The 121,896-nt window shown below is 31.8% G+C and overlaps 3 protein-coding genes and 1 long non-coding RNA gene across 5 annotated transcripts; 2 read left to right on the top strand and 2 right to left on the bottom strand.

Annotated features, from left to right (window-relative positions):
- Positions 1–13,159: 13,159 nt before the first annotated feature.
- LOC124542939 lies at positions 13,160–53,310 on the bottom strand. Of its 2 annotated transcripts, XM_047120884.1 has the most exons (7): positions 53,045–53,183; positions 52,429–52,467; positions 50,490–50,639; positions 48,925–50,205; positions 47,545–47,710; positions 36,458–36,656; positions 13,160–15,612 (listed from the first exon to the last, which is right to left on the bottom strand). In XM_047120884.1, exons 3-7 carry the CDS (start codon positions 50,571–50,573, stop codon positions 15,495–15,497), a joined length of 1,848 nt encoding a protein of 615 aa, XP_046976840.1. In that variant the 5' UTR covers positions 50,574–50,639; positions 52,429–52,467; positions 53,045–53,183; the 3' UTR covers positions 13,160–15,494. The 2 variants fall into 2 exon arrangements, with proteins under 2 accessions (XP_046976840.1, XP_046976839.1); XM_047120883.1 differs by lacking the exon at positions 52,429–52,467 and having other exon boundaries at positions 53,045–53,310.
- A 2,911-nt stretch (positions 53,311–56,221) lies between these two features.
- LOC124542931 (mediator of RNA polymerase II transcription subunit 23) lies at positions 56,222–76,183 on the top strand. The gene is made up of 18 exons (XM_047120876.1): positions 56,222–56,298; positions 56,373–56,439; positions 56,515–56,759; positions 57,414–57,546; positions 57,762–57,944; positions 58,166–58,938; positions 59,171–59,571; positions 60,402–60,576; positions 60,977–61,146; positions 63,519–63,637; positions 64,605–64,792; positions 66,244–66,424; positions 66,866–67,011; positions 68,641–68,864; positions 70,212–70,451; positions 70,823–71,267; positions 71,512–71,718; positions 72,458–76,183. Exons 1-18 carry the CDS (start codon positions 56,294–56,296, stop codon positions 72,594–72,596), a joined length of 4,041 nt encoding a protein of 1,346 aa, XP_046976832.1. The 5' UTR covers positions 56,222–56,293; the 3' UTR covers positions 72,597–76,183.
- Positions 76,184–77,216: 1,033 nt separating this feature from the next.
- Positions 77,217–106,053, top strand: LOC124542990 (failed axon connections). Its single transcript, XM_047120967.1, has 6 exons — positions 77,217–77,706; positions 97,879–98,014; positions 98,963–99,165; positions 99,989–100,126; positions 101,745–102,008; positions 102,317–106,053. Exons 1-6 carry the CDS (start codon positions 77,398–77,400, stop codon positions 102,392–102,394), a joined length of 1,128 nt encoding a protein of 375 aa, XP_046976923.1. The 5' UTR covers positions 77,217–77,397; the 3' UTR covers positions 102,395–106,053.
- Positions 106,054–108,390: 2,337 nt separating this feature from the next.
- On the bottom strand, positions 108,391–109,896 carry LOC124543263. The gene is made up of 3 exons (XR_006967438.1): positions 109,671–109,896; positions 109,257–109,367; positions 108,391–108,602 (listed from the first exon to the last, which is right to left on the bottom strand). It is a non-coding gene; the product is annotated as an uncharacterized LOC124543263 (long non-coding RNA).
- Between the last annotated feature and the right edge of the window lie 12,000 nt (positions 109,897–121,896).

Below are 121,896 nucleotides of genomic sequence, written 5' to 3'. Positions count from 1 at the left end.
GACATAAGTGTTCAAATGGCATCACAGATAATATTCAGAGTATTTCAGATAAAATTACAATTCCCACTAACTTACGTCACAAAATAAATGTACCTACTTGAGATCTTTCAGAGCGTCACACGTTTACAACGATGCCTAATTTTATATTTATCGATGTCAATTGAAGTGCTATATTAATGAAACATTTCATGGTTGATAGAGCGATTTAGTTTATGTTATATCGTCCTAATTATGTTATTAATGTATGTAGGTCACACTCTTTTTCTCAATTACATACATATTTAATATGTTTATGTTTACCCAATAGCCAGGGGCCATCTGAAAATCAGTGCTGTGCATTAGCACAGCTTATACTGAGATGAACCCCTTGCTACCTACATTGTATTCTTTAAATTTAATTATTTTCTTCTGTATAATCTATGTAATGTATGTGTGTAGCAAAATAAATGGTTTTTTAATAGTTAACTAACATGAATGTATTTTTGAATGTTGTAAAAGAGTAACTACTAGTAAGATCTACTTTCCGAGCCGGTAGTTTTACTCAAAATAGTTGTTAAATGACGATTCAAAAATGCTTGTAAAAGCCTACTTAAATAAAGTATATTTTGATTTTTCTTATTTGAAATTGTATCTGGTAGGTATCTAACTATTTGTTCAAAAAAACAATCACATATCTCAACCGATGTCGATATGACATCAGTTATAATACATGTCTATGCATACATTATACATAATTATACATCTCAAGAGTGGCAATATTTAATCAAAAAACGAATGTCATAAAAGGCTGTCGCAAAGTAAAAAAATTGGGGAATATATATTAGCACGATTTAGGTAGACCGGACCTTTATAGGACGTATTTATACGTTATAATGTTTTTATTTATTGATATTATTAAACTTATTTACATAAACGACTCGATATAATTACATCAAAGAGACATAAACTATGTACTCATACACATAAATGGTAAGCACATTTTTATCACAAAACAAAATTCAAATTTCTATATTGGTTTTGCAGCAAATAAATTTACTAGAACACTTCGATATTAATCTTTAATTCCAATTTTGGATTATCATAAATTTAAATTCATTCAATTTTACTCACAAAAAAAAAAAAAGATTCCATTATATTTATGGTCTTATATTATCAATATTGCGTAGGAATTAATCTTCATTTAACATTTACTGTAGGTAATACGTGTAAGTTAAAACTCTCCTCTTTATATATAGGTTAACTTACACTAAATTGCGCTCTTCATTCTAATTGGATTTGCTGAACTATGGACGTGACACTTTAAACAAGCAAAGGGTTATGATGGTAAATTTAGAACTTGGTCAAATTAATAAAAACTATAATCGGATTATACATGAGATATGTAATAATGAAAATAAAATATTGTAAACAGTGCGAGTATATTATTACACGCCTTAAAGCGACATTGTGTTATATTAACACTAGATTTTTTTAATTACTTAAAATATAAAATATATACGATATTTGATGTGTCTTCGTCGAACGGAAATTGATATTGAGTGTGCAATATATAAATAAGATTCCTTTTATAAAGAAGGCAAGGTATTTTTGGTAATTTTAACAAAAAATAAATAAATTATAATGACTATTATATTGGAAAGTCAGTTAATAATAAATACAAAAATATGAATGATGAACATGCGGATTTTCTTATTCAGTATTTTGATTAAGTAAATAAAGTTCGAATTTAAGGGATATCAATCTGGGATGAAATTAATGGTCTTAAAATCCTAAAATGTGTAAACATACTTTTTACTGCAACTGATCATCACTGACGTTTAAAAAATCGTGAATTATATTATAACAAAAACATTAATATTTTGTAACGTAAAGGGCACAAATCTAAGCCTTCTTTTAAAGAAAAATGTATTTGTTAAGTAGCAATTTTTACACAGATAAATTATAAATATTTAATGGTATTCCGTTAATTGAATTAATAAAATAGATTTAATTCTAAACTATTTTAAGTTCTTTAAAAGTCTTAAAAATATATAAATAACAAAACAATTTTAACACACAGATAAATCTATAAATAAAAAAAGTATAAATAACATAGAATTGTAAAAAGGTACTCACGTAAGTTATTCCTGACCACGTAAGCCACGAGTGGCTTGATCCAAAGCTGGCATGGGCGGCGAAACGAGTAGAAACCCTCAAAAGGCGGGGCGACAATTCTCCCCTACTTTAAGACCTTCTATTGGGCGACCGCGACTGGGCGTTACGTGCTACCGCAGACCGCATCATTAGCTATTCTCGATAACAATGGTTTGCCTCTTTGTCTATGTCACAGAACGTACATGTTAGTTAAGTTTGACCAATCTGTTGACTATTTCAACGACGGCAGACAGCGATCGTCGGTATAACGTTAGTTCTATAGGTGAAGTTAAATATACGAACATTCTACGACGCGTGGAAGTTATAGTGTGATTAATCATATGCTAGTAATGTATTAGTGAAGTATATCCTTTTTTAAGTCGTTTTGTTTTTAATTTAACAAGAATGTAATAAAATCGGAATTAAATACGTTAATAAATACTTTTTAAATGCGAGTACCTAATGAAGTAAATGTTAGTGTTGGTCAATTAAAGGGGCATTTATGTTTATGGACAAAAATGTTTTTAAACATTTCGTCCCTTTTAATAAAGGAGCTTTATTGCCTTTGAGTCAACTTATACATACATGTAATGGGAAGCGTAAAAATGTTTTAACGCAAATTATTTTTCAGCTATATTTTTCTCTTTTTTAAATATTAATTTCAGCTTCACCTAGCCGGTAGCTTTCAGCCTTTCGGACTAGGATAACATACTAAAACTGCAAACTGCCGTCTTATTTACAATTTAAAAGTAGTGCGGCCTTAGACAGTGGTACTCCGTACAATTGATAATAAATAAAAATTTTAACAAAAAGAAAAACCGACTTCAAACAAAACTCTATTTTTAAAACAAATGAATATGCACTAAAAAGAAATAAAATAATTGCATATTCAACATATTTTTAGAGTCCTCCTAAATAAAATGAAATGTAAAATATTAGACTACTTAAAAGTCGATTTACGATTATATAATGTAGTTGTAATTATTGCTATATTTTGAGTTGGTGTCAGCCAAGAAAACCCTACAGAATACGCGAATACTTTAACAAACACTTATATTTTTTACAAATTACCTTTTATAAGATCATATACCTACTGGGTCAATTAAGGGGCTCGTATAGCTTCTTTCTTTTGATTGTTGAGGCGCCCGTGGCTGACACCGACTCCAATCACATCACATACACAAAATTTGATTAAATATAGTAGGAAATTCTGCCCCATATCGCTAACTGTGAGCCGTTTAGGAGTTCCATCACTACTTAGTATACAAAAGAAAGGTTTAGTGAACCTGTACTTCTCTTGATAAAAGCTACGAAGAGGAGTATAAATCCATATATTAACTAACTCCAGATAACCAAATCCATATACTAAATTGAGGACATATACCTTCATAACATTATGATTGTCAGAAGCAAATGCCAACATAATTTCAGAAAATATGTAAAACGCGGTACATGTGCCTATAAAATTTGAGGGTTCCCCTCGATTTCTACAGGATCCCGTTGAAGTAATCGGCGAACAAACATAAAAAAGAATATACAGTCGAATTGAGAACACTCCTTTCTTTAAGTCGGTTAAAAATGTCTACGATGATTTTTATTTAGGAATATATCTAAAGTGCGATATTTGCACATTTATAGGTGATAGTTTAACGGTTTTTCCGAATTGAACACTCACAGTGTTTACTAATCAAATCTATTACCTCGAAACACCGAAAATCGTTCATAAAATAAAAACAACTTAATAAAGGATGTTTTATGTTTAAATATCGGCTTTATTTTATTTTTGTAATACTTTAGGGGTTTACAATTAAATATGTATGTAAAATTAAGGATGTGTATGCATAACTTATTTTCTAAAGATCTTTATTATATATTTTTATGGTATATGTTGGCGGAGCATATGGGCCACCTGATGGTAAGTGGTCACCATCACCCATAGACAATGACGCTGTAAGAAATATTAACTATTCCTTACATCGTCAATGTGCCACCAACCTTGGGAACTAAGATGTTATGTCCCTTGTGCCTGTAGTTACACTGGCTCACTCACCTTTCAAACTGAAACACAACAATACTGAGTACTGTTATTTGGCGGTGTTGTTGTATGTCGGTATATGGTGTTGCAGTCATTGAAATGAGATTCAATAAGACATTTTCATGTTTTGATTTTAAACATTTCTTCTCAATTTTGAACCGACCGTGTAACTTATGCATTGTCGGTACTGTTTTGGCGTTTTCATAGTTGTCATCGGTTTCTTCGGAGGGGACGAAAATAAATAAGAAACTGTTTCTAACATTTCTTAATTTGAAATGGTTGCCTGTCATGAATGGAGGTTTCCATTTGGAAAACTTTTGTGCATAGTTGCATAAGTGTACGCAATGCACTGTCTTATGTCTACTTAGTAATCAAATGTTTTTGATGTATTTATTTTTAAAAATGGAAGGTCCTTTTGGAAGTAATGAATAATTAAACATTCGTTTGTTCATCAATATTTTGAATTTCACACGCGTGCCCCTTAATGGCCCTTCTCGGTGCGTAATATCACTTCTCTGGTTATTTTATTTAAAACATACAAAACATAAAATGAACTGATTCTACCATTGAATGCCTAAAGTTTCACTCATCCTACGGATCTGAAATTTTGCAATACTTGTTAATTTCCAAGCAAGATGTATTACATACAAATATAATTGTATTTAACTAACATTACTGTATTTTTAAATGATGAAAAAGAGTAACTATTGAGTGTCTTGCCGGTTCCTCTTGGTAGCATCTGCTTTCCGAACCGGTGGTAGATTCACTTAATAAATTATTAATTAAATATATTTGTTACATGACGATTCAAAAGTGATTGCAAAAGCCTTGTTGAATAAAGTATATTTTGATTTTGCACTATGGCTTAGTTGCAAGGATAGTTCATTTTAATGGTAGTCGTTGGCACAGATGAACAGAATGACCATATAATTTTGTATATATATTTTATTATGATAACCAATACCACTCAAATGTTGGATATGTTCAAACCTAGGCAAGCACCACTGTTTCATTTATTTGCTAAATTTGTGTTTATAATTCATCCCATGCTCGGCGATGGAAGAAAACACCGTGAGGAAACCTGTGTGTCTAATTTCATAGAAATTCTACCACATGTGTATTCCAACAACCCGCATTGAAACAGAGTGAGGGAAAATGTTCCGAACCTTCTCCTCAAAGGGAGAGGTCTTCACCCAGCAGTGGGAAAGTTACAGGCTGAGGTTGTTTTTGATATGCTGGGTTTTCACAGGACACCGTCAACCACATCGTTCTCTACTGAGACTTAAACCAGTGGAGCTAGTCAAGCCTTTGACAATTTACTAGTTTCAAATCAAACTCGATCAAGTTATTGTATGGGACAAAATTTAAAGACCTTCTGAAACAAATCCAGCGAAAATTAGTAAAAAACTTTATTCACTATTTAATTTTAAAGATCTCAAGTGGACAAAATAATTTTCCATGAAAATAATACCCATCATTTCACATAGGTACAGTATACAAATTTTTTATTTAAATATTGTCGTGAGATTTTCTTGTATAAGTAGAGTATCTTTGTATAGTAGTATCTTTTTTAAAAATAGTTATTTAATAAGTACCTCCGAGTTACAAAAAAGTTTTTATCATTTTACGCTGAATTTTACTTTAACGATATTTTTTTCATTTTAATTTTGTGTAACTTATATATTTTTGTAGCGTAGAAATCGGCGATTTCTGGGAGCCATTAAATTATTTTATATCATGCGTATCTTACCAGGCAAACAATAATAAAACAACATTTTTCGGAACGTCTTTATTTCTGATTCCAATTTTTATAAAACAGAATGACTAACTTACTTATTAAGTATTACGAAAGTGCATTACATGCGTTACGATGTAACTGTTATATATAATTTAGTAACAAATTGGTAGTTTAACGTTAGTAAATAAATAAATATTAAACTACTGACTTAACATTGTACAAACTAATTTGTGTTCTCAAATAACACTGTACAAAACCAACAGGGGAAAGAGAAATCGATAACTCACAGTACACAATAAAAAGCGAACTTAGTTTTAATTGAATGTCATTATAAAACGATAGTTAAACAATGTTTTATTTGTGTCTCGTCACGTTACTCTATGCGGTGGTAGGCGTTCAATCCTTAGCGTATATACTTTACACTAGTATTACATGTAAATGAGAAAATATAATCATTCATATTTTTTTAAAGCGTCATCAGTATATTGATATCATTTATATTAGTAAATAAATGACGTACTTAGGCCCGGTTACTATATAATAAAAAAATAACGAATAGTAGAACTGTCTAATCGACCAGTATTTGTATTTACTCTGGCCCTTAGTAACCAAATGTGTTCTTAATTACTCTCTTAGACAGTTTCACTACCCGTAATCAAAACGAATCGTTTCTCAAATATAGTAACCGGGATTCAATTAATTTAGCGGAATGAAAATTCTTAACATTGGTGTTATGATTTAAAAGACTAGCTCCTCTAATCTCTTGAGTGTGTTTAATTATTTTAGGAAATTATCGTGTAAGCTTACTCATACTTTCCGTACAAAATCAATGTTGAAAATGCTCGATGTTACAGCGATTTGCGATTTATAAGTTTAGAGCTGATAACAAACATCCAGTTATTTCACCTATCGTATCCAATACAAGCATAACAGTATTTGATCCATAACGTCTAACATTATTAGACTTCGAATAAGGACAGTGAGGTGTTCACTCGCTTGAATATATACAATTACTTGCTTCCTAATAATCATGACTGGTTAGGAGCCTTTCCTACTGGATTCGACAGTCTGAAGCGTAACAGATAGTATCGTTATCTTCCAATAGACTCAAACGTATTACGACCGCATTACAACATTCATATAAACAAATATCGCTAGTCACTAATTAGTATAATAGTTACAAATTGTTAATAATCTTGTACTTTTATTTATTCCTTATTATTAATTGAAAATTCATCTAAACCATAATAATTTGCACAACACACATAACATCAGTACAATGAATGAGTTATAAGAAGATAATTACGCGAGTATTATACTAAAGCACGGCGTTACGAGGATCACATCCGCCTTGCGGACACCTTCGCTATAATCAATTACTGAACGACTCCTACGAATCACGACCACGTGTCTATGGGGATTTACGAATATGTATTTCGAGACAACTTTATCTGCTTCCATAATTCCGAACCATTATCATTAATTGTGATGAAAAGTTGTCGTTAAAACACAATCAAAATTTGCTTCGAAAATCCCTTGAGAGAAATGTAATGTCCAATTCGCAATCGTGTGATTGTACCTATTATTCTAGAGAAAGAGTTTCGTTTACAGGACAGACTATATAAAAAAACTATTCAGTCGTGCGTTTTCTAAATCTACAGACGAAACATCGATACGATATCTTGCATCTCTTCATTTCATTAAATACAAACATAGCATCCATTCAAAAAAGCTTTTACGAGCTCTGGAATAAAGATTATTTTAATTCCGATATTAATTTTAATTCGAATAATTAATATTTAGACTAATTGTTTAGAATACGTTTTTATTATACAAGAGTTAGGCTATATTGTCTACGATTTGCTGTCCTTTAGGAGACCCTAAATGAGGTATCTATATTAAGCATTAGAGTCAGAGGCCACATAGAGATGTAATTCGTTTTAAACTATTAAAGGCATTCTTCATAAGATGCTTCTACTTGATTTAGAATATTTGTGATCACGATTCTATACTATAAACATCGTTATGTAAAGTGTAATAACGTTTTAATTATCCGTCTTCGGTTCAACAGACGCGCTTCTAGAAGTAAACCGTCAGCTGTAAAATATTCGTTTAAGACACATAGTTTTTATAGAAATATTTAATGATTTTATTTAACTATACAATTTAACATATTTTTATGATTTATTTAAGCCAAACTAAATACATAAAGTCATATTTTTATTTATGTATTGTAAAACAAAATCGTAATCGACTACAGAGCAACGATCGTTAAAAGTAATAATTTACATTTGACTCGGTTTACTTCGAGAAAATCGGTATTAAAAATTTACGTTAACTCGATTTAAGCGTGAATTTCCTATAAAAGCCTACAAAATGTAATGTGTTTTATTTACTTATATGGCAGATCCGTGCAATGTCTAGTCGCCAACTATTATTTAAATTTGCTATGTAAAAATACGCATTTCGAATATTATATCACCATCGTCTAAGTTTATTTAACAGTTTTAAACGAGCGTTTCCTAATTATAAACATTAAATTCTATGAAATAAGTAAAGTTATTATTGGTGTTGTAGCTATTTATAATCCTATCGAGTTATACATTACTTTAGAATAGAAAATATAATTCAAACGATTTAGTACATTTCTACGCAACTACGTTAAGTATTTTTTTTTTCATTTTATAGTACAGTTTAAAACTAATTACGACTTATTAAAATACAAACACATTTTCTTGGTGTTATCGGTCTTTAGAGTTAAAATTTATATTTAATATCGTTCGGAATATTGAAAGATATTTTGTTTTACAAACATACTGATTTCGTTGTTAGAATTTATTAAATCGATAAGGATTTTTCTTCCACTCTTAAGAACACTTTATTAAAAACTCATTGATGTACGAATGTGAAATCCGATGGGTTATGACGTCACGCATTACGTATTATTAACCGAATGCGACGTAGTCAATGAGAGTAATGATTTGACCCTGTTTGTACGTATGTCCTTAAAACAAACAGCCTCAACTGATTTAAAACAAATCAGTATCGTAAGCGATACGTTGTTAGTAATTGCTAACATTAGTCATTTTATAATTATATCTATAATTGTATTCACAGTGTTCTAAATTATGCTTTTAATTATGCAAAACAATAGTTCGTAATCCCTAAAATAGGCTGAACATCCGGGTACATACTGAGTATATGAGACTCATCTCTACCTGGCGAATTCTAAAACAAAAATCGGAAATTGATATTCAACGTAAGACAAATAGAAATAACATCAACGAATATTGTAAAATCAGTTAAGGAATTTATTCTTGTATTTATGAAATACACAAGATTTTTTTTTAAACTACGTAATAGTCAAATTGATGTGATGTTTTTGTTGGTAATACGAACGATTTACTATTTAGATTTAGACTAATGATTAAAACGTAGATAACGTCTAACTTTAGAGTTGTAAATAATTGTACATTCGAAAAGGCTTTATTTGACTTACAAGCGTAGACTATATACATAATATATAAATCAAGTTCAACACTCGTGCAAATTTAATTTAAACTGAGACTAATAATTTAAATATTATTGCATACATTAGTCACGAGGATTATCGTACATTACATATAGCAAGGCGTACTTAGATATTTATTAATAATTTCCTTTTAAAGTTATAGTCACAATCATCAATCATAAACATATATTTAAATTATGAACGATAGTCAAGATAATCGACCGATACGTTTTGACAAAACCCCGTTCGGATGGAAGATCTTTTTGTAATCCAAATCCAAACCAAGAGACTCTCGTATGCCAAATTAAAAACATTCCAGATAACACGTTAAATGTTTTATAAAAGGTCTTAAGTATTATTGCTATGCGATATTTCCTCTAAAAGAGCGTTACTGAAGTATAATTTCAAAAAGGATACTTAAGATTTATTTCGATTCATTGAATATTCTAGCCACGACTAAACAGTTTTATAAAACTTTAGAATATATTTCAATGCGTCTAAGTCGTCTACAATATTATTTCGTATCGAATTAATCTATATAAGCGTGTCAGTCTAAAACGAAGCTTGTTTTAGAGCGTTCCTAGTCTATATCTAATTCGGGTAAATATTTCAATAGGTACAATCACGTACATTTAATTTGATATCCATTTATCTCAAACTTTAACATATTCGTAGATATGGTCAAGTACCTACATGCCACTCAGGTAAAGCTGTACGTCTAAAACAGTTCTAATGATATTATAAATGTCATCCAATCTGCAATAGTACAGGATACAGACTAAACCAATAAACCACAAACTATTAACAACTCTTTCATAATTCGATTTTTAAATATGTAACCTATTTGTGATGTTCTTTTTTCAAAAATAACGAAATATGATTATTTTTCTGTGTTGTGTAACACAAAAAATGACAGTTTATCTCGTCTATATCACAGACTATTGCAGATTCAAGCGGATTGAGTCTTATGAATATCTTAAAATTAACTCACAGTTACCATTTATGCACATGCATTCAAGTGCAACGGTCCTACGTTTAATCCTGCTGTTTGATAAATGCAAATGACAAATAATCATTTCACAAAATACATTTTAGCAAATTTATGATTTATATTTTTATCTTTAAGCAAACTTTTGATTATAAGAATCATCGATCAATCATTGACAAATAATTACAATTGACAAACAATTGATTTAATTTGTATATATTGGTTAGGTTAGCAAATTACAACATTTGCAATTTGTTTTTGGAGAATAATGGTTGGTTGTTTTCTTTTAAAATGATCATTTGTCGTGCATTTTCTCTCAAATATTAGTGAACCTACACACATACACAAACGGAAGTCAATTGAACGTCTACATTATACACTGCATTACGCTATTTTGGCAAGAATCCTATTTGTACTCATGTGCGTGAGATGTGAAACGAAATCAATTCCTTTTTTTTATATTTCGATCGCAAACCTAACATTATATTACGACTATTATTTATGAGGATTATTATAAATTAAATTTGGCGCGCTTCTATCGGGATCTGACATATGGACGACGGATAAAACGGTATCAAGTAACTATCATTAATTTTTTTTTTTTAAATAAATATTACAAGGATTTATTTTTCGAACCTAAATATTTATATTAAATTTGATTGTAAAATGTCCAAAAGTTATTTAGGTTTTTCTTAGAAAAATAACATTATCCTTGAGTACTAATAAAATATATAGAGATAGAATAAAATTTGTAGTTCGTATTGGGATCGCCAGATGTCACTATATGTCAGATTCCGATAACGATGTATATTTGTGCAAACTCTATGGTATAGGATACGCGCTTACGACTCCGAAACAATCGAATACTAAATTATTTTGTACAGGCAATATTTAGAATCGAATGCGCACATCATTAAATGTTCGCGACTAAAGGTAAGAGCACATTGTCGTTATATTAATATTACGTATTCATTACCTTTACAGACAACTACGATGCTTCATACAGATATACTCACAATCGATTATTCTTTAAAATAAAACCACAATCTCAAATTATATTACATTAGAACATAAGCTTTATATTACAGTACAAGTGTAGTGCATTTGATACATTTTGAACGTCGAATTTATTTTTAAAAATTAAAATTACAATTTTAAATTTCGAACAGTTTTTTTTTTAATTCAGTAACGCAATAATCAAATGCACTGAAGCAAAGCAATTTGACCAGCATATTTCAAATAAAGACTCAATGTTTGTAGGGTAATCCTATTTCGTGGGCAAGCAACATACAATAAAACCTAATATACACTTCATCCAATGATTGTTATTAACATTACAATACACCGATTATATTATCAATTATATATTTTTTTTTTATATTAATAAGTTATTTCACTTACAATAAATGTGATATGTATTTTACTATTAATACGACGTGATCGTTTCGAAAACAGCCAATCACGAGTTATTAACAAATACTCATAAACATTTTAGATGTCAACAATTAAAAATAGCAATACGCCAATGAGATCTCAAAGATAAGATTTTTAAATATTAAAAAAAGAAAAAATTATATAAATCGTTGTACGAAAACTTTTTCACGTTTTCATATAACACACGAGTTCGAATCGAATTCATAAAATTACTTTCGAACAATTCTTAATGGTTAATACTAATAGTTGGCGTGAATTGTTGATTTAAGTTAATACGATAAAAATGTGAATAATAAAAAAAACTGCAATATACAAAACCTCTAACGCCATTACAGATTGAAATTAACTTCAATAAATATCGTCGAAAAGGAGCTTTGGCTGATTATTCAGTACCAAAACATTGTATTATTATTTAAAAAAAAAAACTATTATGTTGAATAAATATACATAATCGTAATTCATAAAATTAAAATTTAGTAGTAAACGGAAATTATTTAAATGCTTTATTATTTTAATTGTCTAAAATTCGTATTATGTTTGTGCAATGATCGGTTGTATATGAACGCTGCTAATGATCGATTTAAAATAAAACGGGTCACAATACAAATGTCAATAATTAAAATAGTTCTTTTATACAGTATCATATATGACGGTGCAAATATCATGCGTCGTAATCTAAACATAACGTAGTGTTTATATGTATATGTTATAACGTTATACATATTATATTCACATTTAAAATTATATTTTGGCATCGAGCTATTGTCGAGCGATACCATCAAACCAATATACCTAATTTATAAAATACCTTTACAGTACAATAATTTATTTTAATTTATGTAATGTTATCTTTGGTGTGATGAAAATTAAATGAAGCATGCGGTTTTACATTTAAATTATATGAAATTTAAATACAAAAATACTTATAATAAACCACACGCTTACTAAGATTCATTAAACAATTTGCACCTTCAAATTTAAGTAACATTATTCGAAACAATAATAACAACAATATTCCAGAAGAATTTGATGATTTCTTACCGACAGTTTCAGCTAGAGGGGCCGTTCCCAAGCCTAGCGTTTCATAAGACTAAATAAGTATAGAGGGCATTGTATATAAAATGCAGTTAATATTATAATCGAAAAAGCCGAAGTAACGGGAAATCCGACACCGCCGGTTTGAGAAGCGCGAACGCGGCTTTTCGTGCTTTGTTGAAAAAGAGTAGTAACTACTGATTAGAATCTACTTTCCGAACCGGTGGCATATTCACTTAATTGTTAAATGTCGATTCAAAAGTGCTTGTAAAAGCCTACTTGAATAATGTTTATTTTGATTTGATTCCAAAGCACGATTTCGTATACACTGCCCTTGATTCTCCTAATACCTTTTCAAAAGTCCGGGTTTTTAAACCAAAGATGCAATCGTTTGCAATACGTAAATATACTCATACTTGAAGGTGCAAATTGTTCTATTAAATATCTAAATCAAAATACAGTTCATTTCAATTATATTTTATATAAAATAAAAAAAAAATACCGTGAAGCTATAAACGTTTCACGTCACTTAGAAATGCATAAGTTTTTGCTTTGTTTATATACTCATATATATTTTATAACAAATTTAATTGAAATAAACGGTATAAAAATTATATAATACAAATTATACGTCAATCAATAAACATTTAATATTACAAAAGTATATAGAACTATATACAAGCACATGAACCTAGTCACGAGTCAATACAAAATATAATAATTATCTAATATATCAAAAAAATAATATTGCGTTTTATAGATAAAAATTATAATTTAATGAATACAATACAATATAATATAATTAAAATTAATTAAAATGACGATACAATACACAAGTAGTATATCGAGAATATATATTACACGTAAAATAAATGTTTAGTTACAAATAGACGTATGATAATTACCATGACATTTATTAGAAACCTTCGTTTTTACCAAAATATTCAACAGTTGCTAATAATAACTAATAATAATAATGTTTCATTGCATAACAAGTCAACAGCCCCATTCGAATATGAGGAAACAGCTAAGTTATAAAAGTAAAAGGCCATAAGTGACATTTCGTCTTAGCCCTTGTTCTTTTCTTGAGAAGGTTATTCCTACTCGCTCTATCCATATCCATAGCGGACTGATGGATAACCAGGTGTTTTCGTTTTGGTAGATTTCCTTTAACGAGCGCGAATTGAAGAACATAATACCTTTTGAACTTGAAATCTTTAGAAATCACGTTTCCATGTTTTCATTCTCAAGTGACTAGATGAAAGCAGTGGGGGTCTACAACTAGTGCAATGACCAAATTTGGATCAATGACTTTGTAAGCAGAGATCTGTCAAAATATATTATTTTAATCAAATCCACGATAAACAATAGCGAAGTATAAAATAAATACAATTTAACTGTCAAAGGTTTGTCTAAAGAATTATTATATCTTTAGAAATATTATTCAATCAAAAATTCTTAATGTTATTTATATTCATTAAGTATGGTTACGAAAATATTTGTTTCTATTAAAAATATCATACGTCTTTGTATCGTAAACAAATACTGACTATAAACATATTACAATGAAATTACAATAAAAACAATAATTAAGGCCCAATCTAAACGACCGATATTCTGTCAGATAAATTATTTTAATCTATTATAAAACACTATTAAACGTATTTATTAATATCAATCATTTTAAATTAGGCCTACATAGTTCAATGAAATAATATTGCAAGTATCAAGATAGTTCGATTTGATTACAATATAATACTGCTTAGTTCCACAGCCTGGTTGTAATGTAAGAAAACCAAAGTAGGTAGACTATGTAGGTACAGACGGAATACGCAGCGTCAACTTAAACATATCATTGTACTAGTAACATTACTTTATAGTACATTTATTAGCCATTTTTTATATTTTTCCTAAGCTCATTGTTATAAATAAACTGGAGTTTATATATAAAACGCCTTTAAAAAAATACTCGCATTGTACTCCGTCTGTTTGTAATTAATTAAAATTAAATAATTTTAACATTCTATTGAGGTCACTATCTTATACCACTCAGTAATATACAACTTAAATAAATTATCGTAATAAAGGCCAGTTCCTATATTAATATATGAAATCAAACATCACCAACCACAGGACGAAGTGTTCCGTGCTGGTTTAATGATGACAAGTGGTATAAATTATAAGCAAAAATGATTCGCTTATTAATGTAGGAACCGGGCATAAGCCATCGATAGAGAATATATATTGGACGTATCGTGAATGCAGATCTACAACGAAGACCATGGACATAGCATTTGATAGAGCTGCTAGGAGCGGGGACAGATTTTGTTCAGTCGCTCGACCGAACACAATCATAGTACGATGAGTTCGATTGACCTCAAAACCCAATTTGCGCGGGAAGATTTAAACAGATTATACAAAATTGTTTTATTTCAAGTCTTTAGAAAGGTCGAGATACATGCGCTTACATTGCAACAGGAATTATGTACATTATAAAGATGCATCTTGTTTTAAATGAGCGATTTTAGGGGTGAGTCGGACCCACCTGTCATCCCCACTTCGATATGCCTATGACAAAGGCTCCTTTAATTTACATACGGCTCACCGGTCAAAGATTTACTTAAATCTCAGCTAGAAGCTCCGAGTAGTAGTGGGTGGCGCTCAGGTAATCTAAGAGGCGTCTTGGGAGCGGCAGGCTGCTAATCAGATCACGCCGCACGTACTTTAGAATAACAAACCTGAAACAATTTAAGTGTTCACATTTTAATCTGCTCAAACAATCCAAACACACATTTAAAAAAAAAAAGTTGTGTCACAAAATTTAATAGATAAAATAATTTTGTATCTGTGATTGAGAACACTTTTACCTCCAGACAAAAAATATATAAGCTGACAATGTTTCAATAAAAATATATATTTTAATTACAACATTTTTTAATAAATTTCTTACACAAAATAAAAATGTAAAGTCGCTCGATTATAATAAAAATCTAGTAATAAATGTTCATAAAACTTTTAACAAGATTTTTCTACCGACATGTTATAAATTGTTAGTTTTTATTGCTCAAACTTAGTTGGAAATTTCTGAAGCAGTAGTCATGTTTATATTGTGTTAAATAGTTATTTTCGACCGATTAAATGATTCTCCGGAGTAGACATGTCATGTATTGTAAGCATGACTTGAAGCCTTCAGCAATTAAAAATATCCTCATATTCTTCGTTATTTGGTTTATTATAGAATTTGTATATTTTATCATGCAAGAAGATTTTTATACCGTACGAACTAGAATTTTTAATCTATAATCTTAAGTTTAGAAGGGCTGCAGTTTGCTATCTGACTGGATCCAGAATCTAGCTGATGGTACGCCGAGGATACCGTGATTGGGCCCTTAGTCATTAAAACTATCAAGTATAACTGGAAATTTTCATTTAAAAAAAAAAATGCTATTTTTGTTTAATTAAATCGAAGCACAAAATTAGTTTTCATCGGATTGGCGAACAGTACTATAATTATATTATAGAATCATAACAACATCATCGGCGCTTAAATATTCATTTTCAATAATATAATTTATAACTAATTAACATACATTGATATTTCAAACGTTCTTTTATCCAAAGTGACCCCACTCCGAGTCTAGCTGGTATTATTTGTATAACAAATAATTGTGAACAATTGGAATTAAACCTACTTAAGTACCTTTATTATTGTAATTACTTTCTGTACAATAAACTGCTGATAATTAATTATTATAAGGAGGATAGAATTTAAAGTATTATAGGTTTTTATATCAATATATATATATGTATGATCCGGAAAAGTATTTTATATCATTATATCACAGTATAAGTCCGCCATTTTTTATTGTTTATCTGTAAGAGTCGAGATGGCCCAGTGGTTAGAACGCGTGCATCTTAACCGATGATTGTTCGAACCGTTTTCAGTTTGGGAATTTTGGTGTCAAAAATTTAAATTGCTCTGGTTGACTGTTGTACATAAAGTAGATGAAATTTTTGAAACCACAAAATAGTTTTGATTCTTTTGCACAGTCTGCACACAAAAGTATGGTTTTTCATTATGACAGCCCCAAACAGCATATTTCTTTAGCCAATCAGCAAAAATATTGAGAGAACTTGGTTGAAACGTATTACTGCAACCAGTCCTGATGTTGCACCGTCTTTTCAGAATTCTATTGGCAGTGTTCACATAGTAGTACATTGACATCAAAAGAGGATTGACTAAAAATATGTACAGATTTTAATCTTAACCTTTTCATTTTCTCACAAAATGGCAACAAGTTATCAAACGAAATTACATATATATATTTTTATCAAATGGAAATAAATACAGCTAAAGATATTTTGAATTGGCATAAAAAATGTTCTTTTTCAAAGTATATATATTATAAGCTATAATATTGATGGAGTGTAATTAAAATCCATTTAGTTATTTATCCCATAAGCACTCATCTCCTGAGGGAGGCGACCAGTCTTAATCATATAGCATAAAGTAAGACTATATAGGCTTACTTATTATAGTCGGTAAGCTTACGATTGGCCAGTATCATATTTTTTTAGCTCATCTAGCACCTACAACCAATATTGCATCTTAGTTTGGAGACTGATCCAGTCTAAGATGGGACACGCTTGCCTAGAATACTGTAAGCCGAATAACGTTATACAATGTTGCACTCAAAGCACCCGACAATTCCAGTTATCGTGATAAAGTACTACCCAAGCTAGGTGACACGCTAGTGACTAAACCTAATTTTATTTATTTTTCTTACAATATTATAAATAGAGAACCCAATTCTACACCGTCACGAGACCTCTTCCACTAAGGTTGAATCGGTTGAAGGAAGAGATCGGTCTTCGGCGATAAGAATGCCCTAATGACGTCTGTTATTTTGTACTATTGCAATTGTTTTGTCTAGAAAGAAAATATTATTAATTTTACGTTAAGCCTAAAATAAATGACACAAAAGCAATCATCCAAGCGAATAATGGCGATAATAACACACGCGAAACTGTGTATTTCCGAATATTCTTGACATAGTTTTATTGAAACAAGATAATTAAATAAGCCGTCGCAAAAATGTTAAATCAAACATTTCAAACAACAAACACTATTGATGCTAATAAACCAGATGCTGTTATAATCAGTACTTCGTTACGAGTTAATATCAAAAACAATGGATGTATGATTGCATGAAAAAATCATAAAATAGAACAGCGAGTGAGTGTCCATATTACGCTGAATAATTCCTTGTACCGGATATTCAAACGTGATGTTCAATTTAAAATCTCATTAAAATCTGTTCTGCAATTCTCTCAACTTATTAACGTCCATATAAAAAGCTTTTATGGACTTTTAACTAAGTCTATTACATCACAAGTTGTATGAAACTAAAATTTAATATATATTTAAAAAATAATAATAATAAGCTCTTTGAAACTATTTCACTGATGTAAAATAATAATATAACTATCCACACGTTTAATAACGATTCAATAAAATCATGATTTTCCAGAAGAAAATGGAACTTTAAAAATGAACACATCAAACAAAGCAAAGAGATTAATATGAAAACAATATTTTTATTTCATTAATAACTTTGTAAATGGATACCTTTTTTTTTTAAAAAAAAAAATGTTATTTCAGCATCAATAGCTCTCAAAAAGCGCACTCTCAATCAAAACAAATTTCATCGTTAAAAAAAAAAAAAAACAATTCAATGTACCGGAATAGATTCACGTATGTATAGAGAGATCTTTGTTTTTAAATATTTGCTCACAGCCTTTAAATAATGGGAAGCTGCAACCTGTACGGAGGCCGTACGTTTCTATCGAAAGTGCGTTATGTATGGAAACTAAACTTAATTGAGTCCTGCAGGTTAACGAGATAGAGCGGACGAGTGAGCTAAAAATTGAGGATCTAGTTTTGAAGTTAATTGAATTGTGTCGGCGTTTGCGACTACATTTTACAGTTAAAACGTACAAATAAATTGTTACCAGGATAATACGCTAATAAAAACTCGATAAAACCATAAGTGGTTAATTGATAGGATTCCAGGCCGTTAATATACTCTGGGCTGTTAAGGATTCTACCCACTAAAACGGATCATATAAAAGCGGTCTAGCCACGTACTTCTCAAAACAAAGATTTTTTTGCCTATAAATGTGTTGTTGGCAGACTTCTCCATTTAGCGAAGCACTGCTTCTGAATAAAGTAAAAGTTCCTTGATTTCTCACCTAAACACGGACTAAATTAAAGTAAGATTTAGGAGCATTTAAGTACAAAAAAACAAATTCACCACTTTTCTTCACTATCGCTCAAAAAATCGATATATGAAGATTTGGCGATTTCGAATCGATCGACTCGAAGCCACATACTATTTAGTGTAAACCTTATTCTTATTCTACATTTTAAAAATAGAAATTAAAATTAAATTTATAAATATTCATCAGTTACACATTTTAGAAACTTTATATTGTATAGTATTTATTACAAAAACAAAAATAGTAACTGTTTTAGTTTTTAAAATTTAATTGAAGTTGTGTTCTCGACCGTACCTATCAATTTACTTCGTGTGTTCTCCCCATCCTTTGTGACTAAAAGCAATATACAAGCTATAAGTTGATTAAGGAAATAACTGACGCAGACTTGCGATGGTTTTCTCCTTCAACATAAATAGAAGTTTCAGCAGGAATTATGTAGTTAGCTATTTAAATAAAGTTTACAAAAAATTTAGGCTCTTTTTTTCTTAGTATTTTGATTGTTTCATTAAATTTCGCTACTATGTGTAAACTGCCAGCGTCAGTTTTATTGCTACTTTTTAGTTCGTTCCTTCTTCTACTAACGTCAGACAAGGTATGTACAGAGCAAGAAAACCTTAGTCAGTTTTCAAATTCATTATTTATCAGGTCTTAAACTCTTAGTACTTTTGAATCTAAACAACAAATCACTGCAACGCAATATGTCATTCTCAATCGGTAAAGCAGATTATCGCTCATACTGAGTACACGAAAATAGATCTTAAGGCGACGAACATTTTCTTACACCGACTGTACATGCATGCCACATTAAATTACCAATAGATACATAGTGGATATATGCTACGACTAAATATATTTCCGACATTAAATAACTATGTTATTAAGTTTATATATTATTAATAAAAAATATCTTTACTTTCAATTTAAATCTTTCAAGAAGACTGCATTGAGCTTCATTTAAAATAAAAAAATGAGAATTACGTATGTATAATATTGCGAAACATTACCATTTCGTATTATCAAATACCTCGTATGTTTTCGATTGGATTAAGGTCAACCTTATTTTATCAACCAGGAACAAATGAAATACACTGAAACCACGATCAATTATTGATTTGTAGACTTCTGGCCTTTTCGCTATTTTATAATATTTAAATGATATTATATTTAAATTCAACATAATTTACGGGAAGCCAATTCCTATTTGGTATAAATTAAATTAAAACGATTGTGGTTTTACACAATCCTCAGCCTGTGCAGTGTGCATATCTCCGGTGTGTATCGGTTAATTTTATTCAACTTAAATAATGTTTATTTCCTTTTTAATTAAATCGTATACTTTCTATACTTCGTTCGCATTTCTATGCAAGGTATTCTTTTTATTTGAAAATTAATCAAGCCAACAGATAAAAAAACCTCATAAAATAAATTAGACAGATAGATAGCAGAGTAAACTAAACTAGACGTTAACATTTCTTCGTAGTCGACTCGAGACTGATTCTCGGGTAGATTTTCACACACTTCTCGGTGTGTAAAAATATTGGGATGACATAACATGACATTTAAATATTAATCTACTTTCACACACACACACCACGTCAAGATATTTCTGTGATTTTTGTGTGGTCAAAATAAAAATGCATAAAGGGTGGAATGCATGCAAAGTCAATGTCAAAAGATATTCTAGGTAAACAATATAAGTATATATCAATACTTCCTGTTTAATTACATAGAAAAAAATTGAGTACAACATTAAATCATAAAAGTTTGACAGCAGAGAGCATCTTTAAGACGGCAAAAAAATATTATAAAAGAGGCACAATTACATTGACCGACCACGGCTATTATTCTATGAAATTATTCATATTACATTAAAACTATATATCTTCAAATATTTCTGAGACAGATATAGGCATTTATCAGGCGTGAGGTTTGGAAATGGTATCCTACTTTAAAATAATAATGGTTAAATACAAAGCGCTTCACTAATCATATTTCTTTAAAATCACTTTATAAATATCAATGTAGGCAGACAGGAAAAAAAACAACAACATTAAATAGTAGAGTCAAAAAAGTGTTATTTGTTGCCTTGTGTAATAGATGTGACAAGCGAAATATTTTCATTTTTGTCATTCTTTATTCCGCGCTAGTTGGGTGTAGACAGCGACGTAATAATAAAAGGAAAAAAAAATAGTACATTGTCAATTTAATTCATTTTTGTTCGTTATAAAATTTCAGGAAAAGTTCGGAGCTTAAAAATTCACATTGTGGTTGAGTAAAAATGTTAGTTCGTTTATAAAAACATATTGGGTTTGCGAATTTTCTAATTTAACTTATTGTGGCGACGTAAAAACAAATTAAGGGCGATGTTTCACAACAGTGCGTCGAGAGCAAACCCTGATAACTTAAATTTAATTTAATTAAAAACCAATACTGACAGCGAGAAAGCAAACATATCGGTCCAAGAGACATTTCTTATTAAGGCCTAGTTTACGAAGAAGTGGTAACAAAATAGAACAGTCTCAGGTGGAGAACCTAAATCAAAAGAATAAATTTATAACGATAGACATTATAACCAAAAACTATTATACAAAGTTAACAATACTTATACAACAATTTGTTTAATAAATTTTCCATGTACCTTTTATGAATAATACAATTCAAAATGATTTCATCCTATTCTGTCAGTCGTTTAGTCGGTATTTACCATGAAATACGTCCATACAAAGGTTAAAGTCCTGTCAATATTTAACAAATATTTTCATTTTCAGGTCGAAAATTGCAAGTAAAATGAATTTTCATTTAATACGAGGTATTGATTTCAGAGGTTAATTAATCACTGATATAGTGGTAACGCATTAATTTTATCATTAAAATTAAAAATGTTGAATATAAGTGAATCAATTATTTTTTTTAATATGACAGTACCGGGTAAGACTATGCACGCCGGATCGCACAAGTCAGTGTGAATGTATAATTTTTTTTAAAGTGTAAATAGTAAATGACACAATTATAAGATTTTTAACGACCTCCTTTAAGAAGAGTATTCCGCGATGCTGATATCAACTGTCGTTATTTTTTATTTGCCAATTTATGAGAATATCCAAGTCTCGGGGTTTCAGTTAAGTAAGAAGTCTATTAATACAATTTTTCTCAATTGCAGAGGCGAGATCTCCGTGGCTAAAATATTTTACATTACCTATATGATACGAGCAATACATAAATTGATATTAGATACGTAGATATAGGTTATAACTAACATATAATATGTCGAATATAAAGTATATAATGTACTTCCCTCGAGATCGAATAAATAGCGTGAAGGTTCGCTACGGCATGCAAATGGACACAGTTAGATTTGTAGACACCTCGGGGAGCAACTTTAAATCCGGGTACACGGCTTTTGATATAATTTCGAAAAACTCATTTACTGTTTCCCTAATTCTGAACTATGTATTAACGGATTTACATGTGTAAATATTCCAATGTTTGGTAAAAGTCTTATCCCGTGCTAAGAAGGATTCAGAGCTTAATCTACAAAGCAGCTCAACTGCGGGAAGTAGATGTATGAATATAATATGCATTTCTAGGAATTTATTTTCTATATCGGTTCCGTCTGACGCCGATTCCATTGCAGGCATTCAAAACATATTTCATATGACTAAAAATAATATTTACTCAATTCCAAGTGTGGAATTAAAATAAAGTAGTGATTATGTCAAATTAAATTCAGTCATTGCACACAACGAAATCGTCAACATTATGGTTTGTTGCGTGTGTATGGTCAGCACAAATGTCATACTAGAAAATTCATAGCAAGCGTTATGATTTAAGCAATGACTATTAAACCAGCTATTTTAGAGTTGTAGCTTCTATTCGATTTACGGTACATTATAACCTTTGATTATGTGTCTAGTTAGACTGTCAAAAGATGAGAAGGCATCGAAAAAAATAATGGCCCATATATGCATACTAAGATAGTTTGTTAGTTCGTCACGGTTATAATTTTTACTTATATGATTTTACTAATATCAATTTATAATTAAAAATGTATTTACAATTTAACAATGTGATCTTTTCAAAAATATAAATTTAAATATTTTTTTATTTAGTCCGTTCATATTGTAGCACGTAAACGATTCGAAGAAGTGATATTGTTAAATAATATTAATTCATTTCATTATATCGACATATGTATATATTGAGCTAAATTCATTTCGACCGCGCGTCATTGCAGCGATTATCTAATAACCTATAATTGTTATGTATCTGTACGAAAGCTACGGTTTGTTGACGGTCATTGGTTAAATATAAATAATATACTTATAAATGCAAAAGTAATATTTTCCATGTTATTTACCTTTCAATGGTAAACAATTGGGATGAAGGTTCATTTGTTATGAAGTTGTATAAATTCCGCACAAGTGAAACCGCGAATTCCATAAGTAAAATATATCTGTTAATATAATATATGCCTTTCTTTAGACTCGGTTATTTTAAATATTACTTTTAATATTTCACGTAATTATTTTGTCATTTTCATTGGTCACATCTCCACGTGACCATATAGGCAAGCGTACGAATGGGTTAGTGGAAACGCTTTTACGGACTTGGATACCGTGGAGCTTCAAAGCCTTATCAAAAGGGGAAAGAACGTAGTCTAGATCTGAGACATTTCCATAACAATACAGCTATCTAGTAAAATCTCATAAGCTTCCTTTAGCAGGTAATAAACATGAATAATCCATTTCACTTCATTTGTTTTTTCGAGATCGATGATTTTATTATTTTTACCAAATGTAGCAAATAGTGCTGTAGACTGTTCTGACAGTATGAGTGATCGACGTCGAAACCGAAGCCGAGCGAATTATAATTTTAAGCTTAAATTATGGAATATTACTTCATTGGTATTTTGTGATTTATTTATAAAGTTTAATGTAAATATTATTACTGTATGCTCTTATTTAATTAATATAACATTCCTACCCTGTATCGTTTACATTTATGTACCTATTAAATGACGGATGAACTAGTGTAACATGATTTTCATTTTTAAAGATGCAGTACGGTTGAGACAACGGCACAATATTTCCTGCCAGTCATCAACAACTTCAACTGTCAAAATATGATGCTTGAAAAAATATTTCCGAAAATGCTGTTACATTTCCAACAATGAAACTAAAACAATTCCGATTGTGGTTTCATTCATAGTTTCACTCTAATAAAATGTATATCTAGATGTAACATTAGTTATATGCGGCTTCGTTGCCTACGTCATCGCTGTATATAATCAATCTATCTATCATACGAACAATATCCGTCCATAACCGCAAAGCTGCTGTATCCTCGTTCATGTCACGTCAATCTTTACAATAAACGTACCATGAAATCATATTTCCCATCGACTTAACGAAATACACAAGGTGGAAATTGATGCAAGGCAGCCGAGTGAGTTCTATATCCGTCGTAGGTGGGTTACAATACTTGCTTTAATTACGTTCAACCTGCAGATAATACGATAGTAATAATAATGATATAATTTTGGACGGTTGAGAAATGTTTTCCTTTACATTAAATATTAGTTTTGTGTCATTTATAGTTTACATATGATTATTTGTTTAATATGTTATAAAAAGTACATACACTTTGAATGATTTCGCAATTAGTACTAATCGAATATCCCCTACGTCCATTATTTTCCATCATTATTCTGAATGCTGTTTTTGTAAAAAAAAAAAAAAATTTGGTATAAATGCATAATGCTAGCGATCTGCGTGCGTAGAGCACCGTCACTCAAGATAATATAAAAGCAACTTCTACGCCGTGCGTAGCGAGACCTTTCTAACAGAAATATAATTATTGAATTGTATTGAGACACTCCCTCTATTTAAGCTTAAAGTGATAGAAGAGTCGAGATGGCCCAGTGGTTAGAACGCGTACATCTGAACCGATGATTGCGGGTTCAAACCCAGGCAAGTACCGCTGATTCATGTGCTTAATTTGTTTTTATAATTCATCTCGTGCTCGGCGGTGAAGGAAAACATCGTGAGGAAACCTGCATGTGACAAATTTCATAGAAATTCTGCCACATGTGTATTCCACAAACCCGCATTGGAACAACGTGCTGGAATATGTGGAGGCCTGCGACTTTTTACAATGTTTTGCAGCTCTTAAACTAAGAGTGAAGCGTACATTACGTTGAAAAAAAATTTATTAGCACCAACGCTATTAGGGATCCGATTTAGTGTTGCTCCCAGGATAGAGATAATTTATTGGTTTATTGACAATATATTGCATAATTAATTATCACAAATGTACAAGTTCTGATGTAGTTACTCCCGTAACAATTATTTTGAGTTCACTGATAGTATACTTGATATAATTTTATAGAAAAGCGTTGTATATCGTCATGTATTTGTGATTCACAGATACATGACGATATACAACGCTTTTGACGAGGTATACATGCGATTGTGGGGACTAACACTTCGTAGCATATAAACGTCCCTCAGCTAGACAAAGGCCTTCCCCCTGTACATGGCAAAAACATGTTACAAAATTTCACCCATCCTAAGTAAGTTATCTCACGATGTTTCCCTCCTGTTTCCAATTAAGACCTCGAAAAAGATTGCCAACATTTTACAAAAAATTTTTGGAAGTCGTTTTTATTCTTACTGATACATTATCCTAATAAATTAGTTGTTTCTATAAATTATATTATAAATTTTGATTCATTGGCAGACAAAACTCGCGATAAAAGCATCTAGATGGCGGAATTACGCATAACGCACAAAAATATAATCATCTTGAGAAATCCTTCTTCCAAAGTGGAAAAAACCATCTATTCGTTTTTGCTGTAAACGCAAAAAATACATAAAATACCAAAACTCAAGACAATAAGTGGTTTATAAAAACGTATATCTGTCGTATATATATAAATATTGCAATCAAAATGCATCGCTTGTGTATCAATCAAGACACATATTGGTGCCGGAGTGTGCGTCCTGAGTGACGGCGCATCAAGTACGCGGAATCCGGCCGGCACGTAACCGAAACCGAAATGTTTGAACCAGCCTGAACTGCGAGCGTGCACACGATCAAATGCATCGTGTTGGCGGATCAGAGATGCGCGGTGCACCTTCACTCAGGATACTGACTTAAATAATCTTAGCGATATTGAAGATGTTTGACAAGTTAAGAGCTTCCAACTTTATAGGTAACGAATAAAGTGGTCTGAAAGACTAAGCCACGTCTTCCAGACTGCATTTAAATTCATCGTATGGTTGATCAAGTACGAGATGGTAGCGGGCAAAGAAAGGTGCATCATATACTCACACTTACAATGCGATGGGACTGATGGGACCGGAGGACTCGAGCGGAAATTAGTTTTAAAGGAAGTGTCACAATGCTGACTTCCTAAATCCGTTGAGATTTTTTTACAAAAACATTTATCGGGTCAATCCGATATTAAACCGTACTTGATTTGCATTTGTAAATTTCATATTCATTGGGAAAGTGAATTTGAAAATTAATAGAAATATTTCCATTAAGTTTATTCCCGATAAATTTCTGTTACTTGACGCAATGAAAATAATAACAAACAGCGACATCGTTTTACGTGACAAAGTGCGATAACAGAGGGATCATCTAGACACGGCAAAGGCTTAAACAACTATAATAATCAAAGTAAACATATCTGTGACTGAATTACAGATATGAGGGTTGATTTGCAGTTAATGGTCATATCGTTCATATCGTTCATATCGTTCATTTCGAATCGATTTGAAGATGATTCGAGTCACTTACCGATATTCGGATAGCGTAAGTCGAAACCACGTTCATTTACACGTTAATTATCATGAAATCTGAAGAGGGATGCTCGCAAAGGCTTCTATAAACGATTCTCATATGAAATCCCCTTTTAATTTAAGCATTTTCCGTTCGTTTTTTAAATCGACTGCATTTGATTTTGAACTTGTTTATTCAACTTGTTCTGCTTCTAATAGCTCGTTACGACATAACCACTTAACAAATTGCTCTAAATTTGATCTTAAATGCTTTAAGGTCATATTTAGAGCTGCGCATTGAGGATGTAGGTATCGTTTACGTTGATCACGTTTCACGGAGGCATTTACGACATACATAAGTTTTATACAATATTTCGAATATGTACGTGTATTATGTACAAACGTACCTACTCGTATACGCCTGCGGTATTTAATCGAGGCAGCCTTTAAACGACAACGTGAAATATGATATTTCCACAAAAGCAGTACTATTTATTAAATTAAAAATCAACAGCACTGGTATATATATTTTAAATTTTCATACGTTAATAGAAGCAATATAAATCGTAAACAAACTAGACAAAGGTGCGGAGCGACTACATATATTTTTACATTAAATTAACATAGAACAAAGACATTTAATTACGCAAATTGCAACATCAAATACGCCTTACATTTACATAAAGCGATTCTATCAATTTAAAAAACTCATCAGGCTGACAGTAATTAATATTTGGATGAGGTTTTAAATGGGAATATCTGTAACCGAGTGGGGGCCGATGTTGATAAATCTCCCGGGGGTGAACGAAACGTTTCGTCCACAGGTTTACCGAGGCTTTAGTAACATAAGAGTTCAAATAGCGCGCTCTTTGAACCGCACGGACTGTTTATTCAATCTTAACGGTTTGAGGATTTCATTATACCAACATGGAAACAGCTTTATTTTAAAAGCTTTTAAATACTTTTAAAATTCTTACTCACGTTCTAACGATATAAAATATAGAGCTTAGAAACAATTTTGTTCTGCGGGTTTATTATGTCGCTGTAGGAGAAGCGATACATACTTGTAAAAAAAATAACAACAACAACAACAACAGCCTGTAAATTTCTCATTGCTGAGCTAAGGTCTCATCTCTCTCTTTGAGCTGAAGGTTATGGAACTTATTCCAATACGGTTTGGTGGAATATACATGTGGATAAATTTCTATGAAATTAGACACTTGCATCCTCACGATGTATTCCTTCACCGCCAAGTATATAATATAAGTATATAGTATATAATCACAAAATAATCACATGAACATGCAGTGGGTCATCTCGCCTCAAAAAAAAACCATCAAAATACGAAACACGTTTACTACAAAAAATACAAACTTTTCATTAAGCAAGCGACGACGATTATCCCTTATTGTTGTAAAGTCATTTATTTAATTAAACTGCATATTAAATAACTTTTATAAATGAATTATAAATTTTATATATGTCAGCATGTTGGTACGAATAAATATTTATTAGTTAAATTAGAATAAAAAATGTCAGCGCTTCGTAAGCGCATGTAGGCGGTTATGATCTCCCAGATAAAAATCCCACACATAAACGTAAAAAAGTTTCAAGGGTTATTTTTAAACTGTGCGGGTTAAAGAGTCAAAGAGAAAATAAACTCACAAAATGATAAGTTGGAACATTTCATCCCCTAACAAGCCCTCTCATAAAAATAATATATTTTATACGTAACATATTTAGTTTTATTCGAGGCTGAATAAAAACTTTTTCAACTGGCGTAAAATTCGATAACACAACGCTCGCGGTGTGCAATGGCGGATTTAAAAAAAATAATATAAAAGTGTAACAAGTGATTGAATACGATGAAAACATTCTATTTCTCTTCTAACTGCAATATTTCTGGTTTCAGTAAATAAATATAGGTACGTATGGATTGGATTACAAACAACAATGAACGCTATTCTAATTTATTTTGAAATACTATATGAGAGCGCTAGAACAATGCTTTGATTCAACATAAGAAATAATACTCAACTAAAAAATTGTACGACTAAACAAAACGGTGATTTAAAGTGACACCAACGCATAGCTCAAACTTTGGTGAAGAAATTATTTAAACCCAATAAATAGTGAATAATTTAAAACATGTACTTATCACATCAGAAACTTGTTGAACTATATATAGATTTTTAATTAACAATAAAATGTAACACAACTCAATCAAAGTCGCCAAAGAGGCACACCGATGATAGCCTTTGCCCTTTATTGGGCTTTTGGTTTTATGGAAAATTTGAAATATATTACATGCAAATATCAAATTATTGAAAACAATTCAACTTGTATGATTATATCGACTGTATCTTGCTTGAACAGAACATAATATTAGTTAAGGTATACTGTATAAACTATTCAGTCAGTGAAGCTTTCCATTAAGTGAACGTATCTAGTAGCATAACAATAATAATTGTTAGACTAGAGACGAGCTATCGTATTGTAGTCGATAGCGAAGACAAAGGCACATATTCTAAGTTATTGCGCACAATGTAGATACAATAGTAACCTATTACTCGAGATAATTACTAAGAGAATTTATTTCTTCAAAGAGACTTATTGAATATTTACTGTTCATTGAAATCATATTTATGTTTTCATCTATTGAATAATATTTCATATCTAATTTTATATTATAGAGTTGAAGAGTTTTTAAACGAGCTACTTACTCTCCGGAAGAGTAACGGAGCTCTTCAAATAAAAATAATTATATTTGCGTTAGATATTCCATTTACTGAAGAATGTTTTTAACGTAGACGCTACGATTTTAAATAACGAAGCTGTATCATCACAACAAAACTAACCTAGAGGAAAATCGCGTCGCAACGCTAGTCAATTATAAATTAATAACAACATTTACTAGCAATTATACCAATAACGCGACGCTTTAGTAATCATCTGGAATTATGATGTACATTCCGTACATCCACGCAGTTTGTAATTTCATATCATTTCCTATTTGTTACTGACGGTTAATATAACATTTCATATATTAATCATTCCAATCATTATTACATATATACGAAGGATAATAATATTTTGGTTTATTAGCCAAATCAAATACAAAATTCTACTAAAAATGTAATAAAAAATAATTAAAACAAAAATCAAACCACAAGAATTGTACACACGGTTTTTGAAAATGGAATAATATTTTTCGTCGTTTTATGGCACACAGTTGAGGTTTTACATGTACGCCTATCGGTTAACTAGCGACGCAAATCGTTAGAAAGGTCTTAAAAGTCCAAGTTGTGATTGACGTCGTCCAATGAATTCAGTTTGTATTCATAAAATATTTCCATCCACGTATTTAAATTCGTTGGAGGGAATAAAAGGCTTTTTCTGTACAATTATTTCTCGACAGTATTTCAGGTACGATATTACGTTTTATTATATTCCATTTGAATATATTTTAATATTTCAACGGGCGTCAATTTAAGGATATCTTCAAAGGAAATCACTTACAATATGCAGCGAAAGCTCTCGAGCGTAACTCAAGGGTAGGAAGAATTTCATAAATCTAGCCGGTTTTCGTGAGACGTGTAAAGCACAGTCAGTCTGAACTATTTTGAATTAAGTTTGAGTACTTCAGCATTTTTTGTGATAAACTTTAAGCTCGCTTTTATTAGTAAAACGTTTTATTATTTATACAGACGTATACTGAATATGTATTACTTTGTTATTAACAGAATATAAAAATTTAATGTAGTATTTAAGACACTTGTATTTTTTCATTTAAGTTATTATGATTATTTAATTTTGTTGATATGATTTTAACCCAACTGTAATATTAGTACATAGTGAGATTATCTTTTTTTAATTTAATTAATTTCGAACACCTATAAACGATAAAGTAACTCTATCTGACTGTGACTATTTCTCAGCAAAACTGCTGAACCATATTTGATCAAATTTGATATGAATCAAGCCTTAAACCCCTGTGTTCTGTAATAACATTTTAGGACTAACACCTAAGTACCAACTTCTAAAACGCGAATTAAACAGCGAGCAGCAGCAGGCTAATAAATAAATAAAAGCCTCTAAATATATAACAGCAGCAGGAAAAATTGTAAATCTTATTCCACCATGCCAGTCCGATGCAGTTGGGTAGATATTCATGTGGCAGAATTTCATCCGACATCGAGCACAGGGCAAATCACAGACACAAATTAAGCACATGAATTTATTATTTATATATAAATCGTCAATATTAAAACATATGAAATAGATGTCCTGTCGTCGACAAATACCCGGTAACTGCTTTGTAACAGGTAACGAATGGCAAATTGAGTAAACTTAGTTAAGGACATTCATAACGATGTGCTTGTTGTGTGTCAATTCTCATTTTGACGGCCTAACATTATTAGCACGTTGATTAATTCAACGGAATGTTTGCGTTTATGTCGATTTCTGTCTAATTTGCATTACCTTCGATAATCTTTGACATTTTTATCATCATCTTGAATTGTGAATTGCAATCATATTGTTGGTGGTTATAGAAATTTAGTTTTTTTTTTTTATTTTATTTAATGCTTTCAACGTGACAAAAGAATGTGACACACATTCTAAGAATTTCGTTTGAATTACTAATTCTTTTATATAATACGTGCTGAGTTTCTCACAAGAATAAATTATGCAGTTTAATCATCAGCAGTCTTAGGTGATAATAGTTTCTGTAGTGATAAAAAGTGTCAAAATAGTTTGCAAAACCCGCAAACCACAGCAACCCGCAGTTTGCAAAAAAAGCTTATGTCACAGCTTATGCTCTTGGAATTTACATGACAATTATACTATTTGGTGCTCAATGCAATCCAAAAATTCAGAACATAATGCTACATGCTGCATGAAAAATGAGGGCTCTTATAAAATTATGTGACCTAATCGTGGCTACCATATTTGAACAATTTATAATATTGTATGCGTGTAAGCGTCACAATTGCATTAAGACAAATCAGTAGATGTTTAATTATCATTTTACATGTCGGTTAATTCTGATGGCGATACATTTTTATGGTGAGCCTGACTTGTTTATGCAGTCAGACTTGGCTCTAGATGATCTCAAGCACAGGCACGGAGTTCTGTATATAAAGCTTTTATAACAAATAAAGGATTTCGAATCAGATTTCATTATTGAGAAGACTTTAAATTATTTGATAAGCAATAAAAAAAGAGAACAATAAACAGTATAACTGATAATAGTCTCTGTATAACGCTTGTTGTTAGCGAGATTAAAATAAGTCATCGTGATCGTGACACGCGTTTTTTTTACAATGTAAAATATTCAAAGGTATGAAAGACAACGGCCGCTAGTTAACAAGATCGGAGGTCACGATGGTTGCATTACACACATAAGGGTTCGAACCGTTTGTCGTCCAAATTTAACCGCCAATATCTTTTATTTGGCGTCAAAATCCAAAGCGTAGCTAAGTAAGAGGAAGAAAATTTTCAGACGAGAACGGAAGTCACTGAAGCCTATTCTACCCATTTGTATAACAAAACAATATGAAGGGTTAGAAAAGTTATTACGCCGATCTATCAGTATTGAGTTCAGGGTAATATATACTATGAAATATGAATAAAATAAACAAAAATATTATAAAGGAAAATATGTTTTGTTATTTTATTTAGTTCAAAACCATCTCACACCGTGAACGGTTTGACTCTTTCGCAGCGTTCAAACTTTTGTGAGAAGTTTTTGTATTTTATTTTGTGAATACCAGACATTTTCTTGTAAACTTTTTGACGCATTTAACGTATAATTTATATTTAATAAGTTCTACATTGAGCTGAAGTTTTGCATGAATTTTCAGTACCAGTGACAATATAATCTTACTAAATTGACTCAATAACTTCATTTTTATTTTAAAATTATATTTTTTTCTCTAATGTTTTCTATTTAATTGTACTATTATAATGTACGATACAGTACGATTACATAGTTCTTTTATGTAGCACGATTAAATCTATAGTCTATACATATAATATAATTGGAGGGTCTGTTTGTAATATTAAAATAACATTTGTTTTTACTAAATTCATATAAATGTATATACGGTACTTATACCGAAACAACATTTTTTTATAATTTTATCTTACTGTCCGTTAGTTCGTAATAACCTAATACAGAAAACTGTCTATTAAAAACTCATTTATTAATATTTAAAAAATTTAGAAAAGAGCATTTGCCGTAGATAATATCGAAAACGATAATGATTACCGTTAGTGGTAAGGAGTCTGGCCAGTATACCTCATACCATTACCGCGCTATCGTACCAGATTTAAAATTACTAGCATAACACTGATCACTTATTAGGACGTTTCAACAGCATATTACATCCCAATAGTTTTAGTGCCCTAGCATCCGCGTATCATGCTTGTATCCGAACAGTTTCCGTACCCTAAATTGTATTAATATACCTTTGTATAAAGTATGCTGCACTAAACCACTCCGTCACAAGTCTACACTTCGTAAGGCAAAGAGGAAACTTAAACTCTCAATAATTGTTAATTTCAATCTAGTGTTATACAACAAGTAACACAATAAGAGCACGCATACTAACATATGATATTTACCATTCTACGAACCAGAAATAAATATAAAAACAGAACTATTTCCAGAGTTTTATTTCATTTATTTCATACTTGGTTATAACTCGTGTAAATACTTCAAACCTTTATTTAAAAAGACTTTTATTTCCTTTCTAATTCACAAAGTATGTACAGCCAGTTTGTCATGAAGCTACTACCGGCTCAGAATGTTGATCCTACTGGGAAAAGCAGACAAGAAACTCGGTGTTGAATTGCAAAATCAAACCTCGTATCTCGAACAAATTCCACGAACAATCTAAACCTTTTTATTTGTTTATCTTCATTGAATTCCTGATCATTAATTAATAATAATCTGATTCCGATATAATCCGCCTGAGTTTAAATTAATTGCATCGATACGGAATCCAATAACATATCGTTTTGGTTTTATTAAAGCTCTACATAACGTACGGTTAAGCTGTGTATATTACTAAACCTTTTATATCTAAAACTGAATATATAAACCAAATATGGCACATATCACGAATTTTTGATATATTATTATTTATAGTCCGCGCGATACTAATAATATAATTAATCAATTGGTCGGAAAGCCTAAATATTTTTACATTTCGCTTTGAACTCGTATCATTCAATTAATTAGCCTAGTTGATTATATTCATTTCTCGTACAGTAATGATGCGTTAAAACTTTAATACATTTTATAATAAATTAAACAGAAACCGCTCATTTCAGTTTTCGATATAATAGTTAATCTTCGAAATTAATTTCAATTTGTAAATTATTTCATGTTCAATGTTTCCTTTAAAACAAAATGTTTTAATTATACAAAATAATACGAAGTAAAAATATGAATTTCTTCATTTTTGTTTATTATTTTTTAAGCAATTAATTTATTAATAGCTTGTAGTTAATTTAATGTCTATAATCTATACACGTTTAAAATTAGAATGACATAACATAATTACTCGAATCGACATAAGATCATAAGATCGCCTGTTTTTGCCGAAAAACAAACGAGTTGTTTATCGATTCGTCTCATAATAGCCGGCGCGTTAGAAAACTTTTACTATATACCACGTTGAGTCACTCACAAAAATCGCTCATTTCACTTTGCGGGTTATAAGGCCTTGTCTGTTGATATTGATGAGTATGAGAATCGAAAACTTCATCAAACTTAAAAACTACAATAGTCGTTATGTCACTGAGATAGAACACTAATACAAATTAAAAAAAAATCTACCTATAGATACATATCCTATACACAGGATCAGTGGCGGATTTACCAATAGGCTAAGTAGGCTGGAGCCTAGGGCGGCAGGTTTAGAGGGGCGGCAAATTTAGCCGAAATTTGTTGTTATCTTACAGAAATAAAAAAAATACTTATAATTCTGTGTATACACATAACGTCCGTAATCCGAATACTCGTCACTACATAGCCGGTTGGAATATATATAAATATACTAGTAACTGACTGAAATATCATCTAGTTTATAGTATTACCATACTAATAATGGGAAAAAAACCGATGTAATGAGGACGATACAACAACAACAACAAATTATAAATGATGCAAAAAAAAATTAGGGGCGGCAAAAATTTAATAGCCTACTAGCGGCAGATTTGTAAATCCGCCACTGCATGTGATGACAAACATACATAGAATTCGATTTTTGAATTCAGAAATATGATATATGATACGGTCATCACCAAACAACTCAAATATTGCAAATAAGGTTAATAGTTCAATTGCAGCAGCGTGGTATAATTAAATAAGAAACTAACAAGCGATATTCTGCCAAGCATTATTATACACTGGTAACATTAACGGTGACGTGTTCAAAATGTTTAAAAGGTATAATCCTTTGTCATTATTACACAGTCTTGTTACTTGTAAGAAATTGAACAGCTCTTATAAAACTGATAGTAAGCGGTTTGGCTTTGCTTCTGGACTCAACGGACTGGACTCAACGGAACACAAAAATATTCAGTATTGGTGCTTGGCGGTAGAAATATCTGACGAGATAGTGGTATCTGCTTATACGGTCTTTCACAAAGCCCTATCAATAAGTGAGCATTACAACCTTTAACGTTTATTAAGCCTCAGAATTTAAGTGTTTATTAGCCAGTGTTAGGTTAGGTTAGTATCATATCAGCGTGGCAGGGTTTCTTAAAATAACTCCACATCATTGAATTTTCATACCGTGCTCAGCGGTGAAGGAAACATCACGCGGACTATACTCTGAACCTCTCATTATAAAGAGAGCTCTGCAGTTTAAATAAAACATAGCAAATGTGGCCTCCTGCACATCGCACGTGAACGCCAACAAACATAAATAATACATCAAACATTAAATATTTAAGTGAAGGCTTTTATGTACACTTTAATAATTATTATTAACGGATAATATTGAAACATGTAACTGACTCTGAGGCATATCGAAATAAATAGCTGCATTAAACCGCCGCAAAAAAAAACTAAATGTATAAAAAAATATCCTTTACATTTTATATTATCTCTAGAAAAAACTCCACGCATACTATCACATAACGATTTGACAGATAGAAAAATCGATTTCCAAATTGTCACATTAGTGATGGTGTGAGTTAAATTTACCTTTATTAAAGGAGACGTGTTTAGTTTTACTTAGACAGACGATAGATTGTTGTGGTCCGAAAATTATATCACGAAAATATCCTTTTAACAGTCCAAGTAGTCAAACAATAAACATAAGTCAGATGTAACAGGAAAATTGTTAAATTAAGATATATTTATCACGTACTCAACGACACTATTATGTAATATGTAAATTTGATCAATACAATGAATATATTATCTGTGAACGCAAATCTGCAATCGTTTGATCACGTTAATAATCTATTGGAAGAAATCGATATTAATACTAAATATATTTACCTGCACATATGTTGCAAGCTCTGCACGCGCTTAAATCGGGATACGGGATACAGAAGTTGTACTCTGACGGGTCCCAGCACTGGGCGTAGGTTCAAGAAGAATAGATAGCGGCCACTGCGCGACGTCTCCACTGCGTTCTCTATGAATTCCACAATAGTCTGCGCTTTGAACATCGTACAGCCCCCGAAGCAGAAGTTACCTGAAATGAATACTTTGTTAATATGTTGATTCCTTTTCAATTATATCTCCACTAATCGATTTAGTGTAATTACTGATGCTTCACCGAATGTTCCGAAATCAAGTTCCAAATCAATCCCTGGGTCTAGATACAATAAATAAAAATTTTAACAAAAAGAAAAACCGACTTCAAACAAAACACTATTTTACAACAAATGAATATGCACTAAAATGTAATAAAAATAATTGCGTATTTAACATGTTTTTAGAGTCCTCCTAAGTAAAATGAAATGAAAAGTATTAGACTACTTAAAAGTCGATCTAAGATTATATACTGTAGTTATAATTATTGCTATATTTGGAGTCGGTGTCAAGAAGGTGTCGGTGTTTTTGTGACAAGAAAAGGTATCGCGGGGTAAATACACAAAAAATATTCTATAATTCTTCGTCCAATAGTACTCGATCTACGACTGGTATCGTTAATCGTATATTAATCACGTGTCAAGTTAATAACTAATTATAATCAAAACTAGTCGAAATTACAACTTAATTCCATCCCAGAACTAAATATTTTTTCAAATATTATACGATACGTACAGAATAAAACGAAAATATAAATAAAGACATCTTGTTAATAATACAATACTATAGAATACCCCTTCGTCGTGACTATAATTATATCGGACAGTACGGCAAATTACGTGACTACCCCATACTTTTAATTTTATTTGTACGATAAATAAATTCAATAAACCTCAATCAACGAACGGCGGCGGCGTATAAGTTTTAAAATCGCAATTTGTGTTTACAATTCATCTCAGGCAAAGTTCAGTCTGCACTGAAGAAAAACATCGTTAATAAGAACCACAGGAAATCTGCCGGTTTTCGATGAAATTCTAATGTTTGCATATCGTTAACCTGCAATAAAGTCTAATAGAGACGAGGAAATCTTTGCATAGTAATGGAAAGTTACTCATCAAAACTTTATAAACGTGTCAATGCAAATTCTAGATCAAGTGTAAAAATAAAACTGTCTGCTGTCGAGCTAAACTAAAAAGAGAATCGATTATTATTTATTCATATCCAATTTTATGAACGAATCAATAATATCTATAAGGTCAGGGGTAAACCCCGTATCTAAAATTGTCAAAGCTGAAAGGTCAACCAATTATTTATCTGATATTATCGGAAACAAAGACAAAATATTTAATTCAAATTTTGCCGCATAGGCAACTGGGTCTTCGCAGGGTATAAATACATACTTTGAATCTGGTTTACATCATTTATTATGTATGCTACTTTCCGTCGCCGGTTTAAGGATTAACCGGTTCATCCTGAACGAAAATAGCTTGGTCAAAACGTATTAGACTCGATGTCAGTGTTTCCTAGAATAGTTCACCTCTATTATGAATACAGACGTTTCAGAGAAAACTTGCATCTTGGACTAATTAAGGCTTATTTATAATGAGATCGAGCCTGCATTCTCTGCACCATTGAGAGTAATATTGACCAACTATTACGTTTATTTTACATACAACAATGTGCGGAGTTTCATTAAAATCAACGTGTTTCAATCATTCTCACAAAGACATTTTGAGAGACAGTTTTAATAAAGTTATTTCTTTGTCCTAAATACTTTTTCATTATTCATAATTATCTTTACTTTGTAAAAGGAATGCATAAAACAGATTACATTACAGATAGATTTGTATTTTTTTTAGCAAGATAAACTATCAAAATATAATTTAAAAGGCCAAGTAGCTTTTACACACACATACATAACCACAGATAACTAAAGAAAACTATGAATGCAATGCACACACTGCACTCGATAAAATAATATATTGTTATACAAAAGTTAGAAAACCAACGCATTCATATCCAATTTTAGCGAATGAAAATGCGTTCAATTGGCATTATTTCCGGAGTAAATCTGCTCATGTACAGAACGAGTTTAGTCTTCCTATTGAAACTAAGTTGTGAGTAGCCGCGGTTGAGGTTTTAGCTCTCGCTTTCATAATGTAATAAATGCTTGAAGTAAGCAAGTCTATCCGAAGCTAATTTGATTTAGTCTAACACGCTTTGAATCAAATAGTTTCCTCTGACATAATCCTAAAATAGAGGTTTGTAAGGTAAATTTTAGTTTAGTTTGCTAAATCATTCAACTATGCCAGAATTTATTATAAAAGTTATCATTCGTTTTATAACGTGACCACATAACAGTGAGCTTGATAATTTGTTAATCTCAGAAACGAACGAATAATGAAAGAAAGAAAAATATTCGTTAATTTCACACGGTCAAGTCTCGTGTGATCCAGACATGACTATATGTAGAAATTAAAAAGATCTAGAATTAAATTCAAATTTTTTTCTGTCACTGTCTTGTGACTTGTAACTAAGAAATTTAATTCTTGTATGTTACCAATAATTATGTTTTTTTTTTTGACAAAGTGTACTCACTATGAAAGAATGCTATGGTTTCATGTGATGTATCTACTATTATTTTAAACTATGCACGTATTACGTACAGACGGATCTGATTTTCAAAGTTTCGTTACTTAATATTACCATATAGACGTGTAAATATGTTGCATTCGTTGTTATTTTCGTTAGATGGTTTGATTGAATATGAATGAAAATATTTTTCACCTCGTATTTATTGAGTATGAATTCCTGAAATAGCGTTACATTGAAATTCCGTTTTGTGCCGAATAAAATAAATATTTCCAATACGCTCCGTTATACTCGAATGTCCAGCTTTACGTAGTTCTACGTGACTTTAGATACGTCATAGTTTTCATTTTTAAATGTTCCTATCTTTAGCAAATGTTTAGTTGAACATATGCTGTATTCCAGGTGTTGTTTATTTAACATCTGAAAAATGGTGCAAGGTTGAAATTGTACTTTATAAAACATCACTGAAACTTTATTAATGTTACATTTGAGAATCTTAAATGATATTTTTATCAAGTCTACTAGTAAACAGCACAAAACATATAATTTCGTCTGACTTCAAACAATTCCAATGAAAATTTTGTGGTATTATGTTACAAAAGGAAAATCATTATATCATGTTTAATGTTAGTTCGCTGACATTATTTATTCACATTTGTCGATTCGATTTTTAAACATGAATGCTATTAAATGTACCAAATATTCGCGTACGAAATAGAATTATTTAGTAGCTCGCAAAACGCAAAAGGTCGTTTTATATCGTGCAACGCGAAACCTACCACCCACACTCGTGACATGGAACCGAAGGTAAGTGTTTGTATAATTATATATAAACAAATAAACATTGTAAATGCATCGCTCGGTATGCGCATGATAAATTAAATAGACGACGAACGTGTTACAAATTAAATTTAATCTTAATTTCTCGCAAACGCAATTTCAAAATGAAAAGTGTTAAGCAAATGGAACCTCAATTTCATTCGAAATGACTAGTCTAATGATATCCTACACGTTTGAGTGCGCGAAAAAATTCACCCTCACGTTTCAATAAGGGAACTTAAAAAGATTTTCTTTTTCCTTTTAATAAATATCACGGACGGTTCTATTCGAAGCATCAACTTGCAAATTTCATGCACGTAGCTCCCATGCAGAACAGCGAGTGACAAATAGATATATGGATATACTGACATAATTAAAGGAAAAGTGTAAATTACGGCCTGCAAACGACAAAACGTTAACAATATTAATAAATCACAGCGCACGTATTTAACAAAATTCCATGTGTTGTTTTTTTTTTTGTTCAACGTGGGAATAATTATTTTTAAAATAAATGATTAATCATTCGATTTAAGCTCGTTATTCGAAATTCGGAAAACGTGAATATTGCCAGTATAAAATATAAAATAAGATGGTAATTATAATATAAACAAATATTAAGAATTATAAATTACTTTTACAATCGTTATATATTCCTACGTATGATAATAAATAGTCGTATATAATATCTTTGTAAACTTTTGTCTTCTGTTAATGTAACTTTTATTATGATTTATTTAGGACAACAAAATGGGCCACCTGATGATTAGTGGTCACCACCGCCCATACACAATGGCGCTGTAAAAAATAATAACCGTTTCTGACTTCGCTGATGCGCCACCAAGGTTGTACTACGGTGTTAAGTCTCTTGTGGCTGTAGCTACACTATTATGACTCGAATTTCAAATATATTTCTTGCCTTGTTTTATATCGCACGTTGGCTGTGCTTCTTGCTATATTTTCAATGCTTACCCGTCCGCCGCTCGCTTTTTGCACTTAAGATCAACGGATTACGATTTTTGATGTACATACTTTGAAAGCAAAAGTTCATAAAATTGGTATAGTGTATGTTTTCGTTTAGTTTGTTTGTGTTGTGTAACAAAACATCGGCACGTATACAATATCGGAGTCTACATACTAAAGTTTACATTTACGGCTCTATATAAATCTAAAGACTATAATTATTTAACAACTAGTACGTTTATAACAAAGCATCTTGAACGCTATACACGGTGTTCGTCAAAGACAGTATCATATTTGATTTTAATGTTACATTGCTACTGTAATAACTATTGTTATGTACAGAGCTGGTATATGGCCAGACGCACACATGATGAATAACAAATAGGATCATATTGTTTTAGACATATGCTCTAGTACATATTTCCGAAATTAAACAACGATGTTATCTATTTCATGTGTAATATTTCGTAGTATTATTAATATTTATTTAAAATATAAATAATAGTATCAATTTAAGCCTCTCGAGTGTAAAGAATAAATGCATTAAATATGCATTGAATTTATTTATTATGATAATGAAAACATGTTTTAGCTACCTACGTCCTTAACGTTTTATTTTTATGGCATAGGTAGGCGGTCAATTGAGCCACCTGATGGTTACTGATTAACATGCCTTATATCCGTAATGTGCCCAATATTGTTTGTGATTGATATGTCATGTCCCTTGTGCCTGTAGAACATTCACCATTCAAACCGGAACACAACAATACTAAGAATTGCTACTTGCCTGTAAAGTATACAATGAGCGGATAATATTAAAGTATAGCATAGTAATAGGACCCATAATAATGACATTCAAACACGATTAACACCTGCCACCAGCAAAATTGATTAGTTAACTTTCTGTGGACGTCTATTTTGTGACACACGAAAATCATCAAAAACTAAATTGATAATCATAGAACATTTATAATTATATTTACGACACTGTTGAATGAAATGTATGTCTTAAAAAAAATTCTCACTGCTGCGATAAGGCCTCCTCTTCCATTAAGGAGAGGGCTTGGAACATATTCCACCACGCTGTTCCAATGCGGGTTGGTGGAATGCACATGTGGCAGAATTTAGACAATTTGAAATTAGACACATACAGGTTTCCTCACGATGTTTTTTTTCACCGCCGAGCACGAGATGAATTATAACAACAAATTAGGCACATATATGTAGTGGTGCTTGCCTGGGTTTGAACCCGCAATCATCGGTTAAGATGCACGCGTTCTAACCAGTTGGCCATCTCAGCTCATAATGTATGTCATGATACAACAATATTAAATACGGGGCACATTGTAAATCGATTGAATGTAAAAAAAAAAATAATAGGAGCGGAAAATGATAACAAAAGATTGGAATCCCGTGCACGCTTGCATTCAATGTGTGACCAGGTATTAATAAAATTTTTCTATTGACGATACTGACATAATAAGTACAAAATGAAATCTACTATGATTTTATTTTGTATTATATATGTATTTGATTTACATAATATGTATTCAGATCAAAGTCATTTAAATACTCGTCTTCTATTTTATTAATATGTATCAGCCGAGACTTCACCATTCAGGGTTTCAAAGATTCATAGAAATACAAGTTATTGAAGTAAAATTTTGATCAACATTGCGTTTATTAAGTATACATACTTATATAGCGGTTGATAAGACCCATTGAAATATTATTTTATTTTTTATTTTTACGTCTGTTTGTAATACCACTACTCACTACGTGCATATATACCTATTTATCTCTGGAAAAGCTGAACCGTTTTGACGGACCTATCAGTGGTAGTAAGCTGATGTAACAAAGAGTAAATTTGGCTATAACAATATATGGTAAAAAATTATCGCGGACGAATAAAAAATCTATTTTTATTATATAAAAAAAAAAATAAAGAGGTAAAACATTATGGTTGAGACACTTCATCAGCCTGTTCAGAGCGTAACGATTTATTTTTTGGCCTAATTATTATTTACTGCTCTTATCACTAAACCTTACATTTTCGATATTCATATATCTTGCAAAGAAGAAAACGTATTAACTGTCATAAAACATTCGTGTACATAACACAATTAATATTTCAAAATTGCTGCCTTTTAAAAATAATCCGTTCCATATATATTAACAAAAAAAACGTATAAATATGTAAAGCAACTTTCCTGATGTCTCAAGCGCCGCTGCAACATGAACTAAACTACCCGAATACAACAATGGTCGTCCTCCCGAGACTTATGCTCGCCCCCCTCAAACCGCGCATTCCCTTCGCTACAATAGTGGGGAGCGTCTTCTTATATATTGAAATAACTATAACTACGTCGAATTCAGTTTCATTGGAGGCTTTTGTATGTACAGAGGACCTTAATCCTACCTAAACATAAATGAGTCGACCGAAGCACTACGAGGATCGTTCACTACATACTCCACGGTATTTGATGCGGTATTTTTTTAATAAATAGAGTTCTCCAAGAGGAAGCTTTATATATATAATATATGCATAATATCTGAAAACGTTTGTGATTCAAAGAAATCAAAATACAACAAATTGTAGAAAAAAAAAGCACGTTAAAGAAAATTCATTGAAATCAAATATCGTACGATCGACTTTAGTCATTAAATTCGAATTATGTTCATTGGGAACATTTACATCAAATCAGAATCGTTTAGGCATACTTGGCGCGTGTTACACGAAATTGTAATGCGAATAGACCGAGGCACGGTTAAACGTAGTCCCTAACATTGATGGTATTTGAACATACAAAGTGGGAATTGCACTAATGAACGCTGCTTAATTACGCTCCATTTACAGTTCGGTAAACCGATACGAAAACAAACCGTCAACATCATTCTATTTTGGAGATTTGTGGTCAATTTTGTATTCACCGGCCGTAATTAAATTGAATAAGTGACGCCGATAGCCGAGAAACGATGAAGTTTTACATTAAGAATAGGACGTAATTGCTAAGTGTAAAAAACACAACTCCGCGTAGCGTGTAATTCAAAAATTTGATATAAATAAAAAAAACACGTCTAGACCCTTGCTCCGAAGTAAGAAATGATTAAAAAATTCTTAAGAAAATCTATTGCAATTAAAAGTTTTTCACTGCTTTAAAATTTTCTTTAATTAGCGACTCTTCCGGGAGTGAGAATATTTATATTTTTCTTATTTTCTCATTGCAAGAAATGCCTTCAGATTCGACTGCTTGAAACAATATTCATCAACTTATATATATTTTTTTGCAAAAACAAGGCAATTTAGTTTGAATTGATATCAAACCTCTGATTATCTGATTTTGTAATTAAAATATACGTTTTGTTTATTAAACATACGCCATTGGCACAGATATTTTTATTCGGACACGACATAACCTAATTGATGTTTGTCCCGGAAGGCCTCGGACAACGCGATAAGCCGACGATATAAGTGATTATTGCTAACACCTGATAATAATCGATAGCCTATTGAAAGGAAGATTATTAATCGAAGTCATTGTGTTACTAGTACGTCTTTAATGGATTACGGCGGTCATTTGTTAATCGGTTGACATAAATACGGTTAGAAATAAAGCGTCAGCTTTGTAAATGTCCCACTACTGGGACTACGAGGACTTGTTATGTATGAATGCAGCTTAGTCATACAAATTTTCTTCATAGTGTTTCAAATTCGAACACTTCTCTCCCTCACTCGATTTGAACCCACAACATTCGACTAAGTTTGACATGTTTTAGCCACTTGGCAATCGCGACAGAGTATCCATTTAAAAAATATATGTAAATACGCCATGAATTATTATAACTATTTACGTAATTGGAATACCGTTTTAATTAAAATTCGTGTTTTCTACTAAGCCTTTTATTAAAAAACGCGTACACAGTATTGCCTCTAGTTAGGTACTATCCGCCAGATATTCTACCGACGCCGGTAATGAGGCGCCAGTGCCTAATTACATGCACGAGAGAGGTGAGGTCTTAACTATCAAACTATTGTCTTATAAATGCTGCGTATTGTTTACAGTTCAACCATATTTACAAGTAACGAAAATATATTTTATGAATTATGACTATTTATGTAAAAACTATACTTTTACAGGAATTATAACAATATATATGTATGAGATTTTTATTATGTAAGTGTAATTTAAAAAAAAAGTCAATCCAAATTATGAAAACGTATTCATGCCATTCCAACAAAATTCAATTTGTGAATGCCAGGGGTGTCCCCTAAGTGTAATAACTATTTTAAGCCTTTTTGACGTGCTTCCGGACATCTTGGAGAAGGCTTTTTGCAAATATTCAGTTGAAGACGGTTTTAATTCGTACGATGAATATAATTTTATTTCAATTCTTAATTTAAAAAAATTCTTTTTAATTTATTTTTATTTTTTGTGTCATTGAACTATATGAGTTGATGTCCTTATCATATATCTATTTAAGCTTCATAAAACAGTAATAATCAAACCAGTAAGCATAAACATTTCTATCAAACACTATAATTTTTTTCGGAGAATGAGTAGTTACTACAAAACGTCGCGCTTCATTCAATGCCAGCACACAAACGCAAAGGGTATGGAAACGCGTCATTTCTTAAAAAACGTCTTATAAAATCTACTAGATTTTAATTTTTAATCGACATTCTACAATAACTAATAATAAATGTTCAAATGTATAACTCTTTTTCGATGCTATTGGATGTTAATCCAATTTTTAAAAAATATTCTATATATTTAGTGGAATGTACCTTAACCATACCAATATTTAGGGAGACGTTTAATAAACAAATACAATTATTAAAAATAATACTGTTATTATCAATTGTTGTTGTTGTATCAAAGCAAAATAAGATTTACCGCAACGTGGCAAAGACCACGGCACAGATACATCGTCTCAAAACATATTGGTAAGCCAGATTAAAGGTTTCCTAACGATGTACTCGTTTATCGCCGAACACGAGAAGAATTAAATAATAATTAAGCACGAATTAAGCATTGTCACCCTTAAGACTACTGTCCCCGGTTTAAGCCCTCAGTCCTAAGCCATCATTTAAATGTTAGCTCAGTAGGCAGAAGGACGTTTTTTCAAAAAAATTTCAAAACAATACATTTACCCTACCATCTAGTTCAAAGGCAAGCTCACCAACAATGAATTTGGAAGCTCCTGTTATAGCATAAGAGTGATTGCAGCTCAAACTTGCAATAGCCAAATTAGCTCCGAGGTTGCCTATGGAGCATGGATACCGTTGAAATGATGGAACTGTTCAATTTATTAGTTCAAATTTCTCTCGGTAACGCACGATGACGTGCTTCTAACGCAATCTGCATCGGACGATATTGATGATGAAATGCAAGACTTATATTTCAGGTATCCATTTGCTTTCAATGATAAGATGAGACAAATGAGTCTGGTTTACAAACAAGAACCATTTCAATATGTTATTATTAAAAAATTTGTGCGACAAGTCTAACTTTTCGTGATTTTATTATTTTACAATATCTCTATATATACTGAATATATGATATTTTTTTAAGAATTGTAATACGAATGATACATTTATTTTAAATGCAAGTGAAAGCGGAAAGCTATTTGTCAACAAATTCAACTGAACGACTAATGCGATCAAAGAGATACCAAAACACGTCTTATTTCAAATAAGTAAATTTGAGTACTTGTAACGTGAGAAAGACTTTAATTGCATTTGAAACCGCTTCCAATTAATTGGCAAACTATTTGCGTAACATCCCATCGTTCGGATCGAAATCTTATCAAATATCCAGAGTGTTATCAATTTACTGACAGAGTAAAAATTTTGCTAAAATAAATTTAAGGGGCAAGATTGGGCAAAGAGATTACCAGATCACGGTTGGGCCGTTGGCTCTTATAAACTAAACGAAAATGCAAAAGAGCAAGCGTTGCGGACAAAACATGGCAGGCGCATATCTTTGCGCCAAATTGGGCGCCAAAGTGCGATATTGGATGTATTGTCAATTAAACGTTTTACTTTCCACGAATACGTACAATGAAAAGGCTTACTTTGCAAAGTTATAGATGAATTTTATTCGGGTTTGTTTGTACTGAGTTCCGGCGACATCCTTTTTACAACGGACGAATATAAAAGTCATATTACGAGACTTCGGGTGTTATTGTTCCGAACACGTGGCGATTAAAGGTCTTCACTTGGAATTTACTTTACGTTAGTTACCTTGTACTCAATAATACAAAGGATACAACTTTATGTAAAAGCTCTGTTTTACGTTGATGTTACGAATCATTTAATTAAATACCTTCTCGAGGATTTTCTTTGTAACGGAAAAGAATTTAAATATCCTTTTTTTACTGCTGACTATATTAGTCAAAGCAAAATTGTAGCAATTAAAATGATATATTATGAATCGAGTATAATCGGCCTTCCCAGGAAACCGTAAAAGTTCTTTGTTTGTAATAGAGTTACCACTGCTGTCTTCCGCCGTGCGACATGAATCTTGTTACAAATTGCAACTAGAACTCGCCATATAATGTGATTCAGACATCAGTTCAGTTACTAAACTTGAATTGTATCATTCTAAATTAAGAATAAATTGTCGTTCAAAATGTAAAAATAAATGTGATTGAAAATTATTCCAATTAACACTTACCCTGATCGTGTTCTATCCTGACGTGTCTCAGGCCGTTGAGTTTAAAGGTGAGTGTGAAGATATAGTGGTCGTCGCTGCTGTCCCGAACTATGAAAGACCCATCAGGCTCGTTGGAGAGTATCTTCTCCGCAGCTTCAACCGAAATCGGTCCCCAATACCATCCATACTAAAAAAAGCCCCGTCCTTATATTTATTATTGAAAAAAAGGACTGCGATGTTATGCATAGAGAATAAAGCCATTAGGGAATCCGCGACTTTGCAGATTGACTGAACTTTTGTTATAATTTGCAATTCATTAGCCCGTTTGTTTGAAAAACTGGAGTTACCGGAATCGTATTCATTAAAACGGAATCGATTTTATATTACACTATACGTACGTGAACAAAACTAAAAGTCTGTTTAGATAATTGATTGAAAATACCGCTTTGGCCGAATGTTTAGTGTTTAGAAACCAAAACATTCGGCAATTTACAATTTTCGTAATTGCCATTTTCATTAGTAATGGAACCAAAGCCCCATTTAGAGATTGCAAGGCGTACTGCTCTAATTTGTTAATTAAGTTAATTATGATATTTTGCGTACGGTCAATCGTCAATTTATTTGTCGAATTTTTATTTAGGTTTGAGAGTTGAATAGGTGACCGTTAAGCTAGTTGTTACTTCCAAAATTCTAGGAACAACAAATACATACAGATACGAACGGAACGAAGTTCGCCTATAAGCTTTGTTAGCGATGCCCTTCAATCCGATTATATCGGATGAAAGTGGATCACATTGATATTCTTCTGTACACTGTGGATCTTTTGTGGGGTTTTTATGCTTTATGGGCTTAAATTTAAGCCGTCGTAAAGGCAATTTTAATTTAAAATTGAAAAGATTTAATGGATTTATAACAGAGCGCGTACATGTTTTCAGACTTGATATTAGATCGCGGAATGAAAATGATTTATTAATTTACGTTACATGTTGTAAATTTAGAATCAATAAAGGCAATTCGTTGACCTACAAAAAGCACAGGTAAGGTAAGGTAACAGCCTATAAATTTCCCACTGCTGAGATAAGGCCTCCTCTTCCATTAAGGAGAGGGTTTGGAACGTATTCCACCACGCTGTTCCAATGCGGGTTGGTGGAATGCACATGTGGCAGAATTTCGATGAAATTAGACACATGCAGGTTTCCTCACGATGTTTTCCTTCACCGCCGAGCACGAGATGAATTATAAACACAATTAAGCACATATATATAGTGGTGCTTGCCTGGGTTTGAACCCGCAATCATCGGTTAAGATGCACGCGTTCTAACCACGGGGCCATCTCAGCTCTCTATCTATCTATCTGCTTCGCAAAAAGCACAGGTAATTTGATAATGTGACAATACTTACATCCTTAACTCTCTGGATCGAAGTTGCAAAGTCCATGATTGTGTCCTCTTCGTTGGCTGAGCGGCGGGAGTTCGATGGGTGCGGAGACTGCGGCAGCGGCGGAAGGGCTCTGCGGACAGCCGCCGGGGGAGATTCCCTTCCGATTCTCTCCACACTATCACTGTCACTCGACTTCCGCCACCGAAATAGGTTGCAGAAACTTTGCTTCAAATTCATCGATAGCATCCGAACCGGAGACATCTTCACCTTCGTACCCTGATTCCCCTTTTTCCCTTTATCTTTATTCTCTTCTATAATACTACAATCCTTTGGAATATTTTCTTTATGCTTTTTATTCTTGGAATTCATACTCAATGTATTCTTATTCGCTTTCTTATGGTTGTTGTTCGTTTCCACCGTTCTGGATATGTCGTTACTCTCTTTTAGGAATACGGCGGTGCCAGTATCTTTATTGGCGTGTCGCATATGGATTCCAACGTTCGTTATTATTGTGTTGCTCTTCTTATTAATTGTGTTTCGACATTCGGAATCGCTGGAACTTGAGTACAAGGTATGAAGATACTTCCTCATCTCACGTAAAGTCAAATGGAGTGAGTCAGTATCCGAGTCGGTGACGTTCTTCTTGCAAGACGAACTCGGCAAGCTATGCCTTTTTGTTTTGGTATCCCTATGCCTCGTTTCCTTAGACTTGTAGCCTCTGTCGGGCGCGACGCTACTGAAACTGGTGCTCTGAGAACTGCTCTTCCCACGCCTCCTATTATTCCTCTGCGGCTTTTTCCCCTTGCCTCTTACATTACTGTGACTAGGCCGAACCATATCAATGGGAACAGCATAGATATCACTGTCGAAAGGGACATTGTACATGTCTGTGATGTCGGAAGTTTTTGCAGACAGCGTGTCGTGCGATATAGCCTGCGTAATGAAACTGGAGTCGTCCGCTTGAAACTGGGTTACGAGGGAATTATGACTACTGGAAAGGCGTGAGGATAGAGAATTCCTAGAAGAAGGTCTATTGATTCGACAGGGACTGAGATGTAAAAGTCTCGGACTCGCGAATCGGTGATTGAGACATTGCCTGCGTTCGTAAAGCGACTCTGGTTTTAATTTCCTCGGATACAGCGGCGAAACGTGGCTAGTGGTCATTGCAACTTCTAAGCTCGATGATTTTGATTTATTAATATTATTGGTAAAAACAACAGATGGAGGCACGCACACAGCCAAACATTTAATTGGTGAGCCCACGAATGCGGGTACACAATCTACACTTGTATCTGGATTATCCTGAAACAATACATTTCCATTTATCTCGTTTATTTTTTAAACTCAAAAGTAAATTATAGAAACTTTCAAGATTATTAAGCTACTACCAAAGAACATTTTTGCGATCGCGCCTTCCCGATGACAAATAAATAATCCGATATCGGTAAATAAAATCATATAAAACCGTTTTTAGAGTCGTTATTCTTAAACACTTAAAAAAAAAAAACACCACGCACTCGATAAACTTTTAAAATTGAAAAGTTCCCTTAAAGTATTTAAAATTTTTAGGAAAGTACGTTACCTACCTGAAATTCAGGTGGAGGTTCGATGGCAGTGACGATGACTTTCCCTGGTCCTTTCTTCACTGTATTAAAAAAATCACCGCACATGCGTTCCGAAGGCTCCGTCGACTCGCAGAGCGACAACGACCGCTCATCGAAATCGCTCTCTTGCAACTGCATATCAAAGAGCATCGATGTATATGCGCTGAGTTAAATAACCAACTATATCGTCGGGAACGGCTATAATCAAAAGCTGTCGTTCCGGGAAACTCCAATGTCCTTATACAAAGGCAACTTTTACACCAATGACGGATTATTGTATTATTATTATCGTAGATATTTTACCAGCCTGAATGGTACTGTTAATTATTCATACGATAACATTTCGTCTTTCGAGATAAATAGAGACTTCAATTAGACTTTATTAATTTAATTACAATGTATTCATATGATATCACACAAAATTAATGCATGTAAATTCGAAATATTACGAAATCGAATAGTGCGAATTAAGAGGCGCTAAAGCAATTACAGAGACTTCTATATAAAATCGGTTTTCTATCGTTTGAAATTCGATTTTAATAAAGAATAATTCGTTAAATTTGTAATCGAATATTGAGAATTATATCGATTATGTTTACTAATTAGTAACTTCGGTTTATAGATATTGGCGATGCTGTGGGCATTCAGTAAGCCAATTAACACCAATATTACAAATGCTCTGCCAACCGTGTGACCTGGGATGTTGCGTATCTCGCACTGGTAATTAATCTGGATCACTTGCCCTTCACACCAGATTATAACAATACAAGTATTTTTTGGATGCTTTCGGTTGGCAGACAAAGACTATTTTATGTCAGACTTAGAGCTTCTTCAGAAAATTTTAAAATAAGTTAAATAAAAATATAAATAATTGAACCTATTAATTATCTATATTAGTATGACTATCACAATAGAACTATCAAAACTTGACAAAAAGCAATTGAAAACAAATAATCAACAAAAGAAAAACAAAGCATAAGATAATAAAATTGTAAATGATAAGTGGAAATGTATTATAGATAATAAGTGCACATTATGATATTCAATTTTCATTTAGTTAGTAAACATTAAGCAAATTCTTAAATGCCATCTATTAATAATATTTTTATTCATATCTAGAGAGTATGTTTCACATTAAAGTATGCCCTTTCGCTATCGACAATATGATGTTAATTATGATAATAGCGGCTTCATAAGTTAATACATGCAAACTAAAACTTCAATTATTAAATTTGCTAATTAATATTTAAACACATTTAGTAAATTATAATAATACTCGTACAACACATGAAACTGGCTTTGCACATAGAAAATTCGCTGTAGCAAGCATTTATCACCGACTATACTAATAAAGGTATGTACAGATATTGCATATGCATTGTAATTTATAAACCATGGGGAATTTATCAATTAAATTATATACAGCTAGGTCATAAAGTTAAAATAACATAAATAAATAAAAATGAGATTTCTATTGGTTTATTTATTAAAGTTAGTAGTATTAGTGTCAAGCATTATATTTGCACAAAGTACTGACGAATAAAAATTTCTGTAAATTTTCTTAGGTTTATACTCAAGACAGAATATTTATTTTTAAAATTTTATACATTGATTTATTTCAATGAGGAAAATTAATGATTGTTCACTTTTATAAATTCTTTAAAAACTTATCGACTTCAGGTCATTAAAATAGCAAGTTTAGAAGATTGATACAAGATCTCACTTGAATAATGATATCTATGACTAAAAGGTATGATAAAATTTTTGATCTTTTTATTAATTTAAGTATTATTATTAAATGTGATAACTTATTAGCAAATTATATGTTAAATGAAGTGTTTGTTTGTTGAATGATACTTAGTGCATTATTAATAGCTTTAATGAAACAGTCACATTGCAGCAGAAATTATAAAAATTTTACCTGTATTTATAGCTGTACAAATTCTCAGAGGCAAATTTGCTGAAATTTAAATCATTTTTATTTTATATACCTAATAGTTTGCAAAAGATAATTTTGATATCAAATAAAGGTATGTTAATAATTAAATGAATGCCTTAAACTTTCATGAGAAATATTGGAAAAAAATGTTTCGTTCACAGTTGTTTAATCATATAAAAATATATTGCAAATAAAATAAATTGAATCATGCTAGTTCTATGTATAAATACAAAATAAATTTAAAATTATAATGTAATGTCATTAATTTGGTACATTTATTTTTTTGTAAATTACTATAATAGGCTAAGTGAATATTAAGAGACTAAATATCGATTGGCACTTATTGTTGTTGTTTCGAACTTATGCGTCCTGCCCATGTGAGTCTATTTATAACCTAAACACCAATGTAAACAATATTGTAATACAGCAACAATAAAGTTATGAAAGTTGTAAAAACGAAAACGTAAACACTTCTGCTACCTTGATAATAATGATCTTTGTACTTAAATTACGCAAAAACTTTTTAAATCACTAAGAAGTAAGTAAAGTAAGAAATTTATTGTAATATTTATTATGACGCATCAGAGATATAACTTACCTCGGATGCAATATGATGCCATCCACTCGCGGAATCACTAGAAAACGAGCCACTTGTAATCAGCAGACCACTGTCTTCGCTCAGCGGAGGCGCCTCGGAATGAGTAGAAAACGAAGGCGGCGACTCCATCTCCTCAAAGTCACTAAACTTGTAAAAAAGTTTGTCGAGAACATAAAATGAACGTAAATCTTATAAATTCCATAAAATTAAGAAAACTATAATTTTTTTTATTACAACATTCAACACTAAAGGTACATCTAAAAATGACTAACGTAACGTTCTCTATCTCTTTCATTCCTCGTCGCCGTCGCCATGGAGCTTCATTTTTTCTTATGCAAGGATTCTTGCCTTTTTAGGTTCTTTCTTTTCAGTAAATATATCTTATATAATTTAAATATATCTTACTTTAATTATATTAAGAAAAATTGACTAAGATTTTATGTTATTGACATAATTGTAATGTCCTATTTAAATTTTCACATTAAGGAATAAATGAATAAAACCATAAAGAATATTTTTTATTCCAAACTTAATTAGAAAAATAATAAATTGATTTTTACATTTAAAACTTATATTTATACCACCACCGGAAGTCGTGTCGCTTTTTTTTATATATTTAAAAATATTTTTTCTTACTCCTTCTGACTCACAATAAGCGGTATGACAGTTCATAACGTCCGAACCAAATTGAAGGTCATGTGCATGTTGCCTATGCTGAAACGATAGCCGATTGCCGAAACATATGTTTTATATTATTACGAGTATGATACACGTGCCCGAGTAAAGACGATCGCAGGCGGACAATTCACGAAAACAGCCGAAACTGAAAACGCGGAATTCTTCTATGGACTGAAATTCGTAGAAATCGAAACCGAATTCTCGTAACTTTTTAATTATTATTATCAATGAAATCCATTTATATAGACTATTTACACTACCTACCTTCCGGTTTTGCATTTTTATATATTATTATTTTCTATTAATTACTTTTCAATCGTATAAAAATTCAATTTTATTTCAGGCTTATCAATGGGTACTTAGTGCCCGTCACCTGCTGTTTATTCTTATTTATCTGCCTCTTGTGGATATTCTACTCTCCATCATTCCGTTTGTTTTACGAATTACGATACAAAAACAATCTTTTGGGGGCGGTATCCAGTTCATATTAAGTGTTTATATCATCTTTATTTAATACACTAAATGTTTTTTTTTTTAATTGAAATTACCTGCGCTATGAAAATGTTATGACAATTTCTTAACGTATCGTTTCCATTCTGTCGTACATCGGCCAAAAAGATCATTTGAAGCTATTTAGGTCGTCGATCCGTTAAATATAACGTGAGGATTTTGATGGTCTGAGCACCAGGGAGTGAAACCTCTGTGCCTACAAGGAAGCCACCTAAAGACACTTGCGGCACTTTCAATATATTGAGTACCGTTTGACCAGTACGAGTAGTAAGTAGTAGCCTTCAACGTATGTAGTAAAATTATATTTGTAATTATATTTAGTCCATTTTATATCAAAAAGCGCTAAAAGTAAAAACAATCTGATTATGTAGAAAAACAAAAAAAAATTAAACTTATTAACTAGGCACACAAATTAACGTATACTGAATCATATTGCTATGAATGATGAAAAATCTGTTCTGTATAAAAATGGAAAACATCCTTAGTACTGGTTGGACAGAAAAACCATATCCTAAACGCATGTTATGTCAAAAGAACTTGGTGGATTTACAAATCTGCCGCTAGTAGGCTATTCAATTTTTGTTATTCCTATTTTTTTTGCACCATTTAGGATTTGTTTTCTACCGTCCTCGTTACATCGGTTTTTTCCCCTATTAGTATGATTATAAAGTAGGTGATATTTCTGTCACTTACTATATTATTTTTCCAACCCGCTATGTAGTGACGAGTATACGGATTACGGACGTATTGTGTATACATATAATTATAAGTTTTTTTAAATTTCTATAAGATAATAACAAATTTGGGCTAAATTTGCCGCCCCTCTAAATCTGCCGCCCTAAGCTCCAGCCTACCTACTTAGCTTATAGGTAAATCCGCCACTGCTTGTGAATGTAATCATTAGTTGAATTTGAGTTGACTGTAGAGTTGGATTTTTAATAATCACATAAGATAATGATAATAAACAAGATGACGGCCATATCCGCGGCATAACAAACCCACTCTATAATATTACGAGTCCTTCTCCTATCATTTCCACATAAATGAGTACTGCCTTTATATTTGCCGATTTGTTCTTCACAAAACAATCAATGAGTTATAAAAAGAGTTGCTTTATCGTAGCTAGCTGAACTGAATTTTACGGTTTAATGATATATTATTAATTGCTCTACAATTGTGTATCTGCATCGTTTAAGTTATCGAAATTTGTTTGTTTCTGTCAAATTTTAAGTGTTGTATTAACAAACAAATTGTAATAACATCTCATACATCTTTAAAACTTTTTTCTGAGAAAGAAGATGTAGACCGTAAATAGAAAATAAAAACGAACGTGACACTCTTTTAGAAGTAGAAGTATTTATTCCATTTTAGGAATTGGATGATTTTTTAAGAATAAGGCGAATCAAGAGCTTAAAATTGAAATTAAAATATGTTACAGTCTATAAAAGTATTCGTTCTCTACCTAACCATTGCCTTATTACCATTTATCACCAACATATCAGTAGACTCCTTGTTGTAATTATTAAACTACAAATGGGAAAAGAAATCTAAGTATATCATAATCCTAAATCTTAATTAGTAACAATAGAAATGCGAAAACGAGTTCGTTTATGTGTTTCGTGCGAAATTTTGCATACTAATGCTTAGAGGTATAAAAAGTACAAAGATATATTAAAGATAATGTATGCAACATTCATCCTTTTAAATTTTTATATCGCATTTGTACTCAAATTCACATAGGTATAAAAAAAATCGCTCGTGATTAAAGAAACATTTGGTTTCTCCAAAATGTCTTACTATTCCTTTTTAAAAATCCTAAAAGTAAATTTAATTTGTTTTTAGTACGTTTTTAGACAGCACACAACAACTTTTTAAGAACTTTTTTTTTCAGTGAATAATTAAAAAGATATACAGTAAAAAAAATAGGCTGAATTAGCTATTCCTCTGCGTTACTAAAATAAGACAAACAAAACAACACGACTCTGACACATTTATGTCAATTGTCAACTACGGGTTTGTTGTTTGGTGTGTGATTTATTCCATCATTTTAGGTGAAAAATAATGTTGTACGTAAATGAAGATACTGTGTATCATTTATAAAATATAATATTGTTATTTATAAATAATGAATATTTTGTAGAACAACAACCAATTTTATTTTTACAATGGCCGATTCACAAGTGGCCAATATTGTGAATGAAATTTTGGTATGTACATACTTTTTATTTAAACTATTGACTCTATGATATATCGAGATATACAAATAAGCGTGTTATTTTTAGAGAGTGGAAACCGTAGAGGAGGCTTTCAGCTGTTTCCTGGTACATAAACAGGATCAAGAAAATGAGAGGTTATCTGTATATCAAAAGAAATTGTGTGCCATCATGAGTACTCCCAGTGCAGATTTACAGGAGTCTGCTATTCGTCAATATTTGACTCTGACTGCAGTTCTCACAAATAGATACAAAATGAAACAGCTTTTGGGGCTTTTAGAAAATTTAGTAAATACAAATGTACTTCAGGCAAGGTAGGTTTCTGAAAATAAATAACACTCAATGTTTTCTTTCCAATAGAAAAAAAATGCCAATAGTACTTTGTGTTTAGATAATATAAAATTTATAATATTTATTTGACAAGATTATCCAATAACAATGCAACTCGTTAAATTATACTACAAAAGAGCATCAATTATAAAAATAATACTAATATAATGAAGAAGTAGGATTGTTATCCAATATTAATATTTATTCTTTAAACATTAGATATCTGTTTCTGTTAGTACAAGTTTTGTGATAACTTTAGCCTGCTCACACCTGAGTGGGATTTATTAGTCTATCAACCATTTCATTTTTGTGATCAAGAATCTTCGTACTTACTATATCTTATTTTTATATCCATGTCATGGTTTAGTTTCTTATATTTTTATGTAATGCACAAATACTAATAACCTTTACTTTACATACAAACATTCACATGTATTCTCTTTATTTTATCACTGATTTGACTTTTTAAAGATTCATCATTTTTAAACAATTTACCCACTATTATTGTAGAGAATGTTTTATAACACTCTAAAGGAGGCCATCGCCTTCATGATAACAAAGCCAGCATGTTCTTATATTTTCTAATAAACATGTTTTTTAATATTTTTAAAATAATTAAAATTGATTATTAATTTTAGAATGTTGTGTGATTGCATATTAACAAGTGAAAAACTTGTATATAAAAATAGTGATTATTGGATTGAATGTTTTAATTTGATCAGAAGAATTATTGGTGGTGTTGACTACAAAGGGGTTCGTGAAATTATGAAGGTTAGTTCTAATCTCATATATTTTTTTAATTAATTCTAAATTTCTACTTATTTACAATCAGAGACATAAATTAAATGTTATGTAATAATAATAATTGCCGAACTCCTTTATTTTAATTCTATTATGTATTTACGGAAAGAGATAAGTTATTGATTATCATTAATATGACAAATAATATTTGGCTACTAAAGAAAAAGTATTATTACTCAATATAGGGATGCCGAGAAAAAGCTCAAACACTGCCTGTCAGATTAAACTCAAGCACTATGCCACAAATGAAAGCATTGTATAATGTGATTGAGTACATCTTCGATCGCAATGCATCATTGCTGCCCGCCTACTTTATTGTCACGGAGATTCAAAAAGACTATCCCGACAATAACCATTGGCCGCATTGGGTATGGTTTTACATATATTTTATTACAAGGAATATTTTTTAATGAATACATATTTGCTCAAAATTTATTTTGTTGATTTTGTTTTGATTTATTTTATAATACAACCGTGCATATTAGTGCATCTTGAAAAACAAAGTTATTCTTTAATTTTTTTAAATACTCATGACCTGATTCTATATGCAACATACTTGTTTCATGTGATTTTTTTATTGTTATTACAGCAACTCGCAAAGCTTCTTACAACATTTGTTGAAAGCTTTAAGCCATGTGCTCAAATGGTTTCCATTATTGGTCACTCACAAATGCTGCCTGTGGTTGAATTTTCTGGATATGCTGATCATCTCATAAATCCTTGGAGATTGGATCCAACAACTTTAAAGTTCTCTCTCAAGGGAAATCTGCCATATGATGATGAGCTATTGAAACCTCAAATTGCACTACTCAGACATGTCTTACAACAGCCTTATTCTAGAGATATGATGTGCTCAATGTTGGGTCTACAGAAACAGCACAAACAGCGTTGCATCGCATTAGAGGATCAATTAGTGGAATTAATGATATTGCCGATGGAGAGAAGTGAACAAGAGAATGAAGATGATGAGATGTCTTCAACTCATTGGTGTTGGTTACATTTGTCATCGCAAGTCATATATTTAATACTTATAGGATTTGCATCCTTCCCTAACATTGTAATGGGACTGCATAACAAATTAATTGGTCATGATCTAAAGAAAGGTCGGGATCACCTCATGTGGGTACTTTTACAATTTATATCAGGAAGCATACAAAGAAACCCACTATCGAATTTCTTGCCAATCATCAAATTGCACGAACTACTTTATCCAGAAAAGGAACCTTTGCCTGTTCCTGACTGCACAAGAGCGCACTGCACTCACCAAATGGCTGTTGTCTGTATATGGATGCATTTGTTAAAAAAAGCAGAGTCTGAACACAAAACTATGACAATGCCTCAGAATCTTAAAGTTCAATATGAGTAAGTCGACTCTAAACATTATTTTCTTCATATCATTGTCAGAATTTTAATTTTAATTTAATTAATTTCCCAGAATTTTACGATTACTTTTCTACCATTTCAAAAGAAGTACGATAAATTTTCAATATGAAATTTCTTAAAGGAAGAATCAATTGGATGAACAATTAAAATGCTAACAGCATATGAAATTTATATTCAAATATACATTGTAACTGAATTATAATTTTTCCAGATTTCTACAACATCTTATGACATCAAACAACACACCAACTCTAATGGGCTCGGACTACAGAATAGCTTTACTTTGTAATGCCTATTCAACAAATCAAGAATACTATTCCAGACCAATGGGTATAATTATAGAGACATTATTCGGAAGTCAGAAAGCCATGCCCAATGGCAATCCAGCCACACCCTTACCGACTGTTCCATTGTCGATGTGTATTTTGGACAGCTTGACTTTACACTGTAAGATGTCATTGATACACTCAATAGTAACGCATGTGGCAAAGTTAGCTCAAAATAAGACAAATATACCGGGGAGCAATATGATGGCACCGGCTCTTGTTGAAACTTATAGTAGGCTGCTTGTTTACACAGAGATAGAATCGTTGGGTATCAAAGGGTTTATAAGTAAGTATGAAAGTATTTATTTATTTTTTACGCAGTTATTTATTTATTTACAACAAGCACACTTACAACATACATATTGAACATTTACAGTTAAAGTGACTATATTAAAAAATCAGATATGTATGTCAATGACAAGTGTACATAACATTTACTAACAATAAACAGTGCACAATTAAAAAGTTTACATATTAATTTAAAGATAAAATAAAAATATTACGTAATAATCACAAAATAAAATAAAAAATATTACTATATAAACTTAGGAAAACTTTAACTCAGAAAAATAATAAAAATAGTCAATAATTTTTTGTTTAAATACATATCTATATACTTATCGAACTGGGTTTGATTTTTTGTTCAGTGTTCTATTTTCTCTTGATTATTGTGTTTTAATTACATGCTATCTACTGTAGTCTGTATTCCATGCAAAATTGGCAAGGTTTAAGATATCAATCATTGGTATTAAATATGTTGTTAAACTAAACAAATTTGAAAGGTTTTGATATGTTATGGTTTATAAAGAAATTCGTATTTGCTTAGTTATTAACAAGATAACATTTCCATAAGAGGCAGATACTTTACAGTTGCAATAAACCAGCTAAACTCATGTTCAATATAAATCTTTTTTAAATATTAACTTGATGAATGTAAATGTCGAAAATTGTTTTTATTTTGTGTGTGTGTGTTTAAACTACAACAGTTTTATAGTAGAGAAAGCGAATTTTGTGATAAACATTCAGAGTTATTTAAATTGAATTAATATGAAGTTTTTAATGAAACACTCCCAATTTTATTAAGCTCAGGAATATATAGTGTTTCCAAATTTTCAGATCAGCTGTTACCAAATGTGTTCAAGTCCCACGCCTGGGGTATTCTTCATAATTTACTCGATATGTTCTCGTATCGTATCCACCACATCCAACCGCACTACAGGGTCACGCTTCTATCAAACATCCACTCGCTGGCTGCCTATCCTCAGGCCAATCAAAATCAGCTACAGTTATGGTTTGTAGAGTCTTCTATTATATTACTTTCATATTATCCTCTGCGTTTATTTTACACGTCTGTTTCATAAAGTCTGATATTATTTTCCCTTTAATTTTTTAGGCCCAGATGTATGTGTTATCGCCCTTATATTTTTTTTTAAACAGCGCAATAATTATATGCACAAGATCTAAAACATTTCATATTCCAAAACTTATAATAATTTCACATGAAATATGTGTTTCTTTTTCATGTACGATATTTCATTTATTTACAAGAATCGGAGATTTTTAATTTGTAAGATTAACATTGAATTTTGATGGTGATGATTTTGAGATTAAATGTGTAAACTTTCTCAAGACTTTTTTAAAAAGTTTGATCTCGAATTTTCTTCCTAAATTTAACAAATTTTAAATTTCAGTTTCGAAAGCACAGCGTTAAGGCTCATAACTAGCTTGGGCAGTTCCGGTGTCCAACTCCAAATGTCCAGGGTCGTCTCTGAGCCGAAGTCACTCGTGTCCAGTGAGAGTGAAGAGCTCAACCGAGTGCTTGTTCTCACTCTCGCCAGAGGAATATATATGACTGGAGCGGGTAAGAACGATTTAAGATATTTTCTATTAATAGTTGACTTAAGGATTTATGATTATTTATCTGTTATTAATAGTTGACTTTAAGGCATTGATCTTAATAGAACGCGGGGTTTATGTGTATTGGCGAATTGTTTGTAGATGTATATATATAAGGGTTATGTATATATATAAATAATAAAAATGATTGATAAAGTATTGTGATTATATGCTGTGCGCTGCGTTTGCCTTTTATTTATAGTGTGTTAGTATTAAACGGTATTAGTAGTAATGTTCAAAGTTATGAGTATATAGTAACGGCCTTTAAATTTCCCACTGCTGGGCTAACGGCCTCCTTTCCTTTTATCGAGGAGAGGTAAGAGTGTAGACCTCCACAACGCTGCTCCAATGCTTGTTGGTAAATTCACATGTAGTAGAATTTCGTTGAAATTAGACAAATGCTTTCCTCACGCTGTTTTCCTTGACCGTCGAGCATGAGATAAATTATTAACATAAAAAAGCCTATGAAATCCAGTGGTGCGTGAATGGGCTGGAACCCACAATTAATAAGACATACGCCTTCTAACCATTGGCTCATTTAGTCTTATTTATCAGTGTAGTCCATTCGAAAAACATAAACGAAAATCTGTTTTTAGAGCTGAGCTAGCGAAGGAAATTACTCAAAGAGCTATGCAAATATGATACATTATACGAAGAATCTATTTCATGGCCTTCGAGATTCAATTCAGCAATGCTGTTTTATAATAGGCTATTTGACAATGCGAAAAATAAATTGTGAATTATTGTAATTAGTGTTTTAATTTAACAACGAAAGTTGAAAATAACACCTAATTTATTGAAAAATCCATAAATAAAAATGCATTTTTTCAAAAGTTTGTCACGTAAAACAAAACACTCCTGATTGGCCGGGCCTATGATGAAGTCACTTTCTTGTAAACCTTGCTGTTTTCTACTATATGTACCACAGATTAAAATACAGGAAAGTGACGTCACCGACCCTGTTGCAGCGCCATATTGTCCAAATATGTACTAGAAATAAAAAACACAACTTTTACTGGGTTCCTTAACTTCTACTAAATAATGTAAAATGGGTTTTAAAAACCAGTCAAATAGCCTATTATTTACTTCGAAATTCGAATATTATTTGTGTAATGTCGCAAACTATTACAGTTTGACTCTATTTTGATTTTATGTTTTATTTGAATTTCTATAATTTGCTTTGAGCAAAGTACAATATGTGTCGAACCGCCTTCTGTACTTTGTTCGTAATTATTATGTCTCTGATAAAATGATTTATTACACAAAAAATGGACGATTAATATTTACTACTCTACAAAGTGTTGATTTGTTTTTTTTTATTTATAATTATAATCGCAGTTCAATATTAATTATATTATTTACTTATATCTAACTCTCAACTTTCAAGAGCTCTATATCTATTCTAGATTCTAGATCATTAAGAAATTATTATATCATTTATATCTATTCATTGTATCATTTACTAGCGATCTGCCCAGGTTTCACGCGACTGCAATGCTCATACTAAAAATGCTACAGAATGTCTTACAACGTTTTTCAATCATTAGACAATACATAGTTTGCAATGTGTTTATTTACTGTATTATACAAAAAAAAGTATAAAAACCTTCAAAAATCAAAATCAAAAATCTAAATAAACTTTATTCAAGTGGGCATTTACAAGCACTTTTGAATCGTCATTTAACAATTAAGTGAAGCTACCACCAGTTCGGACAGTAGGTTCTACCGAGAAGAACCGGCAAGAAACTCAGTAGTTACTCTTTTTCAACATTTAAAAAAATACAGTCATGTTAGGCAATACAATTATTTAAATTAATATCCTCTCGAATCACTATTAAAAAAATCCCATCAAAATCTGTTGTGTAATTTTAAAGATCCAAGCATACATAGGTACAGACAGCGAAAAAGCGACTTTGTTTTATATGTAATGCACAAATTCAATATTTTTAGTAACAAATTCACACTTAGATTTAGATGATTTATTTTTTTGAAATGAGTCGAGATGGCCCAGTGGTTAGAACGCGTGCATCTTAACCGATGATTGCGGGTTCAAACCCAGGCAAGCACCGCTGATTCATGTGCTTAATTTATCTTTATAATTCATCTCGTGATCAGCGGTGAAGGAAAACATCGTGAGGAAACCTGCATGTGACAAATTTCATAGAAATTCTGCCACATGTGTATTCCACCAACCCGCATTGGAACAGCGTGATGGAATATGTTCCAAAAACCTTCTCCTCAAACGGAGAGGAGGCCTTTAGCCTTTAGCTTTAGGAATTTACAGGCTGTTGTTGTTGTTGTTGTTATTTTTTTGAAAAATACAACTTATGTTTGTAGGTAACGACGGCGCGGCTGTCAAAGAGTTACTGACGACGATCATGACAAACACGCCGCACTTGTGGTCCCAGCACACATTGCAGTGCTTCCCGCCGGTACTCGTCGAATTCTTCTCGCAGGTTTGAAAACAACTCATATAATACAGTTATTCATTTCGGGATATTTACCATGTTTTTTATTTTTGTCCGGTGGAGCTTGATATTTCGACATTATCTACGATGTCTTTATCTTAATGTATGAAAAAAAAATCATATAATATATTTTTATGATTAGAAAAATTTTGTTCGGTTGAAATTGGACCAGATTATATTTGTGTTAATCTGTGGTAAGTTTTGATTGTTTTAAAGTTAAATTGTAATTTTCATCTAGTTTTTTTTTACAGAACTCACTCTTCAACATTTTCGCAAATATAACAATATTTTTGACGTTAATTAATTCACTAACATAGATTATATGAATGTCTCATACAAACTAGTAAGCGTACAAAGGGAAAGATAATATAAATATATTTTGTATGACTATTTCATTGAAATTCTCGGTAGCTTTACTTGGTGGTAGGTCTTTGTGCAAGCCCGTCTGGATAGGTACCACTCACTCATCAGTTATTCTACCGCCAAATAACAGTACTCAGTATTGTTGTGTTCCGGTTTGAAGGTTGAGTGAGCCAGTGTAACTACAGGCACAAGGGACATAACATCTTAGTTCCCAAAGTTGGTGGCACATTGACGATGTAAGGAATAGTTAATATTTCTTACAGCGTCATTGTCTATGGGTGATGGTGACCACTTACCATCAGATGGCCCATAAGGTCGTCCGCGAACCTATTCCATAAAAAAACACAAATGAAATCTATTTTTCTTCTGAAGAGTTTTTATTCGGATGTTTCTAATTTGAGCTTAAAAGACTAGCTATGCTCTGTCTGTATATATGAGTAAACTAGACATTGGAATTTAGGTATAGGTATAACTTTAAAACAAATCTCTTGTCGTTTACTATTCCAGAGGCGAAAGCGAATTGTGTGATGGTGACCACTTACCATGACATGACCATGACCAAAAGCTACGTATTTATATAATTTTCTCACAGAATCCGGCACCCAAAGAGAATAAGCAGCTGCTAAAGAAGTCGGTAGAAGAGGAATACCGCAAGTGGACGTCTATGGCTAACGACAACGACATAATATCGCACTTCTCAGTACCCGGTACCCCGCTGTTCCTGTGTCTCTTGTGGAAGATGATCTTTGAAACTAACCGGATCAATCCTATCGCTTTCAAGTTAGTCTATGTTTATTTACAAAGCTGGTTATTTGGAATATTTTACTCTGTGGTTGAGCGTTGTTATCATATATTCCACGCTAAACAGCTAATACTTTGTTTTGTTTCCAATTAAAAGGTAAAATAGTGGAGCTAAAATGTACAATGCATATAACATCGTAGTTCTCAATGTTTTCATCGCGTTTACGATGGTTAATATTTCTGTTAATCACAAACCATAGTCTGTGTTACATAAACAACCTATTAATTTAAAGTAATAGTCATCTTTAAACAGCTCCCATTCAAAGTATTAATTTTAAAATGCCACCGAGGCGAGTACTAATACAACAATGTAGCACACTTGAGCTGGTATTACTATGGAAGAGAATAATACTTGGTGGTAGGGCTTTGCGCAAGCCCGCCTGGGTAGGTACCACCCACTCATCAGATATTCTACCGCTAAACAACAGTACTCAGTATTGTTGTGTTCCGGTTTGAAGGGTGAGTGAGCCAGTGTAACTACAGGCACAAGGGACGTAACATCTTAGTTCCCAAGGTTGGTGGCACGTTGACGATGTAAGGAATAGTTAATATTTCTTACAGCGTCATTGTTTATGGGTGACGGTGACCACTTACTATCAGGTGGCCCATATGCTCGTCGGCCAATCTATTTCATAAAAAAAAGATTATTGGACCAATAGCTAATAATAGTAAGTCCATCGAGTTGGAACTCTTGACTTGCCACAGAAGTCCATGTTACTTATTATAATGAATTAGCAAGTTCTATTTAAAGGTCGAATAACTTTTTTAATATTATTCACTATTGTTGTAAATTAAAGATATAACGTCATTGACAACTAACTTTATTCTTCTATGACAAGCCAGGTATAAACTTAACCACAACATAAGTATTTAATAAGTATTAAAATTAAACTTGAACAAACATGTTATTCACACAAAATAACTAATAAACAAAACACAAAATAAGTACTAAAGTAACTAACATAATCAAACTCTTCCCCTTTAAAAAAATTGAAAAAATAAAAAACGACAAATATCACACAACATATTTCTTTACATAAACTAACTATTTAAATATATTCTGAGCTATACTATACTTAGCAACTTCTTTGGCTCTACGAAAAGGCCTCGGGGATGTAGGTTTTGCAATGCTTACATTATCTTTTGAAATATCTTCTGATGAACTTACATCCTCGTTAGCGTCACTAATCACTTCAAAACAGTTGTCATGATCAGAGTTATCATTAGACTCACATTTTATCAAATGACGATTTCGTCCAAACTTATGGCCTATATCATTTTGTACAATGTATGATCTAGGAGCATTATAGTATTCATACATATAATCACTTATAATGTTAACCTCCACTGATATACATGAGATTTGATACATTATTAAAAAAAATTGATACATCATGGTTCCCTATTAAAAATATTTCTTCCTCAATCAGGATCCTGGAACGAATCGGAGCTCGTGCGTTATCAGCGCACCTCCGCAAGTTCTGCGATTACCTCGTGTTCGAAGTGACCAACCCCGCGGGAGGGCCTCACATAAACAAGTGTGTGGACGCGATCAACGACATCATCTGGAAGTACAACATCGTGACCATCGACAGACTTGTATTGTGTCTCGTGAGTATGTTATCTGTGCTCGAGGCAAAGGTCTTTGTTTATAATGCCTAAAATTATTTTAATATTTTATCGCTTGACTTTTTTTTTCACATACAACAGTAAAACTACCTTTCTTAATTATGTATCTTACTGTATAATATTGGTAATTCTTATATACTACATGTATTGTGGTTTACTTAATGAGAGAGGCCTTAGCCCAGCAATGGGAAATTAACAGGCTGTTACTTTATTTTATTTTTTTACACGTTTTGTACGATTCATAATATATTTACTCGTATATATATTTTTATATATAATTACTACTATTAAACATGTTGTTTGTGTTAGAACTTACGTCACTAGTACAGATTGTCATTGTATAGTTAGTATATAGTATATAAGACATTGTTTCGTACATAAAAAATGAAGTAAATAATAGATTTTTTTTATGACGCTTTTCAGGTCCTCCGTCCGAATCCAGACGGCAACGAGAGTCAGGTGTGCCTCTACATCATTCAGCTGTTGCTGCTGAAGGGTTCCGAACTAAGAAACAGGGCGCAGGACTTCGTCAAAGAGAACTCGCCGGAGCATTGGAAGCAAAATAATTGGTAAATTAAATCGATACAAATTTTCATCACTATTAAGATTTTTTGTCCAATCAAAACTAGCTATATAAAATCAAAATAACTGGTAAATTAAATCGATACAAATTTTCATCACTATTAAGTTTTTTTCTTCAATCAAAACTAGCTATATAAAATCAAAATAATTGGTAAATTAAATCGAATCATTATTTTTTTATCACTATAAAGCTTTTTTTTTAATCAAAACTAGGTGAATATAAATTAAACAAAAAAACCTTTTTAAGAAAGCTTTTATTTAAATGCCCTAAAAAGAAGGAAAAAATTTTACTTACAAATTTTAACTGTCTACTAATAGCCTATACACAATTCATAAATTCATAAAAGCTTGTCGCGCGTTTTAGGCTTGTGTAAATTAACTAATACGTAGGTACCCTTTCATTGGCCAACTTATTCCGATAAGTTTATTTTATTTCATTTTAATTAGGTAAATATTTACAGATACCTATACAGTACCTAATCAAAACTAGTAATATATAAGCAAAATAATTTGTAAATTAAATCCAATTAAAGTTTTCATCACTTTAAAGTTCAATCAAAACTAGCTATCTTATAAATTAATTTGTACCGCAAAAAGTTATGATATATTCCTGATCGATTACTTGAACCTATCTCATGGGAGACAAGGCAATGGATCGGGACTTAAGTGCACACGTGTGTGAAAACATTCTACTGACTGACTCTCGTAATCCGACAAGACTGTTTTACTTGCTTTTCGAGGTCCGGGTGAGAATTTTTCGACCGAAAATCCAATAACTTTTCATTTAAACCCAAGGTATAGGCATATAACTAGAGACTGGATTATAAATACAATAAATAATAACAGACAAGAAAGGCAATTGAAGGCAATTGCATACAAGTAAACCTAATTAAAGATTTAAATAGTTTCCCTCGTAATTATAATTATAATAATTTTAGTAATAAATTTATTAGACATTTACGAGTAAGGTGCAATTATAGAATACTAAAATATGCAAGCGCTCAGAACTAATGACGCGTGTAATTCGAACCAATGAATCGAAAACACGCGAATTCTTAATTTTCTCAGAACCAGACTAAGGCCGTTTTCTGTGCAGCCGGCTGTGAGTTACAAAATGTATAGTTTAAAATATTGTTTACAACAAAATGTTTGGTAATCTAAACCTATGTATATACACATGCAAAACAAAGCAGGTCCATATCGTAACGTTGTCTATAAAAAAATCGATTATCGAAAACCGTTCGAAACATGGATTTTTGTTCAAATTGAGATGAACCGGAAAATAGTAATTAATATTATTACTCGATCCTATCTTATATTAATTTCTTCTTCTTTACATAAATTAATTATAAAATCAAAAAATATTTATTCAAAGATATATCTTTCAAAAACATCAACCACCACAAGCACGCTATGTTTATATTTATAATTCAAAATTTATTTATATTTTATTCCTTAAATGATTCATATAAACTGTATTAAATTTTCTATATCATATTTTAATAATAGTATTTTATTAAGATTAAAGGGAATAAAAATAATTTTATCTTGTCAAGTGGAAACCTGGATTTTTATGATGACTTGAAATATTCATTCCAATAATATCTATGTTTAAGGTACGAACGACATTCCACTTTTCACCGCAAGTATCCGGAGAAATTCGCTCCAGAAGAGACGAGTGGGGCTTACGGTGGACCGATACCAGTCTACCTCAGTAACGTCTGCCTAAGGTTCATACCCGTGATGGACATAGTCGTGCACAGGTACTTGGAGATACCGCAGGTCAGCAAGAACCTTGAACAGCTGCTGGAACACCTGGGATATCTGTACAAGTTTCACGGTGAGTCAACATCATCATTATTGATAATAGGCTATTTGACTGGTTTTTAAAATCCATGGTCGAGTGGTGTGCACACCGGCTTTCATGCTTTGGTACGCCACGCTGAGGTCCCGGGTTCGATTCCTGACCGAGTCGATGTAGATTACTATTAGTTTTCTATGTTGTCTTGGGTCTGGATGTTTGTGGTACCGTCATTACTTCTGATTTCCATAACACAAGTGCTTCAGTTACTTACATTGGGATCAGTGTAATGGATGTGATGTTGTCTCATATTTTATTTATTTATTTATTTTATATTATTTAGTAGAAGATAAAGAACCCATCAAAAGTTGTGTTTTTTATTTCTAGTACATATTTGCCGAAGAATATCATATTAAAAATGTCATATTTAAATAGCGCACAAAAACGCTACTTGGACAATATGGCGCTGCAATGGGGTCGGTGTCGTCACTTTACTGTATTTTCATCTGTGGTACATATAGTAGAAAGGCAAGGTTTACAAGAAAGTGACTTCATAATATGCCCGGCTAATCAAGAGCGTTTTGTATCACATAACACGCTTGAAAAAATGCATTTTTATTTATGGATTTTTGAATAAATTAAGTATTATTTTTAACTTTCGTTGGTAAATAAACATTTTTAAACTCATAATATACACTGATTACGATAATTCACAATTTATTTTTCGCATTGTCAAATAGCCTATTCCACTTATAAATTACATTATTTATCGTGGATTGGTTGATAAGTCAATGTTTCTGAGCTTCTTGAAGCAGAGATGTCTAAATAACGTCGTTTTAACGATAGTGACTTATGCCATTGATTCTGGCTGATAGAGCTAGTAGGGCCATTACTACTCCTACCTGTTGAAGCCAACAGGTAGGAGTAAGGTCTCTAGGCGTTAATTTCACACAGATTTAGCCTGAGACGAAGAAAAGGTATATAATAACAACATAACAAAATTTATGGTATAACTCAAAATTTTTTTGGTTCCTATATTCGACATGTTACCTCAAATGTCCAAATCAATGTTGAAATTTCTAAGTTTTTTAATTCTATAAGTAGTTGTGCTTTCAGTGTTTCCTTTAAAACAATATTATTTTGACCAAAGATGTCGCTATTGGTAATTGAAGGTAATGCGTGCGTGGTGGAACTATTTTTTTTTTTCCTAAGTTAACAAATAGCGACTCATAATAGTTTTATTTTAAAAAAATGGTTAAAATAATTTTATTTGCATCTGTATTGCGTTTAGTTAATGCATGTATTGTAAATGTAATTTCACTAGTGGACATAAATTAGTTTTTTTCAATATATCGCTATTAACTCAAATGTGACACACAATTCCAGATCGTCCCGTGACCTTCCTCTACAACACATTACATTATTACGAGTCCAAGTTACGTGACAAGCCTCTCCTCAAACGGAAGCTGGTCAATGCTGTACTGGGTTCGTTGAAAGATGTCAGGTCTGCCGGTTGGGCCACGACGGAAACCTTCCAGACCTACCTAGCTAAGAATGAGGTTGAAGCCACCACATGGGCTCCAGATTTGAACTATTACCTGAGCTTGATAAACCGTATGGTTGATAGTATCCTTTTTAAAATAATAGCCTAACATCAGCTATTCTTTTTTTATATTTAGAATGGCAATACTAAAATGTCCGTTAATAAAATAACTCTAATCTTTTTTTTATTTTTTATGAATATCATGTCTTAAAATTTGTATACGAAATTTAATTAGAAAATAAGCATGTTATTTTTGAACTCAGTTTAATTAAAACAAGATTTTTTTTTTAACTCAATCCTAAATAACAAGAAAGATTTGGGGTTATTTCTTTAATGACTTCTGTATCGAGAATGTTAAGTCGGTAATATTAAAATTTGATCATAATTTATCTATTAATGATACTGAATTCAAAACAAGATCATCAAATCAACGATTTCTTTAATGAAATCCCAGCGATGATGGGTAATTCGCACTTCCCAAACACGGATTGGCGTTTCAACGAATACCCGAACCCGTCCGCGCATTGCCTTTACGTGACGTGCGTCGAGTTGATGTCGCTTCCAGTCACACCCAACATCGTCGGAAACAGCCTCCTCGATGTCGTCACTAAGGGCTTTGTGGTTATACCGTCAACGAAAATTCAACTCTGGATAAACGCAATAGGGATCATAATGGCAGCGCTGCCCGACCCCTACTGGACGGTCATACATGACCGTATTTTGGAATTGATAACGCATAACGATATGGTGGAATGGTCGTATCCGCACACCCCGTTCCAGCTTTTCAATTTGACGACGACTAACGACGCAATGCTGGAGAATAAGTACAGTTTGACGCTGGCTTTGGCGCACGCTGTCTGGTATCACGCTGGCGCGGGACAGATTATGCAGGTTCCTACGTGAGTTTGTATACATTTACATTTTATTACAAAAAAAAAAAAATCCATTTCTTCTAACATACTTTGTAATGGAAGATACTTTGCATAACAAAATTAAATTAATTAAATTAAAGCTACCATTATATATTTCTGTCTATGACTATCATGTTCATAATTTCAATAGAATTTATTCTAAGACACTAGAGTATAGTCCTTATGTATTGTGTTGTGAGAGTTAAATAAAAAAAAACGATCACAATTTCAGATTCGTCAAAGATAAAATATCTCCCGAGATACGTACGGAGATGCAACTAATATTCCTCTGTCACCTCGTGGGACCGTACTTGCAAAGATTCAACTCGGATCTGTCCCGAGCGGTTATGGACATCACCATCGCACTGTACGAGCTGCTGGCTCACATCGACAAAACTCAACCACATTTGCAGTACATCGATCCTATCTGCGATTTGCTGTATCCTTTTAAAATTACCACCACTATTTAATTTATTCATTACTTACTTGATATGAACAATAAAAAAACCTTTTTTTCTATTTAGTCTGTGATATATTTGTAAATATTTATATTCTGTTGTTAATTCTGAGTCAATTTCGAATTTTGATTTTTCATCGTTCTCTTTTTACTTATTGCTTTTGACACTATAGTTTGTTCGCGTTAAGAATGCAGTGAGTTGTCATTGTTTACCGGCTTTACTCCGCCCCCTTTGACCAATCAAATCTTTTTAACAGCAGGGTGAAGGTGTGTGCATATTTGTGTTAAAATTCCAACAAATTATATTTGTTTTAAAGACTAAGTATAATGAATTTAAAAAATTCACATTAAAATAAAAAATCGAATCAGAGTGTTTAATCAACAAAATTCTTAACACTATATACAATCGTTTGCGAATTTTCCCATCGCTATGTAGAAATTTACATATTTTGACATAACGTCATCTAGTAGCTATAGGTTACATTAATTATTACGTGTACAGCTTGAATAAATTAAATATAAATATATAATAAACAAAATTTAAAATATAAAAATATCAGTTAATAATTAATTAAATGTGAACTTGACTTTGTAATTTGAAAAGATTTGATTAGTCAAAGGGGGCGGAGTCAGTCCGGTAAACAATGACAACTCACTGCATTCTTAACGCGAACAGACTATAAACAAAAAACTCTATAATATTAACTTTAACTCATCCCAGTTATCACATCAAATACATGTTCGTTGGCGACACAATGAAGAACGAAGTCGAAAGCGTCATACGCAAATTGCGACCCGCTCTACAAATGCGTCTTCGCTTCATCACGCATCTCAACGTTGAACAAATAAATACCGCCTAGCAGAACGACTACTACAGCTACACGCCTTCGAGCTCGAGCTCCAGTTCCGAGTGACCGGCGTCGCTGTAGTGACCCAAGTGAAGTGAAGTGAAGTGAAGTGACTCACAAAAAGTGTTTACAAGTGAACTTATATTGTTCGATGGCGCCTGATAAAGTATTATACAGCTCAGTGATCTTACCATCCATTAGTTTTAATGTAGGCTGGGTTTACATGTGGTAGTTATACCATTCTTTTTATACATTTTCGTATAAATCTTTACTGAATTGATGTTGTTTGTATTACTTTAAAAGTAAAATGTTATATATGAACAAATGTACTTTAAATTTAAACTAATGCCAATTTTCAATTCTAGAGGCTCGTAATATGGAACATTTTTATTTGTATGTTACATTAACATTTGATTTATACACCAGTAATATTAAAATATATAAGAGAATTGTAGTGTCCATACACAATGACATACAAGGTGAAACATGACGACCGGTCTATGGAACAGGTAAAAGATATGTCACAACTATACAATTTTCAATAACTTGTATACTGTTGCATGTATGGTCCTTACAAAGAACAAAATTAAATGCTATTTCCTTAGGATATAATGTTTTTGCAGTCTCTTGAATCGAACATTCTAAATATGACCAAAGTAACAGCACAAACATACTAAATAGATGTGTTAGAACGCTAGTTTATTGATCTTAAGTGAATTGTAAGTCTTTTATTTAATGTTGGACAGCTTAACTGATGTGACAATGTAATTTAAGCCGGAATCGAAGTAGAATAACGTATATAATTATTATATATGGTCTTACAGTTAGTACAAAATATATAAATGATTATTATAATGACAAACTTTGCTTAATAGTGAGTGAAAGCAATAATACAACGTACAATATTTGTTATAATCAATAATGAAAAGGAAATTATTAGTCTTTTGACAATTAAATATAAAATGTTATAATTACTGACAACAGTTGATGGTACGCTGGTGTCGAATCTCATAAGTAATATAAACAAACGAAACGAGAATATATTTTTTGATATATATAAATATAGCTACATAGTACGTGTCGTCTATGATACTGGAATATAGAATGCTAGGAAGCGAACAGTAAAGTACTTCGTTTTGTGCAACTAAACATGTTAATGTCAGTTATTATATACATAATGTTACATTGTCAATCACTTGTCACGGTGCCTTAAAAGCAGTTATTTCATAATGATCTCTGGCCGCTCAATTATACATGCGTCATGTTGTGATTTTGGTAAAAAACGACTTAATGAAAAGAAGAAATCATCATATAAATAACATATACATAAGTTTTATTTTAAATACTTATAGTAATGGTATCATAAACCAGAACAAAAGTCAACTACTTTAAAAATAATCTTTATTCATATTTTTTTATAAAAGTTAATAGTATTTTATTATTAACATACAATTTATCTTGAATCACAATACAAACATCACAAACTATATACTTAATAAGTATATATAAGTTAAGTGTATGTAATTTCTTATGTATGACTCTTGTGTATGACTTGTTTAAAATTGTGTAATTATATAATTGATTATCGAAGTAAGACGTTGAGTTCACAAAATATTTCATGGCCTTTAAATGTATGTCAGAATTAATAAAACATTTTAGTCATTCAAAAATGTTCATTATTCTTTAATCTAAAGTTAAGTAAAATATTCGCAATGGAATTAAAATTACTTCTTTATTACTATATAATTTATAAGCATATGACTCTTTTTCTACATTGCATGGATTTGAATATAAAAAGCAATGAAACAAAATTTAACTGTAAAATGTATATATAATTATGTAACGAGTGAATATTACATTATAATATAACTGCCTCTCTGAAGCAGATCATCAAGGTACTTTTTAGATAATTAGTTTACCTATGTAAATAAAATCAAACTTAAATAAGTTTCAATTTTAAATATATCATGGAAATTCTTCTATAAGAAAACAATAACCAAACTTCAGAGAGGCAAAAATTAAATTAATGCACTATTAATAATAATAAATTTTCGATTTTAATATTTTTGTAATTAAAATTGTCTATTTCTGTCTAACTATCAAATGAAGCAATAGAAAGTAAGCCGTTATTTAGGTTTTAAATAAGTAAGGTTTTTGATAACAGTTAGGCATGACATAAGTTAATCATTCGAAATGGAAAAATAACCAAAAATATAACAATACAATCGCACATTAATCACAATCAAATGGAATAAAGATTAGAATTTTATTTAATAACTAATTATAATGTAGAAATTTAAATTTTTATGTTACAATACAAAAAAGATAATGAAACCAAAATTCCTAATTGCTCCTAAGTTTTTCATGAACATTTAAACAACTGATATTGTTGTAGTGAAATATTTTTTTTTAATTAAAAATGATAAATAATAAAAATTCTAGTTCTAAAAAAAACTTCATCTGGTATATTGTTAATAAATATTACAAGCTGCCATTGGCGAAGTGCCTGTTGTTTCTGTCTTTTGAAACAAATATTCTGAAAAGCAATAGTCACCGAAACTTTAACTTTGTAAGAAATAATTCAGGAATTGCCTCGTTATAGTAATACTAATATTGTAACTATTATTGTATGCTTATCTCATAAATTAAGGAATCTGAAGAAAAAAATATTAAGGTATCACAGGAAATGAAAAAAGATTATAAATTCCTTCACAATATGTATATGTATAAAGAATCACGCAAAAACCGCATTCAATTTTGACATGAAATTCGTAGTATAGCATGCAGCGTGTTTCAAAGAAGGTTTTTAGCTAAATAATATAATTCAATATACACACAGCAACACGTGGTTAGTTCTGGAATAACTTCTTAATCCTTAATTTTAAGAAAAGTATACATAACGCATTTCTCTGCATTAGAATATATTGTAGAATTAAGGTCAAATTTTTTAAATAAGTCTTATCTTTAAGTAGATGTGAGGCGCTTGGTATTTATTTGAATGTTTCGGATATGTAGATTATTTAATGCTTAAAAAGGACATTTTGTTGAACAATCATCATCAAATTTTGTTATTCAGATGTTAGTTTTTTTCTTATTATTCTTTAAATCCTTCATTCATGCTCTTTTTGATATAGTAATATTAAGTATTATTCATAGCAATAACATCCCAGGTCGTCGTTTGATTTGTTTTATTTAACATATCATTGTCAAAGATGAACTTATAACAGTAAAATATGTAACAGTTTAACTATAGAATGCTTTATACGTCTTTTTTACTAATTATGTATAAGTAATCCACAGAAAGGTTGGTTTATTTCAATGCAATTTTTTGTAATCTATTAAATGATTATTTATATATATTTGTGACTAAATCGTATTAATGTTAAAATAAATAAAAAAAACACCTGAAAATTCTTTAATATTATTTATTTACTTATTTTGTCATAAGTATGACATTTATTGTGAAATGCTTCCTTACTTTACATTAAATAGATTAGAATACCAATACGATTGATGCAAATCTTTAAATTACTGTTTACGTTCAATGTTATTATTTTTTATGAAAGTAAATTATATCAAATAGGCAGATGCATATACAATATATTTCTTTTTTTTGTATTACCATCCACCATCACGTGCGATATATAAATATAATTTATGTACAATTAAAAAAAAAATTTTAATCATTACCTACTTCCGGTGATCCCCAAAACTCACAAATTTTACCTTTTTTCTTTCCATTTTCATTGACCATATATTCTTACAACGTACCAAAAATAGACCAATTTTAGTAAAATAAAAGATAGACGTATAAAAGACAAATTATAGACCAATGATATTCTAATAAATTCAACATCATTGTTATAGACCAATGAAAAAAGCAGAGCTTAAGTTTTTTATTTTATTCTTAAAATAACATTTTTCTGCCACTTCTTATCATGGAGATTAATGAAATCTGAAAATGATTATAGAACTTTTATAGAATTAAAGCAATAATAATTAATAGTTTAATATTAAAATGGAGTTTGGAGATAAACATTCTATTTTCATAATTGACAATGCATCATTTACGCTTAACGCTTATGATTACACTTTCTAATAAGTAATAATAAATACAAACTGTAAAATTAGAACAAAATTTGATTTCTAACATCTAATTCAACAAATAACAATGGGTGGTAGATTTAGATACTAAGAATTTATAATTAGTTAAAGCTAATAACTTACTGCCAATTGTTTAAAACTTTAAATGATTAATACGTATTTTGTTATATATCCAACAAATGAATATAGTGTGGTGAAAAAGAAAGAATAAAAATCCATTCGATTACTAGTCTCATACAAAACTTATTTTGAATTAAAATATTAACGGTATTTAATTTATTCAACTAAATATTGTTTACCGCGCAAATAAATAGTTGATCCAAGTTGAAGTCTGCCCTAATGATAAATAAATTTTACAATCAAACCATAGTTAAAATATTTTAATATTAATAATACTTATATTTTGCTAAAAGATTAAGTTATATTTTATTCTATTAGAACTAAATAGTTTGCGTGGTGCATCCGTTATCTCGATGAGTGCCGCCATTTTGTAGTCCAGTGCGCCGTGAATATTGAATAGCGTTGCTTGGCAACCAGTTATTCAGTCAGTTGACTATCTGTAGGACGGCTTTGCGCCTTGCGGTAGTCAGTTACACTGCTAACGCTGCTAACGCACCCTGTGTTAGCGGTGGTGAACTAAAATAATTTAAAATAAAAAACGCGAGTCGACTGTGTGTGAAGTATAAGCCTTGTGTACATTTCTTGCACCATGGCTACAGAAGTAATAAACAATGTACCAGAAAATACAGAGAAAGAAAAAGAACTAAAAGACGACGCTCCGGCGGATAATGGTCAAACAAAAGAAGAAGCACCGGCTTCGGGCGAAAAGACAGAAACGAAGGTAGCTGAAGAGAAAAAGGTTGAACCAGCACCTCCTAAGCCCACTGTGCACAAAATTAATTTTGAAAAAGATGTCGTATATATGTATCAATTCCCACGAACTCCTTTGTTGCCGTCGACTTCGCCGTACTGCTTGAAAGTTGAAACATGGCTCCGCTTGGCTGGTATCAAATATGAGGTAAGTGCTTGATGTTGTGGAAAAAAAAAAATCATTTTACTTATGCTTGCGCATCTATCGATCGTTCCATGTTCAAATATTTAAAGATTTTATTTTTATTAAATTAAACGAGTTTCACGAAAATTTCAGAGCTTGAGTAAATTATTTGAAATAAATAATTTATTGGGATTTTCTTTAATTAATGGAACAAATTAAAACGCATTCTTTCATTGTTTTTAACACATGCTGTGGACGACGCTGCTGCCGCGAATTCCGGCCTTGCGAATTAAATAATTATGGCACCATGTTAAAATTTATTTTTGGTGGATTTAAAAAGTATATATTTCGGGTCTCTTGACAAGGAAATTAATGAAAAAGGTGCATTTACGTATTTAACAAATAAAAATTATTTGAACTATTCTTTTTAAGACATTATTTTAATAATTATTAATTTAGTAATTCAATTCCGATCATTTTCAATGAATTAATAAGACAATAAATCTATACTAATCAATATATTATTTGATTACATTACATTCTTTCATGCTATTTTTAGAAAGAATTTATTCATCAATAAATAATACATTTTCAATTTCGATAAATTTTGATTTAAACGAACTTTTTTGGTTTGCGCATGTGTGCAGTATTCGCGTACATTTTGCTCGGTTAAACGTTTTTTGAAATAGTTAACTGCGCATGATCCAACTAAACGACGCTCAAACTGAGCAAATGTACTCCATGGTATACTCTCTTTGTTCACTAGCACGTGATAAGCACTAACCAGCATCTTAACACTAATTAAAACAAATGGTCGACTTGCTAGAAACTATCGCCTTAATGAATTCATTTATTAAAGTGATAATTATTTTATAATTGAGCTTCTGGATGTAAGTCGAATACATAGACATAGGGCTACATGTTTTATGGTTATACCAAGTATTTAACAAAAAGAAAAAAAATTAAATTAATTTGTTTATTTTTCATTGATCGAGCCAAACATTTTAAAGCTAAGCCCATATGTTGATTAAAAAAGAAATTAAAATCCCCAAGACATTATTAGACAAAGATGTCGCCAATTTTATAGTATATTCATTTATTATAATATATTTCATCACAAGCTTTTAACTTGGCGCCTTGCTGCCACGTTATTTTCGATACCTAACTATTCTCAGTTTATGTGAGAAAATCTTATGATTTAAAAAACAAAATAAGAGTTTAGTGGTTTAGGGTTGTCGTGTTTGTGAGTTCGAACGGCATATCTTCTCTGTATGAAATATAAATTATAAGATTCAAATTTAATTCAAGTTTTTTAAGTTAAATGGATACCACTTTTATAAGAAACGATTTCCGGGTTAGCCTTACTCAAAAGTTGGTAGCCCTGAGCCAAATGCTAGCTATCCATGGTGCATTCAACTGCGCCATCCGCTTCAGGACCAGTTATTCATTTTAAACATGTATCGGTGCAAATGGATATGTGGTACGATTTCCAATTTTTGTGCTACGTCATGACGGAAACGTTTGTTTCTATAAAGACACACTTTTTTATTGTAGTAATTGTTTTAAGTTTTTTAGCTATTATGTGATGCTATTATTTTCGTTGGGCTAGTGGCTATACGACTGCAGCTCTATCTATCCTTCTGTTCGCTTACTTGTTGGACAAGGATAAAATTGTAAATTCACGGTAGGAGTCCGGAGTTTGGAATTTGGGAGTGTTTACATTCCCGTACCTCGTCCGCACGCACACAACCGCTAATCCTGCGCATTAACTCTTTCCGGTCGTATCGGATTAATAGAGAAAAGTGACAGAGAAGTGCGTAGGTGGTTGCAAACATACTCGCGTAAAACAGTAATAATTACAATTATTATAACCCTTGGCAGTTTTATTGTCAACCTTCAGATTTTGTTATTTATCCATGATAGGTTAGCGGACTTGGGAATTTGTTACCTTTTTATAAGTAAACTGCTCCTATGTGTATGTGTCAAGCGGGACAACCATGCTGAGGGAAAGAAAAGACGGCTATTTACCATTAGATTAAGTGATGACGGTCATCTACCAAGACGGGTTTGCATAAAGTCCTATCAACCAGTAAATGGTCGGCGTGACCGAAACCGACTAGAACATCATCATTAACTGAAGTTAACGATGAGTATTTTTAGCTTGTACGATCATCATCATATTATTTTCATTAATGTGACACCTTTGATACATAGTGTATTGTGTATAAAAGTACAAAGGCTAATACTGAAAGTAATGACTTGATTATACACTTATGCTATAATCAATCACAAGTAAACCAATGCCAAACGCCCCACCCAACGATTTATTATCCAGAATGAATATAACCAACCACGCTATTTTCTACGCATTTATTTCATTTAGTAATTATACAACTACTTTTTCGAATATATATATATATATTTCCATATAGTGAGAGGATAGGATTTATAAAAATAATTTAATAACGAAATGAATGCACTAGAAACTGAATTTTATATCAACAAGTAAATCAAGTGTATGTTAATGTTAGAACGCGTGCATCTTAACCGATGATTGCGGGTTCAAACCCAGGCAAGCACCACTATATATATGTGCTTAATTGTGTTTATAATTCATCTCGTGCTCGGCGGTGAAGGAAAACATCGTGAGGAAACCTGCATGTGTCTAATTTCATCGAAATTCTGTCACATGTGCATTCCACCAACCCGCATTGGAACAGCGTGGTGGAATATGTTCCAATCTCTCTCCTTAATGGAAGAGGAGGCCTTATCTCAGCAGTGGGAAATTTACAGGCTGTTATACTTTACTTTACTTTACTTTTTTATGTTAAGTTGTTTTTAATTTTTTTGATTGTTTCAAGTCCCCGTACTTTAAACGCGTCAAAACATTTTTCTTATCAATAATTTATTTTTCCACGTGTCATCCCCAAGAAGGGGCAAAGTGCCCTTGATATCGATTCATAGTACTCATTAGGTATTGAAAGCTCTGGTAATGAAAGCCACTGAAGAATCGCTTCATTATTGAGTTCCTTTTGAGAACAGCGCGTAATAATAATGTTATTACAAGTTATCTTTAATCGATTATAAAAATTGGTTGTTTTTTACGACTAATTCGATTATATTCGATTCGGCACAAGCTATTTGGTTGTATTGTGTATTATACAGGAATTATATTTTTATACAGTAAACATTTGATTCGATGCAGATATCATCTCTTGATATTTTTTTGGAGACGAAATTAAATAGTATTTATAAACATTAAATATAATCTACACTAAATATAAAGTATTGTTTTTTGTTGTTCTATTAATTGGCAAACTTTCCCGTTCGTTCGAGTAAACATAAACAAAAAATGCTCTTATCTTAAAATATGCAGTCTGGCTTTTGTTTTCTTATATAATAATAAAACAAAATCGGTTTTTCCTTTTATAACATAACCGCGATTAAAAAAAGTGAGTTTTGGTGATGTTATGTACGTAGCTATCTCTAACTAATACTAAGGAAATATATCAATAGTCTATATTCTGAAATGTAGATTCATAATATTTTTTTATCTATTACAGATTAGTACAAAATAATGGGTCACTTACAAAGCCTTTTTCTCAAATTCTTTATATATAAATTCAAATTCATATAAATACATAGTACGTTACTCACTTTACACTTCATATTTCTTTTACGCTATGTCGTTCAAATTATAACATATAGACGATTTACTTACCGATTCAAAATTACATCTGACCAAAAAAATCGTAGTTTTTCGCTGTGAATTGGGCGGTGGAATTTGTATGTAGGTAACAATAATATTTTTTACCCAAGCTGTTAAAATTACCCACATTCGAAACTAACCCTCGGAATTTTTTTTATATATGTTTCACAATAAATATTGCAGCTCAATTCAATTCAAATACCTTCTTTCTTACTTTTGGGCTTGTTTAGGGGCGATCAGTCGATACGGGACCACTAGGCGGTTGACTACACTACCCAATGGATTATTATATTCCACATGTAAATATAACACGATCCTGTTTATTTGTAGGCAACTTCCTCAAATATCTTATCGAAATTTCGTGGACACATGAGCAAATATGCTTTGGTTATCGGAACTATTGCTATCGAACTATCGCATCGTCGCCGGCGCGCGGCGCGCACCTTCTAGGATATTTGTACGTGATGTTTGGCAATGATGTTTTCTCTTTTGAATTGCTTTTGCTTACAAGTTGTGCATGTTTTGTGTTGGAAAAGTAATATTTATGTAGTAACAAACTTCACTATTACGTTCAGTTTGTTTAGAACAACGCTCCATCTATATCGGTGGTAGAAAGTTAATGTAAACTTGTAAGCTTCAGCCGAAAAAAACGATTGAACTTTGTGGTTATTTAAATAAATCTTTCACTCGTTTCCTTGTACTTCGAGAGCATTAGTCATAACACTCGCATTGAGGATTAAAAACTTAATTGAAAAAACACTGCACATTGCCCGTAGCATGGCCGCCAGATGTCGAGGCATTCTCTTATTATTCATAAGGCTGGTGAAACACGCAGAGAAAACTTACGCATCCGAGGTTTATTGTAGTTAATGCCAGAGTGGCACTAAAAAATGTTCGTTTTCTTTCAAGGCACGTAATTAAAAGTGCAATACGTCGCCCGGACGAGACAAAGATATGAGAATCTTGTTACGAAGGCCTAATTACTCGTTGCACGAGTCGCTTTATTAAGGGTAAGCGACTAGCTCGCATGTTACGAATCCCGAGTTTTTAACATTCCTTACATTGATTAACTCATCAAAGTCCTTTGACTGTGATATCGTACTTCTAGTACGTAAAGTTGTGTTCGTGTAAAAAAAAAGCTATACTTTTTGTAGTATAGAGAGTAATAGTCAAACAAGTAGTACAGAAGAAACCATTGGCCTATAATATTATTTCAGATATGATTATAAAGTATATTATTCAACTGCGTCTATCTTGCACAATACACTAATGCGTGGGCAAAGTGAATAGACGAACCGTTTTAAACATTACAATGTTACAATGTTATTGAGTGCTTATAAAAACAGGGCGTCGAAACTTGACACAATAAAAATTAAAAGCTTATTGGAGCGGACAGAATTGGGCTGGACGAGTTTTGGTGCTCGTTGGAGAGGAAATTACAGGTTTTTTATTTTCGAATAAACATACTATGTTATTTCGAGTGTCGATAGTAATGAATGTTAAAAATAAAAAAATATACTTTATAGGTCATATATTTCCCGTCGATTTATTCGTATACGTTCCTACTTATATGTACATCGTACATGTACTTATCCATTCAGGAAGTGATTAATAATTTATAATTTTACTTTTTGAAGAAGAAACGTTGTACGATATAAAAATGTGTTGGTATAATTACAATTATTACAATCAGAAAGTTACTTTTTTATAATAATACTTAGCTCATTTATATGTAATAATTATCTCTTACAAATGTAGTTTTAATAAAAAAATCCGTTTACATGTTCATATTAGCTCAGTTAGACCGAACGGTTTTATAACAGAAACCGATTTGTATTACTAATGTTGCGGTTAGGATCCCATGTGTCAGAGGAGGGAGCTGCACTGGGGCCGTTGCCCTCTCTAACCTTGTACGCTATCAACTAATAAATTTACTCGACTCTCAACGCAACACTTTCGTTTTACGTTACAATGTGTTAGTAATTCGTAACGAAGTGAATTCAGGTCATATTTCTGTAAGCTATGTGGAACGTTGGATTTTGATGATGTTGTAAAATTTTCTTTTTTTTTTCTATATTGTTTAACATTTATGATATCAGATATGGTCTACTTGATATTTACTTTGATATAGCGACTAATTCTCATCATTATTATCCTTTATATTATTATGGAGTAGCGTTCGCAGCTAAAAATTGTTTAGTAGGCACTCGTGTATTCTCACTAGCTTCAAATACTGATTCAGGAATAGATGGATTAACTGACTCTTTTCGAAGTTTAAATGATAGATTTAATTAAGGATCAGAGATATTGCTGTATGTATATATGTTATTCATCAATGATAGTAGCAAGCAGGTAAACACAATAATAATCTTTGTACCGTTGATTACCGCTATATAACTTGATAAGTTGAATTAATTAGGCGATGCTTTCGACATCGGTCAATAACCTAGTTATGTATGGAGTTTTATTACGTCCATTATTTTAATTATTCACACATGTCACATCCTCGCCCTAGTGTAATAGAATAAATTAATGTCGAAATTACTTCATCTCGTCCCCTCCTTAGCAATTGTATCGTGTTAAAAGCTATTAAAATATATATATATAAATGTAGGGCTTTTTAGTTTCCTAGTAATGTATCACGAATGTATTATTAAAACGATTACAATGTAAAAATCATTATTGCTAAATAAATATTTTAAATGTCAATTCTATATAAGATTTTTGAGTAAAGACTAAAATGTTTATTAATATGAAGAAAAAGTAATTTTGTAAAGAAAAGAACATCATCAAAATTACAGATCTTAACTTTTATTATTTTGTAACTTGACCCCAAAACTTGAAGAATTGTCGATAAAGATGCGACCGCGGATGCGTTTGGAGCGGCAATAAAAACATGCCAATAAATACCATTTCAGTTTGTTGAAAAATGGGAGCCGCTATCGCAATAAAGTTTGATGACTATACTTTTACATTTAAGATTTTAAATTAATTTAACGAGTCGCAACCTTGAGCGTGAATGGAATTAATTGAATAAGTTATCGACGGAACAAAAGCTTTCGTGAATTCGAGCACGTTGTTATACACATAAAATCGCATACGTGCAATAATAAGTTTCACTTTTATCGGCATATTACAAGAAAATTCGTCGATGCTAACTGAATAAATACTATGAATATATTGTCATAATAAAATATTCATTAGTGTCGATGCGTGTCGGCCTGTCTTGCACGCTCGCGCATGTATTATAAAAACTATGTTAAGAATGTATTGGCATCACAAATGTAACTTATGTTCAATTGATATCGCTATGAATGCTTATTAAATCTCATTGTGAACGTCGCATTGTTATTAACGTCTATATTAAATCGTTCAGAGTGCATCAACTCGTTATTATTATCGTAAAGTAGATAATTTTATATCAATACAATAATATAATAATTTCTCTATAGTTAATAATAATTTGTAGTTCAAGTTACTTAAAGAATAAACAAAGATAAATTAATAAAAGCCTTGAATTTAAAATGACATATTAGTCTGTATCAATTTTTGTATTACGATTTTAGTAAAAATCGTAACTATTCTACGATTTAAATTCTTGGATATAAATCCAAGAAGTGAATGCATGTATAAAAGAAGTAATTTTCATTCCGGTATCTTGCATAATTTGAAAATCATTAATGCCTAAAATTACGTGGAAGCAGACTTATATGATTAACCACATTCTATTTTTAACCACACTATGGCAACATTCTCTTGTTTCAACTAAAATGTTTACATAAATATATCGCAAGTAACCAAGTAAATTTGTGGTCAACGCCAATACCTTGCGGTGGAAGCTTTCACAGAAGTGTGTGCGAAATGTACCGCGGAAAGCACCGCCTGCGACATACTTTCATCTGGTTTTACGCATTTGATCCACAAGAAAGTAGCGAGAGCATTTCTGTAGAAACCTATGACGGCGATTGTAGATAGATCACTGTCTAGTCTCCCACTCGTTGGCGTTAACAATGTAACAATCGAAATATGCTAGAGAGCTAGTTTCAATGTGCTCTGTATCTGTGTACGTTATATTACGTTAAGAATTTTCTCGTCAGGATTCATTTTTATCGCGCCCGTTATTTTTTGTTAGCTGTATCGGTATCTAAAAAATTTTACTCAGTTGGTTTTTATAAATAAGCTTCAAATCTTAATTACTTAATCTTCGTTGCCTTTTGGCTATATAAAGTTCGGTCTGGCCCTAAGTATTTATTTAATTGGGTGGGATCGTCACGCAACGGTTCTACCTTTCTGTTCACGCCATCGATAATTAATTAGGGGACATCGATTATGGTATCATAACTAGGTTCGTGTCGAATCTTACTTAGTTTATGGTAACGATGTCATACTAATTTCGGCTGACACGTCCTTCCGTTTCGACTTATTATGATCGACCTAAATTGGGAAATGAATTTAATTATTAATATAAATTCTTCTGATTATTATTTTGTAAAAGTGCAACTGTAAATTTCATTATATTCTCAGGTTGCTAGAGCTTTGTTCAGATATTAATGTCGTTGTGTACTGCCCACTCGTTTATTGAACCGCGAAACATCGTACTTTGTATTGCTGTGTTCCGATTTAAAAGGAAAGTGAGCCAGTTCACTTACATATACAAGGGACGTTACTACTTAGATCCCTGACTTTTGTGGTCATTCAATATCTATGTGTGAAGGATAAAATTAAAGAGCTATATTTAGTCTCCATAAAGTATTGTGTTTAAAAATAATTCGAAATATAAATAAAAATTCAAAATTGGCAGTAAGGTGCAAGACTTTTGTTGATTTCGATACTCGATATGTTATAAAATATAAAAATAAACAAGGAATTTTTTCATCGTTATATGCATCATTAATTATGACAGTTTAAGTTGTAACTGTCTATTTCAACTAATAAATAAATTGGTGAAAAAACTTAAGTTAGCGGATATTTCGACAAAGAAACCACGGTTCAATTTAAAGTAACAAATTGTTACGAGAACTGAAATGGATAAAGTTAAAAATAAAATTGATTTATAATAATTAGTATTATCAGTTTGTAAAACATGATTCGATATCAGATAGTCGTGTTATACTGCTGTAAGTTATAACAGTATTGGAATTAAAGAGAAAATTTGGTAAATTTTCGGATAAATTATCTAACTGAATACTAACATTGTCATTTATATAATTCTTTGAGAATTATGAATTATGACAATTTTATCAAATATCATATCATAATTTACTGTATTGATTCGGCAATCTACTATGCAATCGTGAAAGTTAAAAAATTTCATCTCCTTAATCGGACCCTTGATTATTTTTTGCCGGTAATGTCAAAAATCGTTGAGTAAATGGTTGATGTAAGATGGCTTATTGTAAAGTCTTCGTAGCAACTTTCTACTATACACCATGTATACGAAGTAGATAAATACATATAAAAAAGTATACAGCATTACAAAGCAATCGAAAATGTTTCATAAAATCAATCCATTTTGTCGACAAGGCGTTATCTGACAACGCCTCGACATGCTTCCAAAATCGTATTTACAGGCAATAAAGAGCCATTTATAACATATTTTATCTAAATAAATATATACAGAAATGTAATATTGGGATATTCAGTTAGTAACTCTTAAAATGATTCTTGATGTTTAATAAGATAAAACAAGATTCTTGAAAATATAATTAAACGACAATGTCGAGAACCGTAATTTATGTCGCGGTGCGCAGATGTTATCCTTTGTCAAGTCATCAAGGTAGCCGATGCATTTATTATTCCTATTGGGATCTTCGTTTCGAGTGGACGTATTTGGCTGAAGAATGCGGGCCGGGTACGCGTCGACCTCAGACGTTGGTCCATCACGACGGAAGTGCGCATTGCTTGCTTAATCGCAAACTCGCTGATTCGTATTCGGTACAGAGCCTATAATATAACCGACATGCACCGTTATGCATATCAATAATAACGCAATGCAATCCCGATTAGGTGCGCTCAAGTTCGACGGCAACTTATTTTTTCATCCTAGTCACGAAAGTATGCTAATTACACCACAACTGTTATTGTTTCTCTCGCATTTATTAAAATATAACTAACACATATGTTTTATCAGATTACTAATATTATTATTATTCAGGTCGCAAATCAAATATGTATGTTAATTAATTATGTGGAAACTTGTGTTCTTTATGATCACCACAGAAACATAACAGAAACCTTAAAGTAATTTGTTGTAAAAAGTATTATGACATGTTTTACCAATAAAATTTTCTTTGAAAAAAGATGGGAATACTATATAATATATAAATGTATTCTTAAAGTAAAATCGTAGTGTTTCTTAACACACAGTGTTGAATAATTCTGAATCAATAGATCAGCAAATAACACACGGTGTATATCGCAACGAAATGAGAAACCCGAGTAGGTTGGCCACTGAGCTATGAAGTCACGCCACGCTATGTCGGCTGCACTTTCTCAAGTCACCGCCGTACTCCGGACGCCCGCGCATGTACAGACAGACGGCAAAAAACTGACAAACAACGCCTAACGTTCGGAAGCTATTGGAAAATATCCATCCCTTGCTGCCGTTAAAGTTACCGGTTGACGGTTTCACTGAAAGATTTAACCTGTTAACCTACTGGCGATGACGAGTAACTTGTTACAGTTTTCTTGTCTACACAAACAGCTGTGTTCTGTGACTTACTTGAATTTGTCTTTGATATTACGCATGTTTATTTAGTATTACACCGCAATATTACATTTCGTTAATATTATTGAAGATTATTTGTACAAACAAAAAAAGACAGCGCTCCCGTCTCTAAATTATTTTACGATCACACAGGTTAAGGCCTAGAAAAAGAAGATGATAAAAAACGGCGTCCGTTTTTTATAGCAACAAAACTCGTAGTGAAGTGTATCATTACTGCAGTAGAGGTCTAAGAGCCCTTACTGTTATGTTGTACAAAGAGAAAATAAGTTGCGTCGAACGGTCTCGGTTTTTGTCAGAGGAAAATTGCGTCCGACGTCAGTGGCAAAAAATGCTTTATCGTTCCATAGGACAGATTTCGATATTACAATGTCCCAATAAGAACATGAGCATTTTGAAGATTATGACATGTTAAAGTACTGTTGAGAATCGGACTTTCACGTATGCTAGTTGTATATATCCAATGTGCTACTATCAAACTTATGCCTTCTGCGTATACTGTAATATAATTAACCCTAATCGACGAAAACAAAAACATCTTTATAAAAGCAATTCTAGAGTTTATTAATTTCTAATCTAACAACACATTATTCTGTTGGAGATAATTATTACAAATTTTGTTTTGTAATGGTCACTTATATCCGATTTTATGATTGTACTCGTAATAACTAATCTTTTATCTCTTAAGATCACGTATATTGAACCTACTACCGAGTCATGCTCCGTTAATAGTTGAAATCGCAGATAAGGCACGTTAATTTACGATTGTTTTTGGTTTGTAGTGTCTTAGTGGTTGCGCATTTGTCGATAGTTTTGAAGCAGTGTCCTACAATTTTAATATATTACACAGAAAAATAGGATTAACAGATATCATTCTAAACATAATCTTTTAATATTACTAAAATTATATTGATGAATTTAACGTACAAGAATAATAATTTCAATAATTTTGTAGACATTAAATATTAATGAAATAGTCATTTAGTTACCGTTTATTGTATGTTGTTGAAACCAGCTTTCAATTTGAAAAATGTAAATAATATGTTATTCTTACTTATAAATCATGGTACATTGAAACGATAGGCCTCAAAATAGTCGCAATAAATATGATATCAAGAAATAAGCCACAGCGACATCGTAACACGAAGCGAAGAAATAAAGCCCAAATGTTTCCCATTACTTTTTCTCTTCAGACTACTTTGTTATGCAGTATCTCGTAATAAACTAAACACGCTGACCATTTAATTTATACTTTTGCCTACCTTGCGATTATTCCCTTTACGCGATATAAAAAAACAAATTGTAATCATTATAAAAGTTACGTTATGAATTACTATTCTAATTAATTATCTTTATTACCTACCTAGCTATTGCGTCACACAGAGCTTTTGTGACTCATCCCTTCAAATCGTGTAAATTAAACGGAGCCATAACCTCATTAGCGTTAATTGCAAACAATAGTGGTGTGTAGGCGGGAATTAATTTAATTTTCACATGTTATGCATCTCAAAGGAATAATTAAATTGCTATAAACTGGAAATAACACAATTTGAATAATGTATAAGGTGACAATTTTAATCCCAATGAACATTTTAAATAGTACATTTTAAAAAGTCATCTGCATTCTACAGATAAATGTTTTTTGTAAAAGATAGTCTTCCGAAATCCGATCAGCTTCCATGAAATGTGAAATATTTGTTAACCGACGCCGACTTCCGCTCATTCAAGTGATCAGTTAAACAATGAACACAAGCGAGAAGTGTAGGCTGGATAAACCTTTCTTTGATACTTTAAAGGGGACAATCATTCCATTACAGGTCATTAGAAAGCAATTGATTCTAATTCAGTTGTTCCCTCAATTTATCGCACATAATAGAGAAGAAATATAAAGTTAGACCATTGCTTTAAGTGCCACACCTCTTGATAAATATACAATATCATCTAAGATTAACGTTCACCTTCTGTGAATACTGTCCTGTATAACGTTCTCTTTATCGAACCTATTTATATGAGTACTTATATAATCTAAGAAAATGAAGATTGAATTAGAGAAGCGAATTAAGTGTCGTTCCCTTTAATCTGATGTCTAGACTCGTTCAAGAACTGAGAATGGAATTACTTATGCTGTTTTGGGCTTACTTTTGTCCTGTGTTAATCTATTATTCTCAGACTTTTATATTTAATTTGTCAGTTTCTTTTCTGAAATATGCAAAATGTAATTTACTTAATCCCAAATTATTTGAAATTATAGGTACTAAGAAAAATTACCTACTCTGTAATGTAAAAGGAATTTTGTATTTTTCTTTCTTTTTTTATCATTTATGAGACTGAGATAAAGAGAGCCTGTACAAAAGCGGAATACAAGTGCTGACTCTGCATACGGAAACTATTATCTTGTATTGCCCTGTGTAGCCTATTGCTTTATTGCATTTGTAAATACATATCCTGTTACTTCTCTAGATAAGCCTGTCTATACTGGGACTCGGTTATTTATGTACGTAACGCTTTTGTTATGGCTGTTCAATAGAATTGGCAGAGTTAAGTAGACATTTTTTATTATTTGTCTTTTAGTCGTATTATGATTATGTCGCATATTGTCCTACTATCCAAATCGTCTAATTAGCAATCTAACCTTTATTTAGCTTTAAAAGTGTATTTTGTTTTAGGTATTGCCGTTCTTATAAAATAATCAAAAACACTTTTTGTTAGTTTTTATCGAATGTAAGACACTTCGCGAAGTTAAATAAGGTGATATCCTGAAGTATTGTTACATATAAAATTGTGTTATACAATTTCCTGCCAAGCGATCTTTCTCTTCTTCTAAGGCCCTTTTAAGGCATCGGAAATGATCATATATACTGCTGCATATTGTATCTCATAAACATTTGCGAACAATGTGGTGCTGTTTTTTACTATTATATTTTTTGTACCTAATAGCTTCATTTATGATTAACTATTTGTTGCTTATCGTGTTATAATTTATCTTAAATCGATTAAAACTGGACGAGTTAGGTAATACTAAAAAAGTAATACTAATATGGCAATAATGTGGAGTGTTTTCTTGAAAGCCGATGTTTAAGTAACGGTGTGCATTGTGATGCATTGTTTACACTTATCGCTAACGTCCGCTGGTAAAATTAACTCGGATTCAGTGCTTGTTGTTCCTACCAACTAGCACGGTATATCTACGTAATTAGTAATGTTACGTTAATGCAGGCACAGAGTTGCGTTGTTGGGTTGGAATACTGATAGCGAGGTCAATGGGCTCTTGTTTCGAATCGCTTGTGTTGACTTCGCGAAGTGATTCGCGTTAATTTCCTTCTGTCGGATATCGATCGCTTGGTAATTACATTAGCTGTGCGTAATTTATTGGTTTTGAATTTAAAATTAAACACTAGATTTCGACACATTCTAAGAATTGCTGCTGCATTGCATGTTATCAAAATATTCCGAGAAATTGTGCTTGTTATTTGACAAGGCATTACTGTTATTTAAACTAATAATAATAATAGCTGCCAGTAAATGAATCTGAACGTTATATTTAAAACTTGTTTTAATTTTAGTAATTTTCAAAACCACCCGTCGAACTTATTCGTAAATATATTTTCGTGTGTCCGTAAATATCTTTATCTACATTGCTTACAAGAATTTAAAAGCTTCCTTAGTTGAAAGTTTTATCAACGATCGTATTATCATCAATTTAAATCGCAACAGTAGAATGATAGACGTCGTCCTGTTCGAATATAATCTTCCGCTTATGAATGCGGAATTTGTTAGAGAAGTTTAGACCAAAATTAAAGTACTTACGACTTTTTATTAACGCAAAGACATATCAATTTATTACTTCGAATATACATCGGCATAACTAAAGAACATAACGTTATTAATCACCGCCGAGGTGATAAAGGAGTCAATTTATATATACCTTCATTAATATATGTATGTCAAATGGTATATTTGTTCGAATATAATATGTATACGCATAGACGTGGGGGTCGGCAACCGGGAGTGCTTCGACCCGCGTGGTGCGCCTGCGCGACCCCGGCCATCGACCAGCCCCGACGGGAGGTTCGGGGTGCGCCCGGGACGCGACAGTAATCATGTCTGCTGACTATCCACAATATACGTATGTTATATAACAACCGGGACTTGACTAAGACGTGGGCTATTTATGGATATTTTATCAAATCAACGAAACTTTTTAAATTTTTATATTTTATTTTGTTAGTATATTTATCATTATAAGTAGGGTACGATTAATATGGTTATGTAGACAAATAAGTCGATTTACAAAAAATATATCTTACCGTCTTGGAGCTGAAATGACACACTTTCTGTATTGTTCAAAAATGAAAATGGGTTTATAAAGTAGATATATTTTCTTGGTGATAGGGCTTTGGGCATGTCCGTTTCGGTAGGCACATGGGTAACATATTAAAATACCGAATAGCAAAACTCTCTAGGGTGATTAAATCAGTGTGACTACAGGCACAAGGAAAATGAAATAGTCAGAGTATATTTATAAATAGCATCTCATAATGAGCGCCAAATAAAAACAATGTTATTATAATAATATAAGTCCGATTTGGGCAATAATTCAAAATTATTCTTATTATTTCGAAAATATTGTAGGTCTGCCGTGTAGATTTTGAGAACGTTCAAAAGAAACAATGATGTCACGTCGTAAAAGGATCGGTTACCTGTTTATTTTACACATAATGTCCCAAAAAAGGCACCCGGTTCAAAGCTTACTCATTGAATAAAGCAACAAATCCCCTGTAAACGTAAGAATTGTTAATCCTTCGTGTAGATTGTTCATGTTGCAGAAAAAAAATTAACTTGTATGGACGAATCCTTAACATTTAAAAACATTTAATGGGTTCACCAAATTGTATAATTAGATTTCCCCGATAGTATTTTTTCATCAATCATTCAAATAACAAAAATATCATTGAATTTATTTATTAGTAGCAGGTATATAAACATTAACTATTATTTGTGAATTCGTTGATAGTTTTCTCTTAACTTGTAAATAAAAATTCTGACCTATTTTTACGTGGCATAACGAAAATGCTTTAAGTCTTACCACCATAGTTAGCTACCACACCTTAATACTTCAAATGAACTTATAAATTACGTTTGACATTCCTTTCATTTACCCCTCGGTGAAAACCCTCTTGTGACACCCCGAAGTAGGTCGTGGTATAGTGTGCGCCACCTATTCATTAAAATAAATTAAAAATGCTAGCGAAAAACAAAAGAGGTTTTTATTTTAAATCACAAGCTGGACGTGATAATAAGCATAATAATAATAATGCGAGTAAGTTTTGCATTATACCATTGTTATTATTTTTTCACTGAGGGTATCTACATCACTATGTATTTTGTGACTGCCAGTTTTTAAATGTACACTATGAATATTTCAACAGACAACATCGTACATTATTTAAACCGATAACTATCCCAGATTTAATATTCGACATTTTGAAAAGCAAGCAATGCAAAAATTTTCATAATACGATGCGACACGTGTAACATCCCTATTTAAATTGCAAATCATTTCCATCGTCAATGAGCTGAGTCTATTCTTTAGTGTTTAAAAAATAGATCTAGTAACTGTACCTGAGATCAAGGCAACATTTCTCATGTAGAAAAAGAATTTTAAATGCTACGACAGAAAACCGGTATCAGAGGACACACATCCGTGGGACGTTCGGTCTCTTTTAAAATGCCGCTTCGCGATCCTCCGAATGATTATTAGCCTATAAATTTTTGAATCAGCGTTTCTTTTATTTTTAAAACATGTTTAAATTACATTTCTTAGATTGGCCTTACAAATAAATAAATTATAAAAGTGTTTAAGCTTTTAACATTTATGTCTTATAAAACCATTTTTTATGAAATAAATTAAAAAGTTAGACAATAATTTTGAGCACCAAATCATAAATTCTCCATAACTGTAAGTGTTTGTTTAATCTGAACCGATTTCACAACTAACGTGATTGATATGATTGCGCTATCCCTCGGGAACCTGCTTTGAATTCAGGAAGCTTTACGCGCTAAATATGCTAATCTGCCATTAGGCCACCACTCTAGGAATTCCAAGTTGATCCGTTCACTGCCCATTGTCGCTCGCGTGACTATGTTAATATGTGATAGAAGTGCATGCATTACATTGTTTGTAATACCTTTCATATATTTTATACGTTTTCTATTGTGCACATAGATTTTTATTTTGTAAAATCGATGATGAATTTACGTGTACATTGTAATCATGAGCTAATTAAGTTCAATTCAAAGAGGTACTTAAAAATTGTGTGTATTCGTGAGATTACATCAATATGATGCATCATTAGTATCGTCATTAAATATTTCAATAATTGTTTGTGTTTTATTTATAACATTATGAATTCTTTCTTTTTATAATTAGAATTTCAATTCCATAAACATTATATGAACAGTAATAATGCTCGATTGTAGGCAAACATTATACCTTCATTTCAGTTCTGGAAATATTAGCTTCATATTACCTTGTCGTGTAAAGTGTATAATAATTATAATAATTGTTAGGGAGTTGATCAAGAATCAGATCTTAAATTTATGTATCTGACGCACCTTATTTATTGATAAAAAAATAAAAGAAATAAGATACATACTTATTTATTTACAGTATAAATAATTTGACGATTTACATTAAATTCATAGTATATTGATGTTCTTTATTTACTTTCTTAATATTAAGGTCCAAAATTACAATAAACGATAAAATATATTTTTAAGAGTCCATATAGCAGGCAACATCCGGTTCTAGCTCCGTATCTCGTTATCAGGTACAATATTATCATATCATGCATGTTCGAAATTTACGAATAACTCTTTATGCGTTGCGAACGATAGTTAACGGTTAATTGCTTAATTAAAAGATTTGCTTTGACGTTGGTATGGATAAATATATTTTAGATATTTCGGGAATCCCCTTTAAGTACTGAATACATCGTTAGGTTAGGTTACGAGCTATAAATTAAGCTGAAAGTTATCCTATACCAATTCTACGACAGACGCACGCGAGGACTGTTAAATTTAAAATATTTTATAAGTAAATTATTTTAAATAAAAATAGATGACAGCCAACCTGCACATCACTAGTATATCAGAATCTAATAAATTTTAATTTTGCTTAATGAAACATAACAGTGATACTTTTATAATAACAGACTAGCAGAATTTTATATATATTTTTAGATTAACCAAATTCTTCGAGTCTGAGTATAAGTAGTATTCGAATAATACTACTTATACTCAGACTCGCATCGTCTTGCGTGATAATGTAATATATCGTTACCAAATTTTTCGATCCACTTCCTGTTATAACTTACGAAGTTATTATCGTGCATCCCAACCGAAATTTCACTTATCACACTTTTTGTATATATAGCAGTTGTAGGTAATCGTAGGGATGTCGCGAGCAGGCGAGTCGGCAGGCTGATAGCTCGTGGGGTGAGCGGGGTGGGGCGGGTGGTCCGGCCGGTGAACCCTGTTCGAAATCAATACAGCTGCCGGCTCCCCGCCCAGATTTTGGGCTCGCTCTAGCGCGTCACCATGGTTACGAGACTTGCGACCCGATCAACCGCGCACACACTCACGGCTTATCCAACGAACACTAAAGTAACCTTGTTGTAGCGATGAGCTTGTTTACTGTTTACTGACAAATAAGATTGTAGCGGCTTAACTTAATATAATGGATGTTGACTTTAATTTTTAGTAACGAAATATATTTCAATTGCTTTATGAAATTTTCATCGTTGATTTCGTTGTTTGTTTTAACGACAATTTGACAAAATTTTATATTTCATTTAATTCTTAATATTCGAAATTTAATATTTACATGTATTTTCGAATGGGTGAGATTTCGTCTTGTCCTTAAAAGGCCATGCAGGGACGACGCCCCCGTCAACCACGCGGGGCCGCGTCTCTCCCCGCGTCTGTCTCCGGCCGTATCAACTATGACCCGTAACTACACATTGCTCTCTACTCGGTACTTATAATTCGATCGTTGTGGCCACCTGTTGGTAGCCACGTGTTAATTGCATCAATATCTTTCGAGTATTAACGTAGACAATTAAAACTGAATAACTATCTCGCATACTTTTTTTATGTAATAAATCATACGAGCTCACTAAGCTCACCTTAAGGTGATGTAGTTTATGCTAGTTTTTTCAAATTAGTATATATCGATCGGAATACCAGGAGACTATGTTTCGCGACGTGCGTCAACGGGGTAGCCCAGGTCAACCCCGCTGCGCATGCTCAGCCCGGTCGAGCTCGCCTGTTGCTAGGCCGTTAATAATTTTAAATTGCAGTTTTAACTTAAAAAAAAGCCGTATTCCAAATGAAATGTGGTTCCGCCATACATTTATATCTATGTCTTTTTTTGTATTTTTTTGCGTATTCCGTTTATTTCTGTGCTATATACCGTTGTTTTTGACACTTGCGTTAAGAATTCTGATAAACTACTGATTATCGATGTACAATTATTCGGATATTTTTATAACAAAATTCATTGACTCACTGCAGCGCGTGTCGGGTATTACCTAGTAGGATAAATACAGGTATATGCCTAGCTTCCTTCGTGCAAATTAATTATATATGGCGAATAATGTACACTGTAAGTGTGTGTGTAAGGTTGTGTACAAAGAATTAATTATACTTTTTATATTTCGACCATAATAAGCATTACTAGTTTTCAATTTACTAATCATTTGAGACTTAAGATATTTTCATTTTGTCGTCACAACAATTACAAAATATTTATTTAGTAAGGTTTTTGATATTTTTCTAAATGTCAATAAATTAGTTTCACACGGCCAGCGCGTAAAGTTTTGCATATATAATTTCAAAACCAACATTGTTTTTTTTAATTTGTCAAGCGTAAATAAGATTATCTAACATAGTATTGAATATATTTTAATGACACATGTAGTTTAGATGTAATCTGATTTTACTTAGCTATGCGAAAATAATTACAACCGGTTTTAGTTTATTACACTATCATATTCATGTACTAGAGGAATATACAATACTCTTAAATTACTTGTATTTCTTCAAGTAATATTACAACGTGTTTCTCTAAAAACCTACTATAATATTCCAGGAATGTATTATTGCTGCAAACATTATATATACGTGATTATATATTCCAAATTATTTAATTTTGTCTTTCTGTCCATGGCTTGTTGTCTTAAAATGTAAACCAAATTGCCGGTTTAAGCTTGTGTAGTATTTATGTAAATAAAGAGCCTTAACAATTACAAACATAATTTAGCATATCCTGGACTTAACAAATATATTTTTTTGTAAGTAGTACTGAGCTGGCAAGCACATATATTCTGCGACATGATATTACATTTCAATTTGCCGTACCTTATAGCGATATGTTATTAAAGCATAATATAAAATGCACAATCGTCAGTGAAATTAAAGCGAAATTAATATATAAGTGAGCATTTTTGTCACTAATAGCGAGTGGCAATTGTGGGAACTCTAGCATTTGTTTCAGAATTTCTAATGAATGCGTCACGATAATGTTTTAGACAGCGAATAGTATTTTTTACTCTTTCTTTCCCTTTGTGTATTGTTTCGTAAAGTCGACTGTAATTCATATATTATTTTTAACGATGTAATACTCTTGTTTCCCACGGTGGTCATTTGCTTTTTTTATTTTTGAATATGGATGACAAAAGAAATTTGCTTATGATTGTTATAGAACGTCGATCACAAGGCGAAATTCCGCTCCAAAAAGGGACAGCTTCCTTTCGTCGAGCTGAACGGAGAAGAAATAGCCGACAGCGCCTTCATCATCAAGGAGCTCTCGGAGAAATACAACAAAGATTTAGACGCCGGTAAGTGTCACCAGTCATACATTCTGTATAATTCAATTAGGTATTTTATAAGCGATATGAGTAACCAGAAACTAAGACTATAAGTATGTACATATGTAGGTTTTTGTTTAGAGTGCAAGCTACTTTTTTATATAAATGAGCACTACCAGTAATACCTCTGCAAATAACTTGTATGTATATATTTTACTATCCAGCTTTGACTGGTGTTAAGTACGATTTGGACATCGCATAGTGGTAATAAAGTTGACTCATTGAGGCTTACACAGTTTTATGCGTTTAAGTAAAACTTAATATGGCGAGAGTGTAAACTTTATTTGACAGTCTTTTATTTCCTATTCTAATTCATAGAGGGATCGAAACCTCTGATTAGCTGTTTTGATATTTTGTTTGTCCATATTTTAATAAATAATACAAAACGTAACTGCAAAAGTTAACATAGACATGATAGTTTTAATAAAGTAACAATTTACATTATCCTTGCTCTTTGTTTTAAACACCGAGAAAATATTAGAAAAGTACGTTTTCCATTAACTAGAAAGTAAAAAGCTTTATAATTAAGTGAACAAAGGCACATCGCTTTTAAAAAGCACTTCATTTTCTTGTCATTTATTATTTAAGACGTCCAGATCCGAGTCTTTGTCATTTACAAACTAGACTAGAAGACAAGTATTGACAGCACGGCTTTGTCTTTTGACATGACGGCTATTGTATCGCGTATGAGTTAAAAGGATACACTGTCGATTTATAACCGTGTATTGAGTAAGCCCTTTGTTAAAAGTTGTTGTTTGCCACGTATACGAAATCGATACTAAAATTCTAGGTATTAGATACTTGAATGGTCCGGGCGACCTAGAACCAAGACAGCGGTTTAGGGAGTCGCGCATGTGCACTTAACGCATCGAGTCTCACGAAATTAGACACAAACTTATAGAAATTATTCTTTCGCAGGTCTGACGCCCGATCAGCGGGTGGTCACGCACGCGATGATTTCGATGATAGAGAACCACCTATCGTGGGTGATTCTTTGGTGGCGTGCCAAGTACCCGGACAGTGTTATCAAGGGCTATCAAGTGAATCTACAGAATGCTCTGAACACCCGCCTTCCAAACCCGATACTCAACTTCTGTTATAAATTCACCTCTGGACGCAAGGTAAGTTTGCTGGTTTGACACAATTTTAACATTTTTTCTTGAACGTGTTATCTCACCGGCCGGCCGGCGTCTCGACGCCACGGGCCAAAACAATAACATTGCAGTGATCGTTCAAAGCGCGCTTACTTTGTTATCTAATCAATGTGTTCCGAGTGCCATTATGGCTTTCTTTTTAGGGTATGCTATGCAAGATAATAGTATGCTTTTTATAATTTTTGTAATCATAACAGCAGTTTCCATTTTTATTGATCACGTTAAGCTTCTGTGATGTAAATATTCTGGTGATGGAAAATAGAAGAACCTGATAGAATTCTTATAAATTCACATGATATAAAAGTTTTGACATATTGATCCTCAAAAGGGGCAAAATATCGATATATTAATCGACATTTTGGAAATAAGAAAATAACCAAGACGACGCCCCCCCCCCTTCAGTCCCGCCTCTTGTTGTCTGGGAGCTAGTTTTAATATAGGTGCATCCCCCCACCCCATTGCATATAGGATCGTCGTACCCTGTAGCGCAACACGGTGCACTACGCATCTCCCCCTTACCCCCATGGCGTCTGCAGTCGCCATATTGCTGACAGCAGTAGTTAAATATCCGGGCACCTGTTGAATCTTACCTAGTTGATGCCGAACCGTGATAGCGAAATGTACATCATGGTTGGTATATACGCGTCTTATATAATTAGCTTTTTAATCGAATCGATACAGAACTGTTCACTGGATTATGATTTTTATAATCACTTAATTTTTTGAAATTAATACGATGACTATTAAATATTTCTCGATGGTTGTACGACTTTTTTTGCTTCGTTTATAGGGTATGAAGAAGGCAAAGGCTCACGGTATCGGCGTGCACAGCCAGGACGAGATCATCGAGTTCGGCAAGAACGACCTCCGCGTGCTCTCTGACCTACTCTCCGATAAGCCATTCTTCTTCGGAGATGAGCCCACACTCGTAAGTATTTAGCAATAGTAAATAAATGCCGGTGCTACAGCGCTTTGATAATATCTTATTTGTTATTGGTCACTTAGAAAACGGTCGTTGTAATAAAGTAACAGCCTGTAAATTCCCACTGCTGGGCTAAAGGCCTCCTCTCCCTTTGAGGAGAAGGTTTGGAACATATTCCACCACGCTGTTCCAATGCGGGTTGGTGGAATACACATGTGGCAGAATTTCTATGAAATTTGTCACATGCAGGTTTCCTCACGATGTTTTCCTTCACCGCTGAGCACGAGATGAATTATAAAGTCGTTGTAATATTTTAGACATATACATTTTCAAAATGACATAGTATAGTTATATATTTCAATTGATCCTTTGTTTGTACGAGCACGTTCATTGATGCGGCGGTTGCACTGCCGGGTGGGGGTGGTTCGCTTGGGGTCGAGGGCGATAACCGATCCATCATTCCAACTTATCTAAAGTTCAAAAATAGACACAAGCATCACTGAAGCTGTTCTAGTAGAAATCAATAACTTTAAACAACAACATTATGTAATATATTTACAAGTTAAAATATTGTGTAACTTTCATTTTATGTTAGGTATGACTTATTAAAAGTGAGCATTATATTTAATTTGCATCTCATTGTTACAAATTCATAAGTGGTATATCCTATCGGATTTTATAATTAAAAATAAACGTAATAAAATTTATAAAATTTATCATAATTACAATTTTCGTTTTTTTTGGCAAATATGTTTATAGCTAGTTTCAATGTGTTGTGTGTAATTAACTGTTAGTATTAATAGTGTTTTATTTGACTGTAATCGATCGAGCCCTGCCCGGGCGATCGTCGAACTACTCATTTGTCGATGGGGGTGGGGGATAGTTTGTGGGCGATAGTCGGGGGTGGGGTGGATGGTGTTCAGGTTATGACCCCAGCTCGTCCGGTGCCCGCACAACCTAGGATATCTTGACCTCTCTTTTCACCTTACGCTTGCCAAGTATAAAGCTCGAGACCTAGATTACGTAATTAGAATAATTAAACTTTTACCTGTTAATACATTACATAACTTAATTTGAGGCGCCTACTTTTCTTTCAATAATTTTAAGATGTTTGTTGTATTTTAATACAATTGTTATCATAATTGTATTGCATTTAATACCCAATTGCTTATTATGAATCTTTAAATATTTTTTTAATTTATATAGATTTTTAAGAATATGTTTGAGCTTGTAGCACAGCATTTGGTCGGTTTAATATTATTCTTTAAGACGGTTTTTTATACGACGAATATTGAAAATAATTATGTAAATAAGGAAAAGATAACTTATTTTTACTGAATCTAAATATATTAAAGGTATGTTTTTTAATATTATTCAAAAGACATAATATCATATCAGCAGTTTCCATTTATATTGATCACGTTAAGCTTCTGTGATGTAAATATTCTGGCGATGGAAAATAGAAGAACCTGATAGAATTCTTATAAATTCACATGACATATAAGTTTTGACATTACTAAAAGTAATACCTAAAAGTCTTAACAATCAAAAATTTATTTAACGTAAGTAAATGGTTCGTTTATATAAACACTGTAAATATGTAACCGCGTTTGTATATCAACAGTTGGATATCGTGGCGTTCGCTAATCTAGCCCAGCTACACTTCATAGACAAGGAAGTGCAACATGCCCTGCGCGACGCTCTCAACGAGTCGTTCCCTAACCTCGTGGGGCTCGTGTCTCGTCTCAAGGAACGAGCCTATCCCGATTGGGACGAGATATGCGCGATCGAGACAATGGCGGTTGCCGCAAAGAAGGATAAGGACACCAAGGAGGGAACCGGTCCCGCTGAAAAACAGGCAATGGCCGATGATGCTGAGAAAGGAAAGGTGAGTTGATTTGGAAACTTAGTCAGCCATCTTTTTTTTGGCATTATTTCATTAAAGTTTTCGTAGGGATGACACAGTGTGTGAACTTCTTCGACAGGATTTCAAAGGCTTATTGTCGACGCCAAAATCCTTTTCAAGATACCAGGCCATATGAAGGCCATATGCTGGAACTCACTTTTTGTGGGAAAAATATTATTTTTCCCCTTGTTAGTTTTGAGTCATAAGAAAAACTTTCGAGTAACTTTACAACCACGCTTCGTTTTCTTTAAGAATTTCAAATAGATGAATCGATTTTTTTCAAATTCCAGGGCGATGAGAAAGAGAAAGAACTAGAGAAGGAGCCGGAGGAGAAAGAAAAGGAGAAAGAAAAGGAAAAGGAGAAGTAAATGCGATTATAGTGGACGCTCGAACCCACTACCATACTTACATACAAGTTGATACATTTAGGAGTCAGACTCATAATACAATCTGTATATTGTAAGCGTGTAAATCCATTTGTCTTTCCCGTATTATCAGTTGGTGACGCGAGTCCGTCTAATTACACTTTCGTTTGACCGCGACGACAAAATTACCTTACGCACAAAATGACGTATGAATGAGAAAAACTTTTGAATGATACATCCATTTACATTAATCACAATAAAATTTTTGACATTGCTTATAATATTTGATCGTAAGTGTTTCGAAACGAAAATGTGCGTGAGGGAATTTTGTCCGTCGGTCTTTTTTATCCATAATTTTAGCTTGGTATAGTGTTTTGTGCGTTTGTCGACCCGTAATTATAATTCGTTGGCGTTATCTAAATTGAATTGTATGTTTAAAGCTTTTTGTAGTTATCAATTTTAACATATATTATTCGATTGCTTTGTCCATATAATTTTGGTATTAAATTTATTATCAGATAGGTAGATCGGTTGTTAAGGTACTTACAGGAGTAGGACATTTATTTGAATAAATTATATAATATTAATTAATGATAAGCGAAATTAATATTGACATTCATTCATTGTATTGTTAAGTATGGAATGTTTAGTGCTTACGATCGTCGATGACTTGTTGGTCATTGGACTGTAATTAGTCACCAAGGGAGCGTTTCATGACTTTTAAATTGATTCATCGGGTAGGATACGTATATTATTTATGAGAATATATACTCAATTCATATTATAACGGTAGGCATTTCAAATCGGACACATTATAGTTGTGAATTATATTTAAATAAGACTAGTATAATTGATACCAAAAATTGGCGAATGTTTATTAGATAAATTGGAAAGTAAAGGTTTAAAACATGCGACAGCGGATACCGGCCGCGCGAGGTACGCTCGGAACCGGCGTTTGCTTAGAGATGTTTTGAGATTCTTGTACTCTATTGGTTTATACAAAAATAAAATAAAAAAAAAGAAATTTACAATTTACAAATTTTTGATAAAACGAAAACACCTGGAAGACTGTTTTTTCATATTATTGTGTATTCATAGTCCGTAATGTTTTGATAATGTATTCATTGTTAAGGTTAAGATGTATTCAACTTTTTATATATTATTATAATCGTCCATAATATTTCGGTCCGCGTTCGAGCATTATACTCGCCGTCGTCGCACCTCTAGCGAACCATCTGCTACCCCATTCCTCATCAATCAATCCATCATCACCACCATCATCATCATCATTATCATCATCATCATCAACATCATTTTCAGAGTCATAATATCCATGGTTTTCATTTTTAACATTATCGTCACAATTTAAATCATCATCATCTTCATCATCAACATTTTAATCGTCATTATCAACATTGTTGTAATCATCATCGCCCACATCGTTGTCTTCATTATTACCATCTTTGTCGTCATTATCATTGCCATAATCGTCGTTATCATTATCACCATCTTCGTCATCATCATAATCATCTTCATCAATATCATCATAACCTTCGTCATCATCATCATCATCATAACCTTCGTCATCATCATCATCGTCATTACCACCATCTTCGTGATTAACGCTGTCGAAGTCGTCATCATCATGAACCATCATCATCAATTCATCATCATCATGTTTTTCATACTCACCATCCATCATCGTCAAGAAAAGCGTTTAATTTCGGTAATTCTCTCTTAAGACTGTTTCCGACTTTAAACATTCTAAATGTATTGATAATACGACGATACATCGATGGATGCCATCCAATGCGACATTCAATATAGGGAATATCGTCACTGAGACAGGCTTTTATAAATTAAGTTAGCTGGTAATTCTAAAGTGTTCCCATTCTCGATTCACTTTAACCTTTATTGTTTCGAGCAGTCGTCAGACCTGTATAGCAGTTTCGAGGTGTTGAAACGTTTTCACCAACGTCCAACGTTGATATTATCCGTGGACGTGGGCTTGAAATAACTGTCTTGATTATTAAGGGTCTGCAGTTTGGCGGCGGAGCGTTGCGAACTTTGGTCTCGCACGACTTTTTACGTTGTTATATCCTGAATAGGCGAAATTTATACGAGACCGCGATCTAGGTTCCGGTCTGTAAGCTTACCACTAGTAGATGACAGGTCGTTCGCTAGATGGAGGCCCTCCCCGTCTATATAGATCGAGTAACTAGCCATCTTCAAATCTCTTATTAAAGTTATACTTAGCATAGTAGAATGTACATTTGATAATATCTAAAATGATGTTCACAATGAGTAGATATCATATTAAGTGGGTTCGTCTTCCCCGGTCCCGCGAGACTCGGTGCGGCTCACTAAATGATATTAGATTTAGGTCCTAGCGTAACATAGATAGCTCGTGAACGTCCACCTGTCGCGTCAGCTGTAAGCCCCGAGGGCGAAGCGAAAGAGGGCTCGTCCCGTCTTATAATAATAGTGGTATTAGTTCGGGTTTTTGAGTTGACGTATGATGTTAATTTGTCATTATTGGGGTAAGGTAGACGTCCGCGTCCCTCCCACAACTGCTGACCATCACTGCCATTAGCCTCGGATGTAAGAGTTAAGATTAGGGAAGTTAGATTAGGACGTTGATGGTCACACCACGCGACAATCAAACGATTCGCGCGGTTCTACCTAACTCGTACTCTAGCAATAGGTACATATATAGTGTAATATTGAGGCTAATATCGATAACGATAGCAGAGCCTGTTTCAGTGCTTCATCTAGCTCGGGCGAACTCGAACGAGCTAACCACTTCTCATGTCTTTCACCGCACGCACGCATCACGCATCTGTAGCGCGTCACACGCTATGCTGATACTACTGCGATAGCCTAATGAACAACACGACACACGTGGGTAGATAATTAATATTTATTATATAGAATCTCTTCATTCACATTAATGCCATCTCATGCGCCACAGCTTAAACGTCCATTCCATCGTAAGACGAGCGGTATTTCATATGAATATCAAATGGGATAGTATTTCCATCGCGTGTGACGCGCTTGAAGTTAGTAAGTGAGCGCGACGGGTGTTCTGTTTCACTCGGATATCTTAGTTATAGCTGTGTACGTAGTAGTAGTAGGCTTAAGCGATGACGACGCACTGTAGCCGTCGGTCGCGATGTTGGGGCAGTAAAGAAGCGACAAGTCGATTGTGTTGTGACACACGATGATTGAACGAACGTAGAACTCTCTTTATTGTCCCACTTTATAGAATAGATTTACATTTAATCAAATTCGACTTTTATGAAATGACTCAATTTGTGTTGTAAGTTTTAGTGCTATAATACAAATTAATCATAAATAATTATAGGTACTACTGTATGTTTTATATATAAAATAGATTTGTAGAGATACAATTTTATTAAAATGAGTTTTATTATGTATTAGTTACGCTTCATTTTATATTGATGTGGATCATTCACTTTTGTGGTTTATTCAATTATTGTGTCAATATCTAGTTATTTAAGTAATATTCGTTAGATAGTAATGGTTCGCCATAATTGTACCCTTTAATATAATTATACAACTTAACTGAGCTTTCAGTGGAAACGATTCCCTTTAAGAATTTCTGTATAACATTCTATCGACATTAAAGTATATATCTAATATACAGAGTCTGCAAGCGTTTTAATGGGATATCCCTTGCTATATCCCCTTAAAGCGTAGCGCAGGTATTATTTTATTTAACACGCCTCTGTTCTTTCCTTGTCTTAATAATTTCTGAAACATCTATAAGATAAAAAATATACAAAGATTTTCTTTCATTCTTCTCCTTATATGCCATAAAACAATAAATACTTATAACATACAAGTGTCTTCATATAATTTAGACTACCTGCTGCTTACTAATAGGTATTTAACATATTTCGATGAACTTATAAATGTCACAAAAACAATGATTCTAGACTACATTATTCTAGAAACAAATTTCTGGCAAGAAAGGGTTTGGTTTTTGTATTTGTCTCTAAAGTAATTGTGGTCTGCGATTATTTTTGAATTAGATCCAAAACCATATTAACTACCGAGTTGGATTATTGCAACCTCTTGTACAAGCACATGATAAAATCTTACAAATACAATGTGGTGAATCAACTTGATCTGTATCAAGAGGTCAACAAACTAATTAGAAGAGTAATTCTTCAAGATCAACAGCAACTACTTCATTAACATAATGCACTGGTCAGGCTGGTATGAAGTGAATAAAAATACGTTAAATTATTTTAATATTTATTAACAAACAGAGGAAGTAATATGGGATTTTGTAAAGATTTCTGAAATGACTTGAGTAATCAAAGCAAGTCAAGGGCTCCAAGTGCTTAGAGCATTCAACGATCAATTTGATTAATTCTGTTCAGATTTATTATCATCAAGCATTATGCCTAAAAAGGTCAGTGTTGCAACAAAAATGATACATTGATCTTTATTAAACATGGCATAGCACTTTTTCTAGTAAAAAATATTTGGCCAAGGATGGAGCTAGGCCCTGATCAGAGAGCTTAGATAATGAGGTTTATATAATGCAAAGCAGAGTTTAAACGAAAATTTAAGTTTCCGATTGTTCTTAAGAGGACAATTCTCGGTTTGAAAAATGATGATAAACCAAATAGATTCCTTTTTTTGTTTTACTACTAAACTTATCACTTTAAATTAAAGAAATTCGAAAGCGTATTATCTTTCCTGAACTTGAACCTTAAATGGTCAGGTAACATTACATGTATTGAAGATATTAAAAATAATTTTAAAGTTAGTTTGTAATTTTAAGAAAATAATTGCCAAGTATCACTTTTTCTCTACGACCTCCAGGCAAGATAAATCGGAAAATAGTTTTTCTGTAGCCTAATGGTAAAAACAGTTAAAAGGTCTCGAGGGACTCCAGTTAGGGGGATGAAACCTTTCTTTTACTATGTCTGCATAGGATTGAAAAGAGAGAAAACAAGTTCTATGTATGTTTCTTTGCCATTAACCTAATTTTTTAAAACATCCCTGTCAGTTCCATAAGCAAATCTACTGTCATCGCAACACTAAACCCATTTTAGTAATTTTTATTTTCTGTAAAATTTCTGACAATTTTGCTTACTTTTGAGATTATTTTAGCATCTCCATTTTCTGTGCCATGTATAGTTTACCTTCCTTTAGAAAGGCTCAGTGATGATATAATGCATGGATCTCTTCACTTAACTTTTTCTATTCAGTAACATTGCTGTGGAAATAAAATACAATTGATTTAAAAAAAAACTGTGTATAACATTTTAAGAAAAAGAGTATTCATGTGTTTGTTTTATTCCTAATAACCTAACCTAACCTAACCTAACCTAATTTTTTAAAACATCCCTGTCAGTTCCATAAGCAAATCTACTGTCATCGCAACACTAAACCCATTTTAGTAATTTTTATTTTCTGTAAAATTTCTGACAATTTTGCTTACTTTTGAGATTATTTTAGCATCTCCATTTTCTGTGCCATGTATAGTTTACCTTCCTTTAGAAAGGCTCAGTGATGATATAATGCATGGATCTCTTCACTTAACTTTTTCTATTCAGTAACATTGCTGTGGAAATAAAATACAATTGATTTAAAAAAAAACTGTGTATAACATTTTAAGAAAAAGAGTATTCATGTGTTTGTTTTATTCAGTTTGAATGAAAACTTAAAGCATTTATTTGGTGGGAAAATATGTGACTAAGAATGGAGTAAAGACTTAACTGTTGAGTAACATGTTGGATTATATATTAAATGAACATTTGGTATATTGGTTAAAGAATTGCATTATTTGTGCCAGCCATTTAAAGTTTTTTTCAGTGACAAAAAATGAGCACTTTTTTGTAGCTTTGTAATTTCACAATATGGACAACATTTTGTGAATAATTTAAGCTTTAGTATATTAATAAGAATTTGCTAATTATATATGTATTAAAATTAAAAGGTAACTTACTAATTTTGTTCAAATCCACAAATATTTTTTCCTCAAGATTTTTTATTATCATTGTATCAACAACTGCACAGCCAATAATGTTCCTTATTTTGTGGTCTTTAATTTTGTATATAAAATAGGACAATTGTAGGACTGCTCCAATTCACCATCAATCTATGTAAATTGCATGAAGTTTTGTCTGATGGTGCATGGCAATGACATGTAACAACAGTTTTATTCTGCTACCTGCAATTTGTATGAAAAAGTAATTATTTATAAAATAATTTAAATTATTGGTATTGCTAGCTTTTCTTCTAAAACATTAGTGACTATTCTTTCTTATATATTAATAGCATAAGTCAATATATTTTCCAGTGGTTATGGGTTAATAGCTACACATTAAAAAAATGATTATGGATCCTTTTGAAGAGCACCTTAATTGCAATATACAAAATTTTAAAAATATAACTAATGCTATCAATTTTACAGAGCCGCAAAAAAGGTATGGGCCAGTTAAAGAAAACAGTGGAATCAAAATTGAATTGACATTAAAAATTTCAGTCAAATAAGGTTTCATAATTTTGCTGAAAACTGTAGACATGTTATTTTATACAAAACAATAAAAAACTGTCTTAGTGCAGTGGTAATGGTTTGATTTATGTTTCAGCTACAGTCTAGCAGCTGTAATTCAAAGGGGAAATGCAATCAATACTGTTGTCATTCAAAATGAAAATGTTATTACTATTTTTCCTATTCGTAGAGCTATTTTTTGTACAGTTGTTATATTAAAACTCTTTTACTGTAGTAATTAAATTTAACATTTTAGTGATAATTCAGAATGTTTGTAAGAGTCTATACTAGCAGTGTATATCATATACATACTATTTGAACTTTAAATACCTTCAGGCTTTATTAGAATAAGTTTTTAGTGGCTGTGCTGCATTACTTATATGCAGGTTGCAACATGGACTGTTTGCTTCAGAATTGACGTGTTGGCATAGTCTCGATCAACTGAAACATAAATAAAAAGAAATTGTAAATAAAGCTATTAATGTTTACCACTTCCCAATAGATTAATGATTATTTTTGAGTTATTAAGATCTACTAACACTATATAAAATTAATATATAGCAGCTATGTTATGTGAATTATAATGGTGTCTATATAAATAACCAATTTAAAAATATTATAGATTCCTTAACAGAACCTTGCTTGTAGCAGAGAAAGGTATCAAATGCTGAAATCACAAATGATGGTAAAATATTTAATGTAGACAAATTGAGGAACTTGTTATAGTAGCTTAACAGCCCTTACTTATGTTCTACTCTTCATGAGCCTCATTGACAGGTTTAATAGGTCCCCGTTCAAGGATCAAATGTGATAAAATTACGTGAAATCCACCATGAATACATATTGTTTCGAAATATTAAAATATTTGTTCTGTAAATTTGCTCGGTTATACGCATGTCGTATACTTTTTATGGATATGGTATAATTTTAATTTTTTTTTGAGAGTTAACAGGTACGAAATTGACATATCTTTAAATTCGCGCGCTAAAGTGACAATGACGTTACAATGGAATTGCCTCACGAAATAAATGGTGCGGATGATTATATGGTCTTTTAAAAAATCAGAAACTCTAAAAAAAAACATTTAATAAACTCTGATGTAATTTTTTATCCACGCTCTAAATGCCTGTGTCACAAGCTTTTTGTGGTCGGGACTCAAAGGGACTGACTGCTCGAGGAAAGTTAATGAAAATCTTGCAACAGTCGGTTTAAAATTATCGAGGAAAGTTTATCTAGCCAAGGGCCAATCATAAAATATAAAGTATCAGAAGAACATTATACTCTTTTTTTCCCAATGCATTATTGCCTGTGGTACTTATTTAGTCAGCTACGGCACTGAATATAAATAAAGATATATTTGTGTTTATTAAAGGACAAATAATACATGTAGGTATAATGTTTTAATGGAACTAAGAGACGAACCTATTTGAAACAAATGGTGGCAGCACTGATTTTAGAGCGATTCTTTAAAAAGAGTTGGTTTTGTATAGTAATAATAGATAGCGCTGTACGGCAATTTTTTTTACAAATAACTTATTTTATATTGTTTTTAATTTTATTCTAAAAAAAATATATGGAATAACTATTTATAAAACTGTGGTGCTAGACGGATATGTACGCATAATATAAAAAATAAAAATTTCATACCGTCCACAGGAGAAATTAAATCACAACAATATTTAATAAGACCTACTATTAATGGCATCTCTTAATTTTTTTAGATAGCTCAAGAAATTCGGAAAATAAAATAGGTACATTAATATTTTTTCATAATCACTAAACTTTTAATATACAGGGAAGGCATTTTAGGCTATTACCGGGTGAAATTAATTTAGAGTAAATATTTTAGTGTATTCTCAAAATACAAATGTTATGAAAACACGTTACTAGATAGGTCTTTAAGTTAATACCATACACTTAAGTGGGCTGTACTTCTAAAAAGTTTAAGAGATTGAATATTAACATAATTGATTCAGTAAAAATTTCTGTGGCGACTTATTAATCTGTAACATAATAGGTTCATAAAGAAGTCAATTCCACTTCTGCGATAAAAAATGTAAATTTATTTAGTTTATTGACTTCTGATAAGTTCAATGATATTTAATTGCACATCCCAATGAAGTTTCACAGCAACTATATTTGCTTATAAATCATATATCATCTTCGCACCAACTTATCGACGTAAATTAACTTCAACTATCATCTAGAATCAATTATATGGAAATCACGACAACCCCTAAAGCTTTAGTTTGTCAGTATCGATGACTATATTTTATTAATAAAATAATTTATTTACGTTGCTTAAAAGCCTTGTGAGTGATTCCGGTAGAGTATAATAATACCATTCTATCTCAGGTTTCGAACAAGCTGACTGAAATAATTTATGATATTCCTATTATCGGACACGGATCTCTATTAGGAAACCGATCCACTTGCATGAGTTCTTCCCGAGGAGTTTTAATGTAATAAATTAATAATACAGAGATTAAAAATATATATGTATATTAATCACAGTTGAAGGTCCAAGTGATCTCGAAATATGATATCAGGAAGAGTAAAGAAAACATTAGATTGACAAATTTCATAGCCTCTGTTATATACTGTTATATACAGTACACAAGACAAACATTTATTTACAATATAAAACTACCCACATACTTAATTATTTTTTATCCACTTTCATGTTACTTCTGAAGTTTCGATATCAAAATCATTGATACTAAATACGACATTATTACAAAAATTCATAATTAATTTATGTCGAATTTAAGCTAAAACTTATTACGATATAAAATTATTTTCTTGTCATTAGAATCGGCTGTATTAGGCAATGACTAGTTGGAAATTGTTTAATATAATTTGTCGAGAATTTCATTTTTGTTTACATTGATGAGTGACTTTTTATCTCATATAATAGCACCAAATAATAGGTCAATTAGTGAGCATAAAAACGGATAGTGAGAATTTGTTTTATAAAAATAATAGAGCTTCATTATAGATTAAACAGAAAAATGTTTTTAAAGTAAACAAAGAAAAAATATCCTTCGGAAATATTCCCTTATTGTTTTTACAAAATGTTATTTCACAGTGTCTAAGAATTAGTTTTAATTAATTAGTTGGTTAAATATTTTTATAATATATACATATAATATATTTTTAACAAAATGTAAACTATATAAATTATGTTTTTTAGTACGCAACATTTTATATTTATTTATTTATTTCAAGTGCATTAATTATAAAATAATCATTTAAATGAAATACGTTTTTTTTGCATTTACTACGTATGTACCTACACCAAAACTGAGCTCATATCATGTACATCAGACTTGATATTTAAATTATTCTTTATTAAATTTTGGAATTATGCTATATATATTTAACGGTACGATACCATCCCCCAAGAAGGATTTATTGACTTTGCGGAGACAGAGACTTTGAGGAAACTTGTCGTATATAGGTCGTTATTTCAAAGTGACCTATGTTCCTGTGAATATACATACAATATTTCGACATAATATATTGTTCATTTATTTAATGTATGATGTCTCTAACAAAAGATGTACACTACATACATATTCTAAATATTAAACTATATATGGTTTACATGTTGTGTGCTTCTTCAATTATAGGAGGCCACAGCATGCACTATTAAGCAAAAATATTAACTTTTTGTTCAGCGTATGCGGCGGAGCTGAGTGTCCCTGTCAGGATTTAGACTAGGGCCACTCGGAGATAGTGGCAAGGCGGCAAATTTGTGGAATGATAAAAATAATTTATCTTGGAAAATATATAAAAAATGATTGACTTATTTAATTTTTATTAAAAAATCGTGGAACTATACCTTGTAAGCAATATTTCGATAATGAGGAGGTATTTTTACGGTGCCCAGAGGCATTAAGGTTGAATCTGGGACCGATCACAGGAAACAAACACAAATTATATAAAAAATATTGAGAAAATATAAAATCACTCATAGCGTTAACATCGTAACAAGATCAGCATATGATTATTAATTAAAGTTTAGGTGCAGATATTTTTATGTTAATGGTTCATTACAATAATTGAAATATTTTTTATCGTCTTTAATCAAAATTAAAATCAAAATAAACTTTATTGAAGTAGGCTTTTACAAGCACTTTTGAATCGTCATTTTACAATTAACTGAAGCTACCACCGGTTCGGAGACAAGATTCTACCGAGAAGAACCGGCAAGAAACTCAGTAGTTACTCTTCATCAATAATGTACATCATCATCATCAATCATCTAGTATGTACAGAAGTTAAATATTAAAAAATAATAGAATAATGCAATATACTTCCTATCCTATTACACTTACTTGACTTAAAGAGTTATATGATAAACTAGCTATGCCCGCAACATTGTATGCGTTTGAATTTACAAAAACAAAATATTGTAGCTTAAGTTACTCCCTATTAATGCAGTTATCTGCCAGTGAAAATCCACATCAAAATCATTCTAACCGTTCGAGAGATCTATCTATATATTATAATATAATATATTATAATCTTAGTATCTAATCTTAGTTCCTAGCCGGAACAATCAAATAAACAGACCGACAAAAATTGTAAAAAATGTTATTTTGGTATAGGTGAGTAAAAAGGGCTATTTTAATATTACAAACAGACACCCAAATTTTATTATATGCAAATAGATTAAGTCCAATTAAGTGAAAGATTTAGATATATGTACAATGGTTTAATTTTCATATATAACTCAGAATACATCCTTGTGGCACAATTGTATTGAATATAATTCCGGCGGATGATTGAGCACCTCTTAGTTAAAAGGATAAGCTGTTATATGAATGGCAAATTAAACCGTGTGCGACATGTATCGACGGAAAATAAAACAATATTTAATCGGAAAACTCCTATCGCACTTTGACACTTTCGATATGTTGGTCGAAATTAAATAATGGTGTGATCACTGCATGTGTGAAAAAGATAAGTAAAAATATGCTATAAACACATCCATCAAAATGGAATAAAATAACAACCATTATTTTATATTTTAGACTCCTTTATTAATAATTATAATACTAAAACTTCTGTAAACATAAATGAAGATGGATTCGTTACCGTCAAAATAGAAAAGTCAAACTTTTAGTTGACTCAAGCTAACTCAACTAAAAGTTTATTGAAGAAATATTAGTTACTTGTCAATGACAGGAGCTACACGAGATGTTTCATTTTGAAACTAACTTTGTATTTAATATATAAGTAAGTGTAGCAGCTTGGTTGTAAGTGCAACGGCTACTGGCAGGTTATTGAGTCGAATACAAGGAAGTACATTGCTATAGAATTTGTACTAAATGCGAAGCTATAGAAAGCATTTAAAAATGTTCTATAATTGAAAAGTTTTTTTATTTCATTTAAAAATATGACTCCCCAAATGTGACGTAAGTAATCTAGAAATATTAATGATAAGTATGATATGCATTTTCGCAAGATTTTTATGAAAATTTAGATCCATGTAGTAACGTTTTTTAAAAACAAGAAGAAGTAAATATGATAATTATGCTCATCAAAAAGTTCTTGATCTATATTTCATCTTTAATTATAATACAAGACTATTCCACTAAAACTTATACTACTGGTTTTATTTTACGTCCAAAGTTTCGAAAACATGAAACAACAAGAACACGAAAACTCTCGCACGCTGCTTTGTTTGAGTTAACTAGATGATTACAAATAAATTTATACACATATAATATGTATTTTTATGTTAAAAGCACGAATGATAGTCGGTTATCGTAACAGCTAACAACAGCTTAGAAAAATACGCAATCCAATTGAGATTTACAAATAGTCGACTAATTTATATTCATAAGGAAATAGATATACAATTCCTCCGGCGAATAATTTGGATATTTTTCTAGACGCACGCTAATTCGAACTTAATTTTTTTTCATTGCGGCAAAAGAACTTTTACTTCATAAAAATATTAGCGTAATTTATAACTCACCAGAGTGAATGCAACAAGCGAATGTTATCTTCGTAAATTAAGGGCACAGCTCTATCGCTCATATTGCAACGAGAACCGTTATCTTAATGTCGTAAGTAGGGCGGAATGCATTTATCAAGTTCCCAAAATTTAGCATATTCCCGAAATTATCACATTACTGTAACATCATAAAATTATACAAACATCGACTTTTGTATACAACTAGCGACCCAGCCCGGCTTCGCACGGGTCATAATATACAAAGTTCATAAATTTTTGTCTTGTCTTTATCAATTGTTTATTTACGGCATCTCTTTAAAAACCAAATAATCAGTATTTTCACAGTAGAGAAATTTATTGTGCATATATTATACATGTAAACCTTCTTCTCGAATCACTCTATCTATTAAAAAAACCGCATCACAATCCGTTGTGTTATTTTAAAGATCTAAGCATATATAGGGACAGACAGCGGTAAGCGCCTTTGTTTTATATTATGTGAAGAAGATGGAGAACGATGATGTGACTAATAACGTGTTAGCTTGCCTTGTTAGTGTAGTGACAGTCTACGATTGTTATTGTTGTTTTTGTTGTAGTTTGAAGGTGGCTTCGTTAAGCCCACTCACATATTCTTAAACCAACCAGCAATCCTTAGTACTATTGTGATCTGGTGTATCGAGCAAGTATGAGTATAATTTCAGGTTGATGACACTTGATCATAATGAGGGATGTTTGATATTCAAGATCCAAAATAGGTGGCGCATCGAACATACTGTAACCAGCATTTGATATTTCTTGCAATGTTAATGTTCTATCGCGATGGAAGCCTTTATCTAGTGTCCCATTTACCTATCTACGCGTGTATTAAATAAAATGAAAACTCGGTTTTAATAAAGCGTTTAGGAATTATCAATGAATTTCCTGTAAAAAAGGAGATAAGCAGATGACTGGCCATCATACACTCCCCGTAGGAGACCATCAAGTTTTTATTATAATAAGTTAGGATTCAGGGAAGTTTGTGCTATGCGATACTTTTCTCTTACTATGTTAGTCATTAAAACACCTCAGTTTCAGTATCACATCATTTGTAAGTTACTTTAATTTATCACTGTTACTTAGTACGGGTACATTGTGTTTCATAATAATGCAAGAGAAACTAATACTAAATCATTGATGATATTAATATGATATAAAATGTACTTTTCCAATTCCATTGAAAAGCATATACGTACGCAAAAATTGTCAATCCATTTTAAAGTTTAACAAACTTCTCAGTAAAACTTGTTAAATGTTTGATTTGCAATAAAATTGTCTCGTATATTTTAATATCTTGACTTAATAAAAAACGAACTCGGATGCGATCTAGTTTGTTACTTTCAGATTGAGATTATACAATAAGAAGTTACACGGAAAGTATCGGACTCGTTCAAAATTAAATTCTGTTTTGTTACTCTTCGAAAACTTGTTTCCAGTTTTCTGACAGTAATCGTTATTACAGAAAAATTACGTATTTGAAACCATATTTTTCTATCATCATTGATTTCTATAATGATCATGAATATTACGTACATCAATCATTATTTATCACAATTAATGCAGATCAAAACAACAGTACGTGGTACTGTTCCGGTTTGAAAAGTGAGTCAGCCAATGTAACGATAGAAACAAGGGACATAACATCTTAGTTCCCAAATGGTGGCGCATTGGCAACGAAAGGAATGGTTAGGTGGTGAGTTGACCATTTACCTTCAGGTGGCTCATATGTTTGTCCGCAAACCAATAGCAAAAAAAAAAAATATTAAAAATCGTGAAGGCAGTATAATACCGATACATTTATGCGCAGTAAAGACGTAAGGATTTCTTCTTATTGTCATAATATTTTTTCTATCACGTTATAACTTTCGTAATATAGGTATATACAAATATTTCTTTGGTCTTAGTGTAACCATATGGTGTTGCAATAACACAAAAATATACAGTTGTGTTTTTGTATTCGTACGTACATATATTTCTCGATACTTTCTGGGATCCCGCTGTAAAAGCGTATAGAATGTCCTACAAAAGAATTATTAACCGTAGTGTACAGTCGGATAACAAACGCAAAAAGTTTTATGTTTTTTCCGGGTAGGTATTAGTAGAAAGTACATTAAAAATGTGGAAATTTTATTTAGAGTTTTAGCTTTTGACGAAAATCCACAATGACAGCGTGCATTTTGTACGACGATACGCATTACGTTGGTCTATTTTAATATGACAGGGTTTCAACCGACCGCTATGAAAATTAGTACGTATTTATTTTTTAGGGTTTTTTTATAATAAACTTTGTTGTAACTCGCAACTAGATAGCATTGCAGAACATTAATAGATGTTAATACAGGTCAATCGATCGCGTTAATTGTAATTAGATATATTATATCACAGGCGGGACAATGTGTCTTGGGTTTTGCAAGTAAAAAAACAACAATATTTTTATTAATGAATTAAGATTTGAATTACCTTTTCTCGTGGATACAGATTCTCGTAACATTTACTATAGCAACAAATTTGCACATTTTTATGTTTAGAATGCGACATTGAATATTTTATCAACGAATTTTCATTTAAAGAATAAATGTTTGCAATTTATTACGGCTAGTAACAAGCGGCTATCAGTAAGGTTATTTAATACAACCCACACAATAGACGCAAACTTGTTACATGTGACACTCAAAAGCATAAATTAGTCTGCAAGTCTTGCACAATTGACACACAATTGGTTTAGAGCCGGCCGCCGAGCTCGTATTGTCCAATGTAGAGGTGTACAGTTTCTATAATTTTCATAATTGATGTATTTATAAAAATATATTCTGAACTAATATATTGTGCTTTATAAAAAGGAAACAGAGGTTTTACAATTCTCACTCGTAAAAATATCCATTACCGTAAAAGTTGAAAGGATTTTTATATATTTTTATTAAATACGAGTATATTCTCGTATAACATGCAATCATAAAGCGCTTCGAAAAAAAGGACGGCAAAACAACAGCAACTGGAAAATCCCTTGTATTTTACGAGGAAAAGGAAAATTAAAAAGGCGACGGCCACAGTTCCCGTCCCGTCAAATCACATGCCTAGCTTATACTGCGAGTGTATACGTACAGATCATCTGTATTTTCATGGAGTTTGTCTGTTCTGAAATATAGTATCTCTACTATATTTCAGAACAGACAAATAAACATAAGGAATAATAAAATAAATAACATAAGATAAACAGGAGGAATGTGTTCAAGTGAAGAAGTGCCACTGTAAATTAGAAGGAAGTTTGAAACATTATATTTATCTCATATACAGGTATCCCGATTATAAGCTTTATGTGCACAGCACATCAAGGAAATATTCTCATATTACATCGTGTTCTCTTTCTTTCTCTTTGATGATAAAAGTGCCTCTAAAATATTGCATCGTTCGTTGCGTTCATTTCGTTGGGATCATTTCCAAGGATAATTAGCGAGAAGCAGGCAACTTGCTTAAAAATCAATCTCAAACTAAATTGTAAGTTATGATGAAGACGAAATGAAAAGACGTTTAAATATAATATTTTGGATATAAGATAAGTCGCATTAAAAAAAAAATTACTTAAATATTTATTGAATGAATCGTTAATGTATCGTTTTACGTTTATCTATATCTATCTGTCTGAAACTAATAACTAAAACAATGTACATGAAACTTAAGGCATATTTCGAAATAAGGTCTCGAAATTATTTATATTGTCATCAATTGGAACGCGTTGTTGAAAGTTCCTACCCATAGGAATACTATTAGCAGTTTAATAATATTAGCAAAGATATGAACTTTTAAAATGTCTTTGAATTTTCAATTTCATTAACACTAAATATTTAATTAAAAAATATTATAGCTTTTAAATCTTAATAAATCTGAAACTGTTTCTGTGAGTTAAAAAAAATCTGCAAAACATTACTCAATTTAAAATTTCGTCAGCTTACGTTATAATTAACTAAATAACAGTTAAAAGTATAACCGAATATCTGATGTCATAAATAAAAACAAAATGCTTTTAAATTAAAACAATTTTCCAGTCTAACAGTGTTTGTTGCATGTTCGTTTTGCACTTTACTTATTTTTCCTGTAAACGAAGTTGAAATAGAAACGTGGTAGTCAAGAGGAATACGACTGTGAACACATAAAGTAGTTGGGAATTGAGGACGCTTCGTGTCGGTTTTATAAATCTAAGACTCGAGTTTTCCTATAAAATTTATCAACTGGACTTTACTAAAGTATTAAAATGCAATTAAGTACTTCAATTGTATTTAAGTTAAGAATGACTTTTAAATGGAACATCTTAATTTTGAAAATTAAAAATTCGTTAAAAACATGTTTTGTAAGTAATGCATGATAATAGCAAGGCAAAAGCTATGAATTAAAAATCTTTGATAAAACGAACTTATATTATTAAAAAAATAAACAAATAAAGGAAACGTCAAATCTCTAGTTTCATTTTAATTTATTTTATGCACTATCGAGTACTTAAAAAAAGTTAAAACAAATTAACGCACTTTTAAAAAGAACTTCTTATTTGTTTCTTGTACTAACGCTGTTATTCCAATCTAATATTGTCATCAGTAGAAGAATGGTGTGAAAAATTTCAATGCAGTTTGTTGAGCGAAATACGAGACTCTTTACGAGATAACTGAAAGTTACAGTTGCTTCGCATATTATGTTACGTTTACAACAATATTATGTATAAACAAAATAATCATAATTATTACATAGTATAAAACAAAGTCACTTACCGCTGTCTGTCCATTATATATCCTTAGAACTTTAAAATTACTCAACGGATTTTGATGCGGTTTTTTTAATAGATAGATTGCTTCGAGAGGAAGGCTTTTGTTATATACATGGATATCATAGTTAAAAAACACTGACAATTTTAGTAGTATCTAATGTGATGTAAATAAACAAATTCTGTGTGTATAATCCGTATCAGTATTATATCCGTGCGAAGCCGGGGCGCGTCGCTAGTATAGATATGTTTGAAAGAATCGTTGACAATCGTTGTATAGACACGAGGAGGAAAGGTAAACCAATAACACTTAGTTTCCGACTTCGCGAAGTTAATACATTCTTCCTGGGGCGCGGCATTCGTTTCTGTAATAAGAAACAATTACACAGTTGTTTTTATACTTGGTCTATTAAAAATTTAAAGTTAAGAAAAATCATTGATAAAAAAAATATTACTTAAAACGAATTTATATTAAAGATAAAATGACGAGGTTAATTATTTATTTCATTATACTTTTTTGACATTCTTCATAAATAAACTTGTAGAAAGGAGTAAGTACTTCTTTTCTTGTCGGTTCTTCTCGGTAGAATCTAATTTCTAAACCTGGTAGCTTTAAATTTAATTCAACACTGTGATATGAAGATTCAAAATTGCTTTGAGTCTACTTGAACAAATCATATTTTGATTTGTTTTAAATGATTTGATTATAAGTTCGATTGGTTTGAAATTTAACATAGTTTTTCATATTGCTAATTAGATGCTCAAATAATCTTTATTTCGCCGAATAACACATTAGAAGATCGACTTTGTTTCGTTACATTGTACGATTTTCTAAGCACTATAATGATTAGAAATTATCATTTACTTCTTCATAAAACCTATAACGTGTCACGGTTCTCTTCTTCTTCTTTTTTTTTACAATATACTTTAAATAGTTTTCAGGTTTTATCTATTGAATACGCAATGAAATAAAATACAAAAAAATCTCATAATGAAAGGAACATTTAATTATAAATACAACCTTAAGATCTTGAATATATGTATATTTTAAATTTTATATCGGTTATGGACCCATTTTACTCCATATGAAATGTTAGTAGATAATTTTTCAAGAAAACCGTCCAATATTTACAGGAATTAAATCACTGGCGATAATAGTGCCTCACACTTACGATGTGCATTATTAATATTTCTGGCACTTAGGAGTTTCGTTATTTCCTCGTCTTGGTCCAGCTCATGCCTGCGGGCTATGGGCGCGCATTGTGGGACCATGCTTGTTCTTTCAAATTGTCCAGACGACGATAGACAGCAAAAATGGCCTCGACTTATCATATGTACCGAAGATCTGATTTTATTAGAACCTGTTTTGGGAAAAAATTGTTTGCTGCTAACATGTTAAATAAAATATTTATAGATAGAATCTGGAATTGAGCATTTATCACGATTCAAAGCCTGTGTTTAGATCTTCTTTATTTGTATGTCTAGATAGACTGCCAAGGCTGAGAACGCGTTGAAAAAAGGGGTCAGCTGGATCTAGTAAATTAGTATGGCAGCTAAATACTTCTTGATTTTTTTTATTTGTTGTGTGATATATCTTTTAATTGACACTCGTAACAGAATATTACTAAAGGGCCGAATAGGACCTCTGTTGTACCCCAGATTCAGATATATTGTCATTTTCATCAACCATTTAGCATGACATTTAATTTTATTTACATTTATTAAGACTTAAGTAATTACGTAGGGACAAATTCCCATGGCTCAATGTATAAAATATTTTTTTATTTATAAATTCTTCATGATGTTATTACAATAATAAATCACAGCGTTGTTTAGATTGCTGAAAAATCCGCTTATTTTGTTAGACTTGCTATGCGAGATAACAGATTCCATATGGACTAACATACGTTATACAAGATCTGAGGGGGATCGTCCTTCACCCATCTGCTTACCAGATGAAAAGTATGTTTTATCAAATATTAGGTATAAAGAAGCCAATCTTGATTGATATACTAATTCCATCTTGTCTGATATAGGTACTCTGAAACTTATGGTAAGTAAGTAGGTACTGCATTTCTTGCCGGTTGCTCTCAGTAGAATCAGCATCCCGAACCGGCGGTAGCTTCATTCAGTATAGTTTGTTAAATGATTCAAGAGTGCTTGTAAAAGTCTACTTGAAAAAAATACATTTTGAATATTTTTTTGATTTTGATATT

Source organism: Vanessa cardui, chromosome Z, assembly GCF_905220365.1.
Source record: "Vanessa cardui chromosome Z, ilVanCard2.1, whole genome shotgun sequence".
In the NCBI taxonomy this organism is placed as follows: Eukaryota; Metazoa; Arthropoda; class Insecta; order Lepidoptera; family Nymphalidae; genus Vanessa; species Vanessa cardui.
The sequence above is the reverse complement of the archived record's forward strand: the minus strand, read 5'-3'. Positions and strand labels throughout refer to the sequence as shown.

What these genes read in the sequence shown, in the direction of transcription:
- LOC124542939 (XM_047120883.1), bottom strand. Translation starts at nt 53,173, where the DNA reads ATGGAGTCGCCGCCTTCGTTTTCTACTCATTCCGAGGCGCCTCCGCTG. An exon ending in GGCATCATATTGCATCCGAG is followed by an intron (nt 50,640 to 53,044) that starts GTAAGTTATATC and finishes TTTGATATGCAG; the next exon opens with TTGCAAGAGAGCGATTTCGA. An exon ending in AGCTTGCAACATATGTGCAG is followed by an intron (nt 15,613 to 36,457) that starts GTAAATATATTT and finishes AAATTGTTTCAG; the next exon opens with GTTTGTTATTCTAAAGTACG.
- LOC124542931 (XM_047120876.1), top strand. An exon ending in AATCTTAAAGTTCAATATGA is followed by an intron (nt 58,939 to 59,170) that starts GTAAGTCGACTC and finishes TAATTTTTCCAG; the next exon opens with ATTTCTACAACATCTTATGA. An exon ending in GATCCTATCTGCGATTTGCT is followed by an intron (nt 71,719 to 72,457) that starts GTATCCTTTTAA and finishes AACTCATCCCAG; the next exon opens with TTATCACATCAAATACATGT.
- LOC124542990 (XM_047120967.1), top strand. Translation starts at nt 77,398, where the DNA reads ATGGCTACAGAAGTAATAAACAATGTACCAGAAAATACAGAGAAAGAA. An exon ending in CAACAAAGATTTAGACGCCG is followed by an intron (nt 98,015 to 98,962) that starts GTAAGTGTCACC and finishes ATTCTTTCGCAG; the next exon opens with GTCTGACGCCCGATCAGCGG. An exon ending in ATGATGCTGAGAAAGGAAAG is followed by an intron (nt 102,009 to 102,316) that starts GTGAGTTGATTT and finishes TTCAAATTCCAG; the next exon opens with GGCGATGAGAAAGAGAAAGA.